We start from the raw sequence: 118,467 nt of genomic DNA, 5'->3' as shown, positions 1-118,467 counted from the left end.
GATATCTAAGTGTTTTCGCTGAAAAAATTAAAAAGTTTCACGTACATGGTTGAAATTGCATGTAAAAATCCTCTGTAAAATAACTCATTAAGTACCGGCTCGGTACCTTTTTACAATTTGCTACTTCTTTTGTAGTTAATGAATGACATGCTTGTTTGGGGGGTTTTTAAGTCGTTTTTTTTGAGTTTTTTTATGTCCTATGCTTACACTGGTTAATGCATAATAAACAGTACTTTTGTTTGAATTATGATTTTCAGTGTCATGTGATGGGTACGCATTTATTATAATTTTCCTTAACAGTTTTTAAAAAAATGATCTATATGTATTATATTGTTTACCTAGTGACTGGAATGGCGATTGTATAAAAAAACCTTTTTCTGGTGTAACGAGTAATGCTTATAACGAGCAAATTCAGTCAGTCCCATCTTCCTCGTAATAACCAAGTTCGACTGTAATTATCTATTTTGATTGCGTCAGGTTGATTTTTAATCTGATCTTAAAAAAACCTGACACTTAATACTTTTTTAAATTTGACAGTGTTAAATCATCAACTCTTATATTAGATCTCGCCTGCACTTGATAGTTTGAATCGGTAATCCTGTGTAAAACTGAGTAAAAAAAAAAAATTACAGGGAAAGTAAGCAAATTAATGCTATGTATTGAATAAACACTCAACTAGAAGATTAAACTGTATAAAATAATAAATGTAATGCATATGTATTTTAATCATGTCGAACATATTGTTAAAGTATTAATAAGTTTAATTGTGTTTACTTCATTTTCTTTTTTTTTTTAAATCTTTTCTATGATTTAGAATATAATATTTATATTTTGATCGCGTAAGCAATATTTGTAAGATAATTGAAAAAATAATTAAATGAATTATAATAAATCTATGACGTTATAATTGTAAGACTTTAACACTCAAATATACAAACATAAGCTTAAAAAATGTTTTATTTATTTATCTGTATAAACTATATGGAGCTGTGGTTGTTCACCCTGACTGCGAGTTTTTGGTTGTTAACTTGTAAAATACATGCGTTGTATAAATTTCTCTCTTGATATTAGACCATAACGTAGTTTCTTGAAGTTGACATATACCAATTTGATGACCATATAAAACAGAGGATTTAAAAAAAAAAGGAATAACCCGTTAAGCCTCTATTCTAAAGGCTTGTCAGCAAGTGGGAAAGAAAGGATATGGAAGGAAGTTACGAATAATACACCCAGACCAATTGAAAAAAATCCTTGTTGGATTTTTTTCTTGCGACTGGCGGGAATTGAACCCGCAATGCCAGTTTCACAGTTGGCTGTTTAACCAATTGTGCTACGGCGCCTGTTAATACTGAAATGAAAATACTGCAATAACATGAGGTTTAACATGGTCTTATTAGTCACACAATTCCACATTTATTTGCTGTATATTTTTTTAATGGTATATTTTATGTATATGGTATATTTTCTGTACATGGTATGCATATATTCATTGTGGCTGGCCGAAATGCAAATATGTATGCAACATTGACATGGGCCCGCCAATATGTGGGTATGTGTTGAAGTATTACCAATACAATACCGTGATGTAATTCACCATTGTAATTGGGCCTCCTGGCCTGTTGTGGTGCAAAAATAAATGTAAATGTAAAATAAATAACTATGAGAATGATAAAGTACTCTCATTTTGGACATCTTTGTACCAACAATGTTTGAGTATGTCCAAATGCTTGCAGACTGGCTGGATTCTCTCCCTAGGGAGTTGTTCATATTTAAATTTATTTCAACAAAGAGGGAAAACGATTTTGAGAAGGGAATATGGAATTCAGTGGAGAAAAGTACCACTTGCTTCGTTTAATTTTAAAGGGCAAGATTAAGGGTCTCCGAGGGGCTGGAAGAAGACAGATGTCCTGGCTGCGTAATCTATGAGACTGGACTGGCTTCAGGACTGGAGCAGATTTTCCGGGCAGCACAGAACAGAGAGATATTCACCAGAGTGATAGCTAACGTTGGGGATACCTAACAGGGCACTAAGAGAAGAAGAAGAACACCAAATTACAAGCGGCTTGTTTTGTGATTGGTTATGACGAAATCACATTGTATTTCAGTACCTACTACTGTTTTTAGTATTACCATAAAAGGCAAGCCATCAGTACGCCAGTGCCTCCAATTTATTATTGTTTAAGTAGGTACATTTTAAAATTATTTTCTATTTCTATTTTGGCAATTCATTAAAAAAAAAACAAAAGTGTTCCTTTTGTAAAGCATATTGATACAAATGACAGCCATTCATAGATTTTCCTACTAATATTATTGATGTATACTTTTATTTGAAGATTGTTGTAATTTATCTACAGAATGTTATCAGAAAAGCTAGCGCATTTAGAATTAGGTTGCATAAGAAGGGCTATTTTGCAAGACAAAGATACATTGAACGCCCTTATAACTCGGGAATGTGGAAAGATATTTGGGGAATTTGAAATTGAAAACATTTTGTAATTGCATTCAATTTTTACATATTTTTTAAACGCCTTTCTATTTTTATATGCAGAATTTATTTTATGCTTTGTATTTTTACTATTGCTTTTTCTTAATTGTGTAACATATGCCAATGCCATAAATTTGACATCATTTAGTGTCACTCATCGACCTTTTAATAAATCAATGGAGTCACTGAATTAATAGAACTTGTAATTATTTTAAATACACCAATTTTTTTGTTACAGAACATAGTTAAATATGTAGTCTTATTACAAAAAATCATATTGATTGTGTTGTTGGTGTATACTTTTAATTTTTGTGGTATGTTTAACTCAAAATTCTCCTGAAAGAGCTGTGCCGTCATATAGCGGTCGTCATGTACCAGTGGATGATGTCATCAAAACGTCTGTACAAACAAGATAGTGCAGATTTCCTAGAGTGTTGATTGTGAGCAGAATGTCAAACGGTTCCGCCATTTGCCAAGCGGTACTCATAATGCTAAGTTTGTGTGGATTGTTCATTTCCCGCTGCTGTACGTCTCAGTTCTATGTAAATAAGTTAATACAATTATTTGGTCACTTAATAAAATAAGGTGACCATGGCTGTTAGATAACGGCACCACTCGCTTTAAGTTAATGTCTCTGGTAACCGTTAAGACAGCCATCTTGTTATGCCCGGCGTATCACGACATATGGCCACTAGATAATGGCACTCCTTTCATAGGAAACCATTATTCTTATTCTTAAAGGTGGGGGTCAGTGCTATGCAAGCTCCTGACGTCACTGCGACCTGTGAATTTCTATCGTAACGGGTCCTCGTGAAAAGTTCTCGCCTTCCAAGCACGGGTATTTCAAGAGCCTGGTTACCGTGTATTGGAAACCATAGCTGTGGTATTAGTCTGACAACATGGTCATATTGAAAAGGAGTTCACTAAATCGACAAGTGTTGGTGAATTGAACGTAGTTATGCAGAAAGCAGCCAACCATAGAAAAGTGAAACTGAGATAATAGCACTTTTGTGAAAAGAGTGAATAATAAAATAATGTTTTTGACTTTAACAAATGATAAACAATGAATACATTAGTTTTTTTTATATTACAAACAAGAATCTAATAATGTTTTGAACTAGTTTTAATGATTTTTAAAGTACTGTAAGATTTTTTTAGTGCTGTGGGGGTTTTCTGCAAATTGAGAAATGCCGTTTTTGTGATCTGACACCATTTTCAGAAGGTGATCAATACAGTTTTTTTGTATGAAAGCGGTCTGGCTGTTTTTAGCAGAACATAGAATTTACCTTATTGCACCCGATAACATCAATTTCTATTTGATTTTTTTTTTTTCATAATTGTGGACTGGCTGCTTTCTGCATAACTATGTTCAATTATACCATCTCTTTAAAATATGAGCTCTGCTACATTTTTAATACAAAATATTTTCACTCTGAACTGAACAACAACTTTCTAATTACAGTTATTTATTAACATATTACAACAGAGACGAATAACATTTTAGAGAAGGTAATATAGAAGTCTAGGCATCTACAGGGCTTATGACCTGCCATTGGCTGGTTTAAGTGGCCACTTTACAGAATGTGTATCATTCACCATTCTGCCCATATTTAAACATTTATATTCCTTCAATTCTTTCATCTGCTTATGTTTGTGAAGTTAAAGAGCTGATTTCTGATTATTTGTTTTTTTACAAGAAGTCTAATCATTTTTTGCTCTGTTGAGACTACATATTTATATTAATGTTTTCTTTTAGGGAGCTTAGCTTTTTACCAGTTTGCCAGATGGATATATTTGACAAAATAATTGGTTTCCTGGCTTTAGACATTTTTCCAAATTGTCCTTCAATACCAGAACACTATTGGTTACCATGGATACATGATTTATATGGGTATGCCAATCATAATTGCTCATTATATTGTATTATTTCACGTGAAAATCCTAGTGGCATCGAATTAACACAGGAAATAAACACTTTGCTTTATTAGATGTACCGTTTTTTCTCCGCCTTGTGGACTGGTGGTCAGCTCGTTTGCCTACCATGCAGGAGATCTCCAGTTTAATTCCCAGTGTGATTGACGTGAATTTTTTTTTGTTTGTTTTTAAACTGCAATATTGCATAGTCATAACAAAATATTGATGTACCAATTCAGTCCTCTATGCATCATTATGTGCGGAGAAGGTAATGAAGAGGACAATGATCATTCAAATCAACAGTTTAAAAAAAACATAAAAACAGCAAGTCGTTATTTATGACCGATTTATTTTTTTATTTACGGACATTGTTCGTCTATACAATTCATAGGGTATTAATATTACAATATAAGATGATACAATATTAATATTTGTGACAATCTTGGCATATTGAAGGCATTTTTGTTTCAGTATGCACAACGTGACTGAGAGGAATTCCCTTTTTGTCCACATGATATGTTGGAAAAGAATATTCACTCGAGTTTTTCTCAGATCAATTCTGGAATCTTTATTCAAAAGTGATCCACTTTTAAAATATATTATTATTGTGATGCCACCAAATTCTCCACCATGTAAGTTGTTTCATTTCCGAATTAGTGATGCCGTTGCTAACCATTTGCAAATTAGTCGGAAAAAAATATAGAAAACAGTAAAAATAGGAACAACTGATTTTTATGCTGGCAACATCAAATTATAAGTGTATTATATTGTGATTGGTTATGAGTTATGCCAAGGTCACAACATTCTATTTGAGTGTTACCATAAGAGGAAAATCTATTAAATATGAATATTTTTAATTATTTTCTTCCTTATTTTTACCATCTTCTCTTTATCTCTATGCATCCTTCTCTTAGGACAATAGATATATAATAGAACCTCAGAGTAATAATGCGCCAAGCTATAGAGGAGTTTAAACGTAGGAAAACCATTCTATGACTATTGGGTATTAAGTTAGCTACAGTTTGCAGCAAAACAATGGGCCGTACTCAGGTCGGGAAAAGCCAAATGGATATTAATTTGCATTGTAAATACTTTTAAATATTTACCTGTGTATTTATTATTCCAGGGTTATTCCAAATTATTTTTCTATAACTCGCCTATATTTATTTTATAAATCTGAAAATACATGTGTGTGTTTATTTTTATATTTATTTATTCATTTTATTCACAGTATACTTATGTTACATTTATTGAGACATAAATTCTAACTTCATGGAACCAAAGTTCTGTGTTGAATTTGTTTGTTTGTCCGTCACATCTCCGAAACGGCGAGTCGTAGCAGCCTGAAATTTGGACACGTCATTTTAAATGCAATTTCAAGGTTAACGTTGCTGTTTTCAATACAATTACAATACGATTCAATTCAATTCAAAGACAATAAATGCCAAAAATCAATTTAAATCATGGGAAAATATTCGAAATCAATTACCTTTGAAAACTGACTACTTTAATACCTTTGGCGCTCCTACTGCTGCAACCAAACATACTGCAATTCACCATAGTGGATTTTTATTTATTATAACGTAAATTTCCAAGTTATTTACAAACAAAGCTAAGCACAGCTACAAAAGCATCCGATTGAACCGTTATGTTTATGTTGTCAAATAAAACAAAATGGCCACCAATTGGTTGCTAACCAACAAACCAACATTGCTTACGTTTTATGAAACATAGTGATAGGGCTTCTCTCCAGGTTATGCATTATTACTCTGAGAATAGAACAATCTCCCTTCCGTTTTACTGCTATAGTATTTCGTGTTTTGTTAAACTTGTATTAATTTTTAAAGAATTGAATATTGTGTGGAAATCTCAATGTTTTTAATAATTCTGTTTGTATAGAATAAATATATGTATATGTTTATAGAGAACTGTTGTTTTCCAAAATAAAATCAAACCTTATTTTAGAAAAAAATAATTTTTGATGATAAGAAATCTTTTTAATATTTTCAGCCGTTTTATCGAGAGATCAATCATTTAGTGATATTCTTTTAAGGGTGGATCAAAGGGGGAAATATGATAATGATAATTTCCAATACCTGTATGTAGCTATTAGAGAGCGATTTTGTTCCAAACTGAAAGTCCGCAGAGCTGTGTAAGTAATAGAAATAAAAATTTGTGGATTTTAGTATAACTCGTCTGTAATAATGCCTAATAAGGATGTTCAGCTTTAATTGATATTGGATATAAAAATATTTTTTTAGGCGCGGTAAAAATAATAAAAAATATTTTAATAAAAATAAACTACTATGAACGACGTCACTAGTTCTAATGAATCAACCAATTATAAGGGAGTTGTGAAAGATTTCCGGTTTACGGTAAGCTAACAGACCAATCAGCAGAACTGACCGATAAGAAGCGGAAGAGAACTTGAGGCTTCACAAGTGGAGTAATTTCAGAAATACAAAACTTTAAAAAATCATAGCGCTATTAATACGATACATAGAAATTTAAAAAATGAAATTTTGGCTTAATTTAATAGTCCATTGACAAATAATAAAAAAAACCACTGAACTTACTTATTGAAATTTAACAAAGAATTCTTGCTTCATGATTTAAATTACTTATCAAGAATGTATGTATTTTGGTTGCATCATGGTGTTATATTTAGTCTACCTATGATGCATGTCGTTTTGGATTCTTTTCCCTACAAGATGTTTTTTTTAAAATGGGAGTTGCTTTGCTAATTATGCACATAGCTTATATTTACTGAAAAAGGTATGTTTCTCTTTCTTATTACTCTAACTATAGTGTGAGGATCTATTGGAGTAATCGACTGTGGCCTTGTTAAGGAACTTTTTCGCATTTGCTTTAAGAAGAGAAAACCACAGGAAACTCATTCAGGAGAAGCCAGACTATTGACAGATAATTCCCGAAAAGATGATGAAGATCATCTTATTTTCATGTTTTCTCCTCAATCCATTAGCATTTAAAATCTCCTAGGGTTATCCTTGATCTGCCTAGTTTTGACCAGATCATGGTGAGTATATTAAATATACATATATATATATTTTTTATATATATTTTTTTATATTGTTGTTATCCAAGTGAGGAGGAAGTTTAAGTTTGTATACAATTGAAGACGTGAGTGGATAAAGGCTTTGTATGTCTTTTTTTAAAAATGCACCCTTTTCATTAATGGAGGTTTTATGTACAGCCTTTTCACATAAAGCCAACGACACCATCAAAAAGTAACAGAGAACCGATTTTGAGAGTGAATGAAGGTGTCATATTATCAATAATTGTACTGGTGTTCAAAACTTTAATCCCAGATATCTGATTTTTGTTTTTGTCACATAACACCTTTATCCACTATGCCTTCAATTTATTTCATATACCTACATATAATGAAGATATTAAGAAAACGGTCATTTTAAATTGCAGTTAAGTTTAACGTGGAACAATGTAATTTAGTGAATACATAAAAAGATTTTTGCTGTACTTTCACATATTATTTTAGGGAAGAAGATAATGATGATCTTGTTGAAATAATACAACAGCAAACGAGGCATCCTAAAGAGCTGTATGGTGATTTTTACATAGGTGAATTGATAGCACACCCTCTTGGCTCAGAGCGTGTGATTTTAGTGGGAGAGGTTGTGTTCCGATTTATTATTACATAGTACATTATAAACATGACAGGAAAATACAATATTTTCTTATTGATTATTTCTAATTTGTAAAAAACACATTTTTTTTTCTGCAGGATAAAGGTGTGCCAGTTGGTGTTATGATTTTAAATACACAAATCAACTACAAAAAACTCAACAACAATTTCGAACTTGATTCTTTTTGCAGGCTAAAGAAGTTGGTAGCAAACGTGAAAATGGTATTTTTTTACTTTAATCAATATTATTTTTCCTACTGATTTTCATAACTTAATTTTTTTAGTTTCATTGATTTTTTTATTATCAGATTTAATAAAAAAAACTGTAGTTAATTTTCTTATAAAACATTGAATTTTTTTCGTTTTCTCTGCAATACAGGATGAAGTAATTGAAAACTTTGTATATACCGATACAAGTCTCGATACATCGGACCAAGGGGATATTTCTAATATGGATGAATTAATAAAAGGAACCGGGGATAATGATAACAAGTCTATTAGAATTTCGAAATCTGAAGATGATTCGAATGATTCATATTTAGACACTAATGATGATTCTAAGAATGACAAAATGATGGGGTCTGGAAATAATTCAGTTGTTTCTCACAGTTCGGATGACACTAGCGATGTTTTATTGGCCAACTATTCCGATGATGATTATGACATTGTTAATGTGGATGATAAAATATTCATTAAAATTGATCACTTTTTGCGTGATGTGTTACGCCTCGGCTCGTAAGCATAATATCTATTAAAAAGAGTAGAAAACATTAAAAATAAGAACTATAAATTTTACTCTGGTTCCAAATAAAAAGTGGGATGTTTTGTGATCGGTTATGACAAGACATCCTGTTTCAGTACGGCTGTTTTTAAAATGTTACCTGGGAAAATTATTACTATTTAATATTAATTTTGACAGATTGTACTTCATTTGGTTTGTCTATTCTACCTAAAAACAAATAATGGTCATTAATTACTTTTACGAGAAATAAATAAATACAGTCAAAACAACAGTCAAATAACAGTCAAAAGATCACTAATACCAGCGGTGAATCACAAAATATCTTAATGACATTGGTACTTAATTAGATTTTCATTTCATTTATAAAATCTTGTAAAAAAATTAAACAAATCTCATAAATCGAAATATTATGTATTGAACTTACTAAAAATAATTATTTCCTGAAAATATGTACATTTAGAAAAACACCTTCAACTACTTTTACGGAATATTGACCAGTCGGACGATGTCATGAAAGTGATGAAACCGGTTATTGGTCTAACAAACTAAGTGCATTAAAGTCATTTGTCATTTTAAACTTTTTTTAAATGCAATAAGCGTCCCCCAAGAAAAATCACAAGCTAATTTAAATATCGTTAAATAGTTTACTTGATAAAAATCAAATGACAAATGCTTAAAATAGTCGACGAAAAAGGATACCTAGTAATACTTATTGATTTTGAAAAAAAGTCCGAATTTATGGAAGCAGAAATAGATTTTAAAATAATATAGCATAAAAAATGAAAATCCAATCATGGAAACATGAAAAAAATTGACAGCTTCTAATTGCAATATATTTGGACATAAAATTACATAATAAGAAAAACTATATCACTTAAAAGAAAAAAAAAAGTTTTTTTCAAACATTGTTCATTTTTTTATTTGTTGTATGAACTTGTATGCCCAACTAATTCTAAAAAATAATTTTTCGTTGGCGTCGTCCTGGTGATGAAAAGAACTAATCGACATGTTTTTTTTTCTTTATTTGGATAACCAACAGCTACAATAAATAATCATATATATAAAAAACAAAACCAATAACGAATAAGCCAATTACAGATTTTCACAAATAGCGTCGCAGTAAGTTAAAATAACCAATGGTCTAAAAAGTCTGAAGCCAAAAGAAAATAAATTCAAAAAACACGAAAGTAAACGCCGCACGTCATTATGATTATTACAAATAAATCTATGTTTAATGGTTTTGTTATTACATTAAAATAATTGGAATTTCGCCATAAATATGAATTTCAAGCATTATGTCTGTCTTAGTACTGACATTTCTTAAACTGAGTTAATTAAATTTACAGGACATATTCATTACTGGATATACAAATATTTTTAAAAAGAAAACACCATGATAAGTTTATTACCAATATGTCCAATGTGATGATATAAAATCATCTTATCAATATTGTTATGATTATCTCCATTTTCAGGCAAGGATTTTCTTCTCATGATGGATCATCTGAAAGTGAAAACTCATTCATATCTCTATATGAAAAATTAAAATCTGGTAAAATTTTTTAATGCAATATTATTTTGAATTATCTAATTTATTTATTGTTTTATAGCACTCAATTAGATGTATGTTTCTCTCGCAGTTGATTTACATTCAGTGGATTCATCTTACATTTATGATACTTTATACTCTGATACTACAATAGAAGATAGTGCATTTATAATAGAAGTTTTTGCTATGGATAAAAATTTCGACGAAAGGTTTTGGTTTCTATTGAATTTTTTGCACTTTTTTACTTACTTACTGTGTTTGCTATTTAATTAACTTGCCCTGTCATTTATTTTCAGGGCTGGATTTGATATTTTAGAAGCTGCTTTTGAAGTGTATCCTGATTTGGAGTATTGCATTATTTCCATTCCTTCTAATATCAAGACTTTTCCGTTGTTGGACCATTTTGTGGTCAGTTTATCAAAATATTCAATTTAAAATATGATATATGTATTTATAATGTAGATGCCCTGTAAATTAAATTAATTTATCATTGAAATCGTACAGCCTTCAACAAAATACAAGGTATAAAATAAGACCAATTACAGATTTCCGATTTATATTTGTGATGGATACAAAAGGAGAAAGAAAATTGAATAAAATGATACTAACACGTGTTTCTGAAATTGTATAATTCGCAAATTGCTATTGTTAGTTACACAGCATACATATATTAATTAAATTAATTGATTCCTCTAGTGTAACGTAAGCATTACCAGGTTTGTGCTGATTCATCACCCCCGTCTGCCACAGTCAGACTTCTCGGCGTAAATGGGAGGCCACCCTCCTGAGCAGAGCCAAAAAGCAAAGCCGGAAAGTAGGTGGATGACTACACCGACTACGAAGTCAACCTCACTAGCCCTAAAAAGGACTTTCCACCTGACCCCTTCAGAGAGGCGAAGATAGTCGGCGGCAGAGCGGAGCGAAGACCGGAGAGCCGGAGCACGTACAGGGCGGGGAGTCAGATGTCAGATACCAGAACTCAACTGATTTAATATTTCAAATTTCACATATTTTAAGGCGTCACGCGTCGGGCTCGGCGGAGTGGGCCGTAACGCTGCGTCGACTGGCTCGGAGTGGAGGGGGTCGTACTAACCCCACCACTCTAGGTACCATGTCGGCCGCAGATCTCGTAAATACTGCCGCGCTCCGCCCATACGGGCTATTTCGCCAATAACCTTAAAGCATGCAACATTTATTAATTTTGATAGTGGCCCTTCTCAAACAGGATAAATAATTATCAATCGTTTTATGACTAACATATTTAATATTTTCTAAGCTATAATTTCTCCGGTATTGCTAAGGCCAGACCCGAAAGCAAAACTTCGTCTTTATTGAGGGTCCAGCACTCAGCTAACAGATACCGAGATTTCTACCTAATTCACAATTAGTTCTACATGTTCGATTTTTTCTGGTTTATTTTGTTATTTTCTTTTAACAACTAATTAATCTTGTAGTTCGTTCCTCAACGCTCGAGAGGTAGTTTTGACCACTGCCTGTATGTTCTCCATAGAAATTGTATAAGGAGGTAAGAACTTATATGTTTTATATTTTTTTGAATTTGGTATAAAAAATTATGGTAAAAATTTACAGAAATAAGTACCTATATATAACGTCGTACAAAAAATATAAAGTTTCGCCAGACAAGCTGATAAATTTTTGAAAATGGAATATGGACATCTAGACATTTACTGAGCTTATGACGTGTCATTGGATTTCTTAAGTGATTGCTTTTCAATAAAAGAGTTAGGTACTTTTAAAAATTCAATTAAATAAACAACGATTTAAATTAAATTTAACTTAACTGCTTTCATTGCCCCTTTCGCTGTGAGTTTAGCAAATTATTTGGAAAGCTTTTATCGGGTATTGTCGTTCTTTCTCCCGACCATTATTTAAGCACCTCTTTTTTCCTTTGATGGGAAAAGACAGAACCCAATATTTCTTCAGTTCATATCCATATCATATCGTTGGGCTCCTTTATAAAATTTTAATTTTCCTTCCATTCTACACATTCTGTAAAAGACGATCATTCTCTAAAAGAAATCAGCAAAAATCGGTCACCATATTATTATGGAGCATCCCTGAGAATCTCCCATTTTTCAACCCAAACTAACAAACATCTGTAAAAAAATGGTAGAAAACCCTGACCAACTTACGCAAGTCTGTTTTTGGTTGGTTAGAAGATATTGCTTTAAATAAAAATCCCGCTAATACACATATTTACAGATTGATGAAAATGTATTTGAATTTGCCTAACTCTTGAATTTCAGTGAGTTGATAGTACGAGATGCTGACGTGGTTGACAGTTATCAAGTTGATGAGATGGTCAAGAACCTCCCATGCTCGAAGCTTATTAGTCACCAGTTCGAATCCATCGTTTGCCACAAAACTAAACAACAATCAGCTTGTGTTATGGTTTCTGAAAAGAAAATTGTTGCTCTGGCAATATTGGAGTAAGTCAATAACTGAATAAAAGTGCCTATCTTTGACGATCGTCAAATAATGTCGTGAGTTGCTACCAGGGCTGGTATTCCAAACGCTCTCGCGGCCGTATTATCTCGTTTATTTACACACAAAATACACGAGGAAAACTGTTTTCCCGTGCCACGAGAGTGGTTCAGAATAGCATCCCAGCAGTGCTTTTCTGAATGCTTTCTAGGAGGTAGAAAAAGCGTTGCTAGCACGGAATTAGCACTAATTACACGCTAGCAACGCTTCAGAGTTGCACTGATGATATGCGTGATTTTTCATTATTTTTAACAATGTGCGGGCGCGCGACGTGTTGAATTTTATAAATTATTTGACTTATTATTATCTATTGATAATTCATAGTCATTTTTCAAAAAATCACCTCTGGGGCTGTACAAAAAATATCTTGCAGCTACAGAGCGCATAGGCGGTTGGGATTATTAAATACCTAGATAGATATCAACAAAAATGTTATGTTAAAAAGTAAAGCTTTAATAAAAATGTAAGATAACACAACTCACTGTCAATTTTGACAAAATCTTAACGACCATTTGACTTAACATTTCTGTGGCGTGGCTTGGATCTAAAAAGACCAATGTCAGATTTCATATTTTTTTTGTCGCCATTTCGTAGAGAGTCGATGCCGATTAAAAAACTTGTATACTTTAGTATTTTATACACATACATGTGTGATATAATTTTTATTAATATTTCTTATTAAGACGTCAAACAAATTATGACGCCACAAAATGGCTAAATAATTATTCTCCTGTAATATTACAATTTACTACATTAGCCCTTATAGATCCAAGCCACAGATTTTATGGTGCAACTGGCCTTATCATACGATTTTTCTTTGCGACTTTCAACTTAGAACAAATAAATTTGAATTGATAATAGTAGTGAATTAATAGTGATGTGAACATTTTTGTTTTGACATTTAATCGATTTTTTCTAACTACCGAAATAATTTTATTGAACAAATTGAATTTAGTTGTTTTTAATTTGTTTCAAAATCGAAATAAATACGTGTTACTAATACAAGTCGTTCAGTGTATTTCCATGAAAAGTCGAATCGTTTTTTCTAAACACAATATTGTTGCATTGGCAACATTGGAGTACCAAAGTCACTAACCGAACAAAGGCCAGTTGCACCAAAAATTTAAGTTAAAAAATTGTGTTTTCATTGAAATAGACGAAAGGAATTTATTTGAATATTTTTTTTTATTCAACTCGTTTTGTTCATTTTTACGAAAAAAACAATTGCTCTTTAACTAATTATTCACTTAACTTTTTGTGCTTCTACTAGTCCTAAGCATTCGACTGGATCAATTTACGAGTAACATAAGTAAGCTCTGGTCTGCTAAATGTCTCTAATGAGGAAATTGGATACAAAAATTCTTAGCATGTGGTGAAAAAGTACATTATTTTTCTGAAATTCAAAAGTTAAAATTAAATTTATATCTTTATATAATCACTTTGTAAAGCGCCCTTGAGGTATTATATTACGAAAATGGCGCCATATAAGTTATCCATAATTATTATTATTATTATTATTGTAAAAATAAGAGCACTGAATTGTAAAGCAAAGTTTCTTGTAAATATACGAAAATATAATAAAAAAATATTTTAATAAAAACGAACTACTTAGAACGACGTTGCTAGTTCAATGAATCAACCGATGACTAAAGAGCTGTGAAAGATATCCGGTTTACTTACCGTCAACAGACCAATCGCCAGAACTGACCAAGAATAAGCGGAAGAGAACCTCTAACGTCACATGCGGAATAATTTTAGAAATATAAAACTAAAAAATCATCGCGCTGATAATACAAAATAATTTTAAAAAACCACTGAACTTCCTTATTAGGCGACTGTTTTTTGTGTGAATAGGCATCCTTATGATGATGAGAAGTTGAGAGTACATTACATGACAACGGCTACCGTGACGCCCCATCCTCGGCCATTCCTTCCTCACGCCAACCTTCAGCAGCTGATAGTGGCTCCACAATTCCAGCAACACTCACGATTCTTTTTAAGAGAAGTTCTTCGACTGTCCCAGGTCTACGAGTTGATCTGGCAATTCCAAATATACTATCACAGACCAGTAAGTTTATTTTCTAAAACGATCGTTTTATAAATTTACACTTTTAAGAGGAAGTTAAAGAGAGAGAAGAGAGAGAAGAGAGAGAAGAGAGAAGATCTGTCTTCTTTTTTAATGAAAAAAAAATAGTTTGCAACATCATTTCTTTATTCGCACCTAGTGGAACATAGGGCACTGCGTGGTACTCCAATTGCAGCGTATCTTCCTCATTTTCGTTACATCAAGGGTGAGGTGATCGGTCTTACGCTTCAGTTGCTAATCCAAGAACTGTGAAATATTGCAGTGTAGAACCGCGCTAAGGCTAAGTGTTCACTTGAGATAAAATCTCGAGATCGGTCTTAGGGTGTTGTCCATTTGAGATCACTTGCGGTCTCGAGATAGGTATGGGATACTCGACACTGTCTTTAGCCTCGAGGGTGCTCTCAGCTCTTCTGATATTGACGGAATACTGGAGATCAGATCTCGAGTGCAGGAATGAACATGTCCACTTGCGGCACGTGTAGTCTCGGCGACCAGTAACGACTTGTCTCCGAGAGTGCTCTCAGGCCCATATACATTTGTGAGTCTGGTCTCGAGACTATTTTGTCTCAAGTGGACATCTAGTCTAAGAGATCAATCACGGTAGGCGAATAAACCAACCACTACACTATGAGATGGACTTATCTCGACTCAATTTCTTTTTTCAGGAATTTCGGCTGATAGTAGCCATCGAGTCAAAAACACTCGTCCAGGACTATTTATGTTATTTTATTTGGGAAACCAACAGTTCTACATACATATTTATAGTATACAAACAGGTATAGTGTATAAACTCAGAACTGATAACAGATTTCCACAAAGTATACAAAGTTAGTAAAGAAAATATATTACAAATTAAATAAATACACATAAGTTTATACATATAAAAATGTTATTTTCATGTACTCGTAAATATTTTTCAATAATCAAAGTTTTATTTTATTTTTAAGAACAGTAAGTTATTGAAAATTGGGTGGGATTAGAACAAGAATGCTTGAAGAGAGTATAAGGAGAGGAAGGGAGATGTACATATTTATTATTATAATGTCTGCCAAGTTACATAATTCATTTTTAGTGTAAATTTTAAATCTGACAGAGTGATGTTTGTGTAATCTATGTCTTTAAATTTTGTATTGTACACTGAAAAAGTCCTACGAAAAAAAGCATTTTTAACATACGATGTTTTACTCATTGGTACATGAAACAGGTGGTACCGTCTACAAATCCTGGCTGGCACATGTATTGTTATTGAACTAAGTAGTTCTGTACAGTCCACTATTCCTTTCATAATTTTGTGAAGCAGTAGTTGGTCTGCATACACTATGGTCCGCCGGGACCCAGAATTGTTAACAAAAACTGGAAATATGTTTTGTTTTTGGAATATATTGTTTTCCCTCTATTAAACAATTTACACTGTCCCTTATTTAGATTTCTGCCAACGATACTTGTGGTCATATATTTTTTTATTTTCTTTAAAGATTTCTATCGGAAGAAATGTGATGTCAGCAATGTCAGAATTTGTGCCCTTATTACCGAGACACATAATGGACTTTAATTGGAATCATTTTTTAAAGTACAAAGGTTCTCCTCCACCACAACTTCCTGAATCAAATCTTAACATTTTGTATATCAATCCAACTATATGTAGCTACCCCAAGGTTCACGTTAATTCTAATATAGTGGTCGTGGGGGCAAGCAGTGTTGCGTTTGATTTTATTGAAGCCATTTTGTTTGGGTACGTAAATATAATTGTTTGTTTTTTTGAATGAAAGATTATTAAGAAAGGTTTAATTAGCAATTTGCTAAAATAATATTTCGGAAACAACTACTTAATTGTATGTTATTTGCTCTATGCACAAAAAAGAGGCACGTTCTTAATGAACCCTGAACTGGTCACACCTGAGGATGAGAGAACGCTAGTTTCTCACTTAATTGTCTGGTTTTGTAAATATATTGGCTCGAAGTGCAAGATCTAGCTATAAATTCATGTAAAAGCACTTGCCTTACACATAACCGCCTGATTATTCGGAGGACCTTGGCTTGGACCGAAAGATTTATATTTAAATTATTGTGATGGCTCTCGCCCCTCACATAACGGCCTGATTATTTGGACCTTGCCTTGGATAGCACGATCTAGTATGAATGTGAAAGTGTTTGAACCTTACTTGTCAACCTGTTTTTTTTAAGAACCTAGGCTTGTAAGACGAGGTCTAATTGTAAATACGAAATCACTCGCCCCCCATTTCAGAGCCCCGTTCTTTAGCCCTAGGCTTTGGGTGCAAAAATTATTTAACAGCCTGGACTCCGATTACAATGGAAAGTTAACGTTTATTTTCAATTTTATCTACAAAATAAAATTAAGTTCACTGAACGAAAAGCATACAATATTTTTTTCTAAACACATTAAATATCAATGGTTGCCGACGAAGATACTTTAAATGTCCATGCAAATACATTCATTTTCGTACACAAATATCGGTTTTTCTTTTTAGACGGTCGAAGATAACTCTGTTAACTTCTTATTGTATTTGGGGCCCTGCCTCTTTAGACCTTGACTTGAACAGCTATAAAAATAAAAGTATTTGCCGTAAATCCATAAAATTTCTGGCCAAAAAATTACCCGTTTTCTAAATCTGATTCTGCTCGCGTATATGTGCGATTTCCGCGTATTTATTACTGCTGTTTTTTTATCCAAATCATCTTATTTTACAGGCCATCTTCTGCGTACTTAACGTTCAATAACATAACCCTGCTTTCAAATCATGGGATACCTTATGTTCAAAATAGTTTGAAAGCCGCTGATCTTATGATGGTTAAAACTGATCACAACAATAAAAGGTTTGATTTAATTTAGTTATTTTTTATAATAATGCTAATTCTTATTTTGTCATTATTAATAACAAATTTATTTATTTAAACACTTTATACACATGTATAGTTTACATTGATATGCATAAAGGCGGGCATATTGCCTTAAGGCAATTTCTTCCTACCTACCCAAACTGTTCAATTTGAGAAAATCAGTGGTATATGAACATATTGTTGGTTTATTGATAATTTATTTGTACAACAAAACATAGTTTTTTTTTATTTTTAAGAAGTAAAAATTGACTAAGTATTTACATTATACTATGAAGAGTGGAGGGGGTAAAGAGGGAAGGAAAGAGGGAGGAAAAATGCCAAACATAAATATTCAGGAACTGACATTTTATACGTGATTTGAAAGTAAATAAAGATGAGAAATCGATTGGGAAATTTTAAACAATTGTACCTAAGTACAAATTTATAACTTTTGTTTTTGATTTATTTATTAATAACATTGTATAAACATTTATGAGGGAGAAAGACACAGTTTATAACGACACAATCAGCGACCCATGCCTGTGAACTTGCCCCGATTCGATAGAAAATCCGTGTTGAGTCGGGGCAAAACTATGTTTTATTATGATATATCGCGCACCCAATATAAGACTTGCAACTCAAAAAACGCTATTCCGAGATAATGAATTATTTATTCATTTAAAATTACACTCGCTTATATATTCATGAACTTATAAAGGCTTAAACTACTTGTGAAACGAGGCCGACTAAATTGATGAAAAAACGCTAGTTAAGTAATACAAAAATTAATAATGAAAAACCATCGCACTTAAAGTTTTTATTAATTACTGCAAATTAAAAAAAAATAGCTTTAATTACGTTGAATGGTTGTTTCCTAATACGAGACTATTACAACTGAAAATAATCTTAAACTGTTGAGTATAATTTTGGAAATTCAAGACAATACTTTTGATCTTGTGGAGGGGCCTATTGTCGGGTTCACCAGTTGTGTTGGTCACTAATTGGCGACTCTACTATTGTCTCTAAGGGTAGGTCGATCAGCGTGTAAACGCTACGCGGAGATGTTTTTATTCCTACACTAGAGATTAAAATGTAGTGTAGGCAGTCGTCTGAAGTCCTTCATCCAACATCTCACGCGTGGCCGTCACTTTGCTCTTCAAAAGGTTGCTTCAAATTTCATAAATAAATGGAATTCGGTGAGTTTTGAACACTATTAATTGAAGCAAAAATAAAATACAATAAAATAGAACACATAATTTAAGGTTATATGACATAGATCTCGGATCTTGGTAGTAGTTGGCGAGCTGCAGAGGTAGAGAAGGAAGAGCGATCACTGCGTCGGTGCTTTTATATGCTTACCTACGTCACTGATCTTTTGTGTTTCCAACCTGTCATGTTCGTTGTTTATGCTCGACGGTTAGCGGTACCTACTTTTGAGGCACCACAATCTAATAGATTTGATACTAATTCATTTACCAGATAAATATCAAATTTTAAAATCTTTCTTCACTATTGACTCAAAGCAGTCATTTTCTGAGTTGTATTAGTCTTACACTGATAGAGCGATATATTTTTATCCTTTTTTTCAGGATTTTTCACTCAACCCCCTTTCAAGCCTACATTAATGTCGTGACCAATACGATGATGACGATCAAGAGGTTAGGAAACATTTGCTATCCCTTGCACAGTGATTTTAGTAATATAATTATTACGTCTGGAGATTGATTGTAACTTGTAACACAGATTAAAATCGAAGCCCTATATATTCCTAGAGTGACAATATAAAAGCTCTTATCACTCAAAGTTAAATTACCTGTTAAATCAGTCCGTAATAGAGGCTGATTATTTTTTAAATATTTATTTAAAAAACATGTTCTACATAATTTCATATAATATTCCCATGTGGTTTTGGAAAAACCCATTAAGAGACAAGCATACAACAATACTTTTTTATAGACGTATTTATACTTTAAATGATTATTTACAAAAGCGAAATAAACTTAAAAATAAATATAGGTATACTAAATTAACAACACAGTCCAAATAAAATATGTCACAATAGTATCAAGTGTTAACATGTTGTGTCCATTTTTTTCCAAATTTAAAAATGAGCACCAAAAGAAAAACAAAGTGGTGAATAAAATAAACAAAAAACAACTTTGATCTTAACCACTTATTTTATATTTTTTCTACCGACTGGTTTCAAAGCAACACAAGCTTCTTTATCAAGGTATAACTAATTAATCTTGGGTAGCTTTGAAACCGATCGGTAGAAAAAAAGCGATTAAAAAGAATGCTGTTTTATATTTATTTTATTATAATGAATAACCACAAAGTTAGTGCTTCAAATATAGACTTTACAAAATGGTAAAAAAAAATTTTTTGCTCAAGAGGAAATTGTGTTTGCTTTTGCTTTACCCGTATTATTTTATTTGATTACAAGTCTTCAAAATGTGAAGTAGACGAAAGTAAGCATTTTTTACACTTTTCCTGTTCGCGTTCGATCGAGGGAATAAAGCTCCCGAAGATGCTCGAGATATTTGAGCAGTGTTCGGTGAACATGGTATGAATTATTGACTAATTTGTTGTTGTGTCTTTCATTCGGAAAAAAATGGACTCAACTTATGTTGACACTCAATACTTTCGTTTTTTTATTTTGAAATTCACATGTCCTGTTCTTATATTTTGAAGCTGGTACTCGAAATCCTTGTGGCAAATTTTAAACTGTTCAAAATCCATGTGTTGCAAGTATTTGGTACCAAACTTCATTGACTTCGCAGATCCTATATGCATTTTGGTTGATTGAATTTTCTTGGTTATTTATGTAACCTTATTTAGGATTTGTACCATGTCGCAGGCGTCGTTGTATGCAGCTTATTGATCTGAAATCTGTATCTGATTACTGTGTACGTCTTTCCGTAATATAAAATCACACGTGTTTTAAAAATTGTGTGTACTTTACAGAGCCGAAAAGTGTCTCATTGTTACTGAGAACAGAAAAATACCCTATGACTTGCTGTTTTTATTTTGCGGAGAGCAATATCAGCATCCCGAATATCTAAAGGATCTATTAAAATTGAAGAATGGTCCTGGGTGCAGACACACGGCTAATACATTTTTCCAAACATCATCTTCGAACCGAATAAGCATACCAAGGAAACCCGGCAATCTTTTTATCATCAATGATATAATCGACGCGAATGTTGCCCTAAATACTCTTCAAGGAATAATTCAATCCCATCAAAAGTGTAAGTCTATTTTAATATTGGTATTGAAAAAAAAATAATTTCAAGTGTTGTCAAGAAAAACGAAAGTCACTATGTACAAAACGCTACTACGCCATGTACTCTTGTATGGCTCTGAATTCTGGGTATTGAGTAAAAAATATGCGACATCTCTTGTCATAATGGAGAAAAAAATACCGAGAATGTTATTTGAAGCTGTGCAAGAAAACGGAGTTTTTTTATATGATAGTTGCTTTATTATTTACCTTGCTTATAATACACAATGTTTATATTTTGAAAGTAGATTTTTATGAAATTAAATTTCTTAAAATTTATCTAAACTGTTAGGATCAGGAGGGATATACTAATGTGAGGCAATCAGGAACTTCTCAGCATTTGCTTATGTGGAGAGGAAACCACTTAAAACTTTCGGGAGAAGCTGGCCTGTTGGCAGCAGTCAACAGGCTTTCCGTTCCTCTAGAGGAGTATTCGGCATTTTGTTCCCTACTTTGGTTAATTTTACCAATTGCCTGCACTATATTGACCATGTATGATACTACCTCTCGTGTGAGTTCTTTATTACCTATCACCGATGGGATGTCGCGGGAAGTTTATTGAAAAATACCACAGTGACATTCAGTAGGTATTATTTTCATTGTGATTGAAATGTCAACACGAAGCACCGCGCCGAATCCTTCTACTAATGAATAATGCCAAAAAGGGCCACGTCGAGCGCAACATGTCGTATGTCATATGTCAACTGAAATCTTGTTCGAAATACTGTTTTTGAAATGGACAATCTTCAAATAATATCTGTAATCTGCAAGCTTACCCAAGACGAAAAAACACCAAGTTTAAGAAATGCGCCAATGTAATCTGCTAGTTTCTTCGTTCACCGTGAACGCGCTGGGCGCCGATATTTATATTTATTTTTGGAGGAATATATAAACGGTGACTAATTTATAATAAATAATATTTATTTTCCAATAAATACAACTACTATAAAATATTATTATCGATAGTAAAATATAATGGTAAGTTACGCGTAATCGCTTATACGGACGATTCACCCCTGGTGAAAAGAGAGTGTTCTATAAGATACTTCACTCAGAGCCCCAAGGAAGACGTAGCGTTGGTAGATCCAAACTCCGATAGCTGGGTGGAGAGCAGCGGGGTGTGGATGCTTTTGACGTCAGGGACTGAAGGAGTACATATAGAGGTAGATGTGACAAATGTTGGAGGAGGCCAAGGCCCACAACGGGCTGTGGATTCAATGATGATGATGAAAATATAAACAAACATGTCCTGAAAATGGACATGTTCGTATCGTTTTCGGTAAGAGCAGGTATGAAGGTAAAACGTAAATAAGATGTTGTCTTAAATTAAATATTACAACCAGAATTATCTTTTTTTTTTTTTTTAAAATACAATTTAATTAAAATAGGTTTCAACTAAAGTATTTTAATATTTTTTTTTTAAAAGTATTACCGAAGGCATAATTTTAAGCAAAAATAAAAAAAAATGACACAAAAATGTATGTGATTTAAAATGCTTGTATTTCTTTTCAAAATCAAAAAAATTTAATTTGGCTTAGGCCACTTTCATGTTCAATTTATTATCTTTAAAATATTTTAACAAATTTTAGTCAAACAAAGTCTTTGTTGAGATCCCAGATACCAAAGTTTAGTCTAAATTTGAAATGGCGTAATCTGCCGGTCTAAAAGTAATTATATTTTAGTTACATAAAACTTTTAAGTATATTTTTTAACAATAATACCTTTAAAAATGTTGTTTTTATCTAATTTGTGTTTTTTATTATTTTTTATTATTGCGCTATTAAAAAAAAACATTCGTTTTAAAATGGCAAAATCGTATGATTTCCTAATTTTTCGTTCGTTTTACCAGACTACAGCCTTAATTGATAAAGTGTTGTATTTTAAATAAAAATCCTTACTGTTATGTTATGTCCATCTCGTGGTATAATAATCATCTCATTTGTCTACTATGCAAGAGGTCTCGGATTCAATACCCGACATGGTTAACATAAAATATTGATTGAAAAAGGTGTTTTCACACTAAAATAAGTTCATATTAAAATAATATTTAGTTTGTGTCCGCGTGTACGAAGAATACAGTTACGTATGTAAAATAGAATAAGAATCCTGGACAAGTTTTTGACTCGATGGCTGCTCTCAGGTAGAAATCTTGCAAAATGAAATTAAGTTGTGAAATGTATTCCTTGTAGTGTAATGGTTGCCACGTTTGCCTGCCATGCTTGAGGTACTGGGTGACGTGCTCAGATTTTTAACAATTACTAATGATTAAACAATCGGGCTTTAGTAACACGTTGAAAAACAATGTTAATAAATTAATAATTTTTAATTTCAGATCAAATTATTGTCTATGGTGCCACAATCGATGCATACACCTGCGTCACAGGTTTACTAGAATTTGGTGTCCCCGGGTATTTTATAGCCTTTGTAGAACCATTTCCTCCCAAAGAAGAAGGTGTTCAGCATGTAAATTTTTTCAATAATGAATACGTGAGTACCCTTTTTTGCAAAAAATGCATAGTTTACCTATATTTCCTCATGTAAATATTGCTTTTGTCCAAACAAATAATTGAAATTTATAAATAAATGGATTGAAAAGTCTAACTTTAATTTATTTGTTTAATTTTATTTGTACCGTGTCACAGTCGTCGTTCTATGTACCTTGGTTTAAAATGTATTGTTTTTTATTTACTTTACATTCAAAACATTGACCTCGTTGTCAAATATTTCCATAAATGTTGTAAAATACTTGTATACATTAACCGCTAACGACTTCTCTAAGTGTACAGATTTCGAGACGTACCCATCAGGACACTTATTACACTAGCAAATCCCACTTTACAACTTCACCGCAGTAGTTGCACAAAAATATAAAAAGCAACGTGCTGATAGAACACAGTATTATAATCTAACACATGTATAGTGAGATTTGCATGTTAGTGTAATCAGTGTCTTGAGGAAGAGGCGGGTATAAATGCAAGTGCAAATGCAATAAAAATATGCAGATATTTACTAATATTCATTGATAATTGTTTTCTAAGGTGTCAAATTCTCTCATTCACATTTTATCACTTCTTTACAATATTTAGAATAATCCGACTTTGCCTGTTTATCTGAGAGAGTTCTTCCAACCTCTATCACGGCATGGATTATCTCTTCTATTTTTATTGCCTCCTCTTTTACAGTAGTAGTTGTTTGATTGTGGAATGATCTTCCCACTAATGTTAGAGACGCCCCTTCTTTATTTGAATTTAAATCATGATTGAAATGGTACTATCTAAATGTTTGAGTTGTTCTTGTTCATTTCTGCTTCTTCTTTCCGTCTCATCCCCTCTCCTCTCTTCATAGTAAAGTGTAAATTTTTAGTTAATATTTGTTTTAAGTTTTGTATAAAATCATAAGATTCTATATAATTACTTAGAATATGTCCATATATTTGTAATTTTCTCAAACTGAACGGTTTAGGTAGGTTGGAAAACATTGCTTCAAGTCAATATGCCCGCCCTTATATGTATATAAATTGTAGTGTTTAATATATAAATAAAATCTAGAAATATTATTGAAAATGTATCATACATATTTTTAAGGTTGATGATACTGTACGAGCAGCCATATTAAAACAAAAAGTTCAAATATATACTGAGCATTATTTTCACTCTTGGGATTACTGTCGCAAGACTAAAACAATTCTCTCCGTGAGCTTTATCTCCTATTGCAAAATGCTGGAATTAAAATGTACAGCTATGTTTTATTATGGAACAAAGGGTGTTAACATAAACACATTTTTAGGTAAGCTGTTTCATTCTTTTTCTTATAAACCTACGTAATTTTTCATATTTATAATGAAGTGTTTGTTGGGTTTAGTCATACCATGTCTATCTCGGTCTTTCTTGTTTTTTTACATCTTCTATAAACATTTGCATTGTAATGTTTATAGAAGATGTAATGTGTAATGTAATGCAATAACATAAATAATATTTAAAAAAAACACTGAACTGCCTCATTGTAGTAAACAGTATACGTTTTGCGACAAATTTCTAAAAAAAAGGTGATATATTTGTATCACATAAAACAATACCGCTAAATTAAAAATCACTGTTCTTAATGGGAAACCCTCTATTACGTGTTTTAGAGTCATACTTGTTAATTTCTGGAAGCTATTTTTCATCCTATCAATAATTAAAAAATATATTTTAAATTGAATGATTTAGTAAATTTCGCACCCACAAATTAATAAGTTGTACTGGTGACGGGTATATAGGATTAATGAGATACATTTAGTTCGAACCTAATCGTAGCAGGGTATCGGAATGGTCAAATTCCAATAAATTCATACATTTTTTTACTATATTGTCCTATAGAACTCTCAAATATTTAGTAACTAGAATTTTTTATTTATTACCAAAAGAACTTAATTTAACTCACACTGTAACAAGAGCAAAATAAGAAAGTGGCTACTCGATCAAAAGTTTATATATTAATAGTAGCTTAGGTGTAAATATTTTAATTTTTCATGTATTTTCTTGTATTTAAAAAAATAAATTTATATATTATTATTTGTATAAACATGTTTATTCTGATCTTTCCGGCTGTTCATTTTTATCTGTTATTCATTGTTTTATAAATGTAAATAATATTATCAAGATAGTATAAATATAATCTTCACCAACAAGCTACAGAAAGTGGCTTGGTGGGATTTTAGTTTTAGTAAAAATATAACAAGTGATTTTTTTTAAATGTAAAAATGTATAATTATACTATTAAAATAAATAAAAAAAAAAAAAAAATCAATTGAACATTTTTTTAGCTATCAATGAATCCGGTTTGGTGTACAATGGACGTCTAGTAATAAACTCAAAATTTCAAACCAATGATCCCCAAATATTTGCTGCTGGCCCACTTACAAAATATTCTCAAAAATATGGTTCTCCTCATCTTGATCACAAACACTTTTCCTCTTGTGAAGTCGGTTTCAAGGTATTATTACTACATTTTTTCATGTATTTTAATAAAACTTTTTATTCAACATGCATGTACATTGGCGGGCTTATTACTTTCAGCAAAAAGATACTGGGGTAAGTTGGTCATGGTTTGTACTTTCCAATTTTATAGCCCATCTTGATTTTTCAATGTTTCACATCTATGCAGCCAGAGTCTGGTAGCGTAAGGTCAAATCTGAAACTGAAAATCAAACAATTATGTCCAAGAGTAATTTATTTTTCGTCATTATTTATTGCTCATATATTTTCATGATTTTAAACAAAGGTAAGAAAATTCACATATTTTTTCGTAAGACTTCCCTCGCTGTATGAACGCGGTGCTGAGAGATCGCAATATCAATCATGTGTACGGGCTAAACCCCGAAAGTGACCGCACTGGGCGTTTTTGATTTAGTCGCTTCCGTTCGGGAAATTCCAACCTCATCAATAAAACCTCAAAAGGCCGGAAACTAAGGTTTAAAATGAGGAATTACAATGCGACATCAGGACATTGGTGCATGCATGCCATAGTTTGTGCTATGCTGATCGGTTATTATTTCGCTACCGGAGGATCGGAACATTAAATGTCACTTGTTCCAGTAACGAGGGTACTTCAATTAATCCATTTTGTAAATAAAAAATGATTTGGAGTCAATGTTATTTCTACATTTTTATAAACTTAAGATTTGTAACATTGACTCCATTTCTCCGTAAGTGTAGTATCCCCCCCGAGGCCAATCATCCATGCCACTTTTCTTGGCAGGCGATGTTGCATCGATTCAATATGATTTATCCGGCCAACATAGAAGGAAGACCAGATCACGGAGGCATATTCTAAAAGAGGACGAAGAAGTGAGCAATAAAGTGTTTTAACTGTGAAAGTATTAGTGGAAAATGCCTTCATAGCATTATTCTGATCCTGCCTATTGGGCTTTACAGCAAAGGCATCAATCAATTACCATTAAAATGGAAAAATTATATTTATAATATAAAACAATATTTCGATTAAATGCGCCTTTTTTTTCCTATAAAAAAGGGATGAAGGTAGGGATGACTGATTTTTTAAATAGGGTTAAGGAAGGGTATAGACCCTTCAAACTATTTTTGAAAAGTGCTTCTTTCACGTTTTCAGCTAGGCGAACTAATTCTCTACAGTTTGAATCCCTTTGCGAACAAATGTGTGTACAAAAATGAGGAACTCTATGTTTATGCTAACAATGACAGTTTATTTACAAGTCGAAGGGACGCCGAAAGCAATAATAACTCTTCAAACTTTTCAATTATGTCTGCACCAAGCGTCGTAGTAAAATGCCCGAGTCAAATGTAAGTTTATAACATTAAATTAATAAGATTTATTTACAAAAGATTGACCTTGTAACATGGTTTATTTTGACACGAGTCTCAACTCCATGGAACTGAAGCTAGCTTCACACGAGGACAATATTGTCTTGTCCCAACTCCGTGAACAACCTTGACACGCAGGACAGGACGCTGGGACAATAAGATAAGATAATAAGTCACGAATTCCCGCACACGCGAATAAGGGACAGACGCAATCAATCAGATCTGGAGTATTAATATTATAGATTCCATTTTCGGTTATTACATTTTTAATTTGATTTAACCTCTTGATTATTTTATGAATGAAAATTGGTACATTATATTTTATTTGTGGCTGTACTGTGAGAAGGAATTTATGCATTATTTTTTCATTTAAATATATTTATGTTTTAAGTACCTTCTATCCGCATTATCTTAATGTTTTATCTACATTGAGGTCAACATGGAATTCAGAATTCTTTTAGGATCCAAATAATTTAAGTAAATTTGCAAAATTTGCTGGCGCATAGATGAAAAAGTGGGACACCCTTCGGGAAATGGTTTTGGCTGTACCGTGTTTCCAGTTTTTCGGCGGAGACAAGTTATTAACCTCGGATGATCTTTATGGCTGCAACTCAATTTATGTACTGTCCATTTTTGTAATGTGTTTTTGAAAAGTAATAAGGAAATATCACATGCTACGAATACCGATAAAAATAAAGGAAATTGATTAAGAAAAATCAATTGTATTTTCAAAATCAATATGGATATTTTCAGAAAATGTTTTCATACATAACTTTAAAAAATAAATTATTAAAAAATATTTTGCTACAAAAGTGCGACATGTTTGGCTTTGATAATTGCGACGTCAAGATTCGTATGTTCTAAACAAATTTTAATGGCCAGGAAAAATAAATATGAACCGTAGCGTATAAGGGGTGCGGATAATGGAATGGCCGTTTTTGCGGGAATTCAAAATTACGAATTTTAAAATATTTTTTATGCTACTAATAAGTAGTAAATTTTTTTTTTTACTCAACAGTATTTCATGGACACTTATTTATTTAAAATTGTAAAAAAATACAGTGATATTTCCCTACTTTCCGTTCATTTAATTTTCAATGGGAGGATCTGAAAAGAGGCCACAAGAACTCTAGAACAGTTCCAGGTCAGTAAAGGGGGCTTCCAATGTCCCACCTATTTAATCAAAATTTAAAAAAGTATGTCCATTTTTCAATTTAAAAAAAAAACTTCAATTAATTTTTGAGGTCATCCTCAAATCTTCTAACCATCCATTATCACATATACATTCAGCTTTCCACTCTATGTTACATCGTCTTATTTCAATACCACTAAATAAAAATAATTTTGACTTAGAATTAAACACTATAAAAAACATAGCTTTCAATATTTTAAATAAAAAGCTCAAGATAAACGATGATAAGTATTTATATTTTTCTCAAAATAATTTTAATAATAATGATAATTGGCGTAGAATCGTATACATTAACTCATTTGGTAATAAAATCGCTCATGTTTTACCTAACAATATTACGTAAGATTTTATTTTTTTTAATGAAAATAAATATTTGCGTTCTTATGATTTCCCTAAATATTTAATTTTAAGGGCCATTTTCAACGAGTTGTAAAAAACTCACTATTAGAAAATGGAATCAAGTTGGGGTAGAGTGGGATTTGAACCAAAGACCTTTGGTCCGTGAGTCCGAGACACTAACCATAGGACCACAACCCGATAAATTTAATACTAGACATAGATAAAATCTTATCAATTTGTAAAGGAAGATAAATTGAATCATTCGGGAATTTATAAATTAAATTGTTTATATTAGCAAGATTTTTAAATTGGAAAAACTTTATAAAAATTGAAAATTCGCAAATCATCTTATAACCGAAAACCATACTTTTAATCAAGAAACTGGTGTAGAAATTTTATATATTAATAAAAATGGTCTTCATAAAGACAATGTAGAAATATTAGAAATAAGTAAAGGCCCAGAAACTCCCCATAACAAATAGTCAATTAAATTTAACTTTGAGTCCTCTTTTAAAAACATTCCCGTTATGATTCATAGTATCCTCTTTCTCTCTCCTTCTTTCTTCTGCTTATTTCTTAAAATATTTGATGATATAAAAAGCAATGCGAATAATTCTAAGTTAGTTCAAGTATTGTACAGGATGAGAAAGCAACCCCGAAACCGGTTGACAACTCAAAAGTTTAAGTATTTATAAATAAATAAATGCAAATCTTTAATTGACTCCTTCAAAATTCGCTTTATAGCACATCAGTTATTTGCCTTTTCACCATCATTATTTACTTTTACGTTAAAATATTTTGTATGTTTTTTTTATTTAGAGACATTCGGACAAATAATGCCGATTATCCAATAAAACTGAAAAGCCAGTTGATCAATTTGTGCACTTTTCCGGGAGGATTGAATTATCTCATGGTCAAAAACCCAGGGCTTTTTATGGCTCTAGAGTTAGCAATGACTAGAGAAGATTTCGTAAGTTTGATAAAATATACACTATTGCGTTATATGCTGTGTAGATTACACAACTATATTAATTTTACTGTGATGGTATTGATAATTTTCAAGTAACATTTTCAATAAAAAAATATCAATGTTGTCAATTATTTTTTTTAAACATGATGATTATTTTTAATAAGGTACTCCTTCAGTAATTTCAATGTAAAATGTAATTTTTTAAAGCAAAGATATTTTTTTATTCTTTAGTATCCTTTTTTTTCCTTCAGTTTTTGAATTATTAGAAATTCTTTATCTCTAATTTAAGGATGTTTTTTTCAAGATGATTATAATGACTAAACGACTTGTTTAGTTATTTGGCTTTATTTGTTAGACAGGCGCGGTGACTGCCAACTGTGAAACTTACGTCGCGGGTTCGATTCCCACCAGTTGCAAGAGGAAAAAACCCAACTCAATTGGTCTGGGTGTATTTTCCATAACTTCCTTCCATATTCCCTCTTTTCCACCCGCTGTCAAGCCTTTAAACATAGACTTTGCGGCTAATTCCTTTTAAAATAATAGAATCCTGACCGGCTATGCCCGTCACTGATTTTAATTTTTAAATCTTTTTAAACTGTTTTTATTTTCAGTAAATAGTATAGAAACAATAATATAATCAATCTATCGGGGGACATTGGGAATAAATATGTTTTTGTGTAAACTTGTAGGGCCGGGTACTAATCACAAACAAGGACGGCTACTTTAGAATTCACCTTAACGCTGAAAATAATATAAAGGGGATAACATGTCTTACGGAACATTCCATCGATGTCCACAACATTAGCTCTCTGTGGAGCAGAAATGAACTCATATTAAACAAACTGTTACACAGATTTGAGGTAAACAGACATTTAATTATTATTATCATTTAAAGCATTAATTGTGTTATCAAACATTTTACTAAATGTTATTAAATATTTGTATACAACTACTTACCGACTTTTCTATGGCTACCGGTTTCGATATGTACCCGCCTCATAGTTGTTGCACAAACATACACGGATATCGTCATTGATAACTCATTCAACCACCTTACTTCCCAAAAACATTCAGCATTCAATTCAATGTTACATCGTTTAATAAATGTTCCCCTTTCTAAACTTAACTTCGAAAATGAATTAAATTCAATAAAAAATGCTATTAATAAGGATATACAATTGATTTAATGAATACTTATTTTAATAAAAAACTAATGAAAAAATCAATCAAATAATTTTTATATTTGTTTAACAGTAATTATAATAATGCTAATAATGAAAATAAATGGAGATTTTTTTTTTACGTAAATACTATATCCACAAATGTATCCAAATTTTTACCAAATAATATTAAACCTGCTTTTTATACAAAAAACAATATTGGTACATTATTGCTTAATAATAAAGGCAAAAACAGTTTATCAAATAACTCAGGTGTTTACCAATTAAAATGCAATTATTGTCCTTCAGTTAACGTTAGAAGAACATAAAGAAATGTTGATATTCGTGTTAAAGAACATATGAGGTTTCTTCACAGTAACAATTTCTCCGAATTCGTAAATAACTTAATCAATTTTGATACAAGATACAAGAGTTAAAATCTTACATACAAATAATAAAGGGTTAAAAGTAAATAATATGAAAGCTTTAATAAATAATGTTACTTTGATCAATAATCAAACAACTTTTTAACATAGCCCATCATACGATGTTCCATTGCAAGGGTTGCTCATTAAAATGCATGTCGTGTTGATTTTATATTTTTGTGCCACAACTATGGTGAAGGTGTATTCTGGGTTTTGCCTATTGCTTTAATTTGTGTCCTTATGAAGAGAGAAGAGGGTACGTCTCGAAGCCGGTAGACATAGAAAAGTCGGTAAGTGGTTACATACGAATAAATAACATTTCGACATTGAATTGATATCCTAAGCGTCAAGCGTCTTAGCCACTATATCATGGGGGCCGTATAATGAATCCGTAGTCTCATTTCCGATGAAATAATTAAGTCTTATTTTATAGTCTTCCAGGACCACGATTATAATGGGAGTTAACAGTGTTTTCTTCACTAGACTATAAAGTAAAATCGATTTTTCTTTACAAAAATATGTTTTTTACGTCATTATTTATTTATTTCAGGAAAACCAAATTTCAGATTTTTACGAGTATTTCAAACAACCGTGGGCATACGCGCTATACCATGACAAATTCGAAAATTTGTTGTTTATTCTGAAAGAACAATACCTCTCTAAAATGGTGAGAATTTGTATTTAATTATGAATTTCTTTAACTTTGTATGAAAGTTATAAATTTATTTAATTTGATGCAATGTATTGATGTTTTAAATTTATAGATTTGCTTAACTTATTGCCTTTAATTTAATAATTTATTTTATAACGTTTTAAGACTACGCAAGGAACTTTCCAAAAATCCGGAATTGAATAAATGTAATCCTATGATGGAATTATATTTTAACCGGGTTGTGGTCCCGTGGTAATATTATGGACTCACGGGTCAAAATTCCAATCGATTTCCATTTTTCCAGCACAAGTTATTTGCGACTTTTAGGAAATGGTTTGAAAATTTAAATATTTGTGTTTTTGAGTAGTAAAAGCTTAAGTATTTCTCTTTTCTTTTATATATATAAATCAGTAAATAAAAGTATTATATTTCTTTTCAGTTTCGTTCGAAATAATAATTATTTTAACTAAAATTTAACAAATCAGCAAACATATCATTTCTCCGAAAAAGACAGAAATGAGAGCACTCCACGTCACTTATTTTTTAAATATTACTTACCGTAATAATTTGCATTAATTTATGCATATTCTCACATTAAATTTTGAAATGTTTTCTATCAAAGGTTTATTTAAATTGAACATGCCATATTTTTTTTAGTTTTTTTTATTGCATTTAAAATTTATAAAAATAGTTTGTTTTATCCTTTATATGTAATATGTTTGTTTTATAGTTATGCAATTTACATTGATGTAATAGTCAATTGCAGCAAAAGTACGTTTGAAAAGAGTTAAATAATTTTGGGTTTTTGGTCAAAATGAACGAAATGGGTTCCACAACAAAAATATAAAATTTTGACTAAGACGCAACAGTTTAACTTTAACCTTTTTAATTTAACTTTTTGAAGTACAACGTGCCCTTAAAAATAAACAGAAGTATCTATTTAAACATTTTGTTTAACACTTGTTTTTTTTGTAGTATTTGTAACTTGTTTTATTTTGTAGTTATTTTATATTATGTGATACCTTTATTTAATTAAACTTTTTTTTTCAGAGTGGTAATAATGACGTCTATCGGAAGAGAGAACTTATAAATATAATGAGATCATCTTTCACATTAAACATAAATGTAGGAAAACGTATTTTATTCTGATTTTTACAAAAAAATTCACTACCATTCGCCTGTTTTCACTCTCCCCTTAACAAAAGTAAAAAGCCGTTTACACGTGGATAATGGAATATTATATTGTCCCGGGACTCGACTATTGTTCACGTGTAAACAGCAATTTGTAGGACAAACAATTGTCCCGGGACATCGCCGCGCCGCCGAGATAGATGATAAGCAGGCTATCTCAGCGGGACAATGAGAATACACGGATGGGACCTTATGACAATAGCGATTTGCTTGACGTGAACGTATCACTCCCGCTCATTTTTGCTGCCCAAACTGGCGGTAAAAAAAATAATTTATTAATCAGTTCGTCCTTTACTTATTCCAATACGTATAAAATAAAGAATATTTTTTGTGAACTCACTCGGAATGAACACCGTCGTGTATTCATCTTCGTGAAGTGCGGCCGAATTTTCGTATAGTCCCAGCGTTTTTTCCTGCATGATCGAGGCTGTTCACGAAGCTGGACGAGACAATATTGTCATATTTATTGTATTCTCTACATGCAAAAGTCCCTTAAGTTTAGTACTTACAAGTTAGGCCGAAGATATTATGGTGTCCACAAATAGCCTCCAGGCATTTATATCAGCTGCCAGCTGCTTCAGGTCAGGTTCGCGTCCCGTAGGTCTGACATGAACTGGCGATAAACAGTCAGCAGCGGACGTCCAGGACGTCGCGAACCTAATGGCTTGTAAAGTAGGCAAGTGTGGTTATGGCATTCAGGAGGCATCCGCACTATGTGGCCTAGTCAACCGTATTGCCTCCGCTTGATGACAGTAATTGGCACCACGGTAAAGTTATTGAAAAAAGTTAACATAAATGATTGGTGCGTTTTCGTCAAAATGGGCAAAATTAGTTGTTTTATCTACCATGAAAAATCATTTAACAATTTTGGCAATTTCGCGAAACGCAACGATTACTTTGTTTGAAACTTTTTAAATATAACTTTTTTTGGTGGGCCTGGGTTTCTTCGCTAACTTCTTCTTTAAGTCGTATAATGAATAAATTTCTAACAAATAACCTTTTTTTCTTATGTTTTATAACATTATTTTTTTTTAGCCAACGCTATTGACTCCCAACAGGCGTGAACTAAGAAGAAAAACACAAGTTCTTGACTTCAAACAAATCGTTACAAATGAATTGATTCAATTTATTGAAGTTCATGAGGACCTCTTACCCATGTATTCTCATACTAAATTCATAGAAGCCCTATTGAGGACCATTAAAATCTAGCCAAAAGGAGACGCATCACCTTATTTTGATGATAATAAATTAACTCGATTGGATCATAAACGTCTATTTTATTATTTATAATAATTCCTATGAAATATATTTACAAAACATTTATAAGAAGGAAAGTGTTTTACTTACAATGCGAGACATATTTATAACAATGTATTATTTATTTCAGTTAACTGTAGGTATAAATTAGCCACTTTGAATTGGATATCTGATTTAATTAATAACTGAATAACTGTATTTAAACAATTCACTAAAAAGTCAAGCCTTCCCATGTAAACAATCGTAACACACATAACGTCACTTTCTTTTGTCACTTTCGTCAAATTTGGATTTTATGAAAAATAATTTCAATCAAAATTCATAATGCTTTTTATTTATGTTTATATAGCATTTATTTGGGATGGTCAAAAGTTATTAGTTTTATTTTATAAAGAGATTCATAGAAACGATTTTTTAGTTTTAATTTTCCATGTTAAAATTTGAAAATTTGTACCAACGTAGTTTTAGTGCTTGGCCACAGTGACGAAGCGCTTGCGGCGCGTTGCCGCTCTCGCGCGCTCACTATGGACACTACGCTTGAAGACTGGACGGAAAAAAACATGCTTAGTCGAAAAAAATATTATCTTTTTCTCCTTGTCTTTCTTTTAACTGTCTTTTTAATTCACCATGTTTCTTCCGCCTGATTCATAACTTTTTGACCACTTTGTCAATGACTGATAATGTTTATTAAGTTCTTTGGATGACATAACAGTGTATAAAGTTAAAACTTACATATCGGTATATTTAACTCAAACTCATGAATAAACTGACTAAACATGATTCTTCCCTCAAGTCTTCACTTGTTTACCATTTGTTTGAGCTCACCGTACCCGCGCCTCCCCACAAATGCTTCGCCACTATTACCAAGAACTTATACTAATATTTTTTTTGTATATTATTTAAAATTTATACAGAAATATTTCAAATCGGTTAGCAAGTAACCATTTTCTTATCAATGAGACTGCCATGTGTCATTTTTTATAGTCTTATTGATTTACTAGTAAAATTTATAAATTGGTTTTCTGAGTGCTTAATCCGATTTATAACAAAATATTTTAAATCAATGAATCAATAAATTTCTCATATAAAAAATTGACAATACAAATCGTTTCAATAATGGTGTAACTGGAATAAGTTAACAAGGAAAATTTTAAAGGGGGAAAAGACTCGATTTTTTTTTAATTTAGCAAACTCGTCAAAATTTTATTTTAAAAATAATTTAAGAGGAAAATTTTAAAACGGAAAAAAAATCTTTACCTACCGCGAACAAAAAATATTTTGAGCTACGATTGTTTACGTGGACAAGGCTTGAGGAGTTAAATATTTTATTCGTGTTAACAAATCACTGATCGATTTGATATGTATTAAGTTTACCATTAAATGTTTACAAACTATCATTCATACATTTAAGTCTTAAATTGAAGTCATTGTCAACACTGGTTATTATAAAAAAAATACAGAACACAATACACTTAAAATAAATTACGTCTATTTTTACAGCAAATGTCAAAAACATAAGGTGCATACATTTTGGTTTATACAGTTATCTGTATTCCTTACACTGAAATAACTCTTCTTACTATTTAATTAGCAAACACGTATGTGCTCTCACATTCTTAATTAATTTAATGTTTTTTCCTGCCCACATTTTAGTAGTACAGAAAATATTTACACAATATGTAGAGTTCCTTATAATCAATATAGCTCAGTAGCGCCACTGGTGTCGATATAAAAATATGCCTTGGTTTATTTAAAACAAAGTTTTGCGATAACACTTAAGTAAATGCAACAGGTACTATCATTTTCTGACTGAATTTATTCACGCATTTAATAAATTACAAAAAATCAACGTAGAAAGTGTATTCCTTACATACGGACTTGACATTTAGTCGACTCCTTAAAACTTTCGTATCTGACAATATTGTTGTTTCAATAAAAACGCGTAAATGTCTATTATATTTTGAGTACAAAATGTCTGAGAAAAAATGTGATACTTAGTAATAGCACATAACAAAAACTTTTTTTTAAACGTTACATTTTTTGTTAGTTACGACAGTTTGTAAAATAAGGAATAATAAACCTTAGAATTTAATAAAATCACTTAAATAAAGAAATTAAAAATAATTATCACACTTTAAATGAATTTACCTGAAGATGTTATTACGTCGATGTCATTATATATTGTTATGTTGGTTTATCATTGTAACGAAAATACACTGACTTATGTTTTATTTAAAAAACACTATTTTAAAAACAAACAAAACAAGAATAGTCTGAAATATCAAATCAGGCTTACAATAAAGATCAGAAATATTGCAATGCAAATAAATAAAATTATGAGTTATAAACACAAAACACATTTCGTAAATAAATGCGTCCATACCCAGTTAGGAAGGTAAAAATACAGTAAAATAATTCATAAATATATCTTTGTGAAATGAACAACTAAAAAAAATATGTACATACGTGAAAACCTTTGAGTGTTGGTAAATTTGTTTTTTTTTTATACAATGATTTGCCTTTGGATTTTTTACAGTGAAACAACGATGAAGTTTTGGATATAAAAAATGTTCTCTTACGCGCGGTAATAATTTAAGTATTTGAATGTACCGCGAAATTTCTCGAAATTATATGAAAAAATTGATAAAAATGATTTTGACAAAAATGAACTACTTTTAACAACGTCACCAGTTCTCCGAAATCAAAGAATAATACAGTGTTTTGATGCATTTCCGTTTACCGCGAAGAAATCAGGGCAACTTACCGTAAAGACTTGAGACGTCACAGGCGGAGTAATTTCAAGATTTTCATAAAACTTTAAAAAATGATAGCGCTGATAATACGATAAACAATTAATTTTTAAAAAAATATTTTGACTCAGTTTGATAGTCTTTTATGAAATAAAAAAAACCACTGCACTTCATCATTATTTAAATCAATATTATTTGTGAACTTCAAGTTGTGATTTTCACATTTTTGGGAAGAAAGTTAAAATGGGCTCAATTATGTAAAACAAAGAGAATTATAGGCCAGAACAACATAAGCATTCCATGGTATTTGTTAATTCCATAAATATCCAAAAATACTCATTTATAAAAATTTGAAACAAAATTCTTAAATGATTGACGACTTTTTATATAATTTTATAATGTTTATTTGCTTGGAGATTCTTCCCCGATTTCCATTTAAAATAAAGATGAGCATATTTGTTAATTAAAGATGTTTTTTTGTTTTGTTTCTTAAGGTATAATTTGTTTTAAAAAACCAAGTACTATCGCAATTTTATAAATGTAATTTAAAGACATCATGTTCAATAAAAAACAATATTATAGATACGTTGTTCAAACATCACCAAAATTACAACATAGTGTTTTAATTATGCTCAAAGTATACAGCCAACTTATGAAATAGTAAACAAATGTAATTTTACTAATGACACACTAATCAAACAAATATTTGTTTGTATCTAGCTAAAAGGATTTACTCGGATTTCAGGCAAAATGTATGGATTCGGAGTAAGTGCAAATGAGGACTCTGGGAACGGCTTGTGTAAGGTGTAATATGTGTAAGAAGCCGAGGCAGGACTCAAAGCATGTGGAAGAATTCGGGGTAAATGTACAAGAACATAGAGAAGTATATAAGAATTCAGGGAATGATTTGAGGCAAAAACTCGAGCTCGTGTAAATAAAGACTCGAGGAAGGTGTTAGTAAATATTCAAGTGTTAGGATATGTGTAAGGACCATAACAAGTGTAAACATTCAGAGAAAGTGTAATCATAAATTTGAGACAAGTGTAAGCGAGGACTCGAACTTGACTTTTAAATTTGCATGTGTAGGGACTCAAGGTAAGTGTGAAATCTCAGTACAAGTAGTAAGACGATCAAAGGAGGCGCTTGTAAGGACTCGTAAATAAGCAATGGGGGCAAATGTAAAAAAAATCTCAGGAAAAGTGTTATATTATAAAATCAGGAATGTGTTGAATTCTGGGCAAGTTAAAAACTCCAGGATACAGGTGTAAATACAAAGCAATTGTAACGACTCAGAGCAAGTCTAAGAAGCACTCAGGGCTGGTGTAAGAAATAACTCACAGCAGGTGTAAATAAGAAAGCAAAGCAAGTGAAAGTAAGAACTCAGAGGAGATGCAAGGAATGACTTAGGACAAGTGTAAGAAAGGACTCACAGCCAGTGTAAGTAAAGGACTCGGAGAAGGCGTAGGTCAGAATTCAAAGCAGGTGAAAGTAAGGTCTCAGGTAAGTGGTTATTACTCAGGGCAGGTACAAGAAAGGACTGAGGGCAGGTATAAGTAAGAACTCAGAGCTGGTGTAAGTAAGAACTCAGGGCAAGTTGAAGTCATCGTAGTAGTGGTCGGCGCTACCGGCGTGCAGTAACGATTATGTCTGGTACTGGAGCATGGGGGCGGCAAGGTTCGCGTGGTGGGAGCTGTTCATCCGCAGAGCAGACAGGCTCTTGTTGTACCACTCGTCCTCGGGACTCATTCCTGGAAGCACAAAGTAGTCTAGAATAGCGGATTCGCGGGGACTCATCGCCTCTGAGGCACATTCACCTCTACCGAAAATCAGTGTGGTTAAAACACGTGGCATGCAAATAATAAAGTATTTTTTGAAGAAAAGTGTAAATATAAAATGTATATTTTAAGCACTAACTTTGTGGTTATTTATTATAATAAAATAAATATAAAACAACTTTGTTTTTAACCCATTTTTTTTACCGACCAGTTCAAAGCTGCACAAGCTTCTTTATCGGAAAATTGAAAATAAACTTTAATATTAAAGTAAACGAAAACTTAAGGTGCCCGAATAATTATTTCTATATCTGAATTCGCATACCATCTGATAGAAAATAATCATAATTTCAACACTGGATTAAAAGTTCTTCACGTTGAAAATACAATATTAAAATTAGACAAATTGGAAATCTTAGAAACTAAAAAAAGCAATTCTTAATAAGAAAAAAATAATAAATAGAAACAATATTTCTTTCAGTTCACTCCTGTCTTGTTTTAAAGATCGTACCCATCTCACTTTACACTCAACATGACAAAAAGACTTGACTTATTAGCTCCATGTGTTCGATGTAATATTAATTAATCACTGTTAACATAAAATAGGATATAATTCATTAGTTGATTATGCCTTTGGTGTAGTTTGAAACCGGTAAGTAGAAAAAAAACAAGTGCTTAAAACAAAGTTGTTTTGTGTTCATTTTTATTGAAAATGTGAATATTTAAAACTGAATCTGCAATTTGATCAATTATGTAATGTTTTGTGTGTATCAAGTATTTTTAACTTATAACTTAAATAATCATATTATTACAATGGAATATCATAAAGAATTGTCAATAAATAACTTACATCAATTATTTAAAAAAAAATAGTTAAGCCACTTGCTAGTTTGTTACATGTAATTGAAAGAATAAGGTGATCACTTTACACACTGTGTAACATTAATTTGTCACTTTGCCCGAGTTGAAACATCCACTTTTCTTAACTTATTCTTTGATCTGTTAATTTTTGTGTGGGTAGAGTAAAAAACAAATGTTTTTTTATTTAAATAACATGAAAAATATATGTATTTTATTTGAATTTCTGTAATATTTATTTGAAAATGTGTTTTAACACTAAAATATTTCATAGTTCCTGACGCTGAGGTTGGTGTACCAATGCAGTGTCAATGCCATGCACCATTATATACGATAAGGGAATAATAAATAAAATAATCTTAAAATTGTACTCATAACTAAAAAAAAATAAAATTATGAAATTGGCTAGCCTAGTACTACTAGTCTACGTCACATTTTTGGCGAAATTTGAGCATTATTGAAATAAAAAAATTCAAATTCAAATCAGAACTAAAATCGGGTTGTGGTCCCGTGGCTAGTATCTTGGACTCAAGGATCAAAGGCCCGTGGTTTGAATCTCACTCTTCCCCTTCTCGATTTCTATTTTCTAGTAGAGAGTTATTTATAATTCGACCATAAAAATGAAATATTTTGGTATATTATAAGAACACAGATATTAAAAAAAAAAAAAATGAAATTCGAAAAAAAAATCTATCCAAGCACAAGTGGTCTATAAGTTAATTCTTCACCCAAATGTATATAACTCAAAAGTATCACATTAGAGTTCATACGCTTTTTTTTTATTTTAAGAAATCCTAAAGTTGTATATTATGTAACAAGTTTTGTACAAAAAAATAATTTTTTCGTTTTTATTGTTTCGATATCAAATATTTTTGAATACAGTATTAGGTTAATTGCTAACATAATAATGTAAAATATTCAGTTCACATAAATTAATAAGTGCACACTGAAATGAAAAGTTTTTCATCAGCTAACTATTCTAAAGTCAACTTAAGAAGAGACTTTTGACGTTTGCACGCTCATTTCTGTTCTGTAAATATTGACAGTTGCCGAGGAAATAGGAAACAAATGCCGTACTTTATTGTGAGTCGCCGCAATAGTGACGTACCACCAGAAAACTTAACTATCGATCGAAAATATCGACGTTATATTGAATATTAAATTATATCGTGGGTTATACCCATATATACAAGTAAAAAACGATAACTCTAAAATATGCAGATTTGACATAATGATGTTTTTAACGCTCTACAAACTGGCAAAATACACTAAGTCATATTAAATTTCATATATCTGTAGTATTAAAAATAAATTTAAAGTCAAGCCGCATACCCGGTATTTTATTCAGGATAAAAGATTTCAATAATCAAATATTTACTTAATATAAAATTAAGAAACGGAAAAATGAAAAACTTGTTCATCAATTTTTTAATTTTTTTTTTTAATACACAATTTTACATAGACACAATTATATGTTTTTATGTCCCGACTTGTTAGAAAATTCTGTGTTAAGTCGGGACTCTTCGATATATAAATCAAAAATATTTATTTACATATTATGAGCACTTAACATCATACTATATTTAAATAAGATATAAAAGAGTAAAATTGGAACAAAACTGGAATGCTTGATTTCTCAAAACAGGGATTTGAGAGTTAAAGTTTTTTGCCAGTATACCCACGATATTGTGCATGTTTATTTTAAGGAGTTCGTAATAAGATTAATTAAAATTAATCATGAAAACCCGTTTCTATTTACCCCACTTGACGGAAAATTATTCGATATCGAAAATCGAAAGAAAAAGGATTGCCACAACACTATTGTAAGCTGTCATAAGTACTTTCTTATATTGTATGAACCTTTGAACTGTGGTTCATGTTCTGGTTGAAAAATTATTAATTTTGAGGTGGCAGAAACATGTACTAATTGAAATTTTGATCCATGAATATTAGAAGCAGTAGAACATTCTTTTTGATTTAAAAAGTTTGGTCTGCTTTACGAATTTTGTTTTTCTTGACGTGTGACGCGAAAACGTAGATCAAAGTATATTTCACATAAAAAATGGCGTCGAAACCAGAGTCCAAGATAGATTTAAGGACGAGGGTCTTGACAGGAGATTGCCTATTTCACGGGGAGTGCCTTCTGAGGACCGAATTTCCTTATCTTATTCTTGGGGCCCGAACCCGAAGATCTGGGACGGTATGAGGGCGAGGGAGGGGATAACTAAGGGGTGGCGGTGCCTACGTCACGAGGGGAGGTACTAATAAGCGGCATGACCAAATCTCGAAACTAGAAACACGACCTTAATCTCAGAAATTAGATTATGTTTGCTCTATCATATTGTTTTTTTACGAGGATTGAGAGAAAAAATGAAAAATACTCGTAGTGAGAAAAAATCGGAAATAATAACTAAATAAATATGTACTAGTAGTAATATTGATTTTTTCCCTTTTATTTGAAATGGACCAAATTTGGTCCATTAATTCATTGAGATTATTAATAAATGATAATTTTTGTAAATTTAAAGCCGTCATCGGAATCATTCTTAACTCTAAATACGATTCATGACAATTTATGTACATTTGTCCATAGTTTTTTTTAAAACATTTATGTACTTTTTTTTGCATTACTGTTATTATGTAGATCAAGATCTGTATTATGAATATTATCTTTTTATCTGATTTGTGAAATGTACATATTTACACAATTAGTTCTAAACATTATTGGTCTAGAAAGCTCGGTGTATTTTTAAAATATTGTTTTTTTAAATTCACTAGAAAATGCAATATATTTGATCTTTTAAGGATTTCATTTAAGGTTATTTATGTATTTAAAGACATGTAATCACGAAAGTAATTTTTCTAGTAAATATCATACAACTGATTTGATTTTAAATTAAAGGAAATATTATTTTCTTAATAAATAACTCTAAAATTTATCAAAGATTATATTTTGATTTTGATACGAAAAAATAAAGGTCTTATTTTTATGTTCGTGAAAGCTTGTTCTTTACCAATTGGTAAAACGTTATTTCTACTGACGATTTTTGGAACCGATGAACATCAGCGCGTTTTCCTTCCATGTAAGAGGTCTTGAGTTCGATTCCCGACATAGTTGACATTAAAAATCTTTTTGAAAAGGTGTTTTTCCACTGTCCTCGGACTGGGGCAGCTGAACGGTAAGACTGATCATCTTACCTTCGTGTAACAATATGATCGAGATATGCTTCGATTTTTGTACCAATGCAGAGCCCTATGCAACATTCGGTTTGGAAAAAATGATGGTGATAATGAAATATCTCACACTAGGTTTAATTTTTTTTGTTCGATTATTGAAATAATTGTAAATAAATAACCAAATTTACTTAAAACAATTATTCGTACAATCGAAATCATGAAATGATCAATTGGTAATAACACTTATCGAAAATGATTTTGTAACATGAACAATTACAGCTGATTCTTTTATGATTTTTTATGCTGAAACTTAATCTGTCTATCTTTTTTTGTATTTTTACTCCCAAATTACCATATCTCGCCTCTCATAATAAATGTTAAGAATATCTTTTATTTGTACCCGTTTCAAAAGATATAGCTTTAACTATGCATTTTTCTTTATCCAATATCATATTAGTCTGGATATTTCTGATTTTGGGCAATAATTGGACGCCTTAAGGCCTCCCGAGAACGAGTTTTTGCAGGGTTTTAAGCATGCTAAGGAATGACGCGCAATTTGTTATTTTATTACTGCTAATATTAAAATGAATATATATTCTCTATTATTACTCGTACTAGCACCACACTTTAACCTACCAAATTTGTGAACCACTTAAACTATGTACAATATCGCAACCACAAAGCAACATTGAGGAATTCTTAAAGAACATGTTCGAGGTAATCAGACTTTGAGATGTGAAAATGTCTGACTGAATTAAATTATTTGAAGTATATCATGAATTTTATATATTTTCACATGGGTTAACACTCTTATTTCAATATTTTATTATTTGAAAACATTAATTTATTCAATTTATTAACATATCTGCATGTGTGTCTAACAATTTGAATTTTAGGGTTTACCTCACCGCTGCTTTAGGGTAGCAATATATTGTATAACGTTACAATGCCAAACAACTTTTGTTCATGTGCGGTGAGTGACTTAAGACTTCGGGTGTCAAGCTGGAAATCGATATCAGGTATGGGCCTCATGTATCTACTATATACCATGAGTTGAGAGAATTCACCAAGACATAAGCCATGTTGAATCACTCTACAAGGGAAAATAGACCGAAAACACGCTTGCGAACTACTATTGGGACCTTAAAAGGGACTAAAGCCAGTAATGAAATACAGGAAAAACAAATAAAAATAGGTTTCATAAATAAATCTTGATAAGAGACCTACGTTATTCCTTAAAAAATAAAATTTCTGAAATTTTTAGCCAGTTTTACTATAAAACTTTACGCGCTGGAAATTTGGAAAGGAATTAGCAGGAAAAATTCATTAAGACTCGCCTTCTTTAGTTCTTGTAACATTCAAGAAGTTTAATATTGTCGATCATTGTAATTATGACCAACGAAATAGGATTAGCGTGTAATTATTTTTATATGTGAAAATTTATGCTATTTTTTCGCCTTACTCAACATTACAAAGCTCATTTTATCTAAGTATGCAAGTATGTTTTTCCAAATAGAATTCTGAAAAAATCATACAATAATACAAATAATAAGCGTGGGTGTGAGACATGAAATATTTTGGCAATATCGGTGAGACAGATTTCCGAAAGAGATTGTATCGTTTGGAAATTGTATTCCGTACAGTTCGCTAGTATCCCTCGGGCGTTTTCACTTTTCCGGGAAAGCGCTTCCCCCCCGTACCCAAGTTTTGTACCTAATAAGAAAATTTCCACTACATTTGCCTCGGCAACGTGTGCCAGCGTCTTGGCAAATAGCCCATTTCCTGACTAAAGATTGCATCGTAGAGAGAAGACGAGGATTTGTGACTATATATCGCATACCTAAGTTTTCAACTCTCAATCAGAAAGCGAATTAAATATCGCGAGATATAAGTTACTCACAACATGTGAAATCAGAACGGAAACAAATTTAAAATTTGCTTAATCAAATGCATCTTAGTTTTAATTCATCCTCAAATTAAAAAATAAAATAATTTATTTTTTATTTTTTAAGGCGTCAAAAACAAAGTATTAGGCCAAATAGTCGCCCATAAAGAGAATAACCATTACATGGTTATTATTGAGCACAAAGTTAGCTACAGATTACAGTTATACAAGGGGCCGTAGGTACTTGGGTTGAGAATTGCGAGCGCTCATCGAAATCGTCGATTACACGTTTGTCTTTATCTGGAAATCTGGAATGCTTAATGCGTTGTGGTCAAGGGAAAACACTTTAAAGGTGATCAAAATTTGGTGTAAAAATATTAAAAAATAAAGAAATTATGACAAATTTCCCGTATTTTTTGGGTTCCCCCTCGTATGTTGTTAAAGTGTTATACGTATATTCGTCCCAACTCAACACAGGACTTTCGTTCAATGGGGTTGATATTTGTGTCTCAATAAATGTTACATCTATGGATTGTGACTAAAATAAATAAAATACATATATATAAATATATTATAATAATGGTATCCTTACCCATCGCGTCTTGCCTCATCCCCGCCACCGCGCTCATATTGGCTGCACTGTGGCTCATAGAAAACGGCTGTGACATTCCCGGATATGACGATCCACCCATCTGAAAAATCATAATATTTGTACCCTTAAAAATTGTAATGAATAAAGATAAATCGAATGTTCAGAACTTAACATTAAATCAAAAATTGACCTGAGTCTGCTTTTTTGAACGAATGTTATTTGAGAATACCTTAATAAGGCGAAACGATTGTCAGATTAAAAAAAATAAAAATGAACACGTATACTCAAAATAATGATTAATTTGATATTAAGTTAATCAAAATAAACCGCCAAATCACAAAATGATAAACTATTTGAATAATTTAGGAATAATGATTGCCATTAAATTATTTCTTTATCTAACCATACTTATATCTATACAAAGGTTGCTTCTAGTTTTACCAAAACATTTTTTTTTCCGTTAAAGGAAAGGAGTGTTAATCTGTTCGTCCCTAGCATAGAATTAAGAAGAGTCCAGAAAGAGCGTATAATCATATTTGAATTCATCGGATTGTGTCCAAAAAACCCCCACTTTGCGACACTTTCGCGTAATGTCGCCAGATCGCGAGAAATATAATCATAACACAAATGTAGGTATTTAAAAAAAAAACAGTTTGTTAATATCCTTAAAATTGTATTGTACACGCGGAAACATTCATTGACACAACAGAGTAGATAAGTAAAGGGTCACTTAATAAGAGTAATTTAATTAATGAACTTTGAACTTAAAAAATAAAATAAAGCGGATATTTTCATGAAATGTAAAATAATATTTGATGTTTTTAAGATAATGTCGGTCAAATGTCCACCACGGCATTGCTAAATCCGAGATGTTCAATTTATGTTAGTTCTCTCATTAGATGAGCAAACTAGCGTAAAAAAATTGACTACCCTGGCAACACTAACGAAATTTCCATTTTGTTTTCTTTGACAATCTAACAGATGGCAAAGTAATTCAGTTCTTAAGTAATATGATTTGTGAATTTGCTACTTACACATAAAATGTGTTCCCAACACATTTCCTTTTGATCCCAGCAGTATTTCTACACTTTAAAACGACACAACACAGCATAGTTGAATTCAAATCGGCATTGCGTACTGAGCGACATCTACGAAGAAACTAATGGGTCAAAACGTAAAGCTACTTATTTATGAGTAGTTGAGTCGCCTTCTGTTTGATGCGTCTGCGGTTTCTGGACTATTCGTAATTCCATGATTCCTAGTTTATTTATTGAAAAACATTATATAAAATTGGTTTTTAGCATGAAAATCATTTAGGAACTGGTATTTTGAAACATTTATTTGAACACGCATTTACTCCTTTACTATTTAAAAATGATAATAATTTTAAAATCATTTTTAAATTCATAGCTCAGAAAGTATTATAAAATTTAATTTAATTTACTTTATTATTATTACCGTTCGGTATTATGTTTTCTGTTGTAAATTATTGAAGAACATTATATAAAATTGATTTATGGCATAAAACTCATTTAAGAACTGGCATGTAAAAACATTGATTTGAAGACGCATTTAAACCCTTATTTTTTAAAAATTAAAATAAAAAAAAACATTAAAAAATTCGTTGGTCAGAAAGTATTATAAAATTTAAAAATAATTACTTTCTCATTATAACCGTTCTGTATTATTACAATACAGAATGATTATTACAAAATAAGATTATTATAAAATAAGGTAAATTATATTAATATTATCCACGACTATTTAAACACTATACAATAAAATGACAAGAAGGATAAAATTTATAAATATATATATATGTACATATGTATGTTTATGTATATGTGTGTGAATATATGTATGAATATTTATGTGGGTATGTGTATATGTGTGTGTATGTGTACATATGTGTATGTATATATGCATGTATATATGTGTATGTGTTGTATGTATGTGCTGTATGTATGTGTATGAATATTTATAATGGTGCACCCGTGTATGTGTATGTATATGGCAATATATAAATAAACACATGTGTTAGGCTGCCTTAGCACGGATCTTTTTCTTCTAGGTATTACTTTATAATATATATTTTTAAAAAAAAAAAGTATTTTGTAAAATTTCGTACAGAATATGTTTAAATTAGATTAAGTCTGCCATGAAGGCTGAAATGAAGTCCAAAACGTCAAGTTAATATAAGGAGCGAACAATACATAAAAATCTTGAAAAACACAATAAATGCGAGAGTCCGTAAAAATATTTAGGGCTCTATTCCCCGAATTTAAAAATGACCCCTACATTTAAATATTTTGGTAAATTATAACAATGTAAAGCATTGATTTCATTTCTGAAAAATTTGCGGCTACTTTCCAGGACAGGTGCCTAAAGTGTTCACAATTAATACGTGTTTGTGAATTTTGATCGATTTATTTGATAAATAATTAGCGACGCCGTTGGAGAACCCCCCCTCCGATGCATTAATCAGTTCGTTCATGAATATACTAAATTACAACTATTCAGTGTCCAGAGCGAATTTGATGATTATTAGTAATCGGATGGTGAAAATATGTTTGCGGCTAACGAAGTGCGCGCCTGGCCGTTAACATAATTTCTAATTAGATGCAGTGGGGTTTGAATGCAACCAAATCATAAAAAATTCATCGCTTATTTTAATTTAATCAATAAGTTATGTTAATTTACTCAAATTTCATATTTGCTGGATGGAATACATTTTAAATGTTAAATTATTATTTCACCTAACCAAACACATAATTGATATCTCAACCGAGATAAAGGAATTACTGAGGAAAGTGGAAATCATTTACTGAACTTATGACCTGTCATTGACTAGTTTAAGTGATTACTTTACACACCATCATTCACCAATCTGCCTGATGTTTGTGATTTCAACATCTCAACGATTCGATAAGTAATTTCTTTAAAATATTTCACTGATATTTTTCTAAGACGATTTACAATTAAGTTGTGTTGAGTGAGGAAGCCGCTCTCCAGCCCTGCAGATCCTATATCGTGGATCCTATGTGGCGCAGGTTACGTATGCGGCCCAGGTATGGGTACATCGTTTGGATATCGGAGTGGCTAGACTAGCACTTCTTAGTGGACAGAGAGTTCCTCTGGTGGCACTGACGAGGGCATATCGGACTGTGGCGTCTGAGACTCTTCTTGTGCTTGCAGGAGTTCTCCCGATAGATTTTGAGACAAGAGAGGCAGTGGTAAAAAGCTCTGTGAGGACAAGAGAAAATATGGAATACTTTGGTGTTGAGCTGCGCCCTTCCGAGACAAGATTTAGCGTACTTTATGATATTATGCGAGGCGTAACTCTCAACCAATGGCAGAATAGATGGGACATGGCATGTACGGGGAGATGGACGTGGTCTTTTTTACCTTCCATCTCTCAGGATGTGTAGTAAGTTCTTGGTGTTTGACCATCATACCGCACAAATGGTTTCGGGACATGGGGAGTTTAGAGACAAGCTTGGACTTGCCCCTGTCTCGAGCTGTGCTTGCGGAGATAACCATCAATCGGCAGAACACATCCTGTGGCACTGTGTAACACGTGCACACGTTCTTTTATTTTGTCCTCCCCTTACGAGGGTGGTATTCGGATCCTCTGCCTCTGACCACCCAGGAAGTCTTTTTTTTATTCAAGGCCGTTTTTTCATTGTAAATATCCGTGTTTTTACTAATGTTTGTTGTGTAAGTTTTGTTTGTTGTATTACTATAGTTTTAAGAAATTGTTTTTGTATATTTGGATACGTTTATTTATGTAAATTGTTTGTGTAAATACATATTTTTAAATACAAAAAAACAGAGGCATTGAGGGGATCCTGAGGGGTGGGGACGACGTGTTGGCCTCTGTCCATACGTCCTACTCCCCCCTCCTTAATCTGCAAAGAGTTTGTATTCCTTAGGAATATTTATAATAACTTTCCTCTATGCGCAGCTAACAGAGAGTCCCCTAGGACTCTATAACACCTGCGGGTGGATGATGGGCTTAAGGATCTCCCCTCAATGTGACGATTTCCAACATAAGCTTATGAACATACAATTTAATTTATGTAAATTTAAACATCCGATGTGTCCTTCTAAACATTAAACTACATTTATTGATTTACTGATTTACTGATTTACTTCCTTCTACCTCGGAGCAGTCAAATTATTTTAACGGAAAGTAAGTTACTAATTTGAAAATAATTAAACCAGTATTTTTGCTTAGACTTAATGTACACTAAAACGAAAAGCTTACCTGCGGGTAGCGGTTAATTGGAGCAGGGTGGGGGTAAGGTTGGTATCCCCTGTAGCCCTGAATATTCCTCATCATCCCATTGCAAGATGGAAGGACCGAAGGAGCGAGGGCTTTCTGAAGTTGCTTCTCTTGTTTTCTATATTTCGCGCGACGATTTTGAAACCAAACCTGGAAAATAAAAAAATATTGAAGTGGCGCAAAAAAAATGAATACCCATTTTTCACCACTGCGTAATTCATAGAAGAACTGCATCCTCATTCGATAAATTAACTGTCTAGGGCCCTAAGCTCTCTACTACTTTAAACCCCTCTTTGGTTAACTTTTAATTATAGTCACTCATTAGATATTTTTTAAATTTATTCTAAATTTATTTTTTTATTTTTATAAACATACTCGTATTGTAAGTAGTGATCGATCGAAGTTTCTGTTTTGATTTCGGCCAGTTTAGGCCAAAAATTGGCCGAAACTTTTAATTCAGCCTAAACCTGCGGTCGGGATGTGTGGGATAACCTTCGGCTGGACTCGGGTGCATGTTATGGCTGGTGACTCTTCAGTTCTAAGACGTTTTGTATTTTTGTTATTCCCTTATAGTTGATAAGTGACAAGTTCCTATAGCGTACACTGAAGAACGGTAACATCATACAAGTTATTGTATGTATAACAAAACAAAACACCATTAAATTAATTAATTTATTTCATTGTGTACTTTGTTAAACACTTATTTTAATGAACTCGTAAGGTTTAACAATAAAAACGCACAATTTTGGGCGTATTATTATTATAATAAGTTTCGGTTTCTATTTCGGACGAAACTAGAACAGAAGCCGAAATTCGGTTTCGGCAATTTTTTCGGTAAGTTGGTCATAAATTATAAGGTCAAGTCGTGTTATGTCTCGTCTAGTTAGTATAATAGCTATCGTGTACTTTTTAGTGTTGATTTAAAATTTGTCCAAACAAAATATACAAAATCTTTAAATAGTCACTGTCGAACAATAAGAAGATATCTCAGCAAAATGTTCATCCGAGGTTTTCCGAATTACGTCATTCCTAAAATCCGTATGGCTTTTGCTCAGAAACATGTTTTCTCTATCGCACCGAGAGCGTCTAATTTTTTGGAAGGCACTCAAGGACAAAAATATTTTCTAGAGAGGAGTGAAGGACAGGATTTTTCTTAGTGGGAGGGATTTGAGTAAGAAACTCCTTTATGATTTTCCGACTGTTTGAGTTTCCTGTTTTGCATTGATGTCCCACATATTTGAAAAAATAAAATTGTTTATGACCCAATATTATATGTGTGATGATATACTCTTATGTCTGTGTCAACTAATTACTCGTCCCAACTTAACACAGGACTTTTAGTCCCATGGAGTTTGGACTAATGTATCAAAAAATAAGTAATAAACTACTTTTAATAAAAAATAATAAAAACATTGTCAAGTCATTGTAACGTTTAGGTACTTTGTTGTTGCATAGCATTGTTGACTGTCATGTATTTGTCTTATTTAACGTATATACTCTAAATATTGAAATTTTTTATTATGATTCGTTTTTGTAGGTTGGTCTAAATAAATAATTGTGAAGTTGTGTCCATCGTTTTTATCATTTTTTTATTTATCTTTTGTCAATTACGTATTTATTCATTCAATTCATGATAATTATCATGTCAATAGTATATTCAATGAATTATTTTACTAAAATAAATGTAAAAAAAGTTTTTTTAACGACTGACTGTTTATTTTTTCTACCGACCGGTTTCAAAGCTACACAAGCTTCTTTATCAAGGTATAATTAATTAATGAATTCTGTTCTATTTTATTTTACCGGTGATTACTAATCGTAAAAGAAAATATAAAAAAAATGTATAATTTAACCCTCGTCCAAGGTTCTGGTTATATTTCTTCCATCTTGACACAGATAAAAAGATATATGTGTAGAATTTTCACTTGTTGATGCGAGGAGCATCTACACCAGCTGAAAATGACAGCAGAAAACTATTTTCCATTAAAATTCAAATTGATTTATTTTACCAAAATAACGTAACAGATGGAAAAATATTCAAGGGTTTATATTGGGACAACATATCGAACCCGGATTCCCTGAGGAATAGTTAACATTATTAAGGTATAATACTCTTCGCTGGTGAGAGTATTTGCCTCTTAAACATAGTTTACTGATGTGAAAGTGGTCGATCTTCAAAGTGATAATGTTCAGCTACCTAACTGCTCTTCCAATCAGCATAACCAAGGGCAGGTTGGTTCTGGAAGCCGGGAGGTAAAATAGCCTATGCTGACACTTTGCGAGATAAACATAAGAAAAATAATAATTGGTTCGCTCTAAAATGGCTGAGTTCTTGATAAAACGTCTTATAAGTCTGAAAAATGGGTCGCAAATGGTCGCAAAAAAAAGTTGCAAATTGTTGGTCCCAAACTACGACAATATTTTTTTTGAACCCACTCCAACACGAGGGAATATCTCGCCCCGTGCTCGCTTCGATATGTATTTATTACATGTTGAATAAATTACAGAATTTGGTTATGATGCGCGAGAGGCGATAGGCGATAACTGAATTCAACTACTGCATAACTGAACTGAACTCTACTGAACTACTCTCATGGTACCTTAGGATGCTACTGCTTTTATAGCAGTTGTCCAAAGTGTTCTTTTTACCTCCGAGTTGGGAATTGAGGTCATCTTCTGGTTCCCTTACTGTCAGCAATTTGGCATCCATGCTAAGGAATCAGTATTTTGGATGTTTTGATTATTTTATTGTTGACGTACCGAAAGTGCATGATTCACCTTCCGTACTGCCCTTAAGACAATTGTAGGTCACGCGCAGTAGGCATTGGTTTCCGGGTAAGTCCCACATTGATATGAAGGGTGAATAAAACTATTGTTAAAATAAAAAGATCTACTAATTTTAAGTATCAGTTATGACAGTTTTTTATACGCTTTAAAAAAGACTCTTAGTTTCTCTAAACCGTGTGTATTTACCCGCCCATTGCAAGGCAAACCTTGAATTTCCCCGCCGTAATTTCCCGGTATAGGGGTGCCTAGTGCCTATATGTGAATGCCTTTCATCTAGGGGTTATCTGACATACGCGCCCCCTACATTATGGTGGGCGGAAAACAAGGGCGAGAAGCAGGAGAGGGGAATACCTCAGGACGGGAGAAATGAGGGAGGAACATGCCTTAACACTAGGGTGACATTACGTTGCTGTCTTCAAAATATATAAAAAAAATATATTAAAAATCATCAAACCTTTATTTGCGTAGGGCTGTGCATTGTTAAATAAAATGCAGCGTATCTAGATAATCTGAAGAAGTAAAAGTGATCAGTTTTACGATTTAGGTGTTGGCCCAAGGAAGGAAAATGAAATACTTAAACGTAAAACTAATAATAAAAGCAAATATTCAATGTCCACCATTCCAGGATTTTACCTCCTAAGATTCCGACTTTTCTTTACTGAATTATATGTTTCAGGATTTTTACCTGAGAATAGCTATCGAGTAAAAAACACTAGTCCAGAGTTCTGGTTCTACTTCGCACACAGAACTGTATTCTTCATACGCCTGGATACAGAAAGAACGCAACTCTGATAAATTGACTTTATGATGGGACTTGATAATTAGTAAATTTTCTATATCCCGACAGATGAATACATTTCTGTACGTGGAACAGAACCAAAGCTATGGTTTCAATTTGATGGCTAATTGGAGATAAGTCCGTCTCGTAGTCCGTCCGTCCCGTTTCTTTATTATTTCTTTCTTCTTTCTTTCTTTATTTCTTTTTTCTCTGCTGCGTTGGCATGTTTTTATACTTTTAAACTACTTTTAATTACTTAAATTATATATGTAAATAAAATCAATATATTGCTGCTCTTACTATAATGTGTCATTAATTTTTAAGATGTTTTTTAAATTGACTTAAATTTATGGTCTTATATTTCACTTATAGATTCTTCTCATCGTTTCTTTGAATCCCTTAAAATATTTATGTGTATATTCATGTTTTTCCTATTTTTAAAATGTTATGACTGTTTTATTTTATTTTTACATCTGAGCATGTTTTTCATTCTTTACTTTAAGTTTTAACTTTTAATTACTTTTACAAATTTTCTTCATTTTTAATATTATTTCCATTTGTAAATACTAACTACAAACTTAAAAATAACTTTTCTTACTTAAATTTTTATTTTTAAACAACTTCCATTTATGTTTTTTTTTCCTTCTCTTTTTTGTACTTTCATTATTAACCTTACATATAATTACTTTATAATATGAAAACTTCATTGGTCCACTAGAGTTAAGACTAACTGTGTAAAATATAAAACTATGCAACTGTACTGTATGTTTCCTAAATAAAAGAAAAAAACATATATATGGAAAAAAAAGTAGCTCATTCTATCACGTTTGAGATCCCGGATGGGTTTTCTGACAGGACGGAAGTGAAATATTTGTTTCAAAGGTGGTTCTCCATATTTATTTTATTTTATTATTCCTTTATCTCCCCAGGCTTAAACTCATGTTTGTTTTTCTAAGTCAGGTCCACGTCCCGTAGTTAAGGCGTGAACTACCGACAAACTATTAGCCGTGGACGTCTAGGACCACGAGAACCTGATGCCTCGTGAAGTAGGCAAGCGTGTCAAGGCATCCGTAATATGTGACCCAGCTAGCTGTATTGCCGCTCCTTTATGATAGTCGTCACCGGAGGTTGCTGCGTCTGTTGTCGCATTTCTACGCTCATTACGAAGTCAAAACATTGCACAACCAGTATCCTTCTGAGGCACCTGTTCTTAAACTCAACAGTTCGTTATTTTAGGTCATAATGAGGTGCCAAGATTCGGATCCGTAGAGGAGAATAGGTGATATGTAGGCATTTTATACGCAGCATATTTTAGGTGTAGGCATAAGTTTTGTTCATTTTTTTACAAATTTAATGATGAGCACCAAAAGTTAAATAAAAAGATAAAAGTTATACGTCTTTCGAAAGAAAATATTCTGTTCTGCAAGATATTGTATGTGCTTTTACGTTACATATATTATTTATTTTGATTACAAACCTTCAAAATGGCACGTCAAGTAGATGAAAGTAAACATTTTCAATACCTCATTATTGCGTTGAAGACAGGAAATAAAACTATCACAGCTGCTCGCGATAATTGCACAGTGTACGGTGAAGATGCTATGAATAATTGACCATTTTGGCGTGAATAAATAAAGAAAAATAAACAATTGCTAATTTGTTGCAATTTTATTCATCTCAATATAAGTTTTGTTCGTTTTCTCTCAAATTAAGAGAACAAGAGAAAAAAAATTGGACATTTTATTGTAGGTCAAAGTTTCTGGAAAATGTATGTAAAATTAATAAAAATGATTTTTATCAAAACGAACTACTTTGAACGACGTCACTAGTTCTTTCAAATCACCGAATGATAGAGTATTGTCATACATTTCCAGTTTACGAGAACCGAACCCGCCAATCAGCAGAATTTAGCGAAGAGAACTTGCGACGTCACAGGCGGAGTAATTTCAGAAAACTTTAAACAATCATAGCGCTGGTAATTTGATGCATATTTTTTTTTAAATGGCTTAGTTAGCGAATAAATTGTTTTTAGAAAAACCACTGAACTTTCTAACTCATAAACAAAAGGTAGGAATATTCTGTATTTTTTTTAGTATTATCAGTACCTAATGAGTAAATAGTTAACGAAGGAGAGGTTTATTCCATGTTACACGATCGGTTATTTAGGTATTATTGTAATGCTTAATAAGTATTTTTTAAATTTATTTTTCGTTACGGTTAGCAACGCGTGGTCACCCCCAGGGTCGTAGCCTGAGGAGGGTTATGTTGCCTTAAGAAGTAGGCGAAGGGAAGAAAAATGGGATGAGCGCTAACTTCGTTACGGATCCATTTGATGGGATTTCAGCCCACCCCTGGCGCCGGTGGAGGGGCGTGGAGGGGGAGGGAACGCCCCCAGCCGAGCACCCCTCGTGTTGTACTGAAACGTTAATTGAAAGTTTTCTTTGCTTCAAACTAGCGAGCCATGAGAACCAAGATGTGTGTTAAAAAGATCTAAAAGACTATGATTAATAATAATCATCATTATTCCTTTTCGCACCTTATGGTGCTTAGGGCAGTGCATTAGTATACTAATATCAGTATATGTTGATTATTTTTGTTACATAAAGGTAAAGTCATCAGTTTAACGTTTCAGGTACCAGTCCAGTAGCTCAATCATAAATAACTATCGACGTGCTTAAAAACATGCTAAGCATTTGAGCGATCAGTGAACGATAATGAACATGCTTAAGTTATCGCAGTCATATTTCAACGCGTGCGTTATCTTTAAGTCAACGCTCGTGTCGGTTTGTTTTTTTTTTCCTCGTTAATAAATACAGTTCACTGGCGAAAAATCGGCGTTTACTATAAAAAATAAAACAATATATTGCATTTGCAAAATAGTAAGGAGTTTCTAATACAAAAAAGTGAAAATTTAATTACAATTACTATGGCAACTGCTTTTCTTAACATTTGGCTTGCCAACCGCCGGCTAAATGCAATAAATAGCATGAATAATAATAAATAAATAAATAAAAATAGCAGTTTTGGAATATTTTCCATATTTACACCGGTGAAATTAAAATATGTGATTGCGCAGCAGGATTCCACATCGCGAAACGTAAATATTTAGACATTTAATATTAGTTGTTCACGGATGTTCCATTGTGATCGCAAATACGATAAACAACCATGGTGAGAAATTGTTATTACGTAACTTATTAGCACGTTAATAGTTATTGATGATTGAGCTACAGGGAATATGAAATATTCTAGTTTTTTACACCTTTTTAAATGAATATTTCATTTCAGCCATGTCGGGAATCGAACACGAGACCTCCTGGATGGTAGGCAAACGCGCTTACCACTACACCACGACGCTGACAAAAATAACAATACTCATAAACCCGAATTTTCTATACGAAGACGTAAATATTTATCAAATCTTCTAAGAGCAACTTTTGTTTTTATGCCCCAATGCCCGGAATGCATAGATTAGTCAATCCGTTGCAAATTTTGGAATTCTTCGAAATGAATCTTCCGGCTTTTTATAGATCTTTTCGCCATTAACAGTGTGGGATGGGTTAGCTCGAAATTTTATATGTTGATCGTGTTTTTTAATATATTTTATACCATTATGTTTAAGCCCTTGTTTTTATTTGTTAGATTGTTTTATGTTCATCTCGTTCAGTTTTTTGTACATATGTTTTTTTCATATAGTTGTTGTAAATCCTAGAGAGCAATAGCATTTTATCAAATAATCAGTACGGTTTTAGACAAAAAAAGAGCACATCTGATGCGATAGCAAATTTATCAAAGATACTGTCCGAATGTTTAGATAGAAAAAGTAAAACTATAGCTGTGTTCCTTGATCTAGCTAAGGCTTTCGACACTGTGTCCTACTCGATACTGTGTAGAAGACTATCAGAAATAGGAGTCAATGGAACTGCATTAAAATGGTTTGAAAATTATCTGACATGGAGAACTCAAACTACAAAAATAATGGATGAGACGGGAAAAGAAACTAGAAGCAAAAGTCAACCAGTCATAAATGGTGTGCCCCAAGGTAGTGTACTGGGTCCAATACTATTTCTTGTATACATTAATAATCTCTGTAACATGGAACTTGGCAAAGCCATTATTTCTTTCGCAGATGATACCGTAATCGTTTTCGATGGATGCTCATGGAACGATGTTTTTTGTAAGGCCACAGAAGGAATGGAAATGATGAGAAAGTGGTTAGACATAAATTTACTTTCCCTCAATATTGATAAAACAAACTACATAACATTTAGCCTCACTGGAGCTACCCAACCAGTCACATCTTTCAATGTTATGCTTCATACTTGTGGTTTAATCCAAATTCCTGGACAAGATAAAGTGCCATGTACCTGCTCTCCCTTGAAAAGAGTTAATGAAATTAAATATTTGGGAATTATGATTGACAGCCATCTTAAATTGCAATCTCACGTTTCTATAACTGTCAAAAAACTCAGAAAACTGATACTTGTGTTCTACTCATTGACAGGTGTTTTAGACTACGGAGCAGTTAAATCGGTATATTTTGCACTGTTCCAGTCGGTTGCGTCATATGGAATAATTGGATGGGGTGGTTGTTCGGAGGTCATACTAAATCCATTGGTCATTCTCCAAAAAACAATATTGAAAATAATGCTAAAACTGCCATCTACTTACCCCTCTCATACTCTATTTGAAACAACAAATTTACTAACTGTCAGGCAACTTTATGTTAGAGAAGTCCTTACAAATTTTTGGTCTTCAATAAAAAATAGAACACAACAAAATATTAAAACAAGATATGCAATGAGCATAAACTTTGGGGTACCTCTAAGTAGAACTGCCTTTTTTCAGAGGCATTTTGCAGTATTGGGCCCTAGGTTTTTTAACATGTTGGACCCTGACATAAATACATCTGTCAGTTACAATGTTTATAAGAAGAAGGTGAGCAAGTGGATAAGGGGTAGACCTTTTTATATCCTGTAATTATTTTCATGACTAAAAATTGTGTTGCTTTTAATTGAAAAAAATCTCTTATTGTTTTTATGTATATTTCATTTTTACTTTCTATGTTTATTCATTTACATATGTTTTTTTTTTCTTTTTAATACTAGTATTTTAACCGTATCCTATTTTTAAAAAAATTATAAATGGTATATTCTGTAATTAATTTTTGTTCTTCAATTTTTAATTACTAACGATATATTTTCAAATTTGTATTTAAGCTTTAATTTTTATTATTATCAATATGTTTTCCAATTTATATTTTTGTTTAATTTCTTAATTACTAATTTTATAATGTGTATTTGTGGTTCAATTTTGATTATTATCGGTATGTTTTATAATTTATAATAATTATGTCTCATTTATTTACTATTAATGCCATATTTTCTAATTTATTTTTATGATTCAATTTTTATTATTATTACTTGCATGTTTTCTAATTTATATTTATATTGATTTTTTCTAATGTTATTATTATTCTTTGAATTTATTAAGCATCATTTAATGAAATTAAAAAAAAAAACACACGAAAAAAATAAGGTCCTTCCTAAACACAGGAATTTCCTAGCTAGTCGGGACCTGAAACAAATAAACTCTGTACATTTACTATTAAAAAAATTGGAAGAACATGGCTGACGCTATTTTTATGTATAAAATTTAAAATAACATGATAAATTCTTCTTAGATTCAATCACTTATTCATTTTAGAGTTCCAGTAATGCAGACCAGAAACCAATCTCTATATAAAATTTCTCAATGTTCCGCTTAATCTTTTCAAAATTCATTTGTTAATAGAACCTGCAATACTGTGTAATCATCAATCTAACTGTATTGACATTAAAAACATATCTGTAACTTCGTTTAAAAATGAAATTAACAAACAAAATTCAAGTTATGATGTTGCGCTTTGAATCCGCAGCCCATCTTATGCAGGTTATGTGCAGTTCTGTATGTAGGCACATCATACACTGTATGGTCAACTATAGTTGTATTATATATTATAACTAGGGGATCCGACAGACGTTGTCCTGCCCGAACGTTGCGTTGGCTTGCCTACTATTACCTTAGAAAAAGACTTTTCATTGATAAGTAGGTACCTAGGTACTTGGTTATGATTGAATTCCAAAACTAAAAATTGTTAATATTCAAATATTGAATTTAAGTAGTTACTTAGATACTTCTTTATGGTTGAATTCCAAAACATTAAATAATTAATTTTCAAATATAGAATTCTTTTTGCAAATGTCAAACTCGGCTCTTCTCACCAACAGCGGTGCACTTTATTCATAAATGCTGTTTTCAAAAATGTGTTAAATGTCGGTTAATATTATTTTAGTATTACCAAACATCCAGTAAAAAAAATAAATGGGAAGAAATTATAAGGCATGTAAGGAAATAATCTGATTGGTATCCGTAAAAAGCGAATGTTGTTTGTAAACAGTCTGCAAGCGTTTGAACATACTAAAAACATTCTTGTTTGTAAACATTCAAAAACAAACTTTTTTTAAACACAAAAAAACAACATCCTTCCATTTTTTTTGTATATGCATTCTCGTCGAATGCAACCCTAGTAGGTCAATGAAAAAAATATTTATGATTCAAACTTTTTTTTACAGATTCGATTGAAAATTTTAGTATCTACGAACACGCGCGGCGCATAGATCAACATTTTGATAAAAATCGCACATAAATCGGTTAAGCCGTTTAGGAAGAGTTCCGTGAATTATTATGAAGTGTTACGAAGTAAATGCCGATTCAATTTAAAATATTATGGAGTTCAGTGACATCACACGTACAGAAGAATTATATATATAAAGATGTGCAAATTTGTAACCAATATTCAAAAGTAGATTAAGGTAATAAATTTGATTTACATTAACATTTTTAGTAATATTACAAGTTGTGTATTATTATTTAGTTATTTTATGTTATGTATAATTTTTATGTGAACATTTATAATAACAATATTACGTAGAAGCCTCTAATTTCACTTTATGATTTGTGTTTATAGCATAATTTATTGTATCTTATAAATTAATAAATGCCTGTTAGTTTTCCAATGAAATAAAATTTAAAAAATAAAATAAATACAATTTTAAAAAATGACTTGGGTCGTATATACGAGTACAATAATCAAATAAATATTCTTACGAAATTTTACCGCTAACAACTGTAAATTTTTTATCATTTACTTTTACTTCCTTTACTTTTATGTACCTATAATAAGTAAACCGTACATATTGATTTAGCTTTCTTTATTTTGTGTTTAATTTCTAGTTTATACAATTCATGGTTTGTAAAAAAATAGCTTTAATTAGGAAACAATAAATGAATTATATATTTTCTGTAATGCTGTTGATCAAAATAACATAAAATGAAAATGAAGTTTAGTTGTACTAAAACAATTAAATACTTTGCTTTGAAACCTTGTCACAGAATGACAAATTTTAAAGCGATAACTAATGTTTGAATATTTTTTTTTTTTAAATTTATTTACAATTTTAAAAAACCCGTTAGGGTTACATTAGAAATTTAATATTGTCTAGTCATTTTATGTCTCGTCTAGTCTAGTTAGTTCAGTCATCATGTGCTTTTTCAGATTGATTTTAAATTTGTCTCCAGTAAAAGTTTTCAAGTAGTAAGGTAAGTCGTTGTAGTGTTTAAATCCATTATGTAGTATTTTTGACTGTCCTGTGTTTGTCTTTGCTTTTTCAATATGATAGTGTTGTTGTTGTCTGGTGTTATATTTGTGTGTGTCAGCATTTTTGACTAATATTATGTCGTCGTCTTGTATGTTTCCCAGTGTTATTTTGTGCACAATTTTTAAGGTCTCAATTTTAGTCAAGTAGTTTATGTCAAACTGGTGTGTTTTTTTGTACAGTTCAGTCGTAGAGGTCAGGTAGGGTAGGTTGTATGTTAGTTTAAGAATTTTATTTTGTTGTCTTTGTATTCTTGTTATGTCTGTCTTGTTACCAGTTCCCCAGAAGGCGATCATGTAACTCAATTTACTTTTGACATAGGCTTCGTACATCATATTTTTTCCTTTCTTGGTATAAAATCTTTAATTTTGTAAAAGAGGCTATGTAGTGATGCAATTACTTTAGCGAGTCCGTCTATGTGTTTTGTCCATTTTAATTGTCTGTCCATTGTGAGTCCTAGGTAAGTCACATGTTCTAGTTCTTTAAGAGTTTCGTTGTTTTTTATGTTCATGTTATGGTTCTTCTTTTGTGTTTTGAAATGTATTATATTGCATTTCTTGGCATTTAGTGTTAAGAAGTTTTTGTTTGTCCATTCTAATAGTTTTTGCACGTCATTTAAATATGAAATAAAATGTCAGTAAGACATTTGCTGTTTTCAGACAAATTGATGTGGGCAATTAATGGCTGTTTTTACAAAAACATTGTATTTTTAACAGCGAATTTGAGGTACAAATGATTTTTTAAGACATATTCTCAAAGAACCATAGTATGGACTCATAGAAAGAGAATAATCAAATCAAATAATATTATTATGAAAAATTTTGGACATTTCATGTTTTTAGAACGCGGTCTATATTTTAATTGAAAATTGTCTCTGCTTTAAATTAGCGAGTGGAGAAAACATTTTTTTCGCTCGTTCAATAATTCCAACAAAAATTTAAATGGAAATAAATTCAAATAATTAATTTCTATCATATTGTCCTTATGTAATGCATTAAACATATATAGAGCTATGAAAAGTGAGTGTCTTTGCTCTTCCAGATATATTTTCATATATCTGGAAGGTTTTTAATGTGGCAAGGTGGGTGAAATTTGTTTAGTACTCGCATCTGGACAATGCAAGCCAAAAGAGTTAATGAATGGAAGTAAAAACTGAAAATTATTATTGAATTTTGTGTTTTACAATATGTTAAACATAAGGAAAAAATATTAACGATGTTTATTTTTTTAATGTTTTATCATTCAAATACTGAAACACAAACAAAATGTTGTTTTTAGGAAGAAAACTGTCATACTTGAAAAATTATAAAAATCTGCCTAGACTGTCAATAAATCTATCTGCCTTTAGTGATTTCTGCTTGTTGAGATTTAATTGAAAGTTACACTACTCTTTTTAACTAACAAAAAATGATTTCGATTTACGCAATTTTTTTCTAACTAATTAACCTTAGTGAATTTTAGCTTTTAAAGAACATAATTTTACTTTTACGCTTTGGATAACATGTTCAAATCAAAACCGACGTATTTAGTTTTTTACTTTGCATGAACGGCGACGATATGATAATCTATTAATATTTGGCTGATAGCGCAATTTTTGTGAAAAATCACCTCAAGGGCGCATTACAATTACATACCTACTTAAAATTACATTCTAACTAAGCTAAAGTGACATATTACATTTTCTGATTTAAAAACTAAAAATAAACTAAAGAAGTGAGATTTTAGTTGGGATATGAACTGACTGAGACTGTCGATGATTCGCAAGTTTGAAGGCAATTGGTTCCAGGCAGAGGGGCCGGCAACGGCAAAAGCACGATCTCCGAATCTAGTGTTTGGGGAGCGCCGGATTTCGACAAGTTTTCCTCTGCCTGAATCAAATGCTGACCTAAGAGTAGATTTTCTTTGACATGTATTTTGAATAATATAAAGGTCCGATATTATTGTGGAGCCAGATTATGAAGAAATTTGAATACTGTCCAGCAAAGCTTGTATTTTATTCTCTCTGGGCTTTTAAACCAGTGCAAATCTCGAAGATGTGAGATGTGAGAATATTTTTTTACTCTCGTAATAAGCCTTGCTGCTGCATTGAAAACAGAAGAATTATCAATGCAATGCCCTATGCACCACAGAGTGTGAATTGTGACATTAAATTGATAAGTTTATATTATCAATTACTGGTGAATGGTTTTGCGAGCATCATGTTTACTGAAAAGTCAACATTAAAAAATGCTTTCATGTGAGCTAACTTTTATTCGCCTTTTCCAAAGAAACCTTTAGTAAGAGAAGAGGGATATTCTCTGTGAGGGGGACTTAAAAAGAAAAAAATCATCAACTGAAGTAATTGTTCCGCTTGTAGGAAAGACGGATATTGAACAAAATCGAACGTGTAATTCAATTTAAATGTCAGGACTCTCTCTTCCTTAGATTTACAGCCCGTTATTTGTACGCGAGTATGTATGGTATATATTGTATATTATATCCGAATGATTACAGAAACTCAGGAAAAAATATAAATTGTGTGATAAAGATAAAAAAAATTATAACGACATACATAATTCAAGTTCGGTAGTGAAAATTCTTGGAAGAAATTTAGTGTTAATAGAAAATTCAGTGCAACAGGAAATTGGATATAATTGTTTTTCTTTCACACACGCGATATTTTTTTTGCGTATTTAATTGAACGGCGAAGATCCTCGAAAATATATGAAAAAAATAACCAAAATTGTTTTCATAAAAATTATCTACTTTGAAACGTCACACGTTCACTTGAACACGTGTTAACAATAACCAATAAATTATAGCGCTATGGTAGATTCGAGGCTTTTCGACGTTTAGCGTGTTTTGAAGGGTACAGGATTCTACTTCAAAATATCAGGAAAACAGATTTAAATTCGTGTCGTCACGGGCTGATTTATTTTATCGAACCCGAGACCTATTGCATGGTAGGCAAACGCGCTGAACGTTACACCACGAGGCCGACAGAATTATCTTCAAAATTACACAGCTTAAAAAAAATATGGCGATATTAATATTATCGATATTTTTTGTTTTGGGTGACAGCCTATTAATAATTCAAAACATTTAAATTATCACTGTACTTCCTCATCATGCAAATAAAATTAACCTAAATTCATTTCAACAGAGAGGGTAAACATTTTTGGGAAAGGAATATGGAAGTCTAGGCATTTACAGGGCTTATGACCTGTCATTGGCTGATTTAAGTGGCCACTTTACACACTGTGTAACATTCACCATTTTGCCCATGTTTGAACATCCACATTTCCTCAACTCTTCCATCTGTTGACTTTTGTGAAGTAAAAGAGCTGAAACCTTTATCAACAGATGGGAGAGTTGAGGAGATGTGGATGTTCAAACATGGGCAGAATGGTGAATGTTACACAGTGTGTAAAGTGGCCACTTAAACCAGCCAATGACTGGTCATAAGCCCTGTAAATGCCCAGACTTCCATATTCCCTTCTCAAAAATGTTTTTCCACCATGTTGAAATAAATTTAAATATGAACAACTCTCTAGGAAGGTAATCCAGCCAGTCTGCAAGCATTTGGACATAATCAAATATTGTTAAAATTAACTTATTTAAAATAATCGTTGACCGGTTGTTATTGCTTTTGCGATATCTTTGGGACTGGTATCTTATTTATAAAATTAAATGTATTTATACAAAATCAAAAAACAAAAAGGATTTAAAATTGGAAAAAAGTAATTCTATTAATTTATTTTAGAATAAACCACTTTTTTTGCAATGTGCGGAATTATCTTTACATGATTTCCTTTTTCAGGATTTTTCAGGGGGGGGGGGAGGGCTACGACTTTGCCACACTACTCTAAAAGCGGTTTTAACTGTTATTTTAGTAATTTTGAGCTAAATGATAAAATTGCCAAAACGGATTACTAAATTTGAGCAGAAAATAGTTACTGGTGAAAAAAGCGTTTCATTATTACTAAGTGATCTGCTGACATTTTTTTAATGAAATAGAAACTATGACATTATGAAAAGAAATGAGATAAAACTTCTTAGATTTTCACGGCCGTTAAGATGCACAATAAGTTTTTCTGGGTTATTATGCCATCAACCCTGTCATCATCAACCCTGTCATCATCAACCCTCAAACATCAACCCTGATGATGGACGCTGTAACGCGATCCGAAACGTCGGTAGAGAGTACGAACGACACACGGCATAATAACCCAGAAAAACTTATTGTGCAGAAATGAGATAATTTAAATTTTTCAACTTTGAAGGGGGTTGGGTTGGCAACGCTGCAGTCGGCGATAACTCAGTGTTCTTATTTTAAATTACAGATTATTTGCTATTCAATGTGAATGACTTCTTGATGACTAATGAACCTTCAGTGTGTGAGTCAATCGCCTTAATCACTACACCATGGAGGCCGCCGGGATATTGAGAGTATTATACTTGTGAGTTTGGTGTAGTTTTTGATAGCACTATTCTGAGTGACCGATTATTCTTTATTACATTTAGATTGCTTCGAACAGCAATTAATAAGTTGTGAGGCTTAAAGAGGCGAAATATGGGTGCCCGAGAACCTAATAAATCAATCGATTGAGGCCCGTAAGCTGATGAAACGAGGCCTGAAGAGCTGATTATATGAGGTCCGAAGGTCCTAATTCCCTAGCATGTAGCTGTTGCCTGCTAGTAATTAAAATATGTAAGTTCTGCATAACACAGCTCTCTTGGACTGAAATGGGATTCCCAAGTAAAGGATATTTACCGACAGACAAAAATACTTTACAAAAAGACATCACCAACACTATTTTGAATATCATAAACATTTGTGCAGACACAAATTTAAAATACACATCAAATCATGATATTTACAACCATAATACACAAAACTCAAAAAATCTTCATATATCTATCTAAATTTCGCTTAACGAAGTTCGGCAAAAAATATCTTGAAAATATTAGCCACTCCCAATTTAATAAACTCCCCGATGAACTAAAAAACGAAAGTGTCCATAATTATTACTTTTATCTTTTTGATTGTGATTAATACAATTTCTATAAATAGTGTATTATAGATGTAACTCTAAGTGGATAATACTGTGTCTATGTTTCTAATATTACTCGTATGTTTATGTTTTCATACTATTGTATTAATTAATATTGTATTGTCACAAAAACGTTTTCTTTTTATGTACCGTCCCAAATGATTTTTTATTATTATTCCAGGGCCTCACTTATGATGGGAAGTTAAAATTTATCTTCAATTTTATCTACAAAGTAAAATTAAGTTTTCCGTATTAAAAATATAATGTTTACATTTTTTTCCAAACACGTTCAATTACCGGCTACCGACGAAGATACTTTGAATTTTCATACAATATACACACTTTTGTACATAAATGTCGGTATTAGTTTATCTCAGTACATACCGAAGAAGATAGCCGTACATAATCGCGGCCTCGTGAGTATACTATATTGTTCATATATTAAAACAAAATTAAATTTTATAAAATAAATAAAATAAATAGAATAAATTAAATAAATAAAATAAGTGAAATAAGTAAAATAAGTAAAATAAATAAAATAAATAAAATAAATAAAATAAACAAAATAAATAAAATAAACAAAATAAACAAAACAAACAAAATAAACAAAACAAACAAAACAAACAAAACAAACAAAATAAACAAAATAAACAAAATAAACAAAATAAACAAAATAAACAAAATAAACAAAATAATCAAAATAAACAAGATAAATAAAATAAACAAAATAAACAAAATAAACAAAATAATCAAAATAAACAAGATAAACAAAATAAACAAAATAAACAAAATAAAAAAAATAAACAAAAAAAAAAAATATTTAAAAAAACAAAATAAACTAAATGAAAAAAATATTTAAAAAAAACAAAATAAACTAAATAAACTAAATAAAATAAATAAATAAGATAAATAAAATAAATAAATAAATGAGAAGATGTATGAATGTAGAGGAAGCGAGGTCTGTATGCCAAGATAGAGTGTTATGGCGTTCTGTCCTCTCTACCTACCCCTACGGAGAAACGGCGTGATGGTTTGTTGTTGTAAATAAAAGATGTACATTTTTTCGATAATATTTAATAATCACTGTTAAAAATAAAATAGGATAAGATTGATTTGTTAAGTATACCTTCCTAAAGAAGCTTGTGTAGCTTTGTAACCGGTGGGTAGAAAAAATAAAAATTAGTGGTTAAAACAAAGCTGTTTTACATTTATTTTATTCAGATGACGTGTTTATTTAGTTTTCAGTCTTTCCCGGAAATTCTGCCTTTTTGAGTTATGACTATATTATCGGTGAGCGATATGCTCATATACCGTGCACGTGTGCAGATATTATTTAGGTATATTTCGCAGTACAGACGGTTCCCCGCCGGGAACAATGTCGATGATGCGCGAACCAGTAACGAGATTTTGTACGCAGGGTCGGCTCTCATTGAATTAGGAGCTCATTTGCCCCACAGCTGCCGGCTGAGGGGAGGAATAATATAAACTCTCTGTCGCTCGTCGCTGCTGAAATCCAGATTGCAGCCAGTTTATATGTACGGAGTATTTTCACCACGGGGAAATAGGCAAACATTCATTCCACTCGAGTCTACCGCGTGAATTTCTTTATTGTTGTTAAAAACAATATATCATCAGAAAACTGATAAAACCCTCGAAATTCATTATTCCCCTTACTAAAAAAACACAGTTTGAATCTTTGACTTGACAAGTCTTTTTCGGTCTTCATTATTCATATTTTGGAAATGATACAAACTAATGAAACCACCTTTTTAACAATTCGATTTTGTTATTATTAATAGAACAATTATAATACACGAACGAGATATTATACTCACCGTAGCTCAATCACAAATAACTATCGACGTACTAATAAGCGACGTGATAACAATTTCTCACCATCGTTGTTTATCGTATTCGCGATCACAATGCAACATCCGTGAACACCTAATATTAAATGTCAAAATATGTACGTTTCGCGACGTATAATCCTACTGCGCAACCAAATATGGAAATTATTCCAAAACTGCTATTTTTCTTTATTTCATTATTATTTATCATGCCATTTATTGCATTTAGCCGGCAATTTTATTTTCACTTTTTTGTATTAAATACATACTATTTTGCAAAGGCAATATATTGTATCGGCTTGCAAATCGGGTTGTGGTCCCGTGGCTAGTGTTGCGGACTCACGGATCAGAGGTCCGAGGTTTGAACACCACTCTACCCCAACTCGATTTCCATTTTCTAATAGTGAGTTATTTACAACTCGTTGAAAATGGCCACCAAAATCGAAATATTTGGGTAAATTATAAGAACGCTAATATTTTTTTTTCTTTCAAAAAAAATAATAATTATAGTATTCGCCGTTTTTTTGTCAGTGAACTGTATTTATTTACGAGGAAAACAAAAAACAAACCGACGGGGGTTGACTTAGAGATTACACACGAGTTGAGTTGACAATACAATATCAGTTAATACAATAGTATGAACACATTAACATAATATTAAAAACATAAGACAGTATTGTACACTACTTATAGAAATTATATTAATCACTAAATAAAAAGCGTCAGTATTTACTTCGCTGCAAGTTACGAGTATAATGCATTGTGAATTTAAGAAATGAATTTTTTTCTATGCCTTATTTTCGTAAATAATAAACACAAGCATAGCCTGAATTACGAGGGAAGTTTTCACTGTTTTCTTAAATTGTTTATAAAGTTAAATTAACATATTACTACAGAGATGGAGAACATTTTAGACAAGGGAATATAGAAGTCAAGACATATATAGGGTTTATGACCTGTCACTGGCTGGTTTAAGTGGCCAATTTACACACTGTGTTACATTCGCCATTCTGCCTATTTTGTTTAAACATCTGTATTCCTCAAATTCTTCCACTTTTTTATGTCTGTGAAGTTAAAGAGCTGAAACCTTTATTGATGCGGGTAAGATTCATCAGAATGAAATATTTTACCCACATACTTTTTCAATTTTTATACGTCTTCTTGGACCAAGTGGACCATCAATTAAGGTTTCAGCTCTTTAACTTTGCAAACATCAACAAATGGAAGAATTGAAGGAATACAAATACAATGCTGATTAAAAACATCGTTTATATCTTTTTTGTAATTTATTTATGTTATCCTAAAAATATTATTCATTAAAATAAAATAAACTTTTGAAAGACGTCACTCCCCATTATGTACACATAAATTGTTTATTTCTTTTACGTAATGGGAAACTTAATGTAAATATATGTATTTGATTAATGTAAAAAATAGTATGAAGTTGTAATATTATATTTATATTTGTTATTAATAAATAAAAACAAAAATGAAACAAATACACCTGCTAAAAAATAAAGGCAGAATGTTAAATGTTACACAGTGCGTAAAGTAGCCACTTAAACCAACCAATGACAGGTCATAAGCCCTGCAGATGTCTAGACTTCTATATTCCCTTCTCCAAAATATTCTCTATCTCTGTTGTTATATGTTAATATTAACAGCTCCCTAGGGGGTTGAATCCAGTTCTTGTCCACAAAAATTTTGACCAACTCAAAACATTGTTAATAAAGTAAGATATCATATAATTTTCTGTAGGTGCAAAAATATGTACTCGTATATTTTTTTACGTCTAATAATACATTGTCTAAAAAACAACAAAATAAAGTAATGTGAGAAGAGTTATCAAATTAAAATAAACAGTCTTTAATAAAACATGATACCGATATCAGAAAAAATTGGAATGTCGTTATATTGTACATTATATGGAATCAAAAGTTTAAAAAATAATTATAAGTACCTCCATTTTATTTCTATACACCTACAAATTTCCCGCGCGCGTGCGTGGGTCATTCCTATTTTTTCTTATAAGTAATCCCATACTTTAAAAAAATATATTATTCATTATATTTTTATAAATAATACATGTTATTTTTTTTTTTTAATTTGCATCTAGTACATGTTATAACTGTAACTCTCCAAAAAAAGAGACTAGCTCTTATGTTATAGTTATTTATTTATTAGAATTTAAATGGTTTTGAATATACGAGTACATGAGAAAAAAAACTTATGGGAAATAAAAAGGAAAACAAAAAATAATAATACATTAATACTAATAAAAATAGAATTCAGTTTTTACATGGGTTCAAATAATTTCTTTTTAATTTGCTTTGAATTTATTTATTGATATATTCGTTTTAATGTTTTTTAGTTCATTGCATTGAGGAGATTATTTTAATTTTTGATACCCTTGAAAACAAATCTATTTTGACCATGACTTGTGTGGAATTTAGGGATTTCAGTATTATTTTGGTATCTGAGTGACTTATTCATCTCAAATTCTTTATTTTTTCTTCTTTATAAATTTGAATAATGGAATTTATTTTATAAATAGTGTATACTGTATGAACTGTAAATAATTTATATGGAAATTCCTTATTGAATGTTGAGGGTTTTTTAAAAAACACTTTAATAATTAATCTTTGTACTAATTTAAAAGGGTTTGATATATTGCCATATGCACCACCTCATTCAACAATACCATATTGTGACAAATATTGAACAATTGAGTATAAGAAGTTTTTAAATTATTGATTTAAAAAATATTCCTCAATCTAATAAATATGTATGCACATTTTCTAACATGTTTAATTAGTTCAGTAATATGGTCTTTCCATTTTAAGTTTTGGTCTATGCATGCATACGAAAGAATTACAAATTATGCAAAATAAAGTAATAAACCTTTAAAACCAAAAAAATATATATATATATTAAAGCATGTTAACACCTCATACCAGTCGAGGCGTTCATTCGCAACATTTATTTTATGTAAGTATGTAGTCATATTAGGAAATGTTTTAAACCTATATTAATATTTTTAATAAAGCAAATCAAAATAGTCTTTAAAAATTAAGAAAAAAAATAATATATAATAGTATCGTTCAGATATTGAGCTAAAAAAACAAGTCACTGTCGCACGATATTAGGCTAAGTTAAAATATTCAAAGAATTTTTATTTGACCATTTTCCCCTTTATCGAAAATTTTTGACGACAAAACTCCAAACATACCTATTATAAATTTTATAAAAGATACCTGGTTAGATATAGACGATGTGACCGTTTTAATCGGGCAATCTGTTAAATATATCATTTATTATTTTTTTAATAAAAAGATAAAAAAATGAGTTCTTTTTATTTACTAAAATATTAAATTTTTCAGACCATTTCCTAAAAGTCGTAAACAACTTGTGCTGGAAAAATGGGAATCGAGTTATGGTAGAGTGGGATTTGAACCTCGGAACTTCGGTTCACAATACCACAACCTTTAAGCAGGTTCATTTGACCACAAACTTTAAATAACTTCGAGAAATTCGTGTTTCATTTTTTTTTATTGTGTACGCATCTGCGTACTACCTTACGTACTTATCTAAGTGGAATTCCATATTAAAATTTATAAGGTATCCAAAATAAAAAACATGAATGGGACTTTCATTTTTTTAAATATATGTGAAGCATTATGTCCTGTTAGGACATTATCAAAACACTATTTTAGTACAGTAAACTAAAAGTCACACTCGTAGAAATTTTATATTTTTTTTGTAAAAATACAAAGTAATTTTTATTTTGATTATATTTACATGATATGGACTGTTCTACACTTCAAACATAGTAGGTATAATTTTTGTGTATTTATACTTTATGGTTATTCATCATATTTTTATTTTTTATTCTTTCATATATTTAAAAAAAATGTATTTTTGAATGATGTTTTTATTATACGATTATGCAGTAAATATGGTAATATTGACTGTAACAGCTTAATACATATGTTCGTCCCAACTCAACACAGGACTTTGGTTCCATGGAGTTAGGACTTGTTTAAATGAATAATAATATTTTTTTAAAAAGTTAAAATATATAAAAATAAATAAATAAAAATTAAATTTGAACAAAAAAACTGTTTTTAAATGTTTTTTTTTTTTTAATTACCCACCGGTTTCGAAGAACACGTGCTCCTTTATCGATGTAAATAAAAATCCTATTTTATAATTTTCCGTCATTTTATTTCAGTAGAATTTATATTCAATTCTTGATTATATAATACCTCGATAAAAATGCACATATCGCTGCAAAACCCGTTGATAATGAAACAAAAATAAATGGTTTAAAACAAAGTGTGACAAATTTAAATATTACAGTTAGAAATTTGTTTTCGCCCTTACTTTTAATAAATATAAAACAAATGCCGCGCTATATCTTGAATTTTTTTTTAAAACCCGTTCAAATGATTTCAAAGACAAGCATTCATATAACTCATGGCATTAGGCAATTTTAATAAAAAGGAAAAATATTTTTAAATACTGAAGTGATTGCCACTTCACACACTGTTTTATATTAAGCATTTTATTAAGAAAATACATGTACGTACTCGTATTATATTCGTAAGGAACAAATTTAACAGTCACATTGGTTTGCGAAAAATGGACCTATTTTAGATTCCATACGAACCGTCTATTTTACATAATGGCCGCCATTAGACAAAACAACGGGAAAATCAAAATGGCGTCGGCATTCGTAAGCAGAATTGCATTTGCAGGCCTGCCAACCCCCGCGTTTCCATTTTCTGCGCACTTCACCCATATGTCGTGCAGCAATAGGGAGAACTAAAGTACCTACCCGTATTTATAATGTGAATGTGTGTATATAGTGTCTTGCATTTTACAAGACGAGAGATTCGTTTTGAATTACAAATTGATTTAGACTCACTTTGGATAAGGGCTTTCGGCATAATATTTGGTTCGATCAAAGGGGACAGTGAATGTGATTACAATAGTTTGAATCGATTTATTTCACAAGAGTTTTATGTACTTATAATTTTAATTAAAAGCGTAATTTATGATAGTATTAAAATTTCTTTAGATCGATTTTTTTTATGTTTAAGTACCTACCTACCAATTCCATGACTTTCATCTGGTAACTCATTGAATGTTAAATATTATAGAATTGTTCAGTAAGTAGGTATACAAAAAAGGACAGTTGTGCAATAATTATATTAAATGTGTGATCATTGTGAACAGGATTTTGAAATTGGTATCTACAAGAATTCGTGCATCTGGGTAATACAATGGAAAAGTGACCATTTTGGAACAACCAAACGGTTTGTGGATTTTCACTGTTTTTATCGATAAATATTGTAATTCGGTAAATAATTTTTGCGAATGAATAAGATAATTTCAAATCATAAAATGTGTCTTACCTGTATTCTTGCTTCGTTTAATTTAGTAGTTCTTGCTAATTCTTCTCTACAATAAATGTCGGGGTAATGTGATTTGGCGAAGGCTGCTTCTAATTCAGCTAATTGTTCCTGCAAAAAATATAAAATATATTTTTTCAAAATAACAGTAAAAACGTAACTATCAAAAAAAAATTACGAAATCAGTATTATTGATGCGGTAAAATTCTGAGATATCTTGGTTTTCATGTAACTTTTGAACTGTTGCTAGCAAATTTGAGTGATCTACTCACTGTCCTGCATTTGCAATTTTGAATATGTTTGAGTATTTATATTTTTACAATTCTTTCACCTGTTGGTTTTTGTGATTAAAAAAGGTGTTGTTTTTATTTATTACTTTTTTTTTCTACCACAACAGGCCAAGTGGCCCAATTATAGTAGTAAATGGGCTATGTATAGCGTGTGAGCTCGCCAATATATGACAGTAAAAATTTTATTGTCTTTGAATTTCCTAGAGTTTTAATTATCGAAAAAAAAGAAGATTGCAAATAAAATCAACAGACAATGGAAATTTGATGTGTATTATTTTAATAGATTGTTTATAACAGAAAAATACATAGAGAAATATGCATTTTTATTTTTTGTAATAAAAACAGTCTAGTAAATTCGAATAAATAAAAATACGCTTTATATTAACAATATTAATTAAAATGCAAAAATAACATTGAATACTTGAAAAATAAATATTACTGAGTGTTACAAACATAATTTAAAAAACGGATAGCGATTAAAAGTAAAAACTATCTTTAGTTTAATTCTTATAGCGATAAATACATTAACATTATAAAACAGGAGTTATACAAATACAAAAATAATATTGTAACTAGGCGGCTACCTACACGGTTAAATTTCGAAACACCACGCAGTTTCTTATCTCGGCTACGCTATGTAAAATGAAAAAAAATATTTAAATTAATAATTTCATCACGTCATGAAGTCGCCCCTGGGTAGCGCCTGCTAACGTCAATCAACAAAAACATCCTCGTTTTAATTACAATATTTCGGCTACGCCATAAATCTCTTTTTTAAAATAATTTCTCACGTCACAAAGTCGCCCCTGGGTAGCGCCTGCTAACGTCAATCAACAAAAACATCCTCGTTTTAATTACAATATTTCGGCTACGCCATGAATCTCTTTTTTTAAATAATTTCTCACGTCACAAAGTCGCCCCTGGGTAGCGCCTGCTAACGTCAATCAACAAAAACATCCTCGTTTTTATAACAGTATTTCGGCTACGCCATGAATTTCTTATAAAAAATGTCAAAACGTCACAAAGCCACTCTCTGAGTGTCGCTACTGACATCATTTACAAAAACATAATTATTTGTGCTTTTTTCAGGTACGCAACATTTTTTTTAAATACACCTACCTAACCGATAAAATACTATTAGTAATTAAACCAAGGTGTGCTTTAAAGTTCCGTATGGCCAAATAATATTATTTATTATTAGAATATTATTGACATGTAGTTCAAGCATTGCTGCATTCACGTTGCTTTACTTCTGAGAGCTCAACTGCTATGTTTTTCTATGGTTATATTAATGTCATCTGTCATGTATTGGCGAGCTCACAGGCTATACTTACGCCTAGTAAATTACGGCATGGAACACCCAGGCTTGAGAAAACATTTGTGTTCTCACCAGGAATCGAACCCGGAACCTTTCGTGAGTGAGTCAAGCATCTTAACCACTACATAATGGAGGCGGCCAATTCGAACAAATTCTTTTAAAATCATGAAACATAAAAAGTGAAAATAATCGTGGATGCAAATTACATATTATATTGCATAAAAACAAAATATTTAAAATTCTTTATTATTAAAAAAAAACAACATGATATTTGATCTTTTATTCTATCGACAATACTTATCTCTGTTGAGGTATATCTAAATATAAAAAACATATTGAGATTTTAAAAATATTTTTGTTGATGTATGAAAGATTTCTCATTATTTACTATCGAATTTATTGTAACTCTCCTAAAATGCGTTTTCAATCTCACGGGAGTGTAATTATGTGAATTGCATATTGTATTTTTAATAAAAAAAACATTTTTTCAGAAAAAAAAACAATCTCAGTATTCTTTGAAATCAATTGAATAAAACACTGTAACATCATAGATACAACAGTTTTCTTTTGAAGTGAAATGCGCAAATAATACAAAAAAACTGAGCTTTATAAAGTCAGAATATATTTATTTATCATTTTTTCTACATAGTAAACCATGGATAATAATAAAAATAATATGACCTCACTGGGGTTTACTTTCACCGAGGACACTAAACAATACTTAAAAAAAAAAATAATTTACGAGGGTTGACAAATTTTAAAAAGTTCGTTTTTGCTCTCTTGCAAAATGGCCAATCTAGACATACCACAGTGTACTTCTGGGTCCAGATTACAATAGGAAGTTAAGAGACTTATTTTCAATTGTTTATAAAGCAAAAACAAAAATTGTTTACGAAAACATGTGTATTTTTATGACTTTTCATATCAAACATGTTCAACCTAACCTAACCTAACCTATCACCGACATAAATGCTGCAATTCATATTTTCGTTTAAAATAGCTGATTTAAGTTCATAGATAAATATTAACTTCCCATTGTAATCAGGGCCCTGGGGGTGCGATTTATGGCCGATCTCGATTCAAATTTAACGATTTCTGAAGAGTAAAAAAGAAGCATTTTGCGAGGTATAATTAAATAGAGATGATGCTTCGTAGAACGATAGTTTGAAATAATGTTTTTAAACATGACCGTTGTCGCGTCAATATTTCCGTGCAAAACGCAAAGAAGAGTAAACAAGACTATCTGTCTATGCTAGTTTTCGGTATTTTTTTAAATTTTTCATTTTATTTCATTGGAAAGCCAAACAGACATTTATAAATTTATAAGATATAATTATATTGTAAATACATATCATAAAGTCCAATTAGAGTCTTCCACATAATATTGTTATTGTAAATATTGTAGCATAATATTTTATTTCTTCAATATTGTTTTTTATTTATAGGAAACATATTCGTAAACCATATTTGCCGCAACAAATCGGTTTCTTAGAACAGGCATTTGCCCATATAGGAACCGATTGCAACATTAGGCGTATTAATATTTCTGGCTTGCCGACCCTTCATATACTGAGCCTACTCCTAGTACTAGCAGAATTTGCCAGAGTGTTTTCTGTGCCATTTTGTAACATTGTATGGATAAACTAATAAATGAATATAAAAAAAAAATGAATAAAAATTAAACATTATATATAATAATTCATCACACACAACTTATAATATTACTAAAAATGTAAATGTAATACATATTATTAAAAATATATTTACTTTTTAATATTTGTCACACAGTTACACATTATGATATATAATACAACTGTAGTTGTCCATACAGTGTACTTTTATGATGTGCCTACATACAGAACTGCACATAATCTGCATAATTGTATGCTGCGAATTAAAGGCGCAACATCATAACTTTTTTTTTTGGAAATTTCATTTTTAAAGGAAGTTAAAGATATGCTTTTAATATCAATACAATTTTATTTCTAAATACACATATTGCAGGTTCTATTTACAAATGATTCTTGAAAAGATTAAGTGGAACAATTAAAAGCTAAGTGTCGCCTTTTTACGCTGCTTTACATTTACTGACTACAAGTTAAGTTCCGGAACCTAAGTTGAATGAAACAAAAGACAGGTACTTAGTGCTGCATCTAGTGTATACTCATATGATAATATCAATGCGTTTACCTGTGTAAATGTAGTTCTGTGTCTCCTTCGTGCGGGGGTTGGGCACGAGGCCGTGGTGGGGGTGTGCGCGTGCGCGGAGTGCGCCGCGTGCGCGGAGTGCGCGGCGTGCGGGGCGTGTGCGCCCCCCGCCGCGGGGCTCAGCGCGCCCCCGCCGCCCAGCCCCTGGCCCGGCTCCGGTTTCAGCTTCTTGAAGGCGCCCTCGGCTGCCAACAGAAATACTACGGGTCAGTTGTTATCACATCCGCTAGTCGAACTAATACTTATTCAAAATTTACTTATTAATATACACGGCACGTGGTGTCTTTTACTAGACATAAATTTGATTACATTTTGTTTATTCAGAAAAACAACAGCCATACAAAAAATAAACACAACATTATAAAAAACATAAAATAAAGCCAAATCAGTTTTCCACATAAATACAATTATAAAAATCCAGTTCAGTTAGATATTAATTCATAGAAGTGCATGTGTGCGAGTTTTTTTTTGTGAGGATGCGTGTGTAAAAAAGTGGAGTGTGGTTTTTGTGGGTATGTGAACATGTGTGTGATTGTATATGGGTGTGTGGGTAGGTTTATGGACAAGGTGAGTGTGTGTTTGATGTGAATGAATAGAAACAACTTAAATTTATAATGTAAAAATATATATACTTTTTAAAGAAACATATTTTTTTTCATATTATAGTTTTTTAATTTTGGTTTTAAAAGCTAGTTTACTGCAGTTAAATATGTCTATGTTATTGAAAAATACATTATAATTACGCGTCAAGCGAATCAGGGGAGAGTTCTGTGCATAGTTGGTGCGAACTGTAGGTACATGGCAAAGAGATAGATTCGTGTAAAATATATAGTGTGTAGAAATAAACACTTCAAATAATGTACATTAGATAAACGAAAACAAAAATAGCATAAAAAGTTTACACGTACATATTATACACATGATGTCATACAATGATCACGCTAACATCTTGTGTAAAATATAAATCATGAAAATTAAAAAGTTAGAAAAATGTTTTTTTTTTAATAAAAAAAGGACAAAAAGGAATATAATTTTAAAAAGTTAAAAATAAAAAAATGTTATATTTTTTTAAATGTTAAAAATAACAATCAAAAAAGCACTTTTTGTATATTCCCAAAAATACAAAAAAAGTCAATAGAAAACAAAGTAAAATTAAACAAACAAACCATTACGCCGTTTCCCCGTAAAGGTAGATAGAGAGGATAGAAGACCACATCACTCTATCTTTGAATACAGATCTCGCTTCCTCTACATTCATACATCTTCACATGCACGCGCGCCAATTATTCCTACTTTTGACATGTCCATCTTCAAGTATTTGTTAGATTTGGTCATGCCATGTCTTTCTCGGTCTTCCTCTTTTTCTGCATCCATCAACATTCGTATAGTAAATATTCTTAGCCGTTCTTTCGCTGTCCATTCGCTCTACATGTCCTAACCAGCGCAGAGCGCCTTTCTTGATTTTGTCGATAATGCTTATCTCAGCCTTACATAATGAACAAATCTCTACATTTTTGCATTTATCGTACGTAGTTTTACCACATATTCGCCTGAGAGATCGCATTTCGACAGCTTTCAGCTTACTTTCATCCCGGTTTTTCCAAGTCGATACTTCGCTCCCATACATCAGGTTAGGGACCAGGACTCTATGGTGAACTGCTGATTTTGCCATTTTGCTGATTTTGATTTTGACAAAATTAAATATGAATAAATAAAATAAAAAGTTAAATATGTGCATTCAAAGCATAATAATTAACATACCTTATGATTGCTTATTTAACAGTATGATTATGTACCTACCTAGTAATACATAATTATTATGGCACTAGAAGAAATATTTTTATATATTTACAATTGGCGGGTCTCTATTGTTTTGTTTTATTTACAAAACGTTTCTTATGGGAGCCAGGAGCATCCAAAAATCCAAAAAATGCCCCGTTTTATCTGCCGTCTTTGGACGTATGGTATACGAATATGACAAATAATGCATTAATTCAGCGGCCTCCGTGGTGTAGCGGTCAAGACACTTGACTCACGCACGGAAGGTTCCGGGTTCGATTCCCGGTGAGAACACAAAAATTAAATGTGATTTTTCTCAACCTACGTGTTCTGCGCTGTAATACACCACTGGTCCTGGCCTGTTGTGGTTCAAAAAAAAATATAAAAAGTTGCAAATTTTAATTAAAAATTTAAAAATTGAACAGAAAAGTACCGAGACAGAATTCTAATTCGCTTTCTTTAAAAAATAACAAAATCGGTTTCGTCGATTTTAGTTAAACAAAATTAGTCCAACGTGCAGTTGTCTCTTTCGCACAGTTTTGGGGAGGCTTTTGCGAGAGAGTGACTAAAAAACAATGTTCAAATACCTATTTATCATAAAAAAATGTTTGAACCGTGTCATGTGCCTTGAGCCACGGGCTGGCACATGATGCGTAAGACTGATCACCTCACCTTCACGTAACGGATGATCGGAACATGCTGCATTTGGTTGACTAATGCAGTGCCCAATGCACCACTGGGTGCGGTTAGAAGAATGATGGTGATATAACCACCTGTGAATAGGGAAATATCACTTTCAAAAAAAACATTTTTGAAGTAATAAAGGTCTATGAAATACTGTCAAGTAAAAAAAAGTTTTGCAAATTATTAGTGGCGTATGAAATATTTTTAAATTTGTGATTTGTTATTCCCGCAAAAACGGTGATTCCATTAGCCACGCCCCTAATATGTGTAGGATTAAGAAGTTGCGTGTTTGTTGGAGTTCCTACCCCAGTTAGAGATTGACAGAGAAGACACGAGGTTGGTGTTTAATGCGTATTTATTACATAGCGAATAAGATACAGCACTTGGTTCTGTAGCACGAGCGTTGCGGCGATGATGGGTTGAAGTAACTGCACTTGAACTACATGCTGGAACTGTGTGATGTCGTCGAGCTGGTCTGACGTGAACTGAACTGACTGACGTTGGCTGCGTCCTGTGGTCTCTTTATAGACCATATTCCTTTGTAGTTCATTTCTTCATAGTAGGGATGATGTGAATGTACTGCAGGGCGACGATCCCGTCTTTATGTGCAATATTGCTAGAATTGAAATATAAGTTTTTTGGATTCGATAGAAAATGATGACATTGCATCGTCGGTCATTAGTCTATTTTAGGTGAACTAATTTAACACGTGTATGTCATCGACTATGGACTATGGACCCTACAGCACCCCTCTTCCAGTGAGGTGATCTCACGATACATGAAGTTTTTCTCTTGATAACCTGTTGAAGATTGCTTCCTTTTTTGTAGGACACTTGTATCTTGGTGCGAAGTACTGCTGTAAGTTATTCAGGTAATGTGATGACAGAGCGGTTCTTGAATTTGTTGTCAATTTTGAGTCGTTTCATGGGTGCTGACGATGCTGAAAATTGAGGTGTTGTACTCTGGTGTGAATAAACTGTTGAAATGTGCAGCGTTGCAGTGTTTGAAATAATTATCCATCGCAAAAATAAAATAATGCGTAGTGGAAATTATTGATGTATTTTTTGTGCAAACGTTAGTGAATTGTTGTCACTGAAGTTTGAATATAGAAGTCATCTGTAGATTGATATCCAGCTGTTGTTTGTCAGGTGGTCATTGCCGAAAAATATCTCACTGTAGATTGACAGGTATCTACAGGGTAAGATGATGCATTTTTCGTGGCAATGAGTAGTTCTTGTTGGAAAACAAAGAGTTTCAGGGCAAACTAAATGTGTGAATACGTTATAAAGATTCTTCCCATGACTTGCAAAAGTTGGATATAATGCTTGCTAGATGCTCGATGAAGTTATTGTGTTGATAAGATGGTTGTTGGTTCGTTGATGCTTGTGCAGGTCAACGTAGGTTGTTAAAAACAATGCCACCGTAGCGCGACATTGTTAAAACATTGCTATGCAGAATCGGCGTAGATGGGCGAGTTCAGCGCAGCTTTGCATTGATGCGTGATCGGCGTAAAAGAGCGAATTCGTTGTTGCTGTGCGAAAACGGCGTAGATGAGCGAGTTTGGCGTAGCTGTGCGAGAAAGGCGTAATAGGCGAGATCGGCGTAGATGTGTGATCAATGTAGATGAGTCAGCGTGGAGAAGCGAGTTCAGTGTACTTGAGCGTGTTCGTTGCGGTTGAGCGGAATCAGTGAAACTAGGCGAGATTTGAGAAGATGAGCGTAATCGGCGTATTTGAGTGAGATTCGATATAAGTTAATATTAGGACATTCATTTATTATGTTTGTACTATTTAAAGACAAAATAAAAAAAAAATAAAAAAAATCGCGTTTTGCATGTTGTCTTCTGTCGTCTAACTGGATACTCCGTAGATGCGGCGTAAAGTGCAGTGTTCCAAACGCGTCGTTTAAAGAAGGATTCTGCACCACTGAGTTCAGCGTCCCGCTGGATACCATCATGGTATCCCTGCTGGGAACGTCGGGGTCACCAATGTAGGATACGTTGTTGCTTGTGGTGATCCCGTCTCCCTGTTGGAGATCGACAGAAGAGACGATGTTGATTTTTGAACGTTTATTTACTACATGTTGAATGATTAAACGAATTATGTCAGACGAGTGTTACGTCGATGATGGGTTGAAGTAACTGCACTTGAACTACATGCTGGAACTGTGTGATGTCGTCGAGCTGGTCTGACGTGAACTGAACTGACTGATGTTAGCTGCGTCCTGTGGTCTCTTTATAGACCATATTCCTTTGTAGTTCATTTCTTCATAGTAGGGATGATGAGAATGTACTGCAGGGCGACGATCCCGTCTTAACGTGCAATATTGCTAGAATTGAAATATAAGTTTTATTGGATTCGATAGAAAATTATGACATTGCATCGTCGGTCATTAGTCTATTTTAGGTGAACTAATTTAACACGTGTGTGTCATCGACTATGGACTATGGACTCTACATATGTCACGATTCATGTTTATTTGTTCCTGGCCATTGAAATTTGTTTAGAACATTATCACGAATTTTGACGTCACAACAACCAAGGCCAATGCCTTCGCGTTTTTCTGGCAACATATTTTTATTAAATTTGTTTTTTAAATTTCTGTATGAAAACATTTCTCCAGAATATCCATATTGATTTGGAAAATACAAAGAATTATTTTAAATCCATTTCCTGTATTTTTATCGGTATACGTAGTATGTGATATTTCTCTATTCTAGTCAGGTGGCACCGATCTACTAGAAAATATTTTTTTAAAACGGCAGGTTTGTATTTGATTTATTAAAAAATAATATAAAACAAAGTATAATCCCAGGAGTTACTACAACTAAATTCGGACTTAAATAATATATATGAATGTTTTTTTTTAAATGCATGTATTCACTGCCAAAGAGTTGTATCTAGATATTGTCTATTATTATTTAGACATCCTCAAAATGTTGTCGATAAATTTCTGGCCGTGAAACAGCCATAACGTTTAACATCCTTGCAACACACGCTGTCCTCTTCTCTCCAGTTGGTCTCTCACTCGCTTATTGAATTTATTACCGTTTATTAATGCAGTTAGGACAACCCAATTACAATTACTGGCACAGTGGCGGCTAGCGTCGGCGTCGCGACGTCCGACCTGGTGACTCGCCACTCGTGTCTCGGCTTTACTACTTCATCTTGCAAGAACTTGGACCGCTGGTTTACTATCACATCCAAACTAGGTCAAACCTGACGTCAATTCATGCTAATACTTTTCGATGTATCATTTAATATCTGTACCTTAAAGGATAAACCTCGGGGAGAGAAACATGATTTTGTGGTGTTCAAAACATGATACCTTTTAAACCAAATGAGATAATTTCAACAATGTTTGATTATGTTCAAATGCTTGCAGACTGGCTGGATTTCCTCCCTAGGGAGTTGTTCGTATTTAAATTTATTTCAACAGAGAGGGAAAAAGTTTTCGAGAAGGGAATATGGAAGTCAACATTCTAGTATAAAAATTGGAAAATTGTTTCCAGGCGTTGCCCAGTAGGTGATTTGGTTCAGCCGGATGAATCTCACCCACGTGATAAAGGTTTCAGCTCTTTTACTTCACAAAAGTCAACAGATGGAAGAGTTGAGGAAATGTGCATGTTCAAACATGGGCAGAATGGTGAATGTTACACAGTGTGTAAAGTGGCCACTTAAACCAGCCAATGACAGGTCATAAGCCCTGTAAATGCCGAGACTTCCATATTCCCTTCTCGAAAACTTTTTCCCTCTCTGTTGAAATAAATTTAAAGAGATAATTTCAATTTATAAAAAACTTGCAATCTAAAATAATGATTGTTTGATGATAAAGGTACACATAAAAATAGTTAATCCGGGACTAGTAATGTTTTTTGCATTAAAATAAATTAAACGTCAGCTTTTTATTTTAACTTAAAAAAGCATTTTTATGACGAAAGTCGACTTTGGTGTTTCATCTTTATATTTATAATTCTTCTGTACGTGTGATGTCACTGAACTTCCCGTAAACAGCTTGACCGATTTATGTGCGGTTTTCAGCGAAATATAGTTAGAAGCATAAATCTTTTTTTCATCGACCTACCAGGGTTGAATTCGACGAGAATGCAAATACAAAAAAATAAAGGGATGTTGTTTTTTAGTGTTAAAAAAGTTTGTTTTTGAATATTTACAAACACCATTCACTTTTTATGAATCCCAATCAGATTTTTTCCTTACATTCTTTATAATTTCTTCCCATTTGTTTTTTTTTACTGGATTTTTGGTAATAATAAAGTAATATTAACTGACATTTAATACACTTTTTCAAATCGCATTCATGAATAAAGTGCGCCCCTGCTGGTGAGAAGAACCGAGTTTGACATTTGCAAAAAGAATTCTGTACTTGAAAATTAATTATTTTAGTTCTGAAATTCAATCATAAACAAATACTTAGGTACCTGCTTATCGATTAAAAGTCTTTTCCCAAGGTAATAGCAGGCAAGTCAACGTTCTGGCAGGACAACGTCTGTCGGGTCCACTAGCTAAGATATAAAATAGCTTATTATGATGATTTCTGCATTTTTAACTTCAAAACGGCAAATATAAGACTCCCGTGTTTTATTCTCCTAAGGTACAGATTATTAATTATCAATATTTTATAAGTGCACGCGTACAACTTCTTTAGTGCAAGAAATATTTAGTACAGAAGTTTGTTCTGAGTAATTCTGCAATCAAAGATATATGATGATATGTATGTGTAATGAGGAAGTTCAGCCCTACGGGAAATTGGTTATAAAAAATTGTTCTTAAGTACGGTAAAAATAAAAGCATTAAATTTCGAGGCGGTTCCTTGAAAACGTATGAAAAAAAAATATACATTGGAATAAAAACGAATTCATTTGTACCACGCGACGTCACTAGTTCTTCCGAATCAACCGATGATAAGAGAGTTATGATAGGTTTCTGGTTTACAATAAGTAAACTGACCAATCAGCAAAATAAACCGAGAAGAAGGAAAAGAGAAGTTGAGACGTCACACGCGGAGGAATTTCAAAAACATAAAACTTTAAAACATCATATCTCTGATAACACGATACCAAAAAAAGGTTTTGGCTTAGTTTAATAGTCTTTTACCAAAAAAAAATCTCTGAACTTCCTCATTTTATGGACAAATATCAACAGATTGTATTTTTGTGAAATTACCTAATAAAATAAAATTATCAAAATTTCTGTAAAAACATTATTTGATAAGTGACAATTCATTATACATTATTAACCCTTTCCTTGGCAATGTATTATAGGATACTTTTTTAACCAAGTGAGATCATTTCAAACTTCCAAGAACTTTCAATGTAGAATAATGTTTTTTTTTTATAATAATAACACATTAAAATAGTGTATCTGGGACGGGACTACTGATGTTTTTTACATTAAAATAAAGAAGATTTCGGTGTTTTATTTACGTTTTAAATAGCTAATTGCGATAATTTTTGCATTTTGAACTTCAAAACGGCAAAAAGTGGACTCCCGTGTTTTATTTTCTGAAGTACAGATTTGTGATCTTTTTTTTCTCATGTACACGAATAAAACAGCATTCAGTAAAAACTGCTTAGTTATAATTTTCATCATCATCACAATTCATAATAAAATTTAATTAAAACCTTTTCAATCATCAAATTTGTAAAAAAATATTTTTTCGTTCCGCCAAGATATGGGTTAATGTTCTTTCAAATAAACGCGGATGATTAAAAAAAAAAAAATTCTATAATAATTTGACGGATCAGGTTCCTAAAGTCATCTTAATGATGTAATAATAAAAAAAAACCCATGAAATAATTATAAAACGCATTTGAAACGTAATTATCACATTGCTAAAAAGCTTTGTTCACAGTACCAAAGCTTTGTTTAAGAATTGCCACAAGCTTTTGGAATCCTTACAAACGTAATTGGGATGTCTTCTAGTCATTACATGCAGACAAAGAGCCGTTCGTTCTCTCGGTAAGCGTTGACTGCAGACTGCACTTTGTAAACTGCCATAGAGTAATTACGTTTTTTCTCCTAATGAAGTAATTGAATTTTTCACTTGAATCCGCGTAAATTAAGCTCTGATCCTTTTTGGCCCGCTCCTTTTCTGGTTTCCTTTACAATCATGTGAATCATTTCGCCCATTAGTCACTTTTCCCAGACTTTTTTAGTTTTCAACTTTAAATTATACTTGAGTAACTTTTTATGTAAAGATTTTTATGTCACTGAATAACTTTTTAGCGGATTTCTTTTGTAAATTTTTATCATAGTTTCTCCATCCGCACCCAGTGGTGCATAGGGTAGTGCATTGATACTCCAATTGCAATGTATTTGATCTGATTGATGTAATAAATCTTACGCTGTCTTGTAAGTATGAAATATTTTTCCAATATTTTGAGATAGTCCAAATGTTTGTATACAAAAGACTGGATTTCACCCCCAGCTCTTTAACTTCACTAAAATCAACAGATGGAAGAATAGAAGAAATATGAATGTTCAAACATAGGCAAAATGGTGAATGTTACACAGTGTGTAAATAGGCCCGGTAAATACCTAGACTTCCATATTCCCTTCTCTAAAATGTTCTCCACCTCTGTTGTAATATGTTAAATATTTTTCCTTTTACAGGATTTTTACCTGACACATAAGTATTTTAGAAAATGTGTTTTTGTTATTTTTTCTTTATGAATGTGATCTCTCGAGCGAATACGTGTCATAACAGTATTATTATAGGTGTACAATAATTAGGAAGTTAATAATATAACGGTTAATAGAATAACGGTTTTTTTCAAAGTTCTTCTCGGTCAGTTCTGCAGATTGGTTCGTTGGCGCAAGTAAACCAGAAATCTTCTACAACTCTATTATCATTGGTTGATTCATATGAACTAGTGACGTCGTTCGAAGTAGTTCGTTTTTATTAAAACAGGTTTTATTATTTTTTCACACATTTTCAAGAATTTTTGCCATACAATTTAACGCTCTATTTTTTATATTCAATTTCCCATAGGGCTAAATTTCTAAATCATATCAAAGATCAAAATCATCAAACAAATTTTTTCGTAAAACTTCACAAAGATCGTTGCAAAGGTTTGGACATACATAAGTAGACTAAACGGACAAAAGAAAGGTGAAAAATATTGATGATGTGTATGTTGATGTATGCAGAACGCTTCTAATATTTTTTTTTTTTTTTTTTAGTAAGGGTGTTCATTCAAATATACACAAATTATAGGATTTATTTACATTCGTACCTACCGAAATCTAAAAGCGGTGAATTTTTTTTTGTTTGGAACTCCCAAGTAATTGTTTTTTCTTTGTATATGTCGGTTACCCAGCATTACACAGAAAATTTGGTTTTTTTCTTTGACAGCGCTACCATCTGGCTGGTTTGTTTGTTTCAAAGTGAATTCCTGTCGTCCTTATAAATCAATGATTTTATTTTTTCGTCCTTATAAATGAAGGCGAGTTATAAACATATTTCAACAAAATAAAATTAATTTGATTGAAAATACATTGTGAGATAATAACTTGATTATTAGTTTGAGACCCATTGTTTACTAAAAATGGACGTTAAAATTTTCTAAAGTATAAAAAAAAAACATAAAAAATACTGAAGTTTTTAAATAATTGAAGACGTGAGTGGAGAAAGGCATTGCGTAACAAATACTAAAAGCAGCGATATCTAGGGTTAAAAAGTCTTAATCACCAGTATAATTATTATAGATAATAAAATACCTTTATTCGCTCACAAAATTGTTTTTCCGCTACTTTTTGATAGTGTAGTCGGTTTTTTATGAAAGGCTGTAAGTAAACCTTCTTCGTCTTCAATTCCTTTTGTACACCCAGAATGAAAAACGTTTTTAATGTCCACAGGAATTAATTCGGGTCTGGGATTAAACTGTTTTGAAATATTTTCGTGTTGTGAAAATAATGAAATAAACGTTAGTCACATTAATAACTTTGACTTAGTTTTCCAAAATTGTCAATTTGAAATTCCATTGTTATTGGTAATAACTTATCAGCCTATGTTTTAGTTGTTCCCATTGAAGTGAAATTAAGTGGACAATCCGATTTTTTTTTTGTATTTATTTATTTATATTTTTTATATTCATGCATATAATATTTGCATGTAAATTGTGATTTGTATCTTTTTTCAAATTTTGAATGGCACCCTTATATTTAAATTTGTTGCAACAGAGAGGGAAAACCTTATTGAGAAGGGAATTCAGAAGTCTAAGTATTTACAAGCCTTATAACCTGTCGTTGGCTGGTTTAAGTGGCGACTTTACACCTTTACACACTGTGTAACATTCACCATTTTGCCTATGTTTGAACATTCACACATCTTCAATTCTTCCATCTGTTGGAGCTGGGGATGAAATCCAGTCTTTTGTATAAAAACATTTGGACTATCTCAAAATATTGGAAAAATATTTCATAGTTGCGAGACAGCGTAAGATTGATCACATCAATCAGATTAAATACCAAGGGCGTAGCCAGGGAGAGGGTTTTGAAGGTTTGAACCCCCTTAATTGCATTTAAAATATACATTGAACATAAATATGAAGATGAAAAATACACATGTAAATAAATACACAATAAAAATTATACAATTGCAAAACTTTAACAAAAATAACAAAATAATACGCATAAGTAACCAAAAATAATAACGAAATGTATATGGAAAAGTAAAAAAAACATTTTTAAACATTGAGAAAAGTTTAAAAATTATATTGCCAGAGAAAAACAGAAATCAGACTCGTTTTATAACTATCAAGTCTAGAGCCAAATATATCAGCCTTGTCCTCATGATTACCATATCTGTGGAGCCTAGGGATAGGCAAGTACAAAGATCTGTGGCGGGTTTGTCAACCAGGAACATGGAAGCACGTTAACTTCAGCGAATCTGGACAGTCAATTAATGAATTGATCACTTTGTAAAGTAATATTAGGTCTGTTAGAATTCTTCTATCGGAAAATTTTAAAAGATTTGATTGAAAAAACATTGTTGATTAAACTAACTGGTATAAAAAGAAGCATATTTTTTTTTAAATTGTTACCTAGTAATCGCACCTACTTGATAAAGGTTTCAGCTCATTAACTTCAAAAAAGTCAACAGATGGAAGAGTTGAGAAAATGTGGATGTTTAAACATAGGCAGAATGGTGAATGTTACACAGTGTTTAAAGTGGCCACTTAAACCAGCCGATGACAGGTCATATGCCCTAGACTTCCATATTCCCTTCTTAAAAATGTTTCCCCCCTCTATTGCAAAAAAAATACATCTAAATGGCTCCCCAGGGAAGAAATCCAGCCTATCTGCAGAACTTTAATATACTCAAAACATTGTTGATGTAACGTAATATTTGCTACTAGTAAAACTGAGATAGTAAGAATTTAACTTTTTTAAATTTTAATTTTCTCTATGGTTTTACCGAATGTTTGAATTTAAAATAAAGTATTATTCAACGGAAGTTCTATTCGCTGAGTTAAAAGATATTGCATGTGAGACAATTGTTTGTGAGGTGCCTACTACTTCAATTTTATGATGAATTAAGTGAAGTTAAAAGAAACAACAAAACAATATTGCAAAACAACAAAATATAAACACCCGTTTAGCAACACAAATTAATTGTATTGTCCCATTTGTATCAACCGCCTTTGGTAAAAAGCAATACAATGTAATTGCTCCAAAAATATTCAATGATTTATTGCCAAATATAAAAGACTCAAAATGTAAAAACAAATTTTAAAATAAAAATAACTGCACATATAAATAGTGTAGCGAGAGATTTTTTTGAAAAATATATGTAAATTAAAAAAACGCAGTACTTTATATAATTGGTACATATATTATTTATATTTTTATGTATTTCATTGCTTTATATTTGTTTTATTATATATTATACTATATTATTTATGTTTAATTAACATGTATTCTTTGCACATATATATACTTTATATTTGTATAATAACGATTTTTTTATTTCTTACATTTGATTAGGTAGGCATTTAAAATTAAGTAATTTTATTTTTTATTTTTTATGTTACTGTTTTATTAGTATAGAACTACTTATGATCTAAATATAGAAAATCTCCATCTTAGAACAGGCTGTGTCATGTTACATGGAGACTATCATAAACAGAGAACACTCCGTTTTTATTTTACATTAATTGGTTTTATATAGATTCCCTGTTATTGAGTATGTATATTATATATTTTGCAATAAATTTATAAATAAAAAAATAATAACAAATAAATCTAATATGGGTAAATATTTTATTATTGAATGGGAAACAAACTACTTCTAATGTAACATTTTTTACTTTTTATCATACCCAAATTTTACATATGATATATTATATTATAAGTGATGAATTTGGGATAACCTACTTCAATAATGAATACAATAAGTAATAAAATTAAAGCAGTCTAAATACTATTTTCAGTGCTTGAAAATACACGGTTATTTTTCCTTTCCTTACCTAAGTAAGTACTCACATTTTAGGGACCCTTTTAATTATGAACGTGTAAAATGGCCGTTCACGTGAGCCTGAAATATGAAAACCGTGTGTTCTTACATTTAGTATTTTCAGAAATTCTATTTTAATAAACGGTTCGCCGGCTCCGGGAATATCGTCATCCAAACGGCATAAATGAGTATTATGTCTTTGAAGCTTAAATTCTGCCATTAAAACTTCGAGTCATTACAGTTTTTAAAATAAAGTATTCTCTTTCATGAGGTTTCTGCACTCAACAGCCTTTGATGTTCCCCGGGAGAAAATAAAAAAAAGCTCCGCGTCCGTTGGGGAAGATAGAGCTTTATCAAATGTTCCGTTAGCGTCATTTTCCCGTTAAAAATTGGATACACGTCACCGTTCTTTGTAAATATTTTGGTGAGGTTTAGTACTAAACGGAGGTTATTTAAAAGGGTACGCCAACGTTAGAATATCTACATACATATCCCCCTTTTTAAATGTTCTTTTTACATTTACATATTTTGTTTCGCATTTTCAAAACATTGACCAAACGAATGCACACTTCCCATCTTTACAAGAACAACATGACAAAAGACCTAACCTTTTAGCTCTATGTGTTTCCAGTTTCACTGGTGCAGAACAGCGTTTATTTGGTACTTTTAGAAACATATCGTAAATAGTTACCCACTAAATCTAAAGACTTTTCACTGGGACATATTTTTTTAGTACAGGTTTATTTTATGCACTTTTATATTATATATTCTTGTTTATAACATTTTAACATCATTGTAAAGTACTAAGCAGTATATATTAATTTAGTTATTTTATTTACTATTAAAGATTTTCCATGTTAATGATGGTTTGCGGGAGATCATCGAACAACCTCGGAATAACGTAGTTTAATGTTTGGTCTCCGAAGTAATTTGTAATTCGGGAAACGAGTTTTTGATCTAGTGTTGTGAGGGTGGGAAACTCCTTTTTTATATTACGGATTAACAAAGTAATAAACAATCAATGCAGTCACAGAGTTGTTTTACCGGCAGGAAATTAGAGAATTAAAAATATATCCCTTCACCCATATGTTTCGCCTAACGGATTATGTTATTCGGTAGAATCTCCTTTAACAGACTCACTTAAATTTCATAAATTTTAACCAGAGGAGACTGGAAGGTGAAACCCTAGACACGCACTCCGTAGGATATAATCGATTAAACGAGCGAAGTATATATATATATTATATACATAAACATCTTAATCTTTTTACAGGTAGTATGCTTTTGATTTCACAAATGATTTTATGCAATTTTGATAAAATATTTAGTTATCACTGTTAAAATAAAATATTAAAAGATGCATTAAAAAAAACCCAGTACCCGATAATTTGTGCTCGCTAAACGTCAAAAAACATGGCTGGCCCGGAAACAAGAAATCTATCACAACATAACAACGCTGTTATTGATTGGTTATTGTAAACACATGTTCACATGAACTTATGATGTTTCAAAGTGGTAATTTTTTATTAATTTCTTATATATCGAGAAACTTTGCCGTACAACGTACTGAACGTCCTCATTGTATTTATTTGTATTTATTTATTAATTTCTTTACTTATAAATAGTTTATTACACTTTTTTTGAGACATAAGTAATATTTTATAAAAATGAACATAATTTGTAAACAACATTACCAATGTTTGTTTATGTTGTTAAATAAATTGATATATAATGTATAAAAATACTTTAATATTTTACAATAATAATGATGCATTTATGGACCAATTATTCCAACCAAAGAAACACATCTGTGAAGCTCTATTGATGAAATAAATCGTATTAGTAATAGTCAGTTCCAGAATGCAGAACTAAGTTCGCACAGAGACACTCCACAAAAAAAAAAGAAATTAAAGTAAATGCATACTGCAAATAAATTATGTTTTCGTAATTTTTTCTTTTCTTTTCATAGTCATGTCATACCATATATATTTGCGCCATAAACTTTTTTAATAATTAAAAAAGGAATGGCCTACGCTCAGACGTTGAAGTCTTTGTAAGCATTTATTCCAATTTATGTCATAGCGTAATTTTAAGATGTATTTTTTTAAAGTGTATTTTTGTAACTATATTTCTATGTAAATAATATATGTATGGAAAAAAAAATAATAGTATAAGTTTTCAATGTAGGTAATAATTAAAATTTATTATCTGCTTCCTTTGGTGTACGAGGCACTTTATTGGTAAACCAAACGCAGCGTATCTCGAACATCTATTATATGAAGGTAATGTGACCAGTCGTACGCCTCATAAGCAAAAGACTGATAGTCTTACCTTCATGTAAAAATAAATGATCAAGATCCCTGCGATTAGTGTACCAATGCAGTGCCTGATGCACCATTAGAACTAGGTGCGCAAAGATAATTATGAAGATGATGATAATGATATTCAATATGCACATGCAATGGAACCTGCAACCCTTAATTATGAATTTGATATCGAAGTTCAGCTATCAAGAGTACAAAATCACTTATCAAGGGGTTGTAATCCGTTATTAAACAGAATCGCATATTATTATTTCTCGGTGAATAATATAGATTTGGATCTAGCAAACAAAGTCGTGGTCCAGTAAGGGATGTGCATTATGTTGAAATAGGGTAGGTAATACGCTTCTAGGTGCCAAAGTACAACAGAAGGGAACTCTAGTTACATGGAAATTATTCATTGTACATTTTTATTGGGGCGCGATCTTGCCCGCAGACGTTGTCAACTAGCAATCGACTAAATTATTGTCGTTCAAGCAAAAGTCACTAACCAATTCAATGGAAATTTATAAAATACCTAGTTTATAAAAACAATAAAACGCTTTGCACCTATAGTCAATCTACTAAATAAAATAGATTTTTTACGCTTGAAAAAAGATGCACTATTTTTGAATTATGTTATTTATGTAAATTATTAAATAATAAAGTAGACCCAACACTTATGTATGGAAATGAAACGTGGAACTGGCAGAGGAAGGATGAAAGCCGAGTGCACGCGGTTGAAATGCGATCTCTTAGACGAATGTGTGGGAAAGCAATGTATGACAGGTTTACGAATGATGAAATCAGGCGAGAGTGTAAATCTGAGTCAAGTATAATTGATAAGATTAAGAAAGGGTCTCTGCGATGGTTTGGTCACATAGAACAAATGGACGACGAAATGATGGTAAAACAAGTATATATGGCGAAAGTGAACGGCAACGTGAGACGAGGACGACCAAGGAAGACGAGGCATGATCAGATGAACCAAAATCTTAAGTCTGGTCATGTCAAAAGCAGACAAAACCGAAGGGCATATATGACAAGATGTATGAATGTGGAGGAAGCTAGGAATGTATGCCAGGATAGACGTGTGTGGCGGTCCATTCCTCTACTCCTACGGGGAAATGGCGTGATGGTAGTAGTAGTAGTAGTAATAAAGTAGACTCTATAAACCTACTTCCCTAAATTAATTTTGATGTCCTGTTTCGCGTGACGTGAAATAAATATTTATTCTATCCGCCGGTCTGTAGTTCTAACTATGCACAACACTCTTACGTCTATCGTTCTTGTTTAAACTATAATTCTTTTTTTATCTATATATTGATATACATATTTAACATGCTCCTTCAATTATTTAAAAATAAATTACGACTCATTCTATCCGGCTGCGACACTTGCTATTTAATGACGCACACGCTTACACACACCTGGGGTGGTATTCTAAACCGCTCTTGCGGTCGTAGAAAACTCTTTATTTACATACAAAATACAGGAGATAAATGTTTTTTCAACGGCCGCGAGAGCGTTTGGAATACCAGCCTTGACCACTTCCTCTCCTACAAATCCACACAAAGACACCCTCTAATTCATATGTAAAAATACGCACGCACACATTTAATAATGTACTATAATTTAATAACATGTATGATTATTATTTAGAAATTTCGGTGATGTCTTTCAGCCTCATCTTTATTTTATAATTTAATCACTGTTGACCGTACTATATGTTTCTATAAAATAAATCAATAAACACAAAAAACACAATTTTGATCAATAGAAATTTAAACATTTGTGGACCCACTAAAAAATAGATTTTTATATTTTGGACATCTTATGTAAACAACACAATTCCTTCATGTTTTTTTTATAAATTTCACTCATAACTTATTCTTCCAAATACATTTTCATGTAATTGGTAGGTTTTTAATATTGCAATGTGGATAAACTTTGGTTGTGTGACTTTTGATTCATTATAATCTGAACCTGGATGATGCAAGCCAAAAAAGTTAACGAAATGAAGAAAATTAAAAAAAAAGAATAATAATACTGTGGTTAAAAATAGGTTTTTTTATAAATAAATATTAGTGTTATTTTTTTTGTTTTACTATGGAAATACCTAAACACAATTAAAATGTTGTTTTTAGGAGAAAACAGTAAAACTTAAAAAATGATCAAAATCCACGTTAACTGTCAATAAATTCAATCTGTTTTTAGTAATTTATGCTTGTTGAGATTTTATTGAAAGCCATAAAGTGAAAAACAAATAATTCAAGTTTCCGCACCTTTTTCCTAACTCAGTTACCCAATTGGTTACTTTTGCCTATTAAAGAACATAATTTTACGCTTTGAATTGCATATCCAACTCAAAATTGTCTTTTTAGAATAGGTACGCGACTTTTGACTAAACAACGACAAAATAATAGATTGATAATATAATATTTTTTAGGGTTTGATTTGATATTTACCATAGAATTATTTTTTGAAGTAAATATATATAGTTCATACAAAATAACTTAGTTTAAAAAAAAAAAATACTTCGTACGCTTATTTATTTTACTAATTAGCGCTTTCACCCCCTAACAGGCATTTTTAGACTGGTTTGACTAGCAGCATCTTGGGGTAAAGACTCGAGGCTCGGGGACTCGAGAGGTTTATCATTTTTGAGAACGGAATCTGGAAGTCAAGGTATTTACATGGTTTATTCCCTCTAATGGCTGGTTTAAGTGGCCCCTTAACACACGGTGTATCATTTTCCATTCTGCCTATGTTTGAACACTCACATTTCCCCAGTCATTTTCAGGGTAAGTTGCCCTGATTTTACACTTTGCCCTGAAGATGGCTCCTGCAACAGAAGCTGAAACGTCAAACGATTCCAACCTATAGGTGATCACCCAAAAAAGACGATATAATATTAGTGACCGTGAAAATCTAAGTTCTTAAATCCTCGAATTGTTTGTTAAAGGCCCCCAGTTCAAAGCCCCTCTCTATCAAGCCCACACTTGTCACTATTAAGGCGCTATTAGCAGCCCGCGACATATGGGGCCCCATGCCCCGGGCGTAGGCAGAAATAAGCGGATATTACACATGTATTATAATTGTCCACAAATAAGGACACACTCCATTTATTTTATTGTCCTCTTAAAAGGACGCAGCGGGTAAGGAGACTCCCCCTAACTTCACAGGTGTCACTTTTAAAAAAGATTTTGGTTGAAAATTCAGAAATGTATTTTAAAAAATCACATCAGGGATTAATACTATTATTTTAAAATATCATATTTTACAACGGAACATATAAGGCTAGGCATTAACAGAGGTTATGGTCTATCATTGACTGATTTGAATAAATACTTTACACATTTTTAAAGCATTTTTGTACTTAAGACTAGCCAAAATATTTCAAATTTGGGGCTATTTTCAGAGTAATGAATAACTTACTACTAAAAAATGGGTACTAGGTTGTGGTCGAATCGTGTTCGAAACTTGGATCTTTAATCCGTGAGTCCGCGACTCTAGTCACGGTGTCAACCACTACACAACGAGAAATTATCTTACTACAACAACAACAAACCATCACGCTGTTTCCCCGTAGGGGTAGGCAGAGAGGATAGAACGCCATAACACTCTATCTTGGCATACAGACCTCGCTTCCTCTACATTCATACATCTTCTTATGCACGCACGCCGATTATTCCTACTTTTGACATGTCCATCTTCAAGTATTTGATGGACTTGATCGTGCCATGTCTTTCTACTTGACTTATCAATTGTGGTCTTGCAATGCTTGACTTACTAACGGAAGGCTTCGGGTTCGATTCCTAATGATAACACAAAAATTTTATGTGATTTTTCTTAAGTCTGATGTTCTGTGCTGTAATTCACCAATGTAATTAGACCTTCTGGCCTGTTGTGGTGCAAAAAAATAATATTCTTCTTATTATAATATATTACATTCATATTATAAATGTAGCTTCAGAACAGGTATTACTGTATCTAATGAAGCTGCTAGGAATATTTTCTTGTAATTTTACATCTCAAGAACTTTTTTTATTGTTGTATTGCAAGTAAGCACCATTATTTTTTTGCTAATAAACACTGGATTTCGGCAATGAACTGAACAGGCTTATTCTGACACAATTTCGTTATGTAAGTTCGTTCGTTCGTCATATATCTATCTCACTACAACGCAATCAAAGTCGTATTTCGCTCTCGTTTCCTCTCATACGATACGAATAAATTCACGAAACGAATTAGTTACAGAATAAGGTCACTGAATCTTAATTATGTGAATCTGTTTCTATTTCCAATCGTGATAAAATGGTTGGGATGGCTTTATTGTATGTAATTTCGTTACATGCATTTTAATATTCATTTTGTTTTCTTAGATTTGTGATTACAATTCGATGTCGTAAATTTAAAAAATATATTTCAAATTGATTATAATTTATTATAGCTTTAAAAACGTTTGATTAAATCCACGACCGGTTTCTTGAGATAATGATCGAAAATGATTTTGTCATAGTATGTAATAATAAATAAACTAAAACAAACTATGGTCCAGTACTTCAAAATCCACTTGACACCGCGCATATTGAATATTAATCATTCTTCTGTCTCGATTCGATTGTAATTGGAGTCCAAGGACCCTTTATAACAGTTGGGGCAAATATGGTCCGGGCCCCCCTTAAATATTAAGGATTAAGTACTGAGCCCATTGGGGGTTACTTTTGCACCGGTGGGCGATAACAAAGAAATCCCAAAGTGCGACCAGGGGAGCTTTTGACACTCAATCGTATTTTTTGCGGACGGCTTTAGGGATTAGGACGAGAGATGTCACTTTTTGCAATAATCGATTCACTAAACGATAAAAACAAAAAATTAAACATGTTTTAATGGAAGAATTTTATTAATCAATTTATTTATTTATTGCTTTAAAAGAATATTTCATATAATTTAACTAACAATATATTCCTAACTGGGAAAACCTGTGCCGAGGAAGACATTTTACATTTTTTTTAAAGCATAAAATACACAATAAAAATAATGTGAAAGCATTTACAAAATAAACTAATTTATTTACTCTGAAATTGGATGGATTAAGTGATTACTATACATACTGTGTCACATTGACCATTTTGCCTAATTTTTCTTATTTACGATTCTCTACAGTTTTCGGATTTTGTATATATCTTGTCAAAACAGGCGCATTATTTGATATATTCTCATAGGCGACATAATTTGTTGACTTTTTTTCAAACAATATTGTTTGTTTTTGCGAACGACCATTATTTCAAATTATATTGTTTTTCGAGACATTCATGTAACAAGCGATCGAGGTATACTGCATTTGGTTAATAAATCATCAATGCATCACAAATGCATCATCAGTAGGGGTAAGATGGTGATAACAATTCTATTTAATTAACTAATAGCAATATAAGACCAAAAAAAGCTATTATTAATTTTGAGAAAAAAACCAAACCAAAATTATAAGGCCAATTACAGTTTTCTAAATAGTCTTGAATACGATTTTTAAAAAGCATAATTGTGTAGGGCAAATCCGTATCACTCCACTTAAAAAAAAAAAAATGCGTGAACACGAAAATAAAGTATTTCTTTAACTATGGCATTTTATCTGCCCATTTATTTTTATCTAATGAGTATGCTTGAAAAATTTAAACACATTCTCAATATGTAACAAAAAAAAAGTTTATAGGAAGATTATGAAATGTAATATAGATATATGGAGTAGTTAGTATTCTTATCTTTAAAACAGTCATATGCCCACATATAAATGACTGTCCTTCTATTTTTTTTAAATGTATTGAAGGGAAAATAAAAAAATATGCAATGCCTTCAAAATAAGACGATGAGGATTATATTCAAAAGAAATACTTATTATAATGCAGAAAAAATGCACGAAATAATAGATTCTCGCAATAAAGGAACAAATAAAATATAATTTAGCGATTTTCATTAAAAAAATAATTGAGGGGATAAATAAAATAAAAAATATAAACAAATTGAACCAACAATGTAAAACAAAACTAGAGATAAAAAAAGATTACTAATGATGAGAAAAAGAAAGTTACAAAACTCATTGTACAAGGGATGAAACCCGTACAATATGTTAATTGAAGAAATAGAGATAATTGATATATTTAAAATGAATTTGAAAAAACATGTTTTCGAGAAATGTTGATAATAATGAATATATAGCACTGTACCCGTCAATAAAAGAAGTGATCTCCCAATACTGTAGTTGTGTTATTTTAATAGAAAAAACGTAAGTAAGACTGAAAACAAACGTTCATATGTATTTATCGCGATATACTGAAAAAGATTGTACCTGATTTCAGAAATATTGAAAGAAATAACAAGGAGAGTATCTAAAAGCTGGTAGTAACAGGAACAGTAAGAGTAAACGGGCAAGAGGGTGGTTTTTTACAAGATCGACCTACCAAACAAAAGAATCAGCCCTCTTTAAACGCAGCCCTTAACTTGGCTCAGGAGTCTCAGGACCCGGAGGAATTGAGACTTAGTGCCTGATATCATTGAGAACCGTAACACTCAGCATTGAGCAAGACGATTTGTAGAAGGCTTTATTACAAAGTAAATGCTGATACGATAAATGAAAAAGGAAATAAATTAAAATTCTTCTTTGAAGCACTTACTTTATGGTCGTTCATTATATAATTAAATTTTAAGTGTTCACTAAAAGTGATTAATTAATTTATAATTTTTTGAATTTGCAAATCATCCAAAAATAATCATATTTTTAATAAAGACATTGGGTTAAAAGTTCTGCATGTTCAAAATAAAACATTAACTCTTCCGGGCCCCAAGGTAAAAAAACTTTTTTATAAATCCTCATATCGATTTAATTTTTACGCATAACCCCTGACCCATAATGTGAAAGAAGTATTAAGAATGTATCAAAATTATTAAAACATTTTTCTGCAGAATTATTTGATCATTACTGAAAATCCATTAAAAATAAATTAATTGGCAGAAGTTATAAGGAATTTTAGGAAAGAATCTGATTGGAATCCATAAAAAGCGAATGTAGTGTGTGAACATTAAAAAACAAACTTTTTTCATACACAAAAAAACAACATCCTTCCATTTTTTGCATTTGCATTCTCGTCGAATGCAGCCCTGGTCAACCATGAATAAAACATTTACGCTTCTTACTTTTTTCTAATCAACAGATTGAAAATTTTAAAAGCTATAAATATGCTTATGACAAAGATCTACATTTAGCTGAAAATCTCACGTAAATCGATCCAATAGTTATTCAGTATATCAAGGACACACATACAAACACTGCCTTATATATATATATATATAAATGTGTAGATGTATAAATTCCTCAAAATACTTGAATTATTTTGCCCATAGCAAAGCTCATCATTTTGCTGAAAACCGCACGTAAATCGGTCCAGTAGTTATTCAGTCTATCGAGGACACACATACGAACGTTGCCTTTTATATGTATACGAGTATACATGAAGATAATATATCTTTGATGGGCGGACATAAGAGTATAACAGCATTATTGTTCATTTTGTGATTTATATGCGAAAATGTTCCTTGTACTGTATCAATGGTATTAACAGTACACTTCTATGACTACTCAAAACATAAATAAACAACTAAGAACTTATTAAAATTTGGTTTTAATAAAATAAATATGCACATTTGTGTCATTGTGTAAAATAAATATCCTATTTTCAGTGGCACAAATAGTATAAGATGGTCTCAGTAATATAAGTGGACTCATTTCTATCATTCATTGAGTTGTACTAATAGTATTAGTTAGTTCTAGAAGCATAGGTAGACTCATTTCTGTCCCATCTTTAATGGTTCAAGTAGTATATCTGGAATATTTATGTTATTTGTAAAAATTACTTGAATTTTGTGACACAAATAAAATAATCTATAAATAATAACCCATTTTGCAAAATATGAGTTTTGTAGCTAAATAATTGGGTTCATAATAACGTTTTTTTTGCTCTCCCGAAAAGTTGCACTTTTGAGGTCTCTTATGTTCGCCCATTAAAGATGTATTTTTTTTTTTTTAAACTCGAAATATTATGAAACAGTTTTATAATCACTACAGTGTCAATTATTATGACTTTTAAAAAAAAAACGTATTTTTTGCATTTTTGCTGGGGTATTCCTGGTACCTCCCTCAGGAATTTATGGATTTTTTACATGTTCAGCCTTGGAAAGTTCAAAATTTGGCAACTTTGAAATCTGAGAAATTAAAAAAGCGATAAATAATAAAAAAAAACAATATTACCAGCTGTGCACTTCTATCTTCTTTGCTGAGATCAAGTGCAAATGATCGAATTTCAACCCCCCTCACCCCTCACTCCATACCCCCCAAAAACACAAAATACTATTTGACATAAAGACTTGAATCATTTACATTAATACACATAATACTTATACAATATGTAAACAATGTTAAAATAAATAAAAAAACAGGATTATATTCATTTCTCAATTTTACCTTGATATAGGAGCACATGTTTCTACGAAATCGGTCGATAATAAAATAATCAATAAATGATTTTAAAAAAAACATTGTGTTTTTATTTTTCATTTTATTACGTTTTAAATTAACCAATGTTAATAAATATTAGTATATAACCACTTACCGACTTTTTATGTCTATTCGTATTTTTTGTAAATGCGGTGATGGTAAAGGCGAAAGTGTATTTTAGTATTTGCATGTTGATGTAGTGAGTGTCCTGACGAAGAGACGGGTACGTCTCGAAACCGATAAACATATAAAGTCGGTAAATGGTCATATACTAATAAGATTAACTAACCATTAGTTAAAATGTTTGACCAAGAAGTTAATGCTTTAATCATTAATAAAACGTAATAAATTATTTACAATATCATCATCATTATCATTCCTTTTCCGCACCTAATAATGCATAGGGCACTGCATTGGTACACCAATCGCAGTGTATCTTGATCATTCTTGTTACATGAATTTCAACCATGTCGGGAACCGAATCCGAGACTTCTTGCATGTTGCATGGTAGGCAAATACGCTGACCATTACACCACGAGGCCGACTATATTTACAAAATCAGTTGTTAAATACATAATTCTTTTTTTTTTTCTATAAACCAGCATAGCGAGAAGGCAGAGCCGAAAACAAACTTGAATTTGCTGATTGTAAAAAGGACTCAACATTTAATGTAAGTCACGAACAAAGGTAATCAGGGAAAAGGATTATGTTTTCGGCAGATTCATCACACTATAGAATTGTCAGCTGCCAATACGGTCCGGTCTGCCTGACCGGTGGTCACGCTGTCCCGTGTGTCGGTCAATACACTGGCTCATTAAAGGATAATCCACCCTACTTGCGAAAGTAATGCCTATATCACATGGATAAGAAAACTAAACAATAAATATTTTTTTTAGTAAGTCTAAATGTTTAATTTGTAATACTGTAAACTCACGGATCGAAAGCACGAGACTCAAATTCTACTCTACCACAACTTGATTAATTTTTTAAAATACTTTTGAAAATAAATATTATGAAAGTTTTATTTTATTTTAAGGAATAACCCGCTAAGCCTCTATTAAAAGGCTTGTTAGCAGGTGTGATAGAGGAGAAATGGAAGGAGGTAGTGAAATATACACCACAGTACCCAGACCAATTGAGAAAAAAATATTTCTTGGATGTTTTTATTGTAACTGGTGGGAGTCGAACCCGCGACGCCAGTTTCACAGTTGGCCATCTTACCAACTGCGAGTGTCTTAATCACGTTGTTTTGATTTTGTTAGCTAGGGTTTTTTCACGAGAATAATTGTCGACTCGATAACACTCGTCCAGAGTTCCGATTTTGTTTCATGCGTAACTTTATTATTTATTTGCCCAGACACAAAAAATCAACATTCCAATCATCAATCGTGGTGTACAGGGCACAACCATGGCACTCCAATCGCAGCGTACAATATTGCATCCGAGATAAAGTAAGACTTCTTGTCTCATTTCAGGTGTCTTCGGCACTGGAAACCACATATATAAAGGCATTTATGCCTTGCGCAGCTCGAAATAACTTCTCCACAAACATTACTGTCCAATATATTATGTTGCGCAGCCAAGACGATTGTCTTCTGCTAGGTCCACGTTGTCCCTCAATCTTGACCATTTGTATAAGACATAGGATTTTATACTTGTCTTCAAGCAGGTAAGCCTTACGGAACTTTATACATTTTAACAATTTACTGTTTCAATTATAAAGTTAAAATGTTTTTTTTATTTACTATTACTTGTTAATAGACTGAATCAACAAAAAACACTTATATTTTACGTATAGCATTATCACCACCATGTATTTTTTTTAAATATTTTGTAATTTTTAAAATCCCCATAGAAAGTTCGAAACTACACCGCCCGTGACGTCACGAGTTCTGGTCGGTGAGTTAACAAAACACACATCTGAACGGTGAAACATAACCTACAAGAAAAAAAAACTGATATAACTGGCATTTATTGTACAAACCGCTGACGTGCAGACATACTAAATCATTGTTTGACATGATCGGATTAATTTGTAGGAACAACCAAAAGTTTGTTTTTTTTCCTGAGATTTAAAAGTGGAACATAGTTACCCTGGAAACCAGGAATTGGTTGCCGGTTGCCACAAGAGCATAATAACGCTATAGTTTATTGGTTATTTTATACACGTGGTCACATAAACGTGCGACGTTGCAAAGCAGTTCCTTTTTGTTAAAACCGTTTTTATTCATTTACTTTTACATTTTCGGGATACTTCAAAGTACAATTAAATGCTTTGATTTTTATCACGTATAAAAACCTTTTTAAATCCAGTTTTAAGTATCACTGAAGTTTCCCATGAACTCTCCAATGCGACTACCTAAATATATTTATATATTTTACTAAGACTTTTATGAAAAATGTTCATAATAAAGATCGTTACGAGAAATATAATATATATGTTAGGTCCCAGTCCTGGGACAGAATAATTCCATTATTCCACAATTTAAAAAAAAACGAATTTGCCAGCACCAGTTGTATGATCCGTATTATCGGGCTTAAGTTTAAGTAACTTCAATATAATCACAGGCGCGTGCCAGTTGATGACCGACTACGGTACACAGTACCACAATACGAACATTATTATTAAGTAGGGGAGAGTTGGCTAAGTGCTACCAGGGTGTAAAAATTGACCGAATTTACTAAACCATTTACCCTTTTGTTTGCCATCAATAGCAAGGTGTAGTTATTGAAAACTTCCGCGTATATACAATTTCCAATTTGAAAGAGTATCTGTGATTATCATACCTCAACCCTTTGATCCCCGAACATAGATTTAGTTGAGTTTTTGAACTTTAAAAAAAAATGTTATTTTTGGATTGAAAACCGTTGTTCTTTTTTTTTAATTTCCAAATATTATTTATAAAAATAGTGTTACAAATTTGTACCGTCAGGGAATTGCAATAAAAAAGAGTTGATATTTTTTCGATAGGATGTATTTACAAAAATACATGAAAAACAATATTATAAACAACAAAACATAAAAAAAAAAATACATAAAAAAATAGTTAATGCGGGCAACAAAATAAACGGCGCACTAAGCACAGTAATTACTAGGACTGGCAGTATGCAATTGAGTTTTAGTCCCAACACTTATTTATGGAAGCGAAACATGGAAATGGCAGAGGAAGGATGAAATCAGGGTGAACGCGATTAAAATGCGATCTCTAAGACGAATTTGTGGTAAATCAGTGTATAACAGGGTTACGAGTGTGCAAATCCGAGACATATATATAATTGATGAAATTAAGAAAGAGCCACTGCGATGGTTTGGTCATTTAGACTGAATATATGACAAATGAATGGTAAAACAGATAAATATGTCGAGAGTGAAAGGTAACGTAGGAAGAAGACGACCAAAGAAGACATGGCATGACCAGATAAACCAAAATCTTATGTCTGGCTATGTCAAAAGTAGACACAACCATACGGCATGTATGATTTAATTTATGGAAGAAGCTAGGAATGTATATCAGGATAGACGTGTGTGGCGGTCCATTCTCTGTTCTTACCCCTGCGGGGAAATGGCGTGATTGTTGTAGTAGTTTTCCTCTTTTCCCCTCCTCTCTTCATATTCAATTGTATATTTAGTCAATTTCTATTTCTAAAAAAATCAATGTTTTGTTTATAATAAAAATATTATAATATCCCCACAAAATGTTCATGCTCCACTGATTTTCTCCAAATGAACGGTTTGGGTAGGTAGGAAGAAATTGGCTTAAGACAATATGCCCACCCTTACGCATACCTAAGCATGTAAACTGTATACGTATCTATGTATATAAATGTTTGAATAAATAAATAATTTCTTTCAATATAAGTAGTACAGCATATTGTGATGAATTTAACCTAATTCATTCACACCACGTACATTAAATATTGATTACAATCACATTTATTTAGCGCTCTTTAGATATTATATTTATACAAAATAGCGCTGTTAACGTTATCTTTAATAATAATTAAACGAAAAGCTTTTTTTTTTTTATTAATATCCCTACAGAGATGAGGTAGAATTTTTTCAAATTAAGGATTATGGATATTCGAGCGTTTACAGGGCTTATGACCTGTCATTGGCTGAGTTAAGTGGCCACTTTACGTACTACAACATTCCCCATTCCGCTTATTAGCGAATATCGACACAGGTAACATGATTTTGATTTTTGTATATATGTTATTAAATGAGAAACCATTCACAAGCGTGTTGGAGCGCCATCTATGTATTGATATTGAAGTTAAGTATTTTTAATTAGCATATTACTTTATTTTATGTATTTAAGACTCTTCCGAGTTAAATTAAGTACTAGTAATCGCCTGCAGATGACTCTGCAATTTATTTTTACTTATATTTTGACCAGATCTTATTACACAACATTATTTTTGGTACGTGTATTTTGTACATACACAAATCTGGATTTCTCCCAAGGGGGAGTAGGTATATATTTTTTATTAATATCCCTGCAGAGATGAGGTAGAATATTTTCAAATTAAGGATTATGGATATTCGAGCGTTTACAGGGCTTATGACCTGTCATTGGCTGGAAAAGCTTTTGTCTACGCTACTAAATAGAATCATAAAAAATACTTCAAATAATTTTATTTAAAAATATATAATCGATAACTGACCTAAATGAAATATTAGTAATATAATAAAAGAAAGTGCAAGAGTAATAATAATTTTATCCGTAAACAATTGACTGATATAAACATACCTTATTCTGCATACAAAATACTCAACAAACGCTTATTTAATTCTTCTACCTAAGTGTTCGTTTTACACTAGTTTATCAGTGAAGAATTTCAGACCTTCATGCATATGGAATGAGGACAAACTTGATTCAGAAAATCTGATTTAAATGTGGGTTTAGAAAGATTAATTTAAATGTATGCGGGTGGGTAAAGGGTACTTTCACTATCCAACAGCAGGGAAAATAGATTTTAAGATTTAAGCATAAATTTCACTCGATTCATGTAAAATGAAGTATGGTAATAAATGCACAGATACTTTTAATAAATACTAACTGGAATTTGTACCAATATCATGCTAAAGTAAATATTTATATAGGCGTATGCATATATTTTGCATAGCTAGATTCGGGTTGTGGTCTAGTGGCTAGTGTTGCAAACTCACGAATCAGAGGTTTGAGGTACGAATCCCACTCTACCCCGACTTGATTTCCATTTTCTCATGGTGGGTTATTTACAACTCGTTGAAAATGCCCACCAAAATTTAAATAACATAAGTTATATGATCGGTAATTTTCTTTTTTTTGTTGTACACGTTTACTAAAATATGGTTAGTTGAATAGATCTCTATGAAACTGTACGGACAAGTTGGGAAAGGATCATGAAATATCAGCGAAACAAGCTGAAGAGGCAAATACTTTTGCGTTTGGAGACTATATATCTTAATAATGTCAATCCGTCGCTCGAGGGTTTCTGGTCTGGCACGTTGTTCCAATATAACGGCTAATACGAGTATATTTTCTTTTGTTTTTAATGTTATTTCAGTAAAATATATTTTTTTAAATGGATCTGAATATGGCTCTTTTGCTATTTCTACAGTATATTTATGTTATATTCTTGATACATGCGGACCAGAGGTGTATGGTATGATGCATTGCCATCAAGTTTACATTATTTATTTTTTGCGAATGTAGTAAATTCATTCGTTGTTTCTTAAATGCATAGAAAGTATTATTTACATTATTTATTTTTTGCGTATTTAGTGAATTTACTTTGTAGTTTCTTAAATACACAAAAAGTATAATGGCAAATAAAAGTACTTTGAAAATATCTCGATGTCTTGAGTTGTTTTTAGTACCGCATTTATTTGTGTTTATTTAGGACGTCGATATTATCGTTACTACGTATGGTTTATTATTATGAATATTAATTTGATAATTGATAATCACCAACAAGCTACAAAAAGTGGCTTGGTGGGATTTTAGTTTTAGTAAAAATATAACAAGTTTTTTTTTTTTTAAATTGTAAAAATGTATAATTATGCTATTAAATAAATAAATAAAAAAATAAAAATATCGAATAAAACACGGCGCGGCGCGGCGTTCCGCCAAGGAATCAAAATGGAAAAAAGTTGGAATTTGCTCGCAATTTAGATGTGGATTTTGGGTTTATTTGAAAGGTATTCTAATAGCACATTTTTTTTCAGATTTTAAATAATTTTTTTCCGAGTGTAAACTATAGTAAAATAAAACTTTATTATTAAGTGTTATTACTATTTCCAATATACAACGAAGTGAATTCCGATTCATCATTGAAAGAAAAAGTCATCATGTAATTAGATGTATTTGTTAGGCACTTGAATGAATTTTCGCTGTTTTTTCGTGGAAATAAACGTTTTATTTTAAAATAACATGCCATTGAAAGTGTTGTCCATCGCTAACGAATACTACCGATCTTTCTGGCAAAATACGAATACCATCTTGAATTGACGACTCATCTTTTGAGGTTATCCACAAATCGAGCCATTTTTTGGCATCTTTATGAGAATGGACGTGCTGCTTAGAGTCATGAGTCATCAATCGGAACAAGTGGAAATCGAAAGAAGCAATGTCCGGTGAATACGGCGGGTTTGGTAGAACTTCCCATTTGAGCGTTTCCCACGTATTGACGTTTTGACCGGCTTTGCAACACGAGGCCGAGCGTTGTCATACTGCAAAATTACTTTGTCATGTCCATAGAATTAAGAATAGTCCGGAAACTGCATACGAGCATCAAACAGAAGGCGACTAAACTACTCATAAATGAGTAGTTTTACGTTTGGATCCATTAGTTTCTTTATAGACGTCGCTCAGTACGCAACTCCTGATTTGAATTCAACTATGCCGTGTTGTGACCTTGTAAAGTGCAGAAATACTGCTAGGATCTTAAAGAAAGTACTTACTTTAAGTAAATTGAATTATTTTTCCACCTGTCAGATTGTCGAAAAAATCAAAATGGACATTTCATAAGTGTTGCTAGGGTAGTATTTTTTTTCCCTACTTTGCTCATCTAATGAGAGAACTAATAAAAATTTGACCTCGGATTAAACAACTCTGTGGTGGACATTTGACTGACATTATCTTTAAAACATCAACGATTATTTAATATGATATAAAAATATTTTTATGCAAAATAAAATTTGTTTTGTATTTTAAGTTCAAAGTTCTTTAATTCAATTACTCTTATTAAATGACCCTTTACTTATTTACTCTGTTGTGTCAATCAATATTTCCGCGGGCACAATAAAATTTTAGATAAATTAACAAATTGCTTTTTTTTTTTTACCTTACATTTGTGTTATGATTATATTTTTTCCCATCTTGCAACATTACGCGGCGTCATCACGAATAGGCGCGGCGAAAGAAGGGCATAGTGGGGGGATTTTTGACACAGTCCGATGTATTCAAATATGATTCTACGCTCCTTCTGGACTATTCTTAATTCTATGGTCATGTCTCTCTTCGTATGGCTGCCGTTTTTCCTTCAATGCTCGGCTCAAACGCATCAATAATTATAGTCGGCGGAATAACACATTAAAACGGCGTAACATCATAATAGACGTTTTGTCTTTTTTAAATCTTTATTTATCGTCATCAAATCAAATGCAAATTTACACTCCTAATTTCCTTAATTCAATTTCTAACGCTCCTTGTCAATTTTTTTATTTTCTCTTCCCACTATCTCCTTGTTTTGTCGGTATTTCTTTCTTTTATTTTTTATCACAAACATTGTTTTCATTAGGTACTTTTTTATTTTTTACATTGTTTTAACCGTCACGTTGCTGTATTTTGTAAAATTTAATTGAATACATACTATAATGAGAATGTTCAGTTCTACAGAAATTTGAAATAATAAAATGTTTTCTTATACGTGGCAAAAATTAAAGCATTTGATTGTACGGCAAAGGTTTTCGAAAGTTTGTTAAAAAATGTATAAAATGGTTTTAATGAAAATTGGACCTCAGATTAAACAACTCTGTGGTGGACATTTGACCGCAAGTACTATGCAATGTCACCGGTTAAGGTGACCACGTGTTTATAATAACAAATATAATATTATAGCGTTCTTGTTGTTGTGGCAATGGGTAACAGATTTCCGGTTAGTCATGCTTTTCGACGTTTAGAGTGTTTTGAAGTTTGGCGAGTAAAAATAATTTGAACGGGGTTCAACTTATAAATGTCAGAAACACTCACCGACCTGAACTCGCGACGTCGGGGTCGGTGAAAATTAAAAAAAACATAGGGTTGAAAATACGATAGGTACGTTTTGTTTTACTTTTGATACAAACTTTTTTGTTTTCAAACCACCAAATTTCTTCATTGGATGGCAGGCCCTTCCACGTATTCCCTGTTTATATTTCTTTAAGTATGAGCATATAAGCTGTACGTTTGTTTGCATTATAAATAAAATAATATACAATGAAATAAAAAATCATCAAAACGCAAATAAAGTTTAAGCACCTGTCTGATCGTTGAGTGGCCGAGACGGGGGTGTGTGGGCGGGGGTGTCAGCGTGGGCGGCCAGGCCCCCGTACAGGCCGAAGTCCTCCGCGCTAGAAGAGCTGGCATTACTGCACTTCCTGCCGCTCTTCTCCAGGGACCCGAGAAGCCTCCCGTCCTGCCCCGCCATAGACAGGAACTTGTCCTGCCCGGCCAGCGACGACAGGAACTTGCTCTCCTGCTGGCCCGCCAGAGACATAAACTTGCTCTCCTGCTGCTGAAGGTGAGAATTGTGGTGCAGGTGGTGCTCGTCGATCAACCCGGACACCCCGAGAAGCCCGCCGACCAAGTTGGGACGCAGGTCGTCCATTATCTTCGAGTTCTGGCCGCAACCGTTGCTGCTGAAGTTCAGCTGGCGGCTGAAGATGGCGGGGAAGATGTTGAACTGCTGGGGGTCTCCTAGGGGTGGCAGCTGGTCCCCCGCGCCGCCTGCGCCCCCCGCGCCCCCGAGGCACGGCACGCCCTTGAACTCCAACGCGGGGCCGGAGACTCCCCTCGCCCCGGACAAGTGAGGGTACAGCTTGACTGCCGGAGTCCTACCCGCTCATCTTCACAGCGACCTGGCAAATTGTACCGCGGCTGACTTTAAACCCTCGGGGAGAATATGCAAGGAGGATAATTTAAACTGTAATTGGAACTTTGAGTACTTTATTCGACTAAAGAATTTAATAACAAACGAGTAGATCAGTCAGGTAAGGAATAAAGAAAGTTTAATTGATCAAATGAAAATGACAAAGAGTATAAAAAATCGTGTGTTTTTAATTATTTATGAATTTCATGTAAATTTAAACAACACCGTAGCACTTTTATTGTAGGTAATAAATTAATTTTCCAGAAAAACTGTCATTTATTCGTTTTGATTGACCGTTAAACAAATAAACACTTTAAAAAACGTATAAAATTTAAAATTGTTATATGATGACGTTTGTCGAATCTTTTAAAAATATTTACATGGCTCACTAAACGGAGATGTTATTCGCGCGAACGAAGTTTGAGCGACATTATTAGTTGTTCACAGATCACCTCCAGACTTGACACATCACGGGGATGTCACTCGGATATTGTTTATGGGGAACACCGCTCTGACGAGACAGAACGCAGCGGCTGTGACCTAATTTGAAGATCACAATGCGATTATTACGGTATCAAGCCATCGGGATGACTATCGTATTACAGAGATGAAGTGGATATCGAACCGAGTGCCACGCGTCCTCCGACTCCAATTAATGTAATCTAAGCGATCTTTCGTCGCTGCAGTTGACATCGGCATATCCCGAACGCAAAGTGACTAACAACATTAAATTGTTCCCATATATGTCGTGCGGAGTGGGCCGCCCCTCGGCCAGACAGAGAGGGCGAGCTGCGTGGCTTCCGCGGGGGAAACTCCCCTACTGCATCCCCCGCGCTAGACAGAGACCGGCGAATTCCCATCCCACCCGCTCCGATGTACCTACATGTCTTTTATGCAAACATAAACACATTTATCTATTTGAGACAGAGTTATATCGTCACGCGTGGGTACGAAGAGCGCGAGAACACAAGATGCTGGTTTTATTTGTGCGCGTAAACAGTACTTCGCCGGCTTATCCTCCCTGAGCGGGAAATATTTTCGATCCGCGACAGTCGTGGTTTTTCCGTCCTTTTCCTCTGTTGCGAATGTTTCTTTCTTTCTTGGGTCGGGACGTCGGGGGTGGGTTTCGGAGCTTCGACAACGCGAGTCGGTTAGGCGCGAGTGACGAGATGTGTGTATGTGGGGGAGGAAAATAACCAATAGCGAGTGGCGTGTCTGGAGTGTGCGTTCTGATTGGCTGTGACACTGGTGGTGGGGGGCTCGTACGCGGGAGGGGAGGGGGCGAGGGGCATCATGGTGGAAATGACGGAGCAGTGTGCCAGCGAAGGCGGAAAATTCGCGGTACATTTTCGTTGCATGTTGTTTTTCAGGCTATTTTGTCCAAGTATGTTCTGGGTAGGTATGCCCGAAAATTTTGTAATATGACCCGAAAATTATGTAAATTAATTCTAAACGTACTTTCCTTAATATAGCAGCGGATATTAATAAATATTAATGACATTTAAAAAATAAAATAACTCGTAATAATCCGAAAGGGTTTTTGTGTATGTATACTTATTTAATACGTATAATTTCTTTTTATTTTATGAAAAAAATAAAATAAAATGTATTTACTTTACTTTCAGCATTTATAATGTCGGTTTAATGCAAAAATTCTCTATCTGCATTTAACAATTTAGACTTATTAGTGAATACAAAAAATATAAATGAGTATTAGTGTCATATATAAAAAACAAAATAATATTATTCTGACAGAAAACCGTTGTGAGACTTTACTTGGCACCTAAGACAGACCATGTTTGAAATATTATTAGTTAGGAAATAGGTAAAATAAACCTACCTTACACTTAATTCATTCATAATTCATTTTTATGTTTTGTACCTTAAAAAATAGTTTTATTTAACACTTTGAGCACCGGCCGAATACACATAGAATTCACTCTGTGGCCAGCCCATTTTTGTGAAATTTCATGCTTTGTGGAGGGTTTCTTAAAGTGTCATAATTATGAAAATACTGGGTTAATTCCATTGAAACTTCTCAGATTTATTTAAAATAATTAAATAAGTATTTTTTGTAAGATAGTTTTGCCAACATTGGCCTTGATGGAGAGCCACGTTGCGCATTGCTATGTTCGCACATATACAGGTCCTCACTCCTTTTTTGTGCTTTGTATCCCGAAGTCGTATAAACACGAGATTATAATAACTATGCATTGTGTCCTGGTCCCGTATTTTCGTGTGGTTTACCAGCGGCGAAAAAGTACTAATAAAAGTCACTAGATATCAATAAAATGCACTTTTTTAGACAGCTGATAAACCATGTGAAAACAAGGGACCGGGACACAACGCATGGTTATATAATCACGTTTTTATGCGGTACAAGACAGAAATTTTGCGTGATTATTTAATAGGCAAAATCAATAAATAGCGCATATTATTGGGTACAAACTGACTTTAATGTACTGTTGATTTCTGTGTCTTTGTATATGAGTATATTTGTATTTTTGAAATTGACAGCTGATTAGCAGACTGCTGTGTTTTAATGTAAATTTGTACCGTGTCACTAAAATTAATTCCAAAAAATAATGCTGTTTAATATATTGTTTTCAAGAGAAAAATTATTTAATATCATCAAATTACGCAAGTAAAAACATAGTTTCTGGCAATACATGATATTTTATAATTTCAACTGATACCTTCTAATATCTAGTATTTTATAAAAACATTTATGCAAAATAACAAAATAAATACTTGGAATGCCCTCGATTCCATTTCACTTAAAAAAGTTTGTACTTTAAATAAATTATGATTCTTATGTAAATTCCTTTTAGGCATTAATGTTGACATATAACGTGCCTTAACCCTTTGATCCCCGAACATAGATTCAGTACAGTTTTTGAACTTTTTCTTTTTGAATTAATTATTTATAGCTTTAAAACAATAACGGACTTGTCTTGTTTTTTTTTAATAAAAAACCTCCAGATATAAAGAAAAACTAGTGGTACGAATTTGTACCCTCAGGGAATTGTAATATAAAAAGTAGTCATTTTCCCAATACAATATAGGTATTTACAAAAGTAAATGAAAAACTTGCATTATAATCGAACCATTTAAAAAAAAAAATTATATAATTATTATAATATTGAGGTTAATAAAGGACTAGTACGCAACCAAACAGGTGATAGCTCTACCAGAAAACTGATCCCGGGAGTCGTTTTTTGAAACTTATTACTTCAAAATGGCCGAAACTACTTAACAAAGTCCAAAGATGTACCAACAGTGATTAGTTACATCAAATGCATTCTCATATAAAAGACATATGTGTTATTTTACACCAGGAAACATTCGTATCGTCAGGGAGCAAACCGCGTAAGGCAAAATCCACTCGGTCCGATTAAAAAAGCATTATGCGGGTTCACTTTTATCGTATAATAAATAATTTAAAAAATATATTTTATTTTTTAACTCTCCGGTAAACGCACGAACCAGTACACCACAAGGCCGAATAATCTTCACTTGATTTCCTTTAGCAAATTTTTCACCCGCGAGTAGAAACTGAAGAAATTAAACGAAAAAAGAAAATAGAAAATCTCCATCTTAGAACAGGCTGTGCCATGTTAGATGGAGACTATCATAAACAGAGAACACTCCGTTTTCATTTTACATTAATTGGTTTTATAAAGATTCCCTGTTATTAAGTATGTATATTATTTTTTTGCAATAAATTTATAAATAAAACAAATAATAAATAAACAAGTATCCACCCACCATAATTTTACCGGGCTGGGTGGATTAATACAATATATGTGAAATGAGTCTAAGACATTTTTGATATTTTTACAGTACGGCTGTTAAAACTGCTTATTTTATTGAATTGGAGAGGAAATTAGATTTATATTTTTTATAAAGTGACAGTTTATAAATAAACGTTATCTTTTAAGCGTAATTTAGTCGAGCTTTTTAATAATAAGCAGTTTTTTCATCATCCCGTAAAAATAACAAAAATTACTTAAATGCAGTGTTGTTACTTAAGGGACGACAAATAAATAAATATTCAATCTCGGTTTCAATAGGGGTCTTAGGGTTAAATCCAGTCTTCAAACATTCAGATAAAAATATGCAAAATAATGTCAATAAATATAAATCATAATTCAGCATCTCATCATTGATAATTCCTCTTGGGTATGCTTGGGACCAACAGTTTGCAACTTAAAAGGGATGGGTTTACACTGACCCATTTTTTCAGACTGAACTCAGCCATTTTAGAGAGTGTCCATTTTAATGTTCCTTGGCGTATCTCCGACAGCACCAGCAAATACTGTTTTACCCCCCGGCTTCCAGAACCAGCCTGCCTCTGGTTATACGGATTGGAAGAGCAGTCAGGCAGCTGAACGTTATCACTTCGGAGATCGACATCTTTCACATCAGTGAAACTATGTTTAAGAGGCAAATACTCTTGGTAGTGGAGAGTATTATACCTTAACTCTTTGAACACCGGCTGAATACACATACATAAACAGGGTCTTACCCCTTTTTTGTGTTTTGTATCCGTGTAAACACGTGATTATAATATAATAACCACGCGTTGTGTGCCGGTTCCGTGTTTTCACGTAGTTTACAGCAGCAAAAAAGTACTAAGAAAAGTCACTTGATATAAAAAAATGCACCTTTTTAGACAGCTGGTAAACCAAGTGAAAACACGGGACCGAGATACAACGCGTGGTTATATAATCACGTGTTTACACGGCTCCGGGATACAAAGTGTTAATAATGTCGAACCATTGCTTAAAGGTTTCTAATTTGATATATTGTTCCAAGATAACGCCTCGAATGTTTTGTTAATTGTAATATTATTTTGATAACATAAATAAATTTGAATTTTGAATTTTAAAAATCATTTGATGTTGCATAAGGCACTGTATTAGTGCACAATCTAGGTGCCAGTCAAGAGATCATAAATTATTATATGCAGCGGGATATCTTTACAAATATTTGTCGCAATAAAGGTGAAATGACGTTTTGTAAAAATACTTTATTCTTAGGTACCAATAGTCGACTGGAGATTAAAACTTATGCATTACAAAGTCAGTGCTTCAGATATAAATTTTACTATGATGTATATTTATAATTTGGCTTCATGCACAATATTCTGAATTCCTAATCGACAGAGATATGAAATGGGGGTGTGCAGCTCTGGGATGCCGATCCAGGGGGCGAGGGGATGGTCTGCCCCCCGGCGATACAGCCTGATTGTCATTCATCCCCTCCCCTCCCAATGCGTCTCCCCTGCAGCGCTCAATGGGGCCTATTATGATTCGTTACGTCTTTGATATTCTGATACAGATCATACTCGTATAGCTACATAGAAACGTATGAAATATTTCAGTTCCAACACCGTGTCCGGGCGGAAAGCAGAATACAATTCTGAACGAAAACCCTTGACGAGTTTTTTTACTCGACGGCTTCTGAGGAATCCTGAAATTTCAATTGGGGATGAGCCCACGTCGTATCTTATTTCTATTTTTTTTACGAAACAATAACACGCAACTGGAAAAACGTACGTAGATATATTACAAAATATTCAAAATAATATATATATTTTAATTATATTTATTTTTGCACCACAACAGGCCAAGAGGTTCAATTAGATTGATAAATTAACAAACAAAAGTGAACAAAACACAAAGGTTTAAGAAAAACTCAGAATCAGATATAGGTGTAACGTTGAATACGTAGATACGCTGCAATTGGTTTACAAACGCAGTACCCTATGCACCATTAGGTGAGGAAAGGAAATGATGATGATGATACAAGCGGAACGAGTATGAGAGTGCAAATGTTAAAAAAATACAAGAATGAAAAAGTTTTTAGAATCAACAAAATATATGTACCCAATACACAATATTTTAAATAAAAAGTCGATAAAGAAAACATCACATATTACTCGTCACTCGGGCTGTAAGAACTGTTTATTTAGTTATTTTTTAAGTACGTATATGTTTTGTATATTTTTTAGGTCATTAGAGAGTGAATTGTAAAAATTTATTACTGTATACACAAAACTGTTTCTTTTTTGTTAGTCCAAGGTTGTTCGCAAGTTAAATTATTTGACGCTCTTGTATTTATTTAATGTATGTTGTAGTTAAAATTAAATGTAATAATTAAACTTATATTATTTATTTGAAGTACTTCTGGAAAAAAAAAATCTTAAATTTCGCACGTCCTGTTTTTGTATTTTGAATTTGGTATTTAAATTTTTGTGGCAATTTATTAAATTCCTTGAAACCTATGTATTGTAAAGATCTAGTACCAAACTTCGTAGCTTCACAGATCCAACATAAATGTTATTTTTTGATCGAGTACTGTACTGGTGGATGTCTATATTGAAAGCGGTCTTTATGTTACTGTGCATTAAGTCGAGAATTATCTCTAAATAGGAAAGTAAAACGAATAATTTTGGTTTCAAAATAAATGTCTCTCACATTGTGCTTGTGAAGTTTATTATACAGCCTGCACATGCAAGAGGGGGATTATAATATGATATGATTTAATTTTTCTTTTCAAATTCTCAATAACATAGTTGATTCGCCGTATCTTTTACAAAATATTGGTTCCGTTGTCCTCTTCGCTATACTAGATTAAATTCCCTTTTTTATGTACCAACTTGTAAAAACAATTATACCTCGAATTCATTCATTAGACGCACCTGTAGAAATTATAACGGACTCAGTATTGATGTAGACATTTTTAACTGCACGTTGCATTTGTACAGAAAATTTCTTCATGGGGTCGATTATTTGGATAGTTGCTGAATGTACATCTTGAGTGGTTTATGCTATGCAAATGTGCCGCATGTAATGTATATGTTTGTGTATGTTTTATATGTGCGTCATGTGTGTGCGTGGATGGCTCGGAGTGTACATTCGGTATTTTTATTTATTTTAATTTATTACCTCCATGGAAAACGCAAATGTCAACAATTATCTTTTTTTCACCTAAAATTCTTATTTATTTTTTATTTTTTTGTCACATTTAATGTTTATATCTTTTTAATTTATGAAACTTAATTGGTCTTTTTATGTTAAATAATTGTTGTTTTTAATACTGATTTTGTATGACTGTATGTTTTCTAAATAAAATAAAATAAAATAAAAATAATATCCTGTGTTCGAGGGAAAGTGCTTGACTCCAAAGATGTCAGGATTGCGTAGTCGTATATTAATTAGCATGTATGTTTATATTGCTAATGAGCATTAAGATGAAATTGGTGTACCCAATACACAATTCGATGCAAATAGCGAATGTTTGACGATGTTATTATGATATTTTACACACATTTTTACACTTTTAATTGATTTTTTTATTCATTTCACTTAATTTAACAATATAAATTCTTACAATACTTTGAGTTTGTCCAAATGTTTGTAGACAAAATACTGGATTGCACAATCCAGGGAGTCATTAAGATTAACAAATTACAACAGGGATTTAGAACATTTTAGAAAAGGAAACATTGAAGTCTATGCATTGCTTATTATAATTATTTAACTTTTTGTACATTGGGGGCTTTTGCCAACGGTAATTTCTTTCAACCAACCAATAAAATAAAAGTTATATTTTTATAATTAAAGGTAAAACATTTTCTATAGAAAATAAAGATAAAGAAATGCTAAAGATATAACAAAAATACGAAAAATGTATTTGTATATAAATCACTTTAAATCAATACTTTTACTCAATGGGAAAAAGGGAAAAAGAGGAAAGGAGGAGAGATTAATGAAGAGAAAGGAAATGTTTCCTCAGACGTGACAGAGACTAAATAAATAAAATATAAATAAAATATAAAATAAATGACGTGCATTGGCTGGTTTAACTGGTTTATGTTTTTTTATATCCAATCTTCCGTAGCACTGAACTTTCTCATTGCTTTAAAGTTAAAATTTAAGTTTCAGCATTGTCAAAGTTTTAAAAATGATAAAAAAATTATCATGTAAATCATAAAACGGATTTTAGTCCCGTGGAATTGTCGCTGACTCACAGATCAGAGATCTAAGGTTCGAACCCCGCTATACCATAACTAGGGTCGGTAAGAATACAGTTATGTGTGTGAAATAGAACCAGAACGCTGGAGGAGTATTTTCGACACGATAACTGTTCTTAGGTAAAAATCCTGAACATGGAAATCGAGTGAAGATAAGTTCACTAAATTGCGTGTTCCGTTTTTATTTATTGATTGATTTATTTACACGACAAAGTTTTGAGTATGTCCGAATGCTCGCAGACTAGCTGGATCTCCTCCTTTA

General features: G+C 32.0%; 2 protein-coding genes and 1 long non-coding RNA gene across 5 annotated transcripts; 2 read left to right on the top strand and 1 right to left on the bottom strand.

Annotated features, from left to right (window-relative positions):
- The first annotated feature begins 2,270 nt into the window (after window positions 1-2,270).
- Window positions 2,271-8,286, top strand: LOC148282439 (uncharacterized). The gene is made up of 6 exons (XR_015822097.1): window positions 2,271-2,492; window positions 4,242-4,376; window positions 4,871-5,031; window positions 6,410-6,551; window positions 7,917-8,052; window positions 8,163-8,286. It is a non-coding gene; the product is annotated as an uncharacterized LOC148282439 (long non-coding RNA).
- A 161-nt stretch (window positions 8,287-8,447) lies between these two features.
- LOC148282438 (cilia- and flagella-associated protein 61-like) lies at window positions 8,448-34,756 on the top strand. Of its 3 annotated transcripts, XM_088225076.1 has the most exons (20): window positions 8,448-8,798; window positions 10,281-10,357; window positions 10,446-10,563; window positions 10,651-10,762; window positions 11,809-11,879; window positions 12,622-12,804; window positions 14,714-14,927; window positions 16,421-16,677; window positions 17,655-17,780; window positions 19,373-19,441; window positions 20,748-21,031; window positions 23,396-23,550; window positions 24,648-24,849; window positions 25,868-26,037; window positions 27,172-27,362; window positions 29,734-29,884; window positions 30,574-30,744; window positions 32,020-32,136; window positions 33,172-33,246; window positions 34,348-34,756. In XM_088225076.1, exons 1-20 carry the CDS (start codon window positions 8,515-8,517, stop codon window positions 34,519-34,521), a joined length of 3,201 nt encoding a protein of 1,066 aa, XP_088081202.1. In that variant the 5' UTR covers window positions 8,448-8,514; the 3' UTR covers window positions 34,522-34,756. The 3 variants fall into 3 exon arrangements, with proteins under 3 accessions (XP_088081202.1, XP_088081203.1, XP_088081204.1); XM_088225077.1 differs by lacking the exon at window positions 33,172-33,246; XM_088225078.1 differs by lacking the exons at window positions 14,714-14,927; window positions 17,655-17,780; window positions 19,373-19,441; ... (8 more) ...; window positions 33,172-33,246; window positions 34,348-34,756 and having other exon boundaries at window positions 16,421-16,575.
- A 4,083-nt stretch (window positions 34,757-38,839) lies between these two features.
- LOC148282437 (uncharacterized) lies at window positions 38,840-111,459 on the bottom strand. The gene is made up of 7 exons (XM_088225075.1): window positions 111,362-111,459; window positions 109,555-110,129; window positions 77,243-77,460; window positions 73,448-73,555; window positions 49,871-50,038; window positions 45,604-45,727; window positions 38,840-39,085 (listed from the first exon to the last, which is right to left on the bottom strand). Exons 1-7 carry the CDS (start codon window positions 111,457-111,459, stop codon window positions 38,961-38,963), a joined length of 1,416 nt encoding a protein of 471 aa, XP_088081201.1. The 3' UTR covers window positions 38,840-38,960.
- Between the last annotated feature and the right edge of the window lie 7,008 nt (window positions 111,460-118,467).

This window comes from Micrasema longulum, unplaced genomic scaffold, assembly GCF_059751315.1.
Source record: "Micrasema longulum isolate JH-2025_06_02 unplaced genomic scaffold, ASM5975131v1 h1tg000328l, whole genome shotgun sequence".
Taxonomy (NCBI): Eukaryota; Metazoa; Arthropoda; class Insecta; order Trichoptera; family Brachycentridae; genus Micrasema; species Micrasema longulum.
Note: the sequence above shows the minus strand (reverse complement) of the source record. Positions and strands in the feature narration are given on the sequence as shown.

Coding starts and splice junctions, on each gene's coding strand:
- LOC148282437 (XM_088225075.1), bottom strand. CDS start 111,459: ATGATGCCCCTCGCCCCCTCCCCTCCCGCGTACGAGCCCCCCACCACC. Junction 77,461..109,554: donor GCCACTCAACGATCAGACAG/GTGCTTAAACTT, acceptor ACTGACCCGTAG/TATTTCTGTTGGCAGCCGAG. Junction 73,556..77,242: donor ACAGAACTACATTTACACAG/GTAAACGCATTG, acceptor TATTTTTTGCAG/GAACAATTAGCTGAATTAGA.
- LOC148282438 (XM_088225076.1), top strand. CDS start 8,515: ATGGATGAATTAATAAAAGGAACCGGGGATAATGATAACAAGTCTATT. Junction 12,805..14,713: donor GTTGCTCTGGCAATATTGGA/GTAAGTCAATAA, acceptor TTGTGTGAATAG/GCATCCTTATGATGATGAGA. Junction 27,363..29,733: donor GTAAAATGCCCGAGTCAAAT/GTAAGTTTATAA, acceptor TTTTTTATTTAG/AGACATTCGGACAAATAATG.